This window comes from Actinia tenebrosa, unplaced genomic scaffold (assembly GCF_029948245.1).
Source record: "Actinia tenebrosa isolate PJP-AT-01 unplaced genomic scaffold, QUT_ActTen_1.0 PGA_scaffold13__45_contigs__length_12533684, whole genome shotgun sequence".
In the NCBI taxonomy this organism is placed as follows: Eukaryota; Metazoa; Cnidaria; class Anthozoa; order Actiniaria; family Actiniidae; genus Actinia; species Actinia tenebrosa.
In genome coordinates, this window is record NW_028292573.1 from 1,633,899 (window position 1) to 1,777,714 (window position 143,816).

The 143,816-nt window shown below is 37.8% G+C and overlaps 13 protein-coding genes, 1 long non-coding RNA gene and 1 pseudogene across 14 annotated transcripts in view; 6 read left to right on the top strand and 9 right to left on the bottom strand.

The window, feature by feature from the left end:
• Window positions 1-4,007: 4,007 nt before the first annotated feature.
• Window positions 4,008-9,714, bottom strand: LOC148911585 (uncharacterized). The gene is made up of 2 exons (XM_089029297.1): window positions 9,345-9,714; window positions 4,008-5,478 (listed from the first exon to the last, which is right to left on the bottom strand). Exon 2 carries the CDS (start codon window positions 5,160-5,162, stop codon window positions 4,308-4,310), a length of 855 nt encoding a protein of 284 aa, XP_088885423.1. The 5' UTR covers window positions 5,163-5,478; window positions 9,345-9,714; the 3' UTR covers window positions 4,008-4,307.
• Window positions 9,711-18,117, bottom strand: LOC116297383 (adenosine receptor A2a-like). The gene is made up of 2 exons (XM_089029295.1): window positions 17,971-18,117; window positions 9,711-11,299 (listed from the first exon to the last, which is right to left on the bottom strand). The coding sequence occupies exon 2, from the start codon at window positions 11,199-11,201 to the stop codon at window positions 10,269-10,271; it is 933 nt and encodes a 310-aa protein (XP_088885421.1). The 5' UTR covers window positions 11,202-11,299; window positions 17,971-18,117; the 3' UTR covers window positions 9,711-10,268.
• Window positions 18,118-18,363: 246 nt separating this feature from the next.
• On the top strand, window positions 18,364-22,594 carry LOC116297152 (histamine H2 receptor-like). The gene is made up of 2 exons (XM_031705322.2): window positions 18,364-18,460; window positions 19,889-22,594. Exon 2 carries the CDS (start codon window positions 20,265-20,267, stop codon window positions 21,252-21,254), a length of 990 nt encoding a protein of 329 aa, XP_031561182.1. The 5' UTR covers window positions 18,364-18,460; window positions 19,889-20,264; the 3' UTR covers window positions 21,255-22,594.
• A 1,104-nt stretch (window positions 22,595-23,698) lies between these two features.
• Window positions 23,699-25,911, top strand: LOC116297363 (uncharacterized; annotated as a pseudogene).
• An 8,563-nt stretch (window positions 25,912-34,474) lies between these two features.
• LOC116297332 (5-hydroxytryptamine receptor 2A-like) lies at window positions 34,475-36,695 on the top strand. The gene is made up of 3 exons (XM_089029162.1): window positions 34,475-34,507; window positions 35,096-35,192; window positions 35,863-36,695. The coding sequence occupies exons 1-3, from the start codon at window positions 34,475-34,477 to the stop codon at window positions 36,642-36,644; spliced, it is 912 nt and encodes a 303-aa protein (XP_088885288.1). The 3' UTR covers window positions 36,645-36,695.
• A 3,086-nt stretch (window positions 36,696-39,781) lies between these two features.
• On the bottom strand, window positions 39,782-40,909 carry LOC116297353 (C-X-C chemokine receptor type 2-like). Its single transcript, XM_031705572.1, has one exon. It carries the CDS (start codon window positions 40,907-40,909, stop codon window positions 39,782-39,784), a length of 1,128 nt encoding a protein of 375 aa, XP_031561432.1.
• Window positions 40,910-45,735: 4,826 nt separating this feature from the next.
• On the top strand, window positions 45,736-48,014 carry LOC148911586 (uncharacterized). The gene is made up of 3 exons (XM_089028965.1): window positions 45,736-45,829; window positions 46,136-46,293; window positions 46,440-48,014. The coding sequence occupies exons 1-3, from the start codon at window positions 45,795-45,797 to the stop codon at window positions 47,774-47,776; spliced, it is 1,530 nt and encodes a 509-aa protein (XP_088885091.1). The 5' UTR covers window positions 45,736-45,794; the 3' UTR covers window positions 47,777-48,014.
• LOC148911587 (uncharacterized) lies at window positions 47,895-50,575 on the bottom strand. The gene is made up of 4 exons (XM_089028966.1): window positions 50,152-50,575; window positions 49,686-49,836; window positions 49,346-49,521; window positions 47,895-49,124 (listed from the first exon to the last, which is right to left on the bottom strand). Exons 1-4 carry the CDS (start codon window positions 50,184-50,186, stop codon window positions 48,092-48,094), a joined length of 1,395 nt encoding a protein of 464 aa, XP_088885092.1. The 5' UTR covers window positions 50,187-50,575; the 3' UTR covers window positions 47,895-48,091.
• A 1,126-nt stretch (window positions 50,576-51,701) lies between these two features.
• LOC116308578 (AAC-rich mRNA AAC4 protein) lies at window positions 51,702-52,882 on the top strand. Its single transcript, XM_031719042.2, has one exon. The coding sequence runs from the start codon at window positions 51,859-51,861 to the stop codon at window positions 52,594-52,596; it is 738 nt and encodes a 245-aa protein (XP_031574902.1). The 5' UTR covers window positions 51,702-51,858; the 3' UTR covers window positions 52,597-52,882.
• Window positions 52,363-58,829, bottom strand: LOC116308577 (bifunctional peptidase and (3S)-lysyl hydroxylase JMJD7). Its single transcript, XM_031719041.2, has 5 exons — window positions 58,129-58,829; window positions 55,903-56,369; window positions 55,171-55,355; window positions 53,334-53,474; window positions 52,363-53,068 (listed from the first exon to the last, which is right to left on the bottom strand). Exons 1-5 carry the CDS (start codon window positions 58,805-58,807, stop codon window positions 52,984-52,986), a joined length of 1,557 nt encoding a protein of 518 aa, XP_031574901.1. The 5' UTR covers window positions 58,808-58,829; the 3' UTR covers window positions 52,363-52,983.
• An 8,598-nt stretch (window positions 58,830-67,427) lies between these two features.
• Window positions 67,428-82,905, bottom strand: LOC116308576 (uncharacterized). Its single transcript, XM_031719039.2, has 8 exons — window positions 82,762-82,905; window positions 76,344-78,133; window positions 75,558-75,788; window positions 73,078-74,768; window positions 72,516-72,701; window positions 70,283-71,786; window positions 69,065-69,397; window positions 67,428-68,676 (listed from the first exon to the last, which is right to left on the bottom strand). The coding sequence occupies exons 2-8, from the start codon at window positions 78,115-78,117 to the stop codon at window positions 68,414-68,416; spliced, it is 5,982 nt and encodes a 1,993-aa protein (XP_031574899.1). The 5' UTR covers window positions 78,118-78,133; window positions 82,762-82,905; the 3' UTR covers window positions 67,428-68,413.
• An 856-nt stretch (window positions 82,906-83,761) lies between these two features.
• Window positions 83,762-95,665, bottom strand: LOC116308579 (uncharacterized). Its single transcript, XM_031719043.2, has 9 exons — window positions 95,477-95,665; window positions 95,233-95,365; window positions 94,976-95,045; window positions 93,910-93,964; window positions 92,609-92,687; window positions 87,845-88,009; window positions 86,558-86,632; window positions 85,561-85,619; window positions 83,762-84,833 (listed from the first exon to the last, which is right to left on the bottom strand). Exons 1-9 carry the CDS (start codon window positions 95,603-95,605, stop codon window positions 84,711-84,713), a joined length of 888 nt encoding a protein of 295 aa, XP_031574903.1. The 5' UTR covers window positions 95,606-95,665; the 3' UTR covers window positions 83,762-84,710.
• LOC116308580 (uncharacterized) lies at window positions 89,340-90,986 on the top strand. Its single transcript, XR_004198516.2, has 2 exons — window positions 89,340-89,411; window positions 89,488-90,986. It is a non-coding gene; the product is annotated as an uncharacterized LOC116308580 (long non-coding RNA).
• An 18,617-nt stretch (window positions 95,666-114,282) lies between the features above and the next one.
• LOC116308581 (solute carrier family 2, facilitated glucose transporter member 8) lies at window positions 114,283-124,410 on the bottom strand. Its single transcript, XM_031719044.2, has 4 exons — window positions 123,849-124,410; window positions 120,421-120,627; window positions 117,450-117,753; window positions 114,283-116,963 (listed from the first exon to the last, which is right to left on the bottom strand). The coding sequence occupies exons 1-4, from the start codon at window positions 124,137-124,139 to the stop codon at window positions 116,224-116,226; spliced, it is 1,542 nt and encodes a 513-aa protein (XP_031574904.1). The 5' UTR covers window positions 124,140-124,410; the 3' UTR covers window positions 114,283-116,223.
• Window positions 124,411-143,655: 19,245 nt separating this feature from the next.
• Window positions 143,656-143,816, bottom strand: part of LOC148911588 (uncharacterized) — a 1,845-nt gene continuing 1,684 nt past the window's right edge. The window contains exon 1 of the mRNA XM_089029163.1: window positions 143,656-143,816. This exon is cut by the window's right edge and continues 1,684 nt beyond it. Within this exon, the coding sequence (XP_088885289.1) occupies window positions 143,656-143,816 (161 nt within the window).

Here is a 143,816-nt window from a genome sequence, read left to right on the forward strand (position 1 = left end):
GCAACTTTGTCGAGCTTTGTCGTTGTTCTTTCTTTCGTTTTTTCTTTATTTTCACCTCAAAATATATTAGCGAGATGGCTGAGGCCCCATCCACACTATGCCAGATAAATTTGAATCCGCAACTTTCACATCGAAACCGAAAAAAAGTTTCCCGTCCACACATGAAAACGGATAAAATGTTTCGCGTCCACACTAGTCCGATCAGAGGCGGCAAAAACGCTTCATTGCACATCAGAGCATGTGCATCGAAGCTGAAATTGAGCCTGCGGCGAATTTTTAGCCTTCCCGCTATGTTATTTTCGATGACAATCATGATGTCATCATATTCGAAAAATTTCGGGTACGAAATGTTCTCCGTCCACACTAATACGCTTAGCCGGCGTTTTTGAATTGTTCCACTCTGGAGACCGTATTCGAAAAAAATCGTTTCCGGTGAAGAATTGTTCCGGATTCGCCCGGACTAGTGTGGACGGTTCATTGAGGAACAAAAAAACAAGAATATTCTCTCCAAAACACGAAGAGATGTTGGTTTATTGACTGAGTTCCTAAAAGAGAAGAACGAAGCAAGAGAAATCCAAGAAATTCCACCAGAAGAATTAAATAACCATATCAGCGAATTCATTATTGCTGTTGGGAGAAGGGACGGCGAAGAATTATAATTCAATTCTTCCTGCAACAGGTCCTTTTATTGGAGCAGTCTTTCATGGAGGACAATTTAATCTAACGATAAATACTGTAAACAAGTCGCCAAACACTGCAGATGGTTTCGTTTCTACAGCACATAGCTACACGAACGCATTAAGCGAGTTTTCGAGTCGTCCGACGATGATGACAGCCCACCGGTACAGTGACGTGTTTGTTGAATTTTACTTGCTAATATAAGCAAAACTTTACTTGTAATTGAAATTTTTGATTGGTGGTTTACTGGACTTTTCCATTTTGGTCCTTTAGGGACCGGTCATTATTTAAAGGCGGGCACACACAAGGGAGCTTCCTCCCGCAACACGCTCCCGCAGGTTGTTGCGCGGCAATAAAAGTTTAACACAAGGGAGCTTGCTCCCGAAACACGATTCTGCAACAGATTTGCTCCTCAAGCTTGCTCCATCATATTTATCATTTAATATGATATGAGGGAGCAAAACCCGGAAGCAAAAGTTTTGTTGCGAGACATTTTTTCCCGCGTGAAATCTTTGGTACAGACGAGGGAGCTTAGTTCCGGGAGCGTGTTGCGGGAGCAAGCTCCCTTGTGTGTGCCGGCCTTAAAGTCGGGGGGGGGGGAGTGTTTTTGATGCAAAAAAAATTTCAGGCCCCAACCTAATAGCATTCATGTTTTTCGGGTACCCCCCTTCAATCGTTTAAAAAATTCTCCCCACCCCCCTCCCCCCCCTCCGACTTAAATAATGACTGGCCCTTAGCACGACTTTAAAATTTTAAGTATGATTAATAGTTGCTTAATTATTGACTTACAGCGCAACGCGCAAAAGTATGACCACATTTAATGTATTCGCACCAAATAAAGCCCGAGCATAGAAGTGTGCAAATACGTTAAATGTAGTCATACTTTTGCGCGTTGCGCTGTAGCCATTTTTCTCAAGTTTGTTGTGAGCGAGTTCTAGGCTAGGAGATCCTGGACAGCGATCGAGAGAAAGAAGAAAATACATCAGTTAACAAACAAAGAAAGAAGATTAAATCAGCCAAAAACACACAACTTTGAGACAAGCATTCATTTATTTATCCTTTATTTCACACGTACAGAAAACATTCTGTAGTAAACGGTCGTGCAAAAAGGTGCTAATATAGTAACTCAAGTGAGAGTAATAATGTGAAGTATGAGACCTATTTAGCTTTGTTGTTTGTTGCTTTCGAGCGGTACTGGATTACTCACTCATGTGATCTAAAATGGACAATTTGCATACGAAGCTAAAAAGGTCAATGGTCCCTCTTATAGTTCCCTGCGGCATCTTGAAAGGTATCCGTGCCTTTGCATCGACGCGAGACGAACGGTGAGCTTGCTTGCCTTTTTAAGGCCGATTTAGACGGTACGATGTTCGCCTACAACTATCGTATACAACACGCTCGCGTCTGTCGTAGGCGACGTAGGCTTGATTTACACGCTACGACTCGAGTTGTAGGATGGCGCGAGCGTGTTGTATACGATAGTTGAAGGCGAAAATCGTACCGTCTAAACCGGCCTTTAAAACACCTTGGACAATAATTCACATGTCTTTATCATTGCAAGCTCACCGTTCGTCTCGCATCGATGCAAAGGCACGGCTACCTTTCAAGATGGCGCGGGGAACTGTGAAGGGGACTTTTGAAACAATGTTCAGAAACTCAGATAAACAAAAAAGGTATACACACCAATGAAACTCGTTATCATTCCAGCCATTATTAGAGGTTATTTTAACAATCTCAATGCTTCACAAGGTGCATTGTGTGTTTGTGAGGTAAAGATACATATCCACTTTCATTCTTCTTTACTTCCTTTGTTTGCCACTGGTTTTTCATTGACCTGAGATGGAAAAATAATAATCAAAATGTAGCAGAGGTTCAACTACAATTTTGCATTCTTCCACTAGTTTAGACTTTTTGCAGACTGGTTATCGTGACGTAGGATAAAAGTATGATATGCCGTTTCATTGTAATGATTTTGCATAAGAATGGTCATTGTATGCACGAGAATCAAGTTACGACAATATTTAAATTAAAGCGTATATTGTTTAGCCAAGCTATGAAAATATATAACGTCCAGGGCCCGGTTGTACGAAGCCTGGATAGCACTATCCGGCGGATAAATCCTTATCCAATGGATAGGTCGATGCTATTATCCAATAAATTTATCCACTGGATAAGATGTATCCGTCGGATAGCGCTATCCAGGCTTCGTACAATCGAGCCCTACTGTATAAAAAGTGTACGTATTGAAAACTTACGGCACTAATACAAAGAACGTACGTAAAAGGATGCCGTATTGAAAGTAAAGAATTTCAATTCACGACAATAGATATTTTACACTGCAAACTACATAGCTATCTAATGGAATTGGAATATGATGGACAAAGAGTTGTATTAACCCTTTTGATGAAGCTTATTAACATTACAATAAACAGAATTGAAAATAATTTGTTTAGTATTTCCTCATGAGAATTACGGAGCAATAATTGGATCAATGACGTCCTGTAGGAATATGTTTTGTGTGAAAACCTTCTGAACGTCGACAATAGATCTTAGGTACCATTTTCATGGAGATCGAAATTTTATGTTCGGTTCTCCAAATTGAATGGCTGTGATGTCACATGCAAGGGGTCTATTAGGCTCGAGCCTGCGGCGCTCGGGCTAGTTATATGGCTTATTGCTTCCGTTCTCTGTATTTAACTGTAACTTTAACATGGTGGAATTATTATTTTCAAAATACTATGGAGCGAAAGTTGGCATGAATAGACCTTTTTGGCATAGATGTAATAGATAAAAGAGAAAGAAAATAAGAATAATAAAAAATAAATCAGAACTTAGTGGCATTTCTAAGGAGTAGTTCTTCCTCCAGTGAATTCCAATTGAGATTTAGAAGTTCATTTTCACGGAGGAAGGAAAACCGGAAAAAAAGCTCTCGAAATACAGGAGAGAACCGAAGAACAGCTCTACTCACGTAAGAAATTGAAGAACCCGGGTCGTCTTGGTTAGAAGCGAACGCTCTCACAGCTACGCCACCCATCATGCTTCACGTAAATATGTTTCCTTTTCGTAGGAATGACCTCCATTCATTCCTTATGCATGTATAGGAACATAACAATATTTAATTCGATTGAGATCAATAATGCTCTTCTCAAAGACTTGATTTTTTCATCTTAGATGGCCAAACCAAACCTTCAAAAGATTTTGCCCGATCATCTGAAATTTTGAAGGCGTAGTTGTACTCCTTTCCATAACATATACATAGCGAGTGAGAGGCAAATTTTCAAACGGTTCAAAACCCCTGAATAACACGATTTCATGCCAGTAACAAAATGTTTCTCTAGTATCAAACACGTTCTTAGAGGCTTTATTGAAAAAATATATAGCAATTTAAGACCTCCTGAAAGCATATTATCAAATCACATGAAATTTCAATGGTTCGCTCAAAATAGCTGTTAACGTCACATCCCTCTTACTCTTATCATAGAATATGACTTAAGACAATCTAGATACATGTATGTGTCTATGTCTGTGTTGGCACTTGCATTTTTTTGCAGCAAGTTTTTTCTTAGCGTCTTTTCCATACTTCTCCCAACGTTCCGCTACTCGTAGAACATTTTCGGTCCAGAACTGAGTCAATAATCATCACAGAGATCTGCCATTGTCATTGCATCATATTTATGTTTGCTTTGCACGGTACAAAGATTATCTTTCATCAACTGGCTACACTCGATGGTACACTTGCCTCCTGTACATTTTGTGGTTGACAAAAATCCATTGCGTTCTCCTGAATCAGATCCTCCACCTGCCCTTCCCTTTACTCCAAAATACATGTTTTCTTCGTATTGTCGGATGTAGATCCATTCAAAGGCCCATTTGACGAAACGAACGTAATAATCTGAGTTTTGAGCGATCAGGGCTAAGGTATGCTTGTAGATTTCACAAGATTCATCTCCAACTTTATCTTTGTAACTGTTGGCAAGTGCCTCTAAGGCTACAAGATGCAGAGTAGCATAGTCACGGAATGGGATGAGTCCAATTTCAAGCTTCTTCACCTCATCGTAAGTGGGAGCCCAGAAATAACCTTTACCTTCGTACTCTTTCATCCACTGCCAGGTAGCAATATATCTGAAATAAAAATGTGGGTCGTACTTTTGCTTGCCACTTGACTGTTTCTCTTCTAAGAGTTCTTGTAAGGGCTGAAAATGGAAACGAGCACTTACGATGTCTTCCTCTGCATCTTCTTGACATTGATTTGGGTCTCGTCCTGGTCGATGATTTGCGCATCTAGACCATTTATCAAATAGTTCTTTGTAATTTCTGGTCATGATCAGTCTCTCAAGTTGCAAAGTTTGTACATCGATGTAGTCTTGCAACTGACTCATTCTTTCATTCACCTCTTCAGTCAGAAGTTCTACTGATTTGAAAGCCTTGTCCAGGACGTCAGTAGGGCTAGGACTACTAGAAACATACCCAGAACCAACAGCCATAATACCCAAAGCTGCAGAAACCTGGGGCGATCCCTTAAGTGTTACAGCTACAGCATCGATGACGCCCAGTGTAGCAGCCGTCACACCTCCAATAGTCAAGCGCAGTATCAAGGACACTCGTTTCAAATTTGGCAGGTGGTACTGCGTATATCTTCATTATTTTAGGAAGATTTCCACCAGGCTTGTAACCACCGAAATAGCATTGTGAGCTTTGTGTCTTGGCTTCAGCAGCTGGAAGCAGGATAACGAAAATGGATATCACGGTAGTAACGTATGGAAAGCTCGATTTAGCAGTGGGTGGCGACATTTTTCTAGGCTATGAAACGAAAGAACATCAATTAGTATAGGTAATAGGGCTACATGCTGTCCAATTTGGAAATAATTGGTTGAAAAAAATTCCGAGGACTGAAAAAATTGAAAGAGGCCAATAGGCCGAGTCCAATTTGGCAGTCATAGGAATTTTTTGCATTCAATTATTTCCAAATTAGACAGACATGTAGTCCTATTGCAGATTAATTATATCAAAGTTCCATCTCTACTATATTATCGTTTTTTACGCTAAAAAGGTCTTCAAAAAAAGCCCAATTTACTACTTCCTCCGCCATTTTGAAAAAAATTACAAGAAGAAAAAAAGTAAACAAGGCCGGCCGGCAAGCGAAAGTCGCGCGCTGATTGGTTCAAAGTCAATTTTTATTGTTTCTCCTGACTTTTGATTGGCTGATAAAATTACTGAGTAACTGGATAGTTTTAGCTCTTCCAAGAAAAATGTGAATGGAAACGATCCAAATTAATCTTTAATTTGGACAGAAAAGAGAATTTGAAAATAATACAATAGTTGCTTATATGGGATTATAAGAGGGATGATACAATTATCATATATACACCCACAAGCATACTTGTATAAAGGACGATGGGAGCTAGTTTCTTTCATCCATCCATCCATCCATCCATCCATCCATCCATCCATCCATCCATCCATCCATTCATCCATCCATCCATCCATCCATCCATCCATCCATCCATCCATCCATTTAAAAAAAATGTATCAGCATAATTCCTCTAATAACATACACGAAAAAATTACTATATTCTGATTAGCTTAGAGCAGTGTTGTTAAAACGTAATACAGTGCAAAAAGTGTAATTCAGTGTAAAAAAGTGTAATTCAGTGCAGAAAAGTGCAACGGAATTCTCGCTTTTGATTGGATAATCAACAATAGAAAATGATTTTAGCCAATAAGATGACAGATTTTTATTACGAAAAATTTGAGAAAAGTTTGAAGCAAATCGAGGGGGAAAATGGCAGCCATTTTATCTTAGGTAAAAGTAAGCAAAGATTTTACGGATTTTACTATCAAACAACTAAAAAACAGTTCAAAAAAGAAAACACAAGTAAAAGTACATCGTTATTGTTGAATATATGGAAAGAAATAGTGGGAAAAGAATGTATGACATGAATTGAGGGAAATGAGCCAGTCGATCTAAAGAAAATACTCGAGCGATTCTCGGCCGAAGTACAGCAAAAACTAAAACAGAAACGAAAAAAACTATGAGCAAGAGCATTAAACACGATGTGGTAAGTGCTTACACAATATTTTGGTCTACAAGGTCCCAAGCTGAGCCTCAAAGTTTTCTGAACTAACACGTTCAACAACTGTCAGGTAAATTTTGTTTTCGATATACATGCAACTCCAGTTAGATTTTTTCGTGCAAGTTATTAACAAGTAATAACACGATTTCTCGTTCAATTTGGGATATTTTGCACGAGTGTGTTTTTAAAAGAGCTGTAATTGCAGTCGACCTACGGTCTCGTGCAATTTCAGCTCTTCGAAAAACACACTCGTGCAAATTAATCGCAAATTGAACGCGAAGCAAGAGGGAAATTCCCTACATTTAATATATGCGACAGGGAAATTTAGTAAAAGACAAAGGATTTCTTTTTCTTCTAAATTTCCCTCATGATCTATGCATGCGGGAAATTCGGGTTTGTAAAGCCCTCGGAAGACAAAAGAATCCGAGGTGATCATAGTATTACTATACTTAAACACCCAAGGAGCCTCAGGAATACACCCTTATCACGTTAGCGTGGCATATTATGAAATATTATTCAAATTTGTCACATCGGTAATAGTAAAATTGCGAAGTTTCCTAAGATTGCCCTGAAACTGATGAGGATATGAATTTTTGAACCTATACATCTTTGCAAAGAAATGTATCGCAATAGCGCATCGCTTGCGTTAAAAGCCTCGTTTTCAGGTAGGGCACAAATTTATTTGCAAAAGTTCCAATTTTGTTTTAAAAAACCCTCTTTCTCTGCCAAATTAATTGAAAATAGCTTTACAAATCGCAATCCTGAAAATGTTACTAATAGCATTATTGTCCTCCCAAGTTGTAGTAGAGAGACTCTGATTTATATCTGTGATAGTTTAGCGCCAATAAAAAATAAATAAATAAAATAAAAAAATAAAATAAAAAAAGCGAAAATTCCGTGAATCTTTATCTCAAATAAACTGGGATAACTTATAATTGCTTCATAAGCAAATATAGGCGCTTTAAGGACCAAAATCAGTTTGTTGAATTTAAAGAGCACCAATCTGCTTAACGAAAGATAACACGCAGAGTTCCCCAGAGATCAATCCTTGGTCTTCGCTCTATTCTTTATACTTTACACAAAAATACTCAGATACTACACTATTTGCTGATGATACAAGTATATTTCTTCATAATAATAACCCAAATGAATTAATTTTCAAATTTTAAATGAGAACTTAAGTAAAATGTACGGATACCTGGATGAGCACAAATAAATTCTCTGTAAATATCAAGAAGACAAAAACAAAAACAAAAAAAAACAAAACAAAACAAAACAAACAAAAAAAAATCATTTAGAGCAAAAACGGAGTTTCTTGGTGCGTATATTGAAAAACACCTGACTTGGAAAACTCACATTGTTCTCAGTCTGAAGAAAGGTTTCCAAGTTTCTTCAAAGCCTAGCATATACAAGAGCCAAGCATATATATAGCTGAAATGCAAGAGGAACTTTTTGTTCAAGGAATATGTAATATTAATGTATTACCTTTTGTTCCCGCTATAAACAATAGCCTACGAGCCAAGTTAATCGAATTTTTCAAACTATTATTATCTTTTTAATATTGAAGATTCGTTTTCAGTAATGAATGTTCGAATCGAATAATGAAATCAAGAATCCAAAAATAAAGTCATTAATACCTAAGAACGGCTGCGAAGGAGGCTACGCTTGAGGTGGTTTGACTGTAAAAGGTCGAAAACTATTTAACAAGTAGACTACGAGGTGGAGTTTTCTATGAGTCAATAGATAGTAGCGCCGAATCGACTATTAGACTCATAGAAAACGAGAACGAGTAGTCTAATTGTTTTAGCATAAACCTACTAGCTAATATTATAGTACTGAAAACAAAAAATTTCACTGAAAACTTTACTGCACAAAGCGACGGTCAACCGGCGGCACTGTTTTCATTCATATTTGCGAACTCGACTCAAAGTATTAATGTTAAGCTTAAACTCGCTCTATTTCTATAGCTTTTTGTCTCTATTATTACTGTCAAAACTCTCTTTCCAACATAGAGATTAACTTAATTCACCCTCGGTTTTACATGAAGCTTGTTAGGCCTCTAGCATATACTGCTAATTATCCGAGAAAATTAAATGATGAGTGTAAACTAAAAGAAAAAATATCCTAAATCTTAATAATGAATATACGAATGTGAAAGCTATGACTAAGTTATGGCGTTAATTATACATATTGAATTTTATTTAACTTTTTCTATTATTTTCTCAATATTTCAAACCTAATATTTGCTTTGCGAATAAAGAGAAGATGCTTTTGTCAGGAGTACTGAAAAAAACTTTAAAATGTCTTGAACTTTTTTTTTTTCCATGACAAAGACCGATTAGTCAGCCTAATGAGCTTGTGGAATTGAGAGAATTCCCTCAGGAGCTACAGTACACTCGACTACGTCTCGGGTTTGCATAACTGTCTCGAATTCTCCCAACCTCCCCTCGTGTTGCTATCAGGCTATGTAAACACGAAAAAAGTTTTCTATTGCTTAAGTAGAACATAACTTATTGTTTTAGTGTCATAAAACCACTAATATGTCAAATAAATAAATACAAGCAATGTTGAAATTGAGGTAAAATAATTTACTTTTGCGTTGCTTTGGTTTTCAAAACCAGTACTCTTCGCTACTACTTTGTTGTTACTGTTGTTGTTATGGCTTGTTTGTGGCGTCGTACTGGTAATTTGCGAAGCTCAAGTATTCCAAACAGATCGAGCCATCGCCATTCCCCGACCAACTGCAAGGACTTCCTGTGTCGAAATGCACGCATGCGTAGTCTAGGTCTGTACCCCGCTTTGAAAAATCCTGGATCCGCCACTGCTTTTAGACCACTAGTAGCTCAGCAAATCAGAGTGCAGGATTTGTGATAGACCATTAGTAGGTTTATATCAAAATTTGATATTTAGATCTTATTAACCGAACTTGGTCGGTCTGTACGGGATAATCGTGACCGAGGTCGGAATGTACAGACCGAGCGCAGCGAGGTCTGTACCCGACCGAGGTCAAGATTATCCCGTACAGACCGACCAAGTTCGGTTGATAAGAGTTTTATTATATGACCACTTTTCATTGAAAAGGACAAAATGTTTTTGCCGTAAGATTAATATGCGATCGGTTAATACCGGAGAATCTAGACGATCTATCCAATCAGATTGCTCGATTTGCTAGTGTCCAGGCTCTAAGATTCACGGTCATATAATAAACTTGAATATTGGATTGACCAATGTTTGCCATGAGCTGTAATTTGGGAATTGTTTTAGTATGATAAATAAAACAGTCGTAAATTCAAAACCAGTCGATGAATGTTATTATAAGATTCATAATATCCTTTATATACATGGCAACGAGGTATACCGGCATCAGAATCGACACGAGGCACACGGGTATCAACAGGGTACATTAGAATCGACACGAGGCACACTGGTGTCAATAGGATACATCAGAATCGACACGACGATACGGGCATCAACAGGGTACATTAGAATCGACACGAGGCATACCGGTATCAACGATCAACGTGATACATTAGAATCGCTACAGGGTAATACGAAGTTATTGTGTCTACCCCATAGAATACGGCGAAAGGCTAATTTAAAGTCGTTCATTCGTAGCGCGTATATCCACGGATTACAAGCTGAATTACCAAATGCTAAAAGAATGGCCCACAACCAATCTCTGTAAATCAGCATTTTCTTGCAATGTCCTTTTGTTGCGAATTCGACCCACGAAAATACGAAATTTGGGAAATACATCATGACAAAGACGCCTATAACAATGGCCATGGTTGTTGCAGCCTTTCTGTTTTTAATTGCTTCTACGTTTTGTTGCGTTCGGATTGTACTGGCTATGTGTTTGATTTGTATCCTTGCAGCTTTGAATATGTGGCAATAGCAGAACACGATTATCAATAGAGGAATGACCATGGTGAAGACTTGACATGTAACCCATAACACCGAAGCTTCCTTTGAACTGGAAACCAATAATGTTGGCAAAGCAAGACTGAAAGATGCCGTCCACAACAGGATAATAATGCATTTGGTTTTTTGTTTAGTCATGATGAAATGATATCTAAATACTGATGTAATAGCAAGATATCTGTCAATACTGACAGCAACGAGACTAAACGTCGTGGCTACCAGAGTTTGAATCCAAAAGAAATTTTCAAGCTTGTACAGAGGGTTATTGGAATCTGGCCAAGCTCTGAGAAAAGTAAGACCTATGTATATAGGACTCATAAGCAAACCAACCAAAAGATCTGCTATTGCTAATGATACGATGTAGAAATTCGACACAGTCTGTAAGCTTTTTGTTCTTGTGATAGAAAATAGAACGATTGCATTTCCAAATATTGAAAAAAATCCTGAAAGACCTTGAAGGAGATTGAATATGACAAATTGGATGGCTGGTAGGTTTGGGTCACAGTTCTCTGGATTCGTATGGTTCATTATTAATGTTTAAACTCCTTGTCAGTCGTGATTTGGTGTTTTCTTGTGACGCACCTCCGGCATCGCTACCCCAACTAAATGTAGCACGGGTTAATTCTCTGAAAAAGAGGGAAATAAAGTATTTATCAGTAAAATACCATTTATAGCACATAAAAACACAGGTGATGCACGCTGCTAAAGCGCAGCCTATCACGTTCCTTTCGATGTTCTGGCTTTGATCCATCGGATATCCTCACCCGTAATTTTCGAAGAAATTTTCTTCTGGATATTTTTCAACCTCCAAGTTCAAGTTCTAAATTCTAATCCGATTACTAGAGAACCTGTCAATTGTGTTTCTGAAACCTGTTAGTATCTGTTCATTGCGAGTTGGAAATGAAATCAAATTATATTTAGGGCCGAGAAAAGTGACCATCTGATGATTATATTACGATATGCTCTGCGCTTGAGAACAAATGAGTTTCTACTTTATCCACTAGGCAAAATTAAAGACTTGAATACGACTCACCAAGAGGTAACACGAAGAAATGTCTAATAAAAGTTTATTGGTTGTAAGCTACTTTCTGATTAACCCGTGTCAAAAACTACCGCTGGTTTTCATTAACATAATAGAGATTTGTTTTCTCTTTTTTCTTTCTTTCTTTTTCTAAAGTTTTAAAAAACTCGTTATAAATAAATCTACGGCTTCTTTTCTATAGAGGAATATAATTTCGCCGCGATACAAGTAGCAAATTTGCGAAAGACATAAAGAATACTTAGAAGCATAAACGAAAGGAGGGTCAACCTCGGTTTTACAGAGTTTGCGCCCGGAATTTGGGTACACTACTTTTGAAAGATCATTTTTGTGTCAGTCTAAAGGCCGGTTTAGACGGTACGATTTTCGCCTACAACTATCGTATACAACACGCTCGCGCCATCCTACAACTCGAGTCGGAGCGTGTAAATCAAGCCTACAACTCGCCTACGACAGACGCGAGCGTGTTGTATACGATAGTTGTAGGCGAAAATCGTACCGTCTAAACCAGCCTTAAGTCCCTGTTCTTCGTGTTGGTCCCCTCGCCTACACAACTTATAAATGTCAAGGTCGCGCTCTGTCATTCTGGTTTTTTTTTTTTTTTTTTCCCCCACAAATTGTCGGTTTGCGTATTATTTTCACTTTTGATGGTGGCATGTCATTGAAACGAAAAAAGATCCAATTTTTTGTCCTGTCCATAGATTACCTTAATCCAAGAGGCTTGTTAAAGCAGGGCCCTATCTACCACTTTGGAAAGGATCCAGTTAGCAAATAGGTAACCGTGGTTCAGTCGATAAATGTCCAAATCGAGTCTTCAAAAGTTGGCTTCAGATCTTACTACACCGCGTCAAATCCTTTGTTCCTCATTCTTATTTTACCACCGACCTTCCATATGGATCTACTTGAAAATTCAACTCAGCTGTTTGCTTTTCATTCGCTTTTTATTTATTCAATGTAATAATTTACGTTGGTGGTAGGAAAAAAACACCTAGTACAGCTAGTATTAGTTTAGCGAGATGAAAAATTTAAATGAAATAAAGAAAAAACACATAACAGGTGTTGGTCATAGTACACTTTAATTTATCCATCCCTAATGGATGGCAAAAAAACCTGCATTATAACCAAAATCACACTGAGAAAAATGGGATTCAAATCTGCTTAACTTGTTTGTTAAAAAAGAGATAATCCGCAGAATCTGGAAATTTTAGGATACCTTAAAAAGTTACTTGGATTAGGGTTTTGCTTAATATAATTTATTTTTATTTATTTATCTATTTATTTGTTTTGAGGAATTGGACATTTGCAGAATTCATGGTTCTTTCAAATGACTAAAATAAAGCCGGGCTCACTCAAATATACAGAATAAAATTAAGAAAAAGCCATTCATTTAATTTAAATAAATATTATGTATATTATACTAAATAGAATTGTTCCTTTCATCCAGCATGGATACCATACTTCATTCATGTCATCTCTTTGACTTTTGTATTCAATCAGTGGTTCTTTGAATAAAATATCACCATGTAGTGTCTCATTGAACATTGGTGTCGCATTGATGCCGAATGCCGAATTTCAGATAACGTTCGCTGGCAAATGAAATGACTTTAAGTTTCCTTAATGTTTATTCTCAGCATACCTCATATATTTTTGTTCAAAATAGAAATAGAAAATGGGGTCACCGTATTAGTTTCTTTGCTAAATCCCGCGAAAATGATTCCCCCAGGATAATAAAAGTGGCTTAATGTAGTACCAGACAGAAAGAAGAATTCATGTGTGAATTTTAAAAAAATCCTTTCAAGTAGTTAAAGATCTTCAGTTGCCTTAAATGTAAAGGTTTTCACCAATCTAAAAGTCTAGATATAATAAATGACCAATTTTAAATTTATCTAACATTTCCAATTATAAAATTTATTTGACGAGTTGTAGGTTATAAGCTTCAAACTGAAACCTACAAGCAAAACCATGTGCAATAAGGCATCTCAAATAATCTTCCCGGTTACAAAAAGCCGAAAATGTAGTGTAATCCACAGCGTGGACATGGTATTATTATTATTACTTTTTTAAATTATTTTTCAATCGAAAGCAAGAGAAAATGAACTATTTCAATTTTCTCTCGTCGAAAGAGTATATGTTTTTTTGTTTTCTTGTCCGCGCGGGACTAGGTTCTAGTTGCTTTATAGCTGACTGGAATGATTTTGTTGGTCCTTTAGCTTCTTTCTGTCTATACGATCAAATAATACTCAATTCAGAGACTTCATACTAGGACTAACTAATCTCGTACTTATTTGTTTTGTGTGTAAAAAAAGTTGTTTCAAAAAGACTTTCAATAAATGTGATCATTAAATGGGACGTTTTAAAAGGAAAAAAGTGTCAAAAATATATATCGCAAAGCCTTATGGGATCAAAATGCGGACAAACTTTGCAAATTGAGGCTTCGATTACATGAAAAAAAAAGTATAATATCAGTCGAAAACCATAGTTCTTCTATGAGTTGGAAATAACAAGAATATAAAACATTGTTGCAGCATATAGCATGCAATACGCATGTGCGCTTGGCTTGGATGGTCCACATTTGTAATCATGATGCAAAATTATGACGTCATCCGTGGAAAAAATCTAATTATGCAAAATAGTTTGTTATCAGTATTCACAATAGTTCTAATTTGTTTACTATACATATTCTTTCTGAAAATTGCAATCCAGTTCCACTTTACACTGACGATGGCAGAGGTGTGGTGTTTTTTCCTTTCAAATATATTTTCACACAACGAGTGTTCGAAACTGTCCTTTATAAAAAGGCTACTTTCGGAAACGGATACGTGTGGAAGGGCGAAAACGATTAAAAAAACGCTATGTTTTGACGATAGTTTTTTTGAATGCGGAATAAAAATATCCCATTTCAAAATATCCGTGGACAAATTAATATTCGATGGCATAAAGTTAGACTTTGGTTAGTGGCGAAATGAATTTGGCATAACATGAGCTATCATATTCCATTTCCTGTCCACCTGTACGACTATAAGCCTATAATGCATGGGATATATTTAGATCCTTTTGGTAGACAGACCTAGGCCTTTTACAACCATTAAAGCCGTCAATAAACTCTTTCCGATTTGTTTAATATCTTTCCGTCGTTAGTCGTCAGGCTTGATGGCACGATGGTCTCGTGTGATTGATAAAGAATATGCAGCTCTTGGGCTAGTTTGGGGTAGTGACCTCAAACAGAAATTTGAAATTGAGACGGTAGTAGATATTGTCATAGAAAAAGTAGAAAGAAAGAAAGAATGAAAGAAAGAATGAAAGAAAGAATGAAAGAAAGAATGAAAGAAAGAATGAAAGAAAGAATGAAAGAAAGGATGAAAGAATGGAAGAATGGAAGAAAGAAAAAAAGAAAGAAAGAAAGAAAGAAAGAAAGAAAGACGGGAGGGAAGAAAGGAAGGAAAGACACGGAATAAAAGGAAGCAAGCAGAAAATAAAACAATAAACATAGGGAACACAACAGCAAGAATAAAAAGGAAAGAATCAATGATAACGATGATGATGATGATGATGAAGATGATGATGGTGGTTATAATGAATTTAAACTGAATGTAAAGAAAAAGGCAGTACTTTAAAGTAATTCATAAAAAGTTGAAAAGGAAAAATAAAGATGGAATGATGGATCAACCACACTGGCAGCCCAAGCAGTGTTCTTGAGATCTAAATCCCGGGGGGGGGGGGGGGGGGGGGGGGGGTACTACCACCCCAACTTGGGTAGGGGTGCCGCCAGGACCTCAAAACCCTGACCCTATCCCAGACCTAAAATTTTGATTTTACATACCCTACCCCAGACTAAAACTAAGAATTGTACACCCTATCCCAGACTAAAAGACGCAAAAGACGGTTTTTCATCAACAGATTGCAATCAATATTTACTAACGTTTTTATTGTTTTTGTGAAGGCAGAAAGCGTAGCCTATTCGCCAGACAAAAATGACCAATTCATAACCCTATCCCACTCTAAAATGATTCCCTATCCCAGACAAAATGTCAAAAAATGATACCCTACCCCAGACCCAAAAGCCGAAAAACCATACCCTATAGGGCGGCACATACCCGTATAGCAAATATAGGGGAGTACCCCCCGGGATCTAAATAACCTTCAACAAAAATGTCATCTCGGTACTGTCCTAGAGTAACGTGGTATCTGGGTAGGAGATCGAACATTGCTTTACTAGGGCTGCCTGTGAATTAACGGATAAATGAATGAGTTAATAGACATATAGTAAAATGGATCAATCAATTTTAAAACCAGAAAAAATCTTTTAACGTTTGGTCAGCTACGATTTCAAGCTCACGCCCCCTCATGTGAGCCCATACAAATTATGTCTCAAAAACACGGTTCTTGGATCTCTTCTCAAAATAATGACTATCTAGGTGATGAGATCTGTTCTAATTAACAGAAGTGGATTCAGTTAATTCAACTATTCACGAACTGTATTGTATGGTTTAGGTTGAATTCTATTGAAAAAAACCACCGTACTTTTTGAGTTGAATGTACGCTATTGGATGTATTTTACAGGAGAAAATGTATGACATAACCGGGGTCAAGCTAAAAAATCGTCTCTCCTTGATATAAAACAGAACCTGTCAAAAAAGCAAGGAGTGGATTTGAAAACCACGGGCTTTCCTGAACATTTTGGTATATAATTCATAGGAATTTGTTAAAATTTAGAACCGTATTTTTGCTGATTTTATAAGCTCATACTATCTGTTGGCCTATACATTCGCCTCTTATGGTTTCTTAGGTTTCGTAGCCTCGAAAACACTCTAACTACTAGTTAGCGAAAGAACAGAAGATTTACGGATCATTTAGGATGTTTTGTCTCGCAGTTTACTTGTACTATATAACTTTACTTTTAAGAACGACCTTTTGCTTTGGAAAGAGAGGAAAAAGACCGAAAAGAGCAAATATTCCAAATGTATGGGCAATTTTTTCCAATGGAACTTAAGCCAAAATAATTAGAGAAATATTAATCATGTAATAAGTGGTATTCCTAATTAAAAAGAACTCAGATAAATGAAAGTTCAAGGTAGATGAATAAATGCGATAGACATTATATTTAGAGAGCTAGGGGAAAAGCAAATGAGTTATTCAGTTCAGTATTAATTATTTTCGTAACTAGGAGACACAGACGTCGATACACGATGCACACTGTGGCAGTAGAATAAGAAATCCATAAATTAACAGCTGGTAGAAGATAACAAAAACTACATGACCTAACTTTGGCGGAATAAAAATATCTTGCATGAAAATGAATTATTATTAGTGATGGATAATTCAAAGAAAATATACGAAAAGATGAACGTTTTCTAGCTTTTTTACGTCGATTTTGAAGGCGTTTAGCATTAACATTATTATTCGGCCTGAAAAGTTACCACAGTACAAGAATTAAATATAAAGCCGTAGCACTAAGAAGCTATATATCAGTATGCTTATATTTATATCTTTTGGAAGGTTTATTTTCCTAGTTTCTTTCTTTAGGCTGTAAAATACCGTAAAAAAAATAGCACAAACATAGAAGAGTTCAGTTTTAAGCTTAGGATTTATTCAGGGATAAGCAACTAATCTTACGGAATATGATATTGTGGTTGTTTTAAACCTGACAAGAAGATGAACACTGACATTTATTGAGGGCAAGGATTTCCAAATGTCTCGGCTCTTGGGTTCAAAAACAGGTGTGAGAAGGTTTGCGCTGCTGGAAGTGATGGCACAAGCGCTAGAAATAAACATCTAGAATCGCAATGAAAAGTTAAGGCAAAGTTATAATAAATAAATCGCGAAAATGTATGTTTGGTCAGAATATTGGTTGTTTTTCTTGATTAAGATGAATATCAAAGAATAGTTGAAAATATATTGCCTATGAAGGAGTAATTTAAAGGCCCTCCAACAGATTATTCTAGAAAATATGTTTTTAGCGCACGCGGTTCTATATATTATCCATTTCATTTTTTCATTTCCAGCGCAAAGGCCAATAGTTTAGTTGAGATTTTCCTTCCGTCCATAAACGTTTTGTTGCAAGGGATTAACGGACTTTTCACCCTTAAATACATTGACAAATAAAAGTTCAACAGATCGAGGGCAGAATTAATTATTTTAATAACACACAGGAACAATACGGCATATTTTAAAAGTTATTTGACAATGAGCTAGAGTTGGGAGCATATCATTGGGGACAGAAAATTGAGTACAAGGGCTTAAATGGTTACGTTCACTAACCTTAACTGGAGAAGCCACTAAGAGCACAGGTCCCAGACTGTTAGTCTCTCTTTATTTGAAAAAAATCTTTGTCACAACTTGAAAAGTTCAGTGCATTAATGCCTGCAAAGCATTGCCACTGAATAAAATCATGACCACGTAAATTGTTCTTCCTCTGTTGGTAAAATGATGGAGAAATGTAAGTAAAGTCACATTCACTCTTATTTAATATATTTGCTTTAGAATACTTATCCTGTCAGCCATTTGCGTCTGGTAACGGAAGTCATTTTTTTATTTACAGCTGTCATTTATTTCGTCGTCAAGGAAGGATAAGAATGATTGACACTCAACACAGGTCTAAATTTGTCAGCCACTAAAAAGGTTTACCTTGCATCTATGATAATATTATAAAAAGTCTATATGATGTTCTGATTAAGACCGTTTTCAAAAAGATTATTATTATATTTTAACAACAGTACGACAGGTCATTAAGTCTTCTATACGAGACCAGGTATGAAAGTACTTCGCGAATTATTTTCATTATCGTGTTTGTCTAATTGTGTTTCAGACGTATGAAACTGTATTTTGGTTCGAGAAGTGCCAAATTTAGATGAATATCTCGTAATTTGATGAAGCCTACGACACTTTGTTAGTAAAATTGGATTTTAGATTGAAAGACAAAATGCTTTCCAGGCGGGAAAATGTCTTCTTTTAGACGCCAACGCTTCCTCGAAGTTTTATAACATGCACCGCTAGATAAGAGATTGACTGATATCAACTCAGTGAAGCAATCAAATTTTAAGTTCATGCTTTTAAAAACACAATATTAGGCCGGAATTCGAGATTGTTCTCCTACCGGTTAATGCCGTGAAAATAATTGTGAAAAACAACTGCTTCATTTAAGGCTGGCAGGAATAATTGATAACGTTGAAATTTTTAGATATTCATATAGATGACGGCAGGAACGCTTTTGGAGGCAAAATGGATGATAATTTTCTGGTGTTTAATTTAACTTGTTCCATAAAAATTGTGAATAATACAAAATGAATGGCCATAAGTCTTTCAAAAAGTCGATTATAGAAGCTTAGTTCGTGAATAGGTAACAATAAACTAAACTCGTGTACAATCTACTTTTGACCAAAAAATTAACAAAGTGAGGGCTACGCCTCGTGGATCCACACTGACTACTTTGACTATGTGATGACGTAATCGTCAATAAGAGGACACACACATAAAAATCTGATGTCAATTTTTTTTTTACAATAACAAAAACGATAAAAACTTCTCATTTTTACTGATCAAAACAACTAACAGAAAGAGCTCGCGCTCGTTGTGTCATCTTTATCTGTCTAACCTCTTATTGATGATAAAAAATAGCCAATCAGCGCGCGAGAAATTTGTAAGTTATTGTAAAAAACGATTTTAAAATTTTTTGCTTATTAGATGACACTGAGCATATGCACTTTAAGTGGCGCGAAAAATAGTTATTTCAACGCGGCTGTTACATTGTTTGGCTTGTTTAATGTCATCCCTGTACAGTTTGGTTACTTTCAGTCTTACAACACCATTTGCCAAGAGTGTCGATTTAGTCGTTGCTGAATAAATACATTTTGTACGAATGTCATGAAGTTTGCATAATTCCTAAGAGCGACTATTTTAGAATTTACGTGGCACAATTCAGAAAATGAATTTTATTTATACTTTGTTTATCGAGTGATAGCCCGTGGTGTGAAACCCCCCCTCACCCTAAATATTTAGTGATCAGTTTAGCTGTAGGATATGCGCTTATCTTTGCACTAGAACTGAATGCATCTGAAAACATCATGTCGATTTATTTCACACTTAGGGCTGTTGATAAATAAAATACCAGCGATGTTTGTTTCACTTAAACCTCGGAAAGTCGCTCTTACACCTTATTTCTGTTTTCTTTATTTTCTAGGTGACGTTTTTAACGCAATGGATCATTGATGATTCTAAAAGTAAAGCAGCTGGTTTTGAGTGTATTTTTCATCACAGGATCAAGTCAATGAGGAAGAGTTTACAACACAAAGCTTCAGTGAAGGATGATTACCTGGCTACATATCATCATTATCTTGGTTTTTCATCTTAAAAATTGTATTACGTCGTCTGGCCATTGATTAGTTAGTACATTTTGATTATTTCGCCGGTCAATCTAATTAAATATTTAGTATTTTAAAATTGATTTTGAAATATTTGTGGTCGGAAAAGTCACAAAAACATATCGTGAATATCTAATATTTTTATCAAGGCGAATTATCATTCGAGAACGGCTTGACCGACGACAAACAAAAAACATGGAGTCGAATATTTCCATCCAAAGTCAATGTTCTGCAAATTTGGTTGGAGTTTCAAGCTTCGTTTTTATCATTCTGAATGGGATTTCCGGTTTTGCTTCAATTATCGGCAACTCTTTAGTTGTTTTGGTAATTTTTAAAACGAAGGTGCTTAGAACGACTTCAAATTTTTTCATCTCTTCTCTGGCTTTGGCAGACTTAATTGTTGGTTTGATTATCAATCCATTGTACATAGTCATAATATCGCACAATGTTTGGCTTGAGCAACATCCACTCATGAAAATGGAAAACTTTCTTTGGATTCACTCTTTGACGGCTACGACTTTCAGCCTTTGTTTGGTAAGTGTTGAAAGGTATGTTGCTATTTCTCGTCCTTTCCGGTACCCCAAAAATATGAACAAGAAAAGATGTTTTTTCGTTGTCTTAACTATGTGGTTTTTCTCGCTGTGTATGGGATCATTAAGTCTTGGCGTCCAGGAAAAAGATTTAGCTTTGCTGTGGGTTGTTTGTTCCTCGCTAGTGGTGTTCCCGCCATTAACAGTAATAGCTGTGTGTTATTATAAAATCTTTAAAATCGCTCGTCGACACGAAAAACGAATCGAAAAAGACACCATCCAAGAAACAGCTTTTCGTGTGAAGAATCAGAAAGCTACATGGACGATAGTGATTATCGTAGGCTTATTCGTAATCCTCTTCACCCCAAGCCTTGTGTTTTCATATATTACGCTTGCTCAACGAGATAAATGCCAAGAAATGAAAGTATATCGCCAGTGGATTTGGGCAATATTTGTAAACTTTAGTGGTTCAGCAATAAACCCTTGGATTTATGCTATACGCAATAAAGACTTCAAAAGGGTTCTAACTAGGATCTATGGCTTCAGAATTAATCATGAACCTCTGACATTAATTAGAATAAATTGGAAAGTTATATTTCATCTACGCAGTGGAAGTTATGCTGTCAATATCTCAAAAAGCACCTTAAGCGAGTGACGGGACGTTTTAGTCGTTCGATTCTATAAAGTCCCCAAAAAAAGAGTCACCAGATTGCTTGAATCATAACAAGTGTTACATAAAATAATTCATCGCTTTTACTTCATGATACTATTAAGCTTATCACTTTTGAAGTAGATCAAAAGCAAACTTGGATTGAAAAAATACGACTTACAAACGGCTTTGCAGTTCGAGCATTATCATTGGATAGTACACACACATATATAAATTACAATTGAACGATGCTAAGACAGAGTTTTTAATTATTGGTACGTCCGCGCAGTTGAATAAAGTCAGCTTAACAGAAATACGGATAGACTCCACAAAAGTATCCGCTGTAGACTCAGCTAGTAATCTGGGGGCCTGGTTTGATTCAAATATTAGAATGACCACCCACATAAATAAAATTTGTCAGTCAGTATACACTCAATAGAACAATCGTTGTCGGGTTCAGAAACATAGAACATAGAAGCAGAGACCGAAATGACACGTGAAATGACATAATTATATTAGAATTTATTCATTTGCGCCATCCATGCAGTCAGTTTAGAATGCCAAACGCGTATCAATAAGAGTGGATGATCTAATTAACGTACTTCCCATGTGCCATTTCGGTCTCAGCTTCTATGTTCTATGTTTCTGAACCCGACAACGATTCTTCAATTGAGTGTATACTAGCATCTACATAACCGATTAGGATAATTAGAAAGTACTTATCATATGAATATAGGAAGGCGATTCTACTAACGACCATAATATCGTGCGCAGACTACTGTAATTGCCTACTGCATGGCGTCCCTGCTGTCAATTTAACTAAGCTACAGCGCCTGCAGAATGCAGCCACTCGCTTTGTTTGCAATGTATCGAAATATAACCACATTAATCCAGCACTTATAAGGCTTCATTGGCTCCAAGCAAGATTTCGCATTGAATTTAAGATTGCTATGATTGTGTATAAATGTTTATATATTACTGCTCCACAGTATCTAAAAGATTTAATAAGTATCAGGAAACCCGCAAGATATAAATTACGATCAAATAAGGGCATGTTACTAATACATAATAATAGAAAAGCAAAGAATACTTTAGGTGACAGGGCTTTTGTCAATGTAGCCCCAAATCTTTTTGTGGCAATTTTTGGAAATATGAAATCTTGTGTCTCATCCTTCAAAAGAGACATTCGCCTAGGAAAATCTTGGTATCCTGAAAAAACTTTACAAGTAAATTCTTTACCATTATCTATTATGGACAAAATCGCAAAAAAATCGCAGCAAAAATTGCTAGTGTAAACGGGGCTTTATAGTAATTTTAAAAGTATGCTTAAAACTTATTTTTTTGAACTAGCGTTTTATGATTAGAACTAAGTATCGTTTATATTTTATTTAATTTCATACCTATTTAATTACTTTTATTTTTCCCACTTAATAATAACATATTTTTAATTCGTATTTTAATAGTTAGGAAATTATTATATTGCAAATAGATAGTGATATTGTATTTTGTAATGCGCACTCGATTATACATTGGCATGTTAGACTGCGCAATATTAAGTAAATAAATTACTATTAAATAAATTACTACACATGTCCTCGTTTCGTCGTGATTGCTCCAGTTCTAGCATGGAAGTCATTTGAGTGTCTTTTTAAATGAAAATTCCTTCTACGACGCTTTACAGAGATTAGATGTGTTGAGCTCTTTAAGTCAGTGTTTAGTAAACGATAAGGATTGTTTTATCAAGTTTATCAAAGATGTGCGATATTATGATAAGCCTCGTGTTTACAAAGAACGGGACGAGACGACCAGAAAATTGTGACGAATAGAGAAGAAAGAACAAACTTGTTGAATTCCAACCTCCATTCCGTTTTAGTTTAAGCCCTAAACCGACGAGAGCCCGGAGTCTTCATCTAGCTACGGTCAGCGGTTAGCCAACATTCAGCTGTAAGCATCAGAAGTAGCCGAGGCCTTGGAAAACCTCGTTCCCAGTAAAGCTTTTAGACCCGACAACACCCCTCGGGAAACTTTTCAAGGCCACAGCTAGGAAAATCGCTCCAAGTTATGTTGGCTACTCAACTTGTATCTATTCAACTTGTATCGTTCCGTCCCTGCTTACTGCTGGAAGCGAGCCAAAGTGAAGCCGGTCTAAATTTAAAAGGACTACTACATCAGAACTTTGGCTCTGTGTAGACTATATAGTCCCTGCTGATCAACTTATAGTTGGAAATAGCGGAATGACCCTGATACTGATACTGATACTAAATAAGACGATCCTTCACTCCCTTCCATAGCCTCCTAACGGCCCAAAGGGAAGGGCGTTACGCGCTTGGTGAGATCAAAATCACATGTTGAGAATAATGCATCACTGTACGAGAATAAAAAATTGCTATGCGAGAACTGAAATCATCATACGAGAATAAAAAATTATAACATAGGCAAGATATAACGCGTGCTCTGATTGGCTAATTTGCTATGTGAAAAAAATGGATATCCCATAGAGATATCCCATAGAAAATGTTTTTACGGTGAAGCGGCGAAAAATTCACCGTTGGTTCGCTAGCTGTAGCAAATAGCAAAGTGTTTCGTGACTTAAAACTAGAAATATGGCTTCTTTTCCATCTAACAAAGATTATGAGCTTCCTAATTTTGATTTTGAGTTTGAGCAAAACATTGAACCCCCAGTTAATAAACAACAAAAACCAGAAAAAAATTCACAAAGATTTGCTAACTTCAACGAAAACGAGTTGCAAGATATCCTCGCTGATAAGCAGTCAGTGCCAAGACCAAAAAAACCACAAACTGGTGTGTTTCCACGTTTAAAGGTAAGAAAAATTAATTAATAGCTTTTATGAGATAAAATGGCATGACCTTTTGACTTAGTTAAAAATATAGAAACTAGTTTTCATGAAAAATATTTTTCGCGAAAATGTCAACACAGACAATAAACACTAACGTGGCTTCCGTAAGCTGTGTTGTAGACAGCTATCACTCTCAACGAGGAAAATTATAAAATATTAAACAACAATCTTTTCGTATTTCTGCTTCATCTTTATTGCTAGCAAACTGTTTACATATTTTTAAAGCAGTGAATCGATCTATCGGCAAAAATCTCCTACTAATTCACTAAGTAATGAAATAAAACATCGTGTTTTCAATCGGTTTTGCACAACAGCTTGTTGAGTGCGGTTCGCACTGCAACTAAGAGAAACAAAAAATAATTGCTCGATAATAGGTAAGAAATACAAATTAATTGTTCTTAACCTTTTTCAAACCTTTATTCTTTTAGCATGGTGCAAAGAGAAGCACATTCAGACACCTCTTGAGAAGATGACGCTTGGTCAACTGGATGCAAATCTCCGCAGGTTTTATCCCGAAGCACGAAAGACAACCGGCGAGATGTACAGCAAGAAAACACTCCTGGGCTTTCGACATGCTATTGAGAGATATATGAATCAGCCTCCTTTAAACCGTGGTTTGAAGCTCTCAACTGACCCAAGGTTTAACCGTTCAAATGAGATGCTTGATGCCCAGCTAGTTCAAATGAAGCGAAAAAACAAGGAGGATACACAACATAAACTAGTCATAGAAAACCAAGATCTATTGAAGTTGAAAACTTCCAAGGCTCTCTCCCTTAATGATCCATGGAGTCTGTTAAGGAATGTCTGGTTCCATTTGATCTTGTTTTTCTGCCGGAGAGGAAGAGAAGGCCAGCGAGAGCTAAAGACATCAAGCTTGAAGTTTGAAGTTGTGCAAGCGGGCGATCCTACGCTACAATGGCGCACGACGAAGCGACCAAGAACCACCGGGCGGCATTAAATGATGTAAACTCCTCAGAGAAAAAAGCTCGAATGTATGAAACTGACTATCCAAACGAGGGCTACAAAGCTCTGCGCTTGTATCTGTCAAAGACCAATCCAAACTGCGAATCCCTCTTCCAGTATCCGAAGAGAAATTGGTCCCCAACAGACGACGTGTGGTACGAAAACAGGCCTGTGGCGTCAATAAGCTGGACGGAATGATGAAAGAGATTAGTAAAGAGGCCAAATTATCCCGCCCATACACTAACCATTCAGTTCGAACCACATCAATCACAGTGATGTCAAATGCAGGCATTCCTAATCGCCATATAATGGCCATATCTGGGCATCGAAAAGAGCAGAGTTTGGCACACTACAATACGAGGCCTTCGACCGAACAACTGCACCACTGTTCTGAAGTGCTGTCCCAAAGTCTCACTTCCTCAAGCCAAGCGATTGTCCCGGCTACTGTTCATCTGAACACAGCTGTTAAAAACAACAATGTGGTTGTAGAAGTTGCAAGACAAGATCCGGCGAGCCAGTTTGGCTCCATCTTTAGCAACTGCACAGTTCAAAACGTTCAACTGGTCATTCACGAGAAGTGATCGCTGATCTATCACAACGGGTGTAGACCATGAACATAACCTCTGTGATTCATCTTCTTTTAGACTCTCATTTCTCCGCGAAGGCTTTTATTGACTTTTTGATTATCGCGGTATTTTTCTTTTAGAAGAGGCGCTGTAAAACATACTTCGAGCATTTCTTGATAGTCAACGGTAAATGTAAATTTCCTTAGTGTGCGCGCGCACATTTAAGAGAGTTTTGACATGTGATCGTACGAATAAAACATTTTTCAGTGAATTAAAGTCGTTACCTATGTTATAAAAGCAATGGTCCATAATGAGCGTGCATATATCCAGTTCTGGAAGCACTCTAGCAGCTAGAGATCTCTTACGCTGCTCTCGTGCTTCCAGAACTGGATATATGCACGCTCATTATGGACCATTCCTTAATTACTATGCGAGAATTGAAATCACCATACGAGTTTGCGAAATCAACGTACAAGAATCAATAATTATCATACCAGAATCAGAAACAAAATCACTATGTGAGTTCAGGAAATCACTATACGAGAATATCGATTAGCAATCACAAAATATCGATTGCAAAGTCATCATTTAAAGCATGAAGCAAGATGGCGACTGCATTGACTTCTGAAGATTTGACAGAGTTTTTTTTCATCTTTAAGCGACATCGCTGATGGGATTCGTGTTTCATCTATTAATTTAAGATAGAGATGATGTTCAATTGGTGATCTGCGGAATTGAAAATTGTTCCTTTGTCAAAAAGTGCCGGAGGAAGACCAGCGTATGATATATATAAGATCAAAATGAAGAGCTGTGAGAGACAGGATTGAACTGGAGAAGTATCGCAATTCTTTCGTTACTCCCAAGACTTTTTACGCTTAAAATGTGTGAAATACGGTTCAACAAGACAGCTAAACAATCAGTCAATATCTCCAGTAAACCTTTCAAAGATGAATCAAATCCACTATCCTGGGAATTACATATTGGCTACAAGTACCCTTAAATGTTCCTCAGGTCGTCTTCCGCCGATCTCCAATTGAACATCATCTCTATCGTAAATTAATAGATGAAACACGAATCCCATCAGCGATGTCGCTTTAAAGATGAAAAAAAACTCTGTCAAATCTTACCGAGAAGTCAACGCAGTCGCCATCTTGCTTCATGCTCTAAATGATGACTTTTCAATCGATATTTTGTGATTGCTAATCGATATTCTCGTATAGTGATTTCCTGAACTCGCACAGTGATTTTGTTTCTGATTCTGGTATGATAATTATTGATTCTTGTACGTTGATTTCGCAAACTCGTATGGTGATTTCAATTCTCGCATAGTAATTATTTTATGAAATCATGAAATAACATGCAGTTAACAGTTAATTACTTATTGCTGGGATACCTGTGGTATACCAGCTATAAAATACCTTTGTTTTTTTTTTTTTTGCTTTTTTTGTTTTTTGTATTTTTCTCCTCGACAAAATGGCAAAGTTGCGCAATAGTTAACCAGGGGTCTTCAGGAACCTACCCAAGAGACTTTGCGGGTATCTGCTATAGAGTTCCCGTCTATAGTCCAATCATTTGTCGTGTACCAGATGTCAATCAGTGTCACTAGCTATGTTGTCAAGTGATTAAGAGAGGGCGGAGCTAGCAGATCACGTGGCACAGGTTTATGTCTACGCATGCTCTATTTCGTTGACCGCCGTAATTCAAGATAGCCGAACCAGAAATATTGATAAATGAATTTCGTAAAAAAGGATTTCAAGCCGAGAATTGATAGCGAGAATTTCGAAGCAATTTATTTGTAAGAATTTACAATGAACTTCATGGGCGAAAGCTTGTTTTGGTAAACTATTCATGGTTCATCTACTCGAACAGTATTTTCTGCACGAAGAAGCGAAGATCGATGAGGAGAACAGGGTTTCAAGAGTCGGAATTACGATAAGCGATAGTAAACAAATATTTCATTCAGTATGACTCGTTATTCTCTTGAACTTTACAATATAGTCTTATAACCTATATTTATGTGTTTATATTTTAATATATTTTAAGTTAAAACTGTTTTGGCTTCAACGTCTACTCACAAAAGAACATGAGGTACATAGCAATATTTATTTTTAGATTCTATTTGATTTAAGAAGCAAAATAAATAATTTTCTACGCACATTCCAGGGTTTGATCTTTGCCGTTCGAAGCGTATATGATCTCCTTTAATCTTTCTTCAAACAAAATGGCGATTCATTAAAAAATATCGATGAATCATAAAATCATGAAATGTAAAGCAATTATGAGAGAGGTTTTGAGCAAATATTTGCCCGTGTTTACGTTTTAAATGAGGCATTTTGATTTTAAAAGATAATAACAACTTTATTTCAAGAGGGTAAAACACATAACAGATACGCAAGGTACTGATAAACTAGTGGCCCTCAAAAAAAACAAAAAAAAAAAAAAAAAAAAAAAATTAATAGATGTAAATAAATAAATAGATAAAGTATAAATAAATAATAAAAGATAAGTAAATATATAAGAAATATAAGAATATAAAAATATCATTATTCAATAATGTAATAAAACTTAATTAATTGAATTAAAACGTAAATTCGTAATCTGATTATCAAGCTCGATCTTAAATAGAGTTCTTTTTAAGACTTTTCTTGACGAAGATTCCTTGATACTTTTATTTAATTTGTTCCACTCTTTCGCGCAGCGGACACTTATGGTGCGCCCTCCCTCTGTTTCTTTCTTGTATGTTGGACATCGGGCATTTATTTTATAGTAGCGTGTTGATCTCTTATGGACTTCAGAGTTCATTTCAAAGAGATCACTAATGTAAGGAGTACAGGTCCCGTTAATCTTATCGTACACAATGGCGCATCTGTTGATGTAAGATTCTTGGTAAAAAGGCAGCCATCTTAGCTCGTTGAACAAGTCAATAGAACGGGAAGATTTATCTACATTTCAAGATAATTCTTACCGCCCTTTTTTGGAGTTTCATAACCCTATTTATAGAGCTACTGTTACATGATGACCAAATGGTAGAGCAATACATGATAGCAGGTTTGATGACCGTGTTGTAATATGTTTCCTTCTGTGGTTTATTTAAGTAGGGACTGATGTGTCGAAAAAGTCCAATTTTCTTTGAAAGATTCTTCCATAGATTATCGACATGGTCTTCGAAAGTCAATTTAGAGTCAAGTGCAACACCAAGAACTTTATGGTTGTTTACTTGTTTGACATCACATTAATTATTGATGGCAATATTGAGGTCATTGTTATTGTTGGTGAGGCGTTTCGGTAGACGTTTTCCTGTTACCAGCATTGATTTGGTTTTAGTTTCGTTTATTATCATTTTATTTTGACTGCACCAAAAAAGAATATTGTCGACATCGTCTTGAGCGTTGCAGAGAGAGATGTAAGATTGTTCCATTTTTTACTTAACGACAACGTAACATCATCCGCGTATATATCAGCAATGGAGCCTTGGGCATGAAGTGGCAGGTCATTAATAAATTCAAGGAACAAAATCGGGTCCAAAATTGAGCCCTGTGGAACGCCATGTTGTATTGGTAATAGAGAGGATGTGCAATCGTTAACCTTTAAACGTTGATTTCTTCCTACGAGGTAAGACTTAAACCAAACTTATTATTACTTTTTCTTTAGATTCTTAGAGACTCTGATACATGTAAACCGTCCCAACCAGAGTCTGGTTTATCATTACTCCGAGACGTCACGAAATACTTTATCAGTATTTTTGGAAGCTCAACCAACTAAATCCTCCTTGCGTATTGAAACCAGGTCCTCCAGGTCCTTCAGGTATCCCAGCTTACCCTGCCAGCAGGGTCTTGTTTTAGGTCTTAGTTAACTACTAACCTCATTGGCACCCTCTTACAGACTTTTTATGGAAATTATTCGATTGGTGCTTATATTTGAAGTACTCGATATATTCTCCATATCCCAGGCATTCACACTATTAGATCTGCGTTGAGTTCAAAATTATCTCGACTTCACTGTGTTCACCCCTACCCTATCCCTTGGTAGGCGCGAAGGTAAATAGATGTTGATAAAAATGGAAAAACCAAGACCCCGTCCACACGTATACGTTTTCATTCGTAAACACATGACTTTGTAAACGAATGCTGTCCAGTCCACAAGTAAATGGTCCATCGTTCATGAATCGTTTCAGCTGTCCACACGATTATATAACTAGTGTAATATTCTACCCCGGGCATTGTTATTCATGAGATGGTAATGAGGAATGGGGAATGACGATGGCCTGGGACACGGCTAGGCCAGGGCAAATGCTTGTGGGATCCAATTCAAACCCGGTCTCCCTATGGGAGGGCGGGTGGGGCGCAGTCAATGTTATAGCAAGCGGCTGCCTCGAGTAGAGTGACACTAGGACCATGTGAGTCCCTTTTGTTATCTCATTTGCATAAGGGAATGGGAATCAGGGAATCATTTTACATATGCAAATTAAGTTTGCATAGTGTAGTATTCTTCCCCAGGCATTGCTATTCATGAGATGGTGATGACGAATGGGGAATTGCTCCGGCCTTTCCTACGCCTTAACCATTCCATGTACAAATAACCACCATTAGAATGACAACTCGAATCCTTTACTACGCCTTTATTACAAAGCAAGTACGATTTAGTACTCTTCTAAAGTATTAAGCCTTCTTTCCCAATCCTTACTTAAATAATAACTTAGTATATATCATCTAACAAATTTCAATATAGTTTATCATCACTCACAGAATTTGTCTGCTTGATATAGTTTCACATAGGCTTATGCTCCACCCTGCCCTTAAACCTATGCATGAATAGAGAAGTTCCTCCCAGATCTGAACATTCTAATGAATGCCTCCGACTAAGAAGGCCTGAGTATCTCTAAGCTTAAGATATGTAGATCAGGGATCCTCGCCCATTGAAGTAACTTCCCTCCAGCAAGATGAGGATTTTTTGTCCCCCCTGAACGGGAACTCCATCGATATCCACCCATGACCGCTGAGATTGAGTTTTTCTTGGCCTGATTGCCAAAGCCTTTCTTCGGAACTTCTCCCACCTTGTCAAATTCCAATGCTGGGAGTTCAAACTTCCTTTCGCATCCTTATTGCATGAAGAAGCAATACCAGTGCAGAGAAAGAATCAGACTCAGGCTGGACAGGAGTTCAGATAGAAAATATCAGGCAAGAAAAAACAGAACCAAAAGATGTGAGGAGATACCGATAGGTTCCCGATCAGGAGAGAGCAACTTCGATACGCCTACCAATAGGTTGATCTATCTCACAATTGATATCTTAAAACAACTTCTTCTTGACTTCTTCTTCTTCAACGCCCAATCGACAAGTCGTCTGTAGCACGTGGTGTTTCGCAATATGAGAGTTCTTCGTTTGCTGCAAGTACAATCTCATGTAGCCGCAGCCAATGAGTGTTGTAGGCTCAGCCGGAGTAATATATCGTATTTACTCGAATAGACGCCGCTGGCGTTTATTTAATTTCTCGTGTTCCAGCTGCGGCGTTTCTTCGAGGCGGCTTTTATTCAAAAATCACTTTATTCAACAAGATTTCGTTCTAAAAGCAAAGTTAAGGACATACGATAACCTTTTTAACAGGTAACAGTAACAAATCCAATACAGTAAAAATGTCATTCATAGTCTTACTTTGTTTTTTGTACAGTAACTTCGAGCTTAAAAATGTTGTTCTAAATGAAAATAAATTTCCATTGCTGGTTTAAATTCGAAATATACTTTTTCTTTATTATTTATCATAAATTATTATTTCCTCAAATCAATTGCCAAACCGTAGATGCGGCATCTATTCGGGGGCGGCGTCTATTCGAGTAAATACGGTAATGTAAAAACGATCCATGAAATGTTTGCAGACTGTTTATGCATGATTCAATCATAGACCAACAGACTTCTGAGCTTATATAGTATATATCTTTTTGGAGTACTGTTTATTACAATAAAGGTTGTTTTATATGATTGCAAGGTAGGTGCTCTATTTCATGATGTAACGGCTTTTTTTCGATTATGGGGGATCGCTAAAAAAGCTATAAAACAGAGTAGTCCAAAAGGATTAAAGTATAAAGATGTAGCATTAATAAAATATTCAGTGCATTTGATAGATTTGATACCTAATGGACTTCTCTTTTTGGATTGATTCAAAAAAAACTATGTTTGTTTTGATGTTTTTATTGGACCCTCGACTTTTTACCCTCGACCCTCCACTTTTTACCCTCGACCATCGACTCTCGACTTCTACCTACACTCCACAATGTTGTGTTATGAGCAATACACGTGAATGTTGAAGCTAATTCCCCAGCAGACTAAAAACACAGTAATTGGTAAATCAAAACCATTAATCATGGTTTTAATGCGAACCAGTCAATCCCATCAATAGTTAATAATTTCCCATTAATGGTAAAACATGTGAAGAAATCACAGCATTGGGAAATTGAAAACACAATGTTGTGTTATGAGCAATACACGTGAATGTTTCTGAAGCTAATTCGCAAGCAGACTATATATATTTTTTCTTTTGGACGTCTGCGGGCAATATTCCAACGTTTAGCCTTTTTTTCATGCTTTCATTGATGAAAGATATTGGCTAACTTGTATGAAAGAGCGAAAAAAATGGAAGGGTCACAGTGCCTGTTCTGGAGATAATTCGCATGATAATTAGCACTAATTTCTATATAAACTATTGGAGACTGCACAAATTGGACTACGTAAATAGAGAAGTAGATGAATATATATGTAAAAAGAAAATTGGGGGTCACCGTTCGTTTTGAAGAGATATGAGAGTTTGAAGAAATGAAAATGGTTTCAGCTTACTAGCCATTTTCTTTTTATCCCAAAAACCATCAGTGGTGTACTTGTTCTTTTCCATCAATGGTTATCATAGTAATAATTATACAAAGTACCACTCCTAAAACCATTTATGTACTTTTATGAAAAAACAATTATGAGGAGTTGGAGAAACATGCATTTATTATAAGTTAAACACATCATGTTTTCAGCTTTCTAACCATTAATGTTTTTTATCATAATTCCATAAATGGGAAGTGTTCCTTGGAATTACTATAATTACCATTCTAAAAGCCATTATGTTTTTTAGAATTTTTTTTCCTGTGATGGAGTGCGTGCCGTTTACCAGTGATCAAAGTGGGCATCAACTTGTGACTTGCAGTGGGATAAACATATTGAGGCGCTCGACTTGATAAAGAGCATTTGCCGGGACATTACTGATACCACAACTAGAAACTTTTATACATTTTGTACACTAGTAAGAACTTGTCTTGAATATTGTTTTTGTTTATGGTCTCCTTACACCGCAAAGCAGCTGGCATTAAAATGTCTAACGACGACCCACTAAATTCTTCTTATTTTTTCCGCCAAGTGAAGTTTCGTATCTAGACTACAGACCCTTGTTATACAGCTATAGATTTTGCGGATATAACGAACACTTTCATTGTTTGATAGATGACAACGTGGCACTTGCTAAATCTAAATGTATCCCGACCGGGAAATAAGTAACTTATGTCCGGGTCGGGAAACAAGTTGCAAGTGACAATAATGGTGAAAATAAACAAGTGCACATGATCAAAACGTGAAAAAAGGTGGTAGCGTGATATTTTGCATGATCTTTTAAATAATTATTTAGCAATAAAATATAAAACATCGATGGAAACTATCTTAGTAAAAGGATAAAAACCCTCATTTCTTTATACTCACACCTACCTTTTCGGGAAACTATCGTAGTAAAAGCATAAAAACCCTCATTTCTATATACTCACACCTACCTTTTCGGCCATATTGCTTGATTTCAATACAAAGTGAATACGAAATGACACGTGGTTTGAGTGACCATAAGTCTGAGGCCCCGTCCACACTATGCCGGATAAATTTGAATCCGCAATTTTCACACCGAAACCGAAAAAAAGTTTCCCGTCCACACATGAAAACGGATAAAATGTTTCGCCTCCACACTAGTCCGATTAATTTTTTCAATGATATTTCTCACTTTTATCTTTAGTTTTTTATTTCTTATTTATTTTCAATCCCCCCCGAAAGTTGGCTCGGTTGAAACCGGACCAACTGTACCGGTGGCTACGGCCCTCTACCAAAATTCTCAAGTGGGAGAGTGTCGGCCGAGTCCCGCGACCATAACCGGATTTTAGCAAACGTCATAAAACTAACAGGCGAACGCAAACGTTTCCGCACGAAATTTTCGGGCAAAGAAATCTACGAAAAATAGCCAAAGGAGTTTTAAAGACATGAATTCTATATCTTAGGTATCGGTTTTCTTTATTGTGTTAGCAAGATGACGACCTTATATTACATACAAGGAATACCACTAGGAAAATCATAAAGTAAACAAAATCTTTTCTATTGCCTTTTTTATGGTTTTTGTTTTCACTCTTTCGTATCATGGAGGACAGCAATATTGAACTCGAATAAAAGAAATTAAAGTCGATCCCCTCCCTCCGATTTTATTTTCACTTTCTCGTTTTATCTAAATTGAACTCCCTGTGGGCCTAAGCAGAAAGATTGACTTATCAAGAGAAAGATTATTCAGTTTAAAAGTGCTGGGATTGGTTAATAGTCTTATTGGTCGTTAAGTTTTTTTGTTTTTGTTTTGTTTTTTGTTTTTGTTTTTGTTTTTGCGAGAATTGATCTTCATCTTTTCATCTTGCTCATAATCCGTTATGGTTTATATTTGAAAACTAAAGTTATCACGAACTAAAATCGTACTCTGAGCATCGGTCAAAATGAACTCAGGATAGAGGGAGGCAGAAGGCAAAGCAAAGAATAAATATAAGGCAGATTTTTTTCAATCGGCCAGGATGGCATTCGTAACACTACAGTTTCTGATCAACGTAATCTGAATTAGCTTTGCTTTTTCATTATTCATTCGCCGACTGTACAGTTGAGCAATAAAACCTAATCTTAGATTTGAAGACTCTCTTCATCTTGTCAAATTTATACTTTGAGCAGTTTGTTGAACTCTTCACAAAAAAAATGCTATGTACACCAACTCATCCTCGCTTTCAAATCATAATTTCTATCTTGTCGAAAGTAGTCAATGATTAAAATATTCGCTGTGGAAATTAAATCTTGAAAGATCAGTTGTTCAATTGTTGTTCGTAACGAAGATGCTGTACATCTTATTGTACAAACTCAAAATGTTTCTAAAACGTTTCTTCACACACATGCAGGGTTTATACGCCCTAAACATCGCATGTGATATTCAACTGAGTAGAATATACGTCAAATCTTGATTGGCAGCACCTGTGCACGCTACAAACCCGAAAAACTGAATTAAAAAACATACTCACGCTGTTTACTTTTATTAGCCAACTCGATGAAACTTCCTGCTTTTTTATTTGTTTTTTGATAATTGAGTCATCCTCTAAAATAAACTGTTGTTCTGAAGCTTAAATCATATTGTTTGATGTCACATTTAGAACAGCAGATCCAAGAGAACACTAATAGTCGATGTTTTTACAATATTTACAAAAGCATGGTCAAAAAAGCGCGAGAACATCTTGGTTAGGCAAATCGGTAAGCCATTTTGAGTAGCCTAAAAAATAGCGCGCAATTGCTGACATTCAGTGGTTGTATATAGTAATTGTGATTAATTATAATATTGATATGGGCAACTCTGAAGTAGACTGCTGATTTAGACAGCAGCTCTTGAAATCACAGTTGATTTTAAGTACAAAGTGCATTATATAAACGGCCAGCGAAATTTGAAATTCAGATTTCAATTCTGTCTCAAGCTGCAGGACGACCCCAAAAAGGCCGTTTTAAACCTGTTTTTTTATTGTATAGTTATTTTTCTTATTTTAGTTATTTGAAGTTTGGTGTAATCAGTTCATTTATTGGGGGGGTTTCTTTCAGTTTTATTACATGACAATATTACGTTGTTTGGTTTTAATAATATGTTGCACAACAACTATTCTTCTTATTGTAGATCAGCTGCTAAACCCATGATTTATTCTATATATGCTATTTAAACAAGCTCACTGAACGCCAAGAGGCGAGTGTAGCAATAATATAGACTGGCAAGGAACTGGTTGGAAAATGGAACTGACTGAAACGAAAAACACCACTGATCATCCTCATGAATGCAGTTGGGTTCCACCTCATGATGAAATCATTCTTTACGTCTTTCTCAACATTTTATTCTCCTGTCTGGCAGTGTGCAGTAACTTTGTTTTTATGTTTGCAGTTTTCAAGACACCAAATCTCCAGACTGTTTCCAACTTTTTTCTATGTTCGTTAGCTTTAGCTGATTTTTCAGCAGGCCTTTTTGTCAATTCACTCTACAGTTGTATCGTCCTTTTTGGAGTTTCTCCCAGTGGCCTCTGGCTTTCGAAAGTCGAGAAGTTCGTCTGGATTCAGACGCTTGTTTGTAATACTTTCAGCTTGGCTTTGGTGAGCATAGACAGGTACATTGCCGTGCTCTACCCTTTGAAATACTACACTATCATCAACGAACGAAGATGTTTTTTTAGTATCATGTCTGTCTGGGTATTATCGATTGTATTGGCTCTTCCGGCACCATTTATCAGCGAAAAAGGTGTAGCCGTCCTATGGTCAATTGGTGGAGTCATCTCCGTTGTCTTTCCATTCATTATCATTAGTTATTGTTACTTTCACATATTCGGAGCTGTCAGACGACAGGCAACGAGAGTTGAGCCACCTCCAGATTCTGTAGTTTCCCAGAGTGGACAAATTCGCTCAGTTACAAGTGCCCAACGCCAGCAGAAAGCTGCTGTCACAACTTCAATAATCGTAGTTTTCTTCATCGTGCTTTTCTCTCCCAACATTGTGTTTGCATTTCTTTATGCATTGGCAGAGGAAGGATGCGACCAAGCAGCAGTGCTTCGATCATGGCTCTGGGGGGTGTTGGTTGCCTACAGTGGATCCTTCATCAATCCTTGGATTTATGGACTTCGATCAAAGGAATTCAGAAACGCTTTTAACCAAATGTTTAGGTGCAGGAACTGATGACATAAACTAAAATACGCGAAGATACTTTATTTATTCCAGTTCAGAATATTTGTCTGTCAATATGATATTGAACTTAAATAAAAGTTTTGAAGACTCTGTCAAAATATCATTTTAAATGTGTCTTATCTTAGGTATTTGAGCTGGTTTGTAAATATTTCAGTGCCCTACTACAACATTTGAGAAGCCTAAGAGAAATCTAATCGAGAAATAATCATCGCACTTTACTGCGGTTTTCGAATTCTGCGAACCCGGTAGTTTCGAGCTGCACGCTAAAGTTTGGTTTTTCGCTGCCGTCAATCAAAATTAATCAGTCGGTACCTTTTAGGTTCTTGACTGAAATGTCTGAGTTGGCAGAATATCGAAAACCGCAATAATTTCCAATCAAAGAATCAACTTTCTGAGGAGGCTATAAAGACTCTACTTGAGAACAAAACACCAAGGACCACACACATATCAAACAATGAGTGTCAAAGCTCTCTTTCCCGGTCTTAAAAAAAGGGACTGGGGAGAAGTTGACCAGGTCGAACCAGCGCGTGGTGGAACACACACCGCGGGCGCTGTTCGACCGGGCATGCGCATATTGATGCATTGCGTCACAACGAGCCACGTATGCGTTTTCGAGCGTTTTAATTAGTAGTGTGGACAGTCGAAAACGATACGAAAACACTAGAGTGGCGCAAATCATGCGTTTTCGACAAGACAAAAACGGAGCCTTTCGAAAACGTATGCATTAGTGTGGAAGGGGTCTAATGCTCTGTTACACGTTAAAACATTTAAGGTGGCTGGACCCCCTCACGCTTGACCGCTACCTTCCACTTTTGGAACGCTGGTGCATAAACGTGTTTTATCCGATTGCAAATCGCTTTTGCACATAAGTCACATAAAGATTGAATTAATGTTTGATGCAGTTTTTAATGAGATCGGACGTCATAACACGTGATTATGATGAAATATTTGTTTTCGTTTAGAAAATAATTTTAGCCTTGCAGAGCGTTCAACACTAAAATGCTTCGTACCACATAATTATATACTAGATGCCTCCATTTGTAGGGTCGAATTTTGTGTAATATTAGTTTAAGTTCTAATTCGTATCCTGACGTAGTTTTGAGAGAAATGATCAGCGAATTTTAGAATAATGGAAGATCTAGTAAGATTGACTAGAAAACTGCGATGAAAAGTGCGCATCAAATGTTTCCCCCGTCTTCTGCATTATACGTTTTCACAAAATCGCATAAGTCGATTACCTTCAAGATGTAAAACTAAATGAGCAATGACTTTTGTGAATATTATAGCTCTGAAATATTAATTTCGGCAGTATGAAATCCATTGTTTAGTTTTGAAGTAGATTATGCACTATATTTAAATAATCTCAAATATCCCATAATAAGCAAGATAGATTTGTTCAAAAATCCCTACAAATGGAGGCATCTAGTATATAATTATGTGGTACGAAGCATTTTAGTGTTGAACGCTCTGCAAGGCTAAAATTAAAATCTAAATCTTTAATGTCTAAAATCTTTATGTGACTTATGTGCAAAAGCGATTTGCAATCGGATAAAACACGTTTATGCACCTGCGTTCCAAAAGTGGAAGGTAGAGGTCAAGCGTGAGGGGGTCCAGCCACCTTAACGGCTTGAATTGCAATACAAGTTTAACGGTGGTGTTACACGGCACAATTTCGCCCTGAAACGTGTTCGCGACACCAGGTTCGGTTGCACGAGTAGAAAACAGTTCTACTTTTCATAAAACTTCATCGCAACGAAAGTTGAAAGTTTCACAGTGTAAATTGAGCAATATCACACCCAATGAAACTTGTCTAGTATGACAATCCATGAAACTTGTCTACCATGTCAAGACATTGAGATGCAAATCAGGCGAAGATGAACAAAAAATAAAAGTGACACACGCGACAACTGCATTTGAAGGTCTTCCTGTAGGTGCTACGAGTCATGTAACCTGACAGAAGCTAGCTATTATATATTCTAGATTTTTTCACAAGATTTACCCTCTTCTTATCTTTAATCTTTATTTCAAATCTGTGTTAGTTTTAGTTGCCTTTGATTTAGAATTGATTTGTCATTGAGCTAAGATGTCATTCAGTCAATTTTTGCCGATCTCAATTTTTATATTTGTTATCAGATATTCCAGATGATATACACGGTCCTGCAAATATTTGAGTAAAATATGGGATCCAATGAAAGTCAGGATCATGAAGATGTTCATGTAGATTTTAAACGATATTACATGCGAGGAAATATCAGGAAATTTCAATTTTGTAAAACTGAAGAGACTACCAAAGGTCTTATCTGAGGTTATCTCAGCTAGCTTGCTCGAAGAGCAGCTCAGTTCCGGCCGATGTCACTTTGATATCAAGCGGGGAGTATATAACACCATCGCCAACGCACATATTATTTTAGAAGTAATGCAGATAGATCTGTTCTTATTAAAGGACTTATAAAATGTGAAGTGCCTACAATATAGTCAATGATATTCAATTATATAGTTATATTATTCCGTAATTATTTTCGAATTTGGCTATGATTGCGACTCCGGTTTTTCTTATATTTCTTTTGTTGGTTTGTTTATTTTTCCGTTCCATTCTTTATTGTACGTTTTTATAATTATTTTTATTGCTCATATTTTTTCTTTTTGTTCTTTGAGTCAATTATTCTTCCAGAGACAATTAGCTATACACCGATCAAAGGAGCAGGAGTTGTAACTTAAAAGGGGCACACAACTCAAAACTGAGGTCTTTGCTTATATTCGCTTTAAGATGAAATAAAAATGACATTGTTTTCCTTGATTTTGCGGAAGGCCAAAGATGCTATCGACGACTACAAATACATGGTGAAAGGTGACTGGTCAAACACAGGTGAAGCCCGTCGGCTGACCGTTGTGTAAAGTTGTCATTTTAAACATTGACTTTGAATATGTTCAAACGGTATCATTTTGAAAGCCAAGCATTACTGACTCTTTTAGACCGTGTTTGTGAGATGCAATTCGACAATTCGAGTTCATTTTGGGTAAATAGTGTGCTTCTTCATTGACATCCAGCTTGAAACTCACGTTACTTAAACCAATAGAACTTTGAGATTGTTCTTTTGGGAGCACAACACATCTTCTTAGTTACATTCTTAGCATTCTTCACTTAAATTAGGAATTTTCAAACTTAATCGAGGTTCTGCCATCCTAAAAATCTTATTTTGTTTTTCATTGAAATCCCTGATGTTGAATGTAACAGAGTTTTCCTTGGCCGGTAAAACAGACCTCTTGAATCGACAAATCTTAACGAAGCCATTTCGATAGTTGGAGCTTTGAAAGGCGTACAAAACCGGGTTTAAGAACGATGAAAATGTTACTAAAAACTCGACTGTTTTAAGCAAAATTGTGTACGAGTTTTGATTTTCTATCAGTGTTTTTCGTTTTGATAGAGTAAGGAATGACATAAATATTCCATATGGAAGATAGCAGGTGTAAAATGCCATCGTTACGGAGAGAAGTAACTTGGCTAGCTTTCTTTTTGACTTGTCGTCCTCTTGTCCCTGTGCTTGCCCCATAATTGTCTTCTCGAAGAAAATACCTTTAATAATCTGGAAATAGCAAAACCCTAAGATCAGGAGTGGAAAGCCTCCAAGGAAAAATACAGTACAAAGAACATGTGCTCGAAAGTCCGTGATGGATTCTAAACTGTACGGGCAGATGCACCGACCATACTTAGCGTCAAAGCGATTCGCTACAAAATCTGGAAGGTTAATAAGAAGAGCGATCGACCAAATCCCAGCAATGACATATCTTACGTTTTCAAACTGTATTTTTAGTTTTCCTGCTGTTAAAGGCTTGACAAGAGCGTGGTATCTTTCTACAGCGATGGTAGACAAAGTCAGTACGGAAGCACCAATGGCTACACCAATTATTCCATTGCCAGTGAAAAGCTTACATAGGTAGTCACCCAATGTTCCTCTTGGATGAGAAGAGTAAAACGCGAAACTGTACGTCCTGGGATTCCATAAAAGAGTTATAATATCCGCAACTGCCAGGTTAACGAGGAGATAGTTGGTAGTGCTGTGCATCGACGAGGTCCTTTTTACTACAGCGAGTACCAAACAGTTCCCAACAACACCAACACAGACAATGAAAGCGTACAGCGAACCAAATAGAATATCTAAAGTTTGTATATCAAAACGTCTAAAATCAACGAGCTTCTCTTGCGATGAAGACGCGTTGAAACTTGAGTTTTGAACGCTTTGCTCCGCTAAATCCATTGGAAATAAACGGCTATATAATCGTTTTCAGTTTTTCGAACCTTGATTTATGAGATGTAATGGTTTTGTCCTTGATCTGTGTCATAAAACAAGTCACTGACTTAGACTACTAAAGGCGCAGTATTTTGTCTGTTCCAAGTTCATAATGAACTACGCGAGGGCGGCATATCGCTTACCCAGTGAATATCCTTCAAATCAGAAAACGCTAGTTATGATTAGCAAAACATGAGTTTGTTTGCCTTATGTGGACACCTCTTGCGTGTACAATAAACCATTTGCATTTTTAATCAATTGATAAAAATTTCAAACTTTGACTCTGGAAGACATCCTATCTAAATCTTCGCTTGAACTTTATTATCTTTTTATTTTTTCTTTCCATATTTTTGTATGCCATTTTCTTTCATTTAGTATTTTATTTTATTTCATTAGCAATTCTTTTGCATTTGATTTACTATAGTGTTTTCTGTAGCGGATTGTTATAGCGGAAGAAAGGCTATAATCCTACCGAAATAAGGGTATGTGAACGAACTGACACTTAACATAAATAGTTACAAAACGCAGCGCTAATTAGGAAAACTGGTTTCAAACATCACTCAAAGCCACACCGCTAAGGGTTTTATTCGGTTCAATCGGTCATACAAATCAAGCAAATGAACTTACGACTGAGAATTCTTTAAAAGATTGAGCCTCCGGATCCACTGATATATGTTTATCGAGTTTATTAAAAAACTGACGTTCACTAGAAAATGAATGTAAAAACGGATTAAAAATATTATTGCTGTGGTTATTGAATTATTTCTCGATAATTGTATTTACGCATGAACAAGTGTGTTTGTACTCGTATAGAAGTCGCCGTGACAACAAAGTAAGAAGCCAATCACTAAGCACAGATGATTGATGCTTACGTAAATATATGACAATATGACAAACAAATGATGTTATCATCGTGGTTAATATTGGTTTAAAAAACGTTATGAATTTTTAAGTCATTTTGCAGTAATCATTTGTTTAATGAAAAAAAAAAACAAAAAACAAAAAAACATTGGAACATAAAAAATGTGTTTCGTACCTTTTTACGGTAGCAGTAGACTGATATAACACCGCCATGGTTCAGGCACGCATTGATAATCATTCGATATGGATAGAACAGGCTGAGTGCTTGACAAACATGTAGGCAGGTATTCAAATGCAGAAAATAAATATACTGAACGGCTATGACGGCACTTTCTGAAGGACTAAGTAAAGTGAAATCACTGAAAGGGAAAAGGAGAAAAATGAAATAAACAAAAAAAAAGGGGGGGCTGAAAATAAAAGAGATATGTAAGACCATGTAAAGGAAAATGAATAACAGCGCAACAATAAATGAAAGGAAGTGTAAAAAAAACGCGCATTTGATCATATTACACATGCTAATTTGCGCGTTATAAATAATTTAACTATGGTTTAACAATTATTCGCCGAAGGCGAAGTGATTATCGTAGGAATGTTTACCGAGCCGCGAGTCTTCGAGCGGCAAAGTAAATATCTCCATGATGACTGAGCCTGAGGGGAATAATTGTTTTAGCATAGTTTTAGACTTAAATATTAGAGAAAAGTCGAAATAAGGATGAAAAAATGTTTTAGTATTACTTCCGATCTGGAAAACTTTGTAAAACCTTAGAATCACCGGTTGCTCGACCAATCACAGCTCGAGAAACTCTATATCCAAGTCTAAAATTATGCTAATAAAAATTTTTATCAAAAGAAAAAAAAAAAAAAAATTCATCAATTTGACAAATGATATGACTAGCGATGTTGTTTAGGGGGGTAAAGTATAATGAGCAAATCCATTCCAGTTAGTCAGCTTTCAGGATTATCATTTTCATGATTCAGCAAGAGCTGTTTGGTTTTATTTCAAAGTGAACAAATAGTCCAGCTGTTATCGACCAAAAAAATGCTGAATTGTTCACTTTAATGATAAAAGCATGAAACTTGGCCAGATTACTAATATCCCTAAGAGAAACAATTTTGGATATGGAGCCAACCCAAATTTGCGGTTATTGTTGAGTTCTGCGCATGCCTTAAATGTACAACATGAAAGCGAGGCTGCAATCTAATTTCATGAAACAAATCAAAAGGAATTGACCGTTTTCAAACACCGCTGTTTTCCTTTATTACAGACTTTTATATTCAGGTTTTCGCAAAAAAAAAAAAAAAAAAAACAACAACAACAAACAAACAAACAAACAAAAAAAAAACCAAACAAACAAAAACAAAAAAAACACAGTAGAGTAAGCAATGCACAATTTCACTAAACAATAAAACACTTTGAAATTCCACGTACCTTCACTAGAACGCATAAAAATTGCAAGTGCAATTTCTATTGATTTTTTACTCTTTCGTATTGGTATTGCGGAGGACATTATCTTGACCTCAAAATATAATAAAAAAATATTTCATTTCTCCGATTTTATTTTCACCTATCACTTTTATCTAAATTGGGCTCCCTGTGGTATTAAAAACTAGTCATACCTATCAGTAACAGGATCGAGACCTAGTGTTTTTTCTTTTCTATGCTTATCGTGCATCCTGATCGTCAAAGCCGGGAATTATGAAATATTTTATCAGCGTGACTGTCAATTGTAAAGTCCTAGAAAGGAAAGTTTATAAGTCATTTAATGGTTTCCCGAACCTTCATTAGTGCTGCCCGACTGCCGAACCCTCCGCGACTGCCGTTGTCAATCATTCCAGTTCCAACAAAACTCACCTAACCATTTTTCAGTATGCGAGCTGAATGGACTTGTATTGACCATCAACTCGTCCAAGACTCTGGTAGAAAGACAAGGATTTGTATTTTGTGAGTTCAATTTTGTACCAAAAAACTGATTTAAAAGCCTCCTAAAATCCACACATGTCGCTTATTTATGTTAATCCTTATTAGTAGAAATACACAGGTGATCATTGAAAATCTCACGCGCTGATCATAATTGGTCGAGAAACTCACACACACTATCACACGATAGTCACTTCCAGCGATAATCCAAAATGGCGGCCTGCCGCTTTGTTTCTGTTACCGGAAAAAAATTCTTTTATCTTCTTGTTTTTCTGTTTTCTTTTGAAAGAATCACCTGTATATTTATACTAAAACAATTACATTTATTTAATAACTGTTCACAATTTTATAATTCATTGTCTTTTACTAAAAGATATCAGTCTTAAGGTAATTCCGCCTTGTTTTGCACTGCGCATTTTTTTGCACATGCAACTAAAAGCATGGAAATAACAAAGTTTAGGCATTTTTCTTTCGAATACTAAAAAAGAAACATGTTCAAAAACAATTTTACCTGATTTTCTTCTTTTTGAGTAGATAAATTGCGATTTTTATCTGACTCGCCCCAGTCTCCACTTGGAAATTTTTTTTTTGACAAGGTAAATCAAAAACGAGAATGGTGACCCCCATTTTTTATTTCAGAATTTTGATAAATGCGATGCTCGTTATATCAAAATATGAAGGAAAATTTATTGGACAGATTTTGAAATATTTTAATGGGAATAGTTGACATGTGCAAAAATTGTGCAAATCTGAGTAAAGTTGTAACAATAACATCACTTAAGAATATCATTACGAATTGACACCTTATTAGGGAAGGTAAATCTTTCAACTCCAAGCCCCCTCCCCCACCCCCCCCACTCCCCCCCCCCCCACTCCTCCGAACAAAAAATGTTTTTTCCATTAGCTGCTATATAATTTCATGCAGGCTTCAATCTCTAGCTAAATTTCAATGGTTCACATTTTTAGAACTCGAGTTTACTGCGACATGGCGGCTTACTGGAAAGAAGCTTGGACACTGTCTTGTGCAGTCCTAACATTATCTAACCAACACCTTATTCACAATCCGTTCTACGTAAACAACATATCTATGCACTCAGATCTGGACGGCTGGACTATGTACAGATTGTCCAACTTGTGGATGAGGTCTATTAAATCTCGTTCTACTAAATGACGTGCAACCTGCAACTATATCCCTCAAGAAGTAGACAAGATTGACTACGTAGTCGCAGAGTGACAATTTAAACTACGCACACACGGTGCAACATTGCTTGCAATGTGGAAGGCAGTCGATGTTGCGAACCATGTCACATGAAGCAACTCCTAAGCTTGGAAGAATTTGGCCGTCATGTTTTCCCATTTCAGACCAAATGTTTTAATGTGCAACCGTTAAACAAAGAAATAATTATCTAGGAAATGGCAAGCAGTTCTATTTCGACGGGCCAAGACAGTCATCCGGTAGTGTTCTGTGCGTTCTATATATTTATGACTTGGCTTCATAATCCCTAAAAATCTCTTTCTCTCATGTTTGTTTCATTTCCTAAGGTTTTCGAGTATCGATTTGCTCTCCAAAGACACTGCAACTCCTTGTTGCTATCCAGTGGAATATACTAATATCCAAAACTGGCGGTGTTCAAATTCAAGATGTACCACGTGGTTTTCCCAACAAGCCAATGAGAATCCTCACTTTGCTCCCAAATGCGGAGAGTTGAACAAGTGTACGTATAAAGGTCCACCCTGTGCTCCTTCCAATTCAACAGTGTTTAGTGCTAAATATGAACAAGTTATCAAGGACTTCCGATGAAACTAGCAATGCTTCTGCTATCTCTACATTCTGGTTTGGAGGAGAATTAGAGTTTGACTTCAGCCGTGTCGCGGGTTGCGAGTACCAAGTCGCGTGTCGTGGGTACGAAATTTTTAAAATAGGACGTTTGCACGATAGCGTCATTGACCTCTACTACCAGACTCCCTTGCACGCTTTCTTTTGTTCAGTTAATTAGCACCAATAGGCACTTGCACTAAGAAATCACGTGACTTCTTGGATGGCAAACGCGCGCTATGTAAACAAACATCAAGATGGCCGCCGTCGCACCGGAAGGCGACAAAAACAGGTTAGTACAACCACTTAGACGTAACTTTTTAGCTTTTTTCTACCAAATATTGGTACCCATGGAGTCTTCAAGCATATTTTGCTTTTCGATTGGTCCGAAAGAAAAATTCTTACGCTAATTTTTTCACCAAATCCAAAGCCGCTTCCTGTTTGTTATCGCAACTTTTTTTCGTGGTCTTTGACCTGGGACTTGCTTTTAAAGGGTTTTCCCCTAGAAAACTTTAAAAACAATACACAGACCCATGAAATGTTAGTAAACATTTCCATTCCAAGGACGTATTTCATCGTTATTGATCTAATTCTTTAGCGAGCCGGCGAAAAAAGGGTCGCTTGACCTTACCAGGATGCCTGAACTGTCGTTTGGCGACGTAGAGTTATTTGCCAAAAAGACTGGCGGAGGTTCAACGAGTCTGAAAAAAGCCTACAAATTTTTTGCCGAAACAGGATATCTCCATGATTATAAAGGTGAGTTTTTTGGGGAATTAAAATGTACGAAAAAGCTTTAAAAACGGTCAATGCTTGTGCTGTTGTACTAGTTGTTAACTCTGGCTGTACTTTGTCGTGCTTGTATATTCAATGGACTCTGTTAAAAGTTTGACTTTTTCTCTTAGTTCGCTATAGTCAAGAAGAGGCAACGATAGAGAGTAAATGTTTTCGCTCGATGAAAAAATCAGAGAAGCCACATTCAGTATTTATTGTGTGCCTACTGGAAAACAAGAATTTATATGGGAAATGTTCGTGCGTGGCTGGTGCAGGAGGAGCCTGTCAACATACCCTGGCACTTTTACTATTGATTGCACACTGCAAGCAGCTGGGTCTAACAGCATTGCCCGATGAACTTACCTGCACTATGTCAGCACAAAGGTGGAATATTCCTAGGGGGAAAAAGATCACGCCAGAATGTGTTGATCAAGTGGTTGTCAAGAAAACTAGAGAAGGAGCGGACTATACTAAATCTATAAAGAGCTCTTTGTACTCCCCTGCCTCCCAATACCTGCTGCTAGACTCTACTTACAAAGAAAACCTGAAAGCTCTAGAGCCAGTACCTCTCATATGTACCCTTTTACCTGACATGTCTGATACAAACCTCCCTGCAATTTCTACAAGATTTGGCAAAGTTCCTATAGGTTGCATTTTATCTTATCAACAGAAGCTTACTTCCTCCTATATCATTAATGATTATGCTAATACTGATTTTCCTTCCTTACCATTGACCAGCAACACCTCTTTTACCAATAATTTCAGTTCCTGTTTAAATGCTGAGCAATCAGCTACACTAACCTCCTTAAGAGTTGATGAGGAAATGTCCTTTCATTTAGAAGAAAGAACTAGAGACCAAAGTGAGTGTCAACTTTGGCACACTTTAAGGAAGAAAAGAATAACAGCCAGTAAATTTGGCATAGTAGCTAAAAGACAAGCTAACTTCAAGTCTTTATGCAAGCAACTAGACCCAACCCGTCATGTCCAAACAGCAGCAATGAAGAAGGGAATTGAGATGGAACCATATGCAGCCTATAACTATGCAACCAAAGTAAAAAACAGTTCTGTTAACTTATATCCATGTGGTCTTGTTATTCATTCTGTTTGCCCATGGTTAGGGTGTTCTCCTGATCGCAAGGTCTTTGACATGGAACTAGCCACTGAAAATGCTATGAGTCCTTTTGGTTTGCTTGAAATTAAAGTTGTATGTAAAGATGTTGAAAGCTTACATGATGTGAATTATTTAACTTTTGACAAGGACACCAATCACTTTGCTCTTAAACGAAAACATGAGTTTTTTTACCAAATACAATGTCAGCTAGCTATTACTTGTTTACAATGGTGTGACTTTTTTTGCTTTGTAAGTAGTGATCTTTATTTTCATGAGAGAATTCTATTTGACAGAAATTTTTTTCAAGAGAGCAAAGACAGAGTTGATACCTTTTATTTTACTTACTATATAACATAATGCAATCATCTGTGTTATTTCTTAGGTAAATACAAATAACACTGAAAAAAGGATAATTTATGCAATACGTAAAAAATATTATTAATAAGTATTGCCATAAAACAACTATTACAATATATTTTATTCAATTAATTTATTTCAAATTAATTCATATCAATTGAAATCTTTTTCATGAAAAGATAAAAAGTTGAATTAATTCAAGAACACCAATTTTAATTAAATTATTTTGCCAATTATATGACTCTTGTTTTCATTATATATATATTACCATAAAACTGAGTAAATTGGCATGAATATTTATTATACATTTAGACCCTAGGCCCTTGAAGAATCCCTTCTTATTAAGGGGCCTTGGAAGTTAGTCAACAAACATGACACAGTCCACAACTGGTTAACACTTCCTAGTAAAGATAGGGGAACAATGCCATCAAAAATGTGAAATTCTTTTATCCTTCGGATAGCCCTTTCAACATGAATTCTTAACATGGCTATTTTCTTTGTGTCTATGACTTCTTGTGGCTTAAGTTGACTATTTTCTAATAAGTAAGGGGGTATGTTAAGATCTACTGTCTTGTTCACTAAAAGATCATCAATGTCAAAGCCTTTATCAGCCATAATGCTAGTATGGGGCTCTAAAAGATCTAAAATACCGGACTGTGCAGTTATTTCTTTGTCTGAAATTGAGCCTGTATACAGAGAGCTGACAAAGCACACTGCACCATTTGGTGTGATTCCAATCAAGCCTTTAAGAGTGGTTGAGCTCTTGTAGTTGCTGTACATCTGGGATTGCAGTTTCAGGGATGTTGGGACTTGCACTTTTATTTCTGTACAATCAATAATGCAATGGGTAGTTGGGTATAACATTTTAAATAGGGGGGACATATTCTGTTTAACAGTGTGAAAAGAAGGCCAAATAGGCTGCATCCCAAGGAAGAAGTACAAGTAATTGGCCCAGGTAATAATCTTACGGCTTACAGTTGACTCACTGACATTAAACCTATGTGACAGGTCAAATAGTTTCAACCCCAGTCTTATTCTAACCAAAAATAGGAATAGTTCATCAATAAGTAACATTTTTTTGCTGCCTGGGCGCCCAACTGATATGTTACTTCCATAGTAGTATGTCATGGTTTCTGCAGAGGGCTGCACAAATTCATAAAACAAAATAAAATGCTGATATGAAGGAAATCCAGTATAAAATTTGATGGAATTGCTATCATTTGTGAATCTTTCACATCCAAATTTGTAGATCTTCATGGCAGATAATCTGGCCTTCAGGTCTTCTATTTCCTTCTTTAGTTTTGTTATTTCATTTTCAAGAACATCAGTTCCAGTTGTATATCTGTTTCTACAAACAAATGCATAATGATGCTATTAAAAGGAAAGTATTTTGGGTTTTTCATTCAATATAGTGTTATAGGTCTATAAATTTTTCTTTAATTTTTAAAGCAACATATATATAAAACAACTAATAAGCAAATTGTACTGAAAATGATAAAACAAGAACATTTGTTAAGTTTTGATTTCTCTTTCTCTTTGCATGATTAACATGAATTGTTTATTACTTACATAGCAGCATTTGGCAACTTCCTCACAAGTACGCGTCTGGGAGGCTTGTTGATGGTCCATGCAAACTGAGTTGGTATAGCATGCTTTTTTAATCTTCGGCGCCCACATATATCCTTTTCTTCTTCATATTGATCAGTGTCAAAATGTCTTGAACATACTCTGGTGTTCGATGTTATCTAATCGAGGCATAAATATTCATAAAAACTCGTAAATTATTTCTGCTCACATATGCTTTGTATACAAATAAATTTTTTAGCGAGTTTGACGCTGTAAAATAAGACTGACCAATAAAATCTAGTAAAAAATTTAGTAACGAACAGTAACCAACGTAAAATCTTACCTTAAAGTTTTCTCCGATGTCTCTTCGTATTTTAACAATCCACTGTTTTCTTATTTCCTCTCGACAAGGGAAGCGGTGAAATGACAAACCATCATCACGTCGACCATCGCTTGTGCATTTAGGAACACAACAAACATAGTTGTTTGTTGGTCTACACGAATTGTGAAAATTCGGAATAAGACGATTTTAATTCGCGAAAAGTAAAGCAAAGGATAAAGTCCTGTGTTTAGAGTGTATTGTTTTTAAAGTTTTCTAGGGGAAAACCCTTTAAAAGCAAGTCCCAGGTCAAAGACCACGAAAAAAAGTTGCGATAACAAACAGGAAGCGGCTTTGGATTTGGTGAAAAAATTAGCGTAAGAATTTTTCTTTCGGACCAATCGAAAAGCAAAATATGCTTGAAGACTCCATGGGTACCAATATTTGGTAGAAAAAAGCTAAAAAGTTACGTCTAAGTGGTTGTACTAACCTGTTTTTGTCGCCTTCCGGTGCGACGGCGGCCATCTTGATGTTTGTTTACATAGCGCGCGTTTGCCATCCAAGAAGTCACGTGATTTCTTAGTGCAAGTCGCCTATTGTCTTACTATTCTCATGAGGGAATACAAATTTAAATAAGAAAGAAAATTCGCAAAGCATCTTGGTAGTGGGAGTCAAATGACGCCATCATGCAAACGTCCTATTGGCTCATAACAATAATAATTCGTGTATCATAATACATGTTAATAAATCATCAGCAAAAAAGGCATAAGAGCATACTGTTTTCCAAGTTTGATTTCTAGTAGTATCAAAACAAGCTGTGTGAAATTTGTCAATGAAAAATGCAAACAGACGTTCTTTGAAATTGTAGAGAACTTTGATTTTACGTATGTCTAGTATGTTGTTCCATGGTGGAACAACGCAATTAAGATATGAATTCCTAAATAGCCATGTACGAAAACGATTTGCGCGTAAATTAAGAATATTGGCATTCCTAGTACGACCAGTGATTATATATAAACGGATCTAAATCAGGTTAAGAGATACTCCTTAATCAGGTAAGGGATACTCCTAAATCAGTATCAGGTTACTCTTAAATACGGTCATTTGAAAAAAGGATACTCTTAAATACGGTCATTTGAAAAAAGGATACTCTTAAATACGGTCATTTGAAAAAAGGATACTCTTAAATACGGTAATTCGAAAAAAGAATACTCTTAAATACAGTCATTTGGAAAAAGAATACTCTTAGATACAGTCATTTGAAAAAAAAAAAGGATACTATTTAATAGGGTCATCTGAAAAAACAAAAAAAGACTCTTAAATACGGTCATTTGAAAAAAGGATACCCTTAAATACGGTCATTTGAAAAAAGGATACTCAAACCATATGTTAAGAAAGGGTAAACTAATGAATAATATAGCATAGTTAGAGTTTTTAAAGAAACATTATGCCTGATTTTTGATAGAATACCAATGTTTTTTGAAATCTTATTTGAGATCAATTTAATATGATACTTCCAATTGACCAAAAATTTTAAAAAGGGGAAGGGTAACTTATGATCTTTATTTAAAAAATTTGTTTTTGAGCCTCGAAGTTTTTAGAAAAATCTATTTGTCATCACATCTTTTTATAATTCAATTTTATCTTATATTCAAAGTCAAATTATTTAACGAATTAATCGACATATCATTTGATTTTCTTTGGATAATAAAAAAAACAAAAACAAAAAAACATGGACAGTGCCCTTACCCCTGTCAGGCCGGCAGTGGGGCGCTATTCTTTTCTCCTCGGGGTAACGCTTAGTCTCCCTCGCAGCGTTGCATAACGAGGTAACGCTAGCAAGTTGTGCATGTTTACTTCGCTTATAACAAATTTTTAACCAAAATTTAAGAAATAGAATGCATCAAAAAGTTTTTTGAAGCTGGACTGAAGCAAATATGCAATGTTTGGCAGGATAGAAATGTAGAAGTCAGTTGTAGTGCTGAAGAAACCTAGCGATTATTATATGTAAACATTACGTCCAGTCTATTTATAGCAAATTGCGTAAATAGCTGATGCAATGTCAACGCAATTTTAGCAAAGTTTGCAACGCTGATATAAAATAAATAGTTTCTCTGTATTACGCCACTTTATACAATTACTGCAGCAATGACAACCACTACTACAAGAAATACAAGACGGAATCAAAATTCCTATAATGGGAATCGCTGTCAAACAGACCAAAACTTTTACACGAACTGAAAATCAAACGTTTACACAAAAGAATGATACATCAGAAATTAGGTTGAGGCGACAAAAACGAAGGAAGACTTCTCCCTTCATTTTTAAGCCTCAGTTTTATGTGGGAGAGAATTTTGCGGTAAAATTAGGTGATGTAGTGAGATTTCGGAGAAATATTAGTTCGATTTATACTGGAGGGATTGTCGTAACAGAGATGGACCAGTTGAGGACGATCAAATCAATGAAGCTTTCTGAGGGGTCGATTAGAATGGCTAGGACTCCAAATGCTGGTGGTAGCTCGCAGAAAAGCGAAGTCCTAAGCTACGAAATGCTACAGAAGTGTTATAACGCTAAACTTGACAAAACTGAAATGGAGATTCAATATTTTCCTTATGGAGGATCGATAACCGATTATACATGCCGTATGTTTGGGTTCAAGATTGGTGTTTCTGTCACGCGAGCCATGAAATACAGGGGCAACTTTACTTTGGAAGATGCTGAATATTTATTGAACAAGAAGCTTAATGGAGTAGAGAATTCTACACGGAACACGCTGGAGAAATGGCATAAACAAATACTGCATATCTGGGCTAGCTCTTCAATAGCAGCAAAGGCTATAGTCAGTTCTTATTTCTTGTTACCAAAGAACATCAAGTCAAACACTGTGGTGTTACTCACGATCGCCAAAAATAACAAAGACATTTTTGACCGATAATATTGTACATAATTGTTTGGATTTTTTTAAAATTTCAGATTCAGTTCCGTGATATCAAAAACTATTTTTAGTAATTATATATGTTTGTACAGCGAAGAAACATTTTAATTCATAATTTATTTTGATATTTTTTTAAGTATACATGTTTTTTCATAATTTTTTTAAAATATAGTGATCTTTCACTTGTAGGTATTGAATAATAATTTTTAGTAAAATATTACGCTAGAAAACGAATGCTTAGTGTCAAAAAAGCCATTATTATAATAAACAATACATTTAATAATAAGATTTCTGAAGATTTTTTCAAGTGATGAGCTAACATTAGTTTTGGTGACCAGCTATGGGGCTTGAACCCAAAACAGGGCATCCACTGTAGACCTCATGGGTTTAATGAAGTAGATGGTGGTAGAATGGATTGATGTCAATCTTACAGGAATCACAAGGATATTCCTTTGTTAGAAATGGTTCATACCTGAAAACCAAGAACATCGTGATGAACAAGAATTAATATTTACGAAATCAAGACTATATTAAACTGCCAAAAAAGCCCTCCCCCCCTTCAAGTCTACTAAATTTGAAATGTTAAACTTAGTCTTCCTATTATAAGCCAACTCAAATGTACGCTATATAGGGCTATTTCAAAGATGCATGTAATACTATAGTATTTCAATTTTGAGTTACTTTATGGATTGATAATCTTTATTAATATAGTATATATAATATATTCACTAACTTACCAATAATTAATAGCTACATTTCTAGGCTTTTCTTGATTTGGGTATGACTGTACCTCATGCCACCAAAATGATGGCATGAATAGTACTTCGCCTTCATCTATTGTACAATTCATGGCCTGAACACCTTTGAACTTTGGAAACCTGAATTTCAAATGCAAAATATCATAGCTTTACATGTAAAAACTTTAAATATTAGTAACTACAAGAACCAATAATTAAATTTATGACTTTTGGTTCAGTTACAGTAGGAATATTGAGAAAGTTTGCTGTATAGTCAAACCCCACTTACCCTGCTAGCAGAGGTCTTTTTCTGCCCTCCCTTCAGCCCACTGTTCAGCCCTATGGAGGGGAAGGAAAAAACTTCTGCTCACAGGGTAAACCCCAATTCTATGGTTCTATGGCTGACACCAACAGCATGGACACCTCACTAATGGACATTTCATTTACAGTAAGACCTCGTAGCAAACATGGACTGACCGCCCTTTTAATAGGAATGTTATTGTACTGTACTTTAATCAATCCTGAAAGACTAGTCATACACTAGTACACTTGTTTTGACTTCTCTCTTATTGGCCTTTAGTAAAGCTTGACTGTACTTACTGTACAAATGGTGAAATTGGTATATTTGGAAAACTGGTATATTTCAACTTTTTATGGTAATCTTCCATTTGATAAAAAAACTTAAGATTGAATTTTTAAAAAAAGTTTTATCTTCTTTCATTTCTTTTTTCTTTGCTTTTCTTTTCTTTCTTTTTTTTTTGGTTTTTGGTTTTTGTTTTTTAGTTTTCAAATACTTAAACTCATCGTTAATGATGAGCTTGGCGTTAGGTGCATATTCGGTGGGATGGGCGGAGCCAGGCACAAATTAGCGGTAACCATGGTCACCCTGTCACCACCCACCGAACACCTGTCACATTGACCGCGATCAGTCAATGGAATACTTACCTCTACTTACCTGTACCAGTGGTAGGGATGGCGGGCGGGAAATTAAACTCGTGTTGTAGCGTAATAGCGTAATAGCGTCGTATAGCAAGTGCTAGCGATAGATAGCGATGGCGAATAAAGGTTCGCGTGGTTGGCATTAAGCTAGCGTGATCACGTGTGTAGCGTCTTATCGAATTTCGTAATGATAGCTATGATCCATATCTCATACAGGCCACAGAGATCGACTAGAATAGATTGCGACATGCTATAAACAACTTGCTAGCTGAGTCGATCAACGATCGCGTGAGGTAATAAATGCGTTGACAGCGGAGATAGCAGTATGCGTCCGGACAACGCTACTGCGAGATGTCATTGACCTCGAGTCTAACTTAGCCTAAATTACATTTAACCACATATAAATCAAGCCATATGCGAAATTTGAATTGAAAAATTCAGTTTGCTATGAAAATTTTGGTGAGTTCATCCTTCCTAGTAACTATAGAGCATTTTCACTCACATGACACAGGCAGCCATATTGGTGTACCAAAAAAAGTAGAAACTTTCTGCACAATAATAAAGTTCAATTCCTGGAGGATAGAAAATGTATAGTTTTGGTACACCGACATGGCCGATGTGACTTCACATAATAGCCCATGCTCAAATTCAAGATCTAACTGGAATTCTCCCTTTTGGGACACATATCATTGAATATTTTGTTTCTTCAAAACAATTACAAGCTAAACAGATTCATCAATTATTTCCCTTAAATTGAATGATAATTTAAAAAAACTGTTGATGAAATGAGTGCAATAAAGTAACACTTCCAAAAAATAATGTCATTTATTGGAATAATGACTTGTATGTAAGGTTTACATGTAAGTGAGCTATAATTTTACCATGACAACAAAAATACCTTTTATAATCAGGCTTCAGAATATTAATTGGTGACATAACCATAGATGTGCTGTCCATTAATTTTTTCCTGCGGAATTGCATGCTGTTTGGATTGTAACCCAGTTCTGCTTCTTGTATGTGTGCCTCATAAAGCCGAGTGTTATCATAGGGTTCATATAGCAAAACCTGTTTCCTTCCACTTATCTGTAAAATGAGTAACAAAAATTTTAAAAGGATGTCTTTTTCTGGTTTCACTGCATTGCCAAATGGGTAGTTTTAACATACATGTACATGTTTTGATAAGAGTTTATAAACGTAGTTATTACTAGTTGACTAGTAGTCAGGGGCTACCACTTGTTACTCTGCTTGTTTTCTTTATAAAGGCTTTGCACCATCATGTGTGCGAAACAATACACTAGTGAGTATTTTTCTTCTGGCAAACCAAATTCTTTCTCATCTGCAAATCAGATTAGACAAAATTTATATGATGTTGCAAAGCCTCTATATTAGGTATTTTGAGTAGCTTTTACCAAATTCTGACTCTGTTGAATTTAAATAGGGACTTGTCGTTGTTGTTGCTGTTATTGTTGATGTTATGCTTCCCAAATTATTTCTATATACATCATGGTGTACTATGTGCATTCCCTTTAGACTTTGTCAAGCCCAGTGTTTTCTGTCTGATGAACATCATGTTACCACCACTGGAAAATGGGAAGACAGACAGACTGTCAGACAATAGGAGAGCAATTACCTGACAAAGGAAATTGTCAAATGGATCAAAATGGAGCTTCCCTAAAGTGTTGCCATTACTCAACCAAATATTCAAGTGCCTTCTCTTCAATACTCCAGCCACAAATGGCATCTCAATTACATCTTTTTCCAGTTCTGGCAGATGACTTGGAATAGAAGAATACTCCAAGTAAGCTGATACATTCTCTCCTTGACCTGTCTGATGTGTTTTCTCAAGTAGACTCATAAATTCTGCAAACTTCAAGTTCATAAATGCAGGCCTTACTACAACTAAGTCAGGAAAGGGAAGTTGTTCTTTAACACCATCAGGAAATTTAAAATCTTGAAAGTCCTCAAAGTCTGATGCTTTCTCACAACCTTCATACTCTGCATTAGGTGCAAATGCTACACGTACTTTGTTTTTGCCAAATGTTGATGTCAGATATTCATTGGTCCACTTATGCATTGCTGGCCATTTGTCCATCGCACCTACGAATGTCAGTATTTACTCAATACTTTATCAACATACATCATACTTTATCAACATTCTGTACCATTAGAGCTCAGCATATTATGGGGGAAGCAAGGTTTAAGTGATTAAGGAAAATTATTTGTAGTCAAGTTGTGACCTCTTCAAGTTGCTTCCAGAATGTTTGAAATAATTTCAAAAGGTTTTATGATGCTGTTCAACTGCAAGCATGCATGTAGTGTTTAAAAAACGAGTAGGAGTGTTTTATCAGGTATAAAAGCATGAGGCGTAGCCGATCTACGAGTTTTTTGAACTGCTTAAGACTCTCATGAACAATTTATAAGATTTGGGTTCAACTGGAGACACCATACACGTCACGAACATGGATTTTTATACTTCGATAGAGATTTGACGTCACGGGCACGCGCAACCAGATTCAATAGAGGCTTCCACATGTTGAATATTGTGTGCCAAGGCAAAGACAGGCACGTTAGTCAAAGATCATTAGGGTTGACTATGACCTTGATGAAGCTCTATGTCTTCATCTAAACTTGGATGCATGCTTCATCCCTGATGAAGTCATCCTCATAGTATTCGAGTGGTCTTTATATAAAGATCACATGTGTCTTTATATAAAATCGCTTGAATACTAATGAAGAGGACTTTATCGGGTATAAAGGTTCATGCACATGACGTGTATGGTGGCTCCAATTGGACCATAAGCTTATGAATTATCAATGAGTGCTTTAAGTGTTCCATAGAGGATTTTAACACATATTTCATATCAACTGTGTGTATCTCAAATGAATAAATCATGATAGTATAATAGCAGATATCAGAGTTACACTCTATTACCTTCAAGCAGCTGTTGCTTTTGGGTCATTTTCTATACATCTATTGTATTGACCCAAATGCCTCAATTTGAAACAATTGTTTGAAGCTAACTTTAGCATACTGCTATTATACTGTCTTCCAGAATACCTTTTGGTCTTAGTTTCTGTCTTCTGTGTTTTGAACCCAACAATGATTTTTTGATGGTATAAATTAATATATGTAATCATGATAATGTGGTAAACTGGGCCTGAGCTCAGATCACATGACCCTATGGTGTGCTGTCTGCCATGTTATTATGTAGCAAAGATAAGTAGAAATTATGTAGACCATTTACTATACTGGCAACAAAGATGGGATTTAGAGTGTATTTCTTAGTCATGGTAGAATACAATATCTTTGAGTGCATACTCTGGCAGGGGCGGCGGAAGCTAAAGTTCTTTGAGGGGGCACCGCAGAAATCTTTTGGGGGGGTGGGAGGGGGCACTGAAGATTATATTTAACGCTACATGTATGTGATAATGACAATGTTTATTTGATTGCAGACGCATGCGCCGTACAACAATGACTAAGAACCAATATCTTTTGGGGGAGCCAGGCCCCCCCAAAAAATTTGCCTCCCTGGTCCCCTGGTTCCGCCACCCCTGCCTGGAATTTCTCATAATTCCTAGCAATAATACACAAGCAAGAAAATAAAAGCACAAAGGTCACACTCTTGAACCAGTACAAAAGTACCCAATAATGTCTGCAAAACAAATATCAGATTGTCAAACACTAACTTAATTCTTTTCAAAGTTGCATAGCCTTTAATAAAAGCTTGTTCTTAATCTCTCGTTATGTTAACCAGCATGCATGCATGTCTTTACTTATTTCCATGGAAAAAGGAATAATGAAATATCCTTTGCTAAATTAAAGTAAAAATTAAGATGAACACAACATTTTTCTTACCTTTTATAATTACAGGTTTTGATCTAAACAAATACTGGTGTATAAATTCCTCCTGGGTTGGCATGGTAATCTTCTCACATATTGATCCGACGTTTACAGGTCCAGCTTCTCCATTCCCAGTATTCCTCTTATCTTTGTTCAAAGATTTTTCTCCAATTGAATAAACATTTTGCAGAATAAAATCCCTCATTCTTCTTTCAGGAGGTAATCCACCTTGAAGAGTCCTAAACTTCCCGCATTTTGAGTTCAAAAATTCAAGAATTGCTGAGGTAGTTTTGTCTCCGTTATACTCCTCAGATTTGAGCTTCTTCTTTGGAGGTTTCAGTAAACACTTGCGGTCTAAAATTTCTTTCGGGTAAAACATCAGTAAACCCCTATTTTTACCGTAGTAAGCCGTTATTTTTCCTAACATTTGTTCTTTTTCGTTCGCAGGGAAGCTGTTCTCTCTCAGTAGTCCAATTTTCACGTTTGGTTCTTTGGAAAATATTTCTGTGAGGTTTTGAAGAATTGAGATCAGAGTAAAGTTCGTGGGTTGAGAAGCCACTAAAACACATGAGTCCTTCACCAAAACAGTGATTTCCTCTATAGAATATTCTTGTAGCTTTATAGTCTCTAGTACAAGACATTTTTCTGTAATAAGTATTAATGATATCGCAATAAAATAAATAACTATCCGCATGATTCTACGTGTCCTTAAAAAATACTTCTTAAGAGTGGCTGTCCGTAACGGTCGAGAATGGCGGGACAGCGAAGGAATTTTCAAATTTCTCATATTTTGTCAGAAGACAACCTTTGGTAAGCTCTTTTAAAAAATCCAGTTTAAAACTTCGAGCGCTTTTTTATTTTGGCGAATTTTACGAAAATCTAAAACTCGACTTCCGGTTCGCTCTGGACCGGTGTGAACAGCCCAAAATATTACCCATATTTAAGAAGGCCTCACTCGTTCAAAAATACTCCTATCGATCTGATACTTTTTCAACATTTTAACTAACTATCAGACTCCAAAAGGGATAAATAATATTTTTGGGAAAATGTTTTTTTCTCGCTTTTTGGGATTTTTTTTCGATGGCATTTCAAGCAGCTACGACGCGAAGCAAATTTTAGCCTAAGTTGAATGCCCTAAATCATCACCTGGTATATATTTTATTTTCACTAATACTATATGATCTGAAAGCTTGTTTATTGTACTTCTTTTCCTGAAAGTATCAGCTTTGGAACGCAAATACGTCCTCGCGATTAATCGACTCTTCTATGTAGCATACGGCGGTCTAATTTCGGATTCAGAATCAAAGCGCCTGCTTTATAAATATTCAAAAACTTTCTTGGATCACCCAGAATGAACATTTTAATCGTAAACAACATTAGTTTGATGACTGTAAACTATACTCCAGCTATATATTATTGACTTATACTTTTGTACTGGAATATTTTAGAGAGTAAGGACTTAAGCGTACGAATTCTAAGTTAGAAAAAAAACCTTTAGACCCCATCAAACGCAGGGTTTTTTTATTTTTCTCTTTTCTTTGTTTTTGTTGAATATACTTGCTCAAAATCCTCCCAAATTTCAATTAGTTCCACGTTATTCGTAGAAAAAACAAACTCATTTTCGTACTTTCTCAAAATTAATGGAATAAGTTAGAGGACATTATGATTGAATAAACAAACTGAATTAGTTGAGAAGCGTGGCACGTGAACGTCGATCACTTGTACCTTTCTTGAATTATATGAACTAAACAAACAACCTTTATGTTTTGTATTTTTTGTCTTTATCTCTTGTCAAAATTAATAATAACTAGTGACTAAAGTGCGTGCAGTTGCTTTCGTACTATTTCATTTAAGCCCCTTTCCCGATAACGTCACACATTTGATCCGCATCAACACTGCCTACTCTGCTTTTTTTCCCTTCTCTTTTGTTGCTGTTTTTGCTTGTTTTTATATGGGGTTTCAGAATTGATTGATTTAACTTGATTCTAAATGAAAAAGCCAAAAATCGTCCTTGTTTCATTAAGAGAAGTCAGTGGCTAACAAACCTGTTTCCTTTCCTATTCATTCGCCTAAAATAAACTGTTTGACAGGAACAACAAGTATCTTTTTACCAATAATAATAACATATTATATATATATATATATATATATATACAGCCATTTGCAAAAACTATGGCCGCTTCCAATACATATACGAGTATATCGAAAGCATATCAAGTATTATGGGATATCTTCCACTATATATTTTTCAAGTTGTCTATCATTAGGGCTTTCTGGAAAAAAATATCAAGAATGATATCCCGCCCTGTCTGATATACTTTCGATATAGTTGTATTTATATTTGAAACGGCCATAGTTTTTGCAAATGGCTGTATATATATATATATATATAACAAAGTATGTAATGTGGTCTATACTGGTGAAACAGTGCTCGATGCGTAGGGATGCAGAGCAACAGATATATAGTAAAGATTGGATTAAAGACGAGACATGTTCACTGTAACTCCGAGTTTCGTGCTTACGCACTCATCAGACAGACGTTTTTTTCAGAATGAGTGGCCGTGTTGTATTCGATATACAATCACTCGGCTACGCCTCGTGTTTGTATATCGGATACAACACGGCCACTCATACTGTAGATTGCTTATCAAACGTCTAGGTTAGTTCCTTTGTGTTTCACTAAAATTTTCAAAATTGAAGTGAATCTGGCCAAGAAAATCCAAGTTTAAGTTTATGCAAATGAAGACGAATCTATATCAGATATAAAACCTCCTTCATGGTCGTGATTTCTATTGTGTTTTCCTCATGAATTATTTATGAGTTTGATAAAAAAAATATATATATATATATCAAATTATGCTTTACAACATTAATGTTTATAGCCAAGATTCAGGTAATAGCTGCTCAGTAGGCAAGCTAATCGTCGAGCTGAGCAGCCGGTTTTTTTTTTTCTTTTTCTTATTCTTTTTTTTAACATTTTGACAGGAACAATTGTATGGTTTCTATCAATTACAGCCGCAATAGTAAACTACATTCTTAATTAAATGAAGGTATGGTGCTCTGGCGGCGGCTGCGTGCGAGTGCGAAGATTCTCTGTTCTTGAAAAGCATTTTTCTCTTGAGAGATGGTCGAAATCTCTTGAGAAACAATCGCTATTTGATCTTGCTAAGGCCGTCAAATACAAAGCTTGGAAGAGGGGGTTGGGGTTTCTACCGACCCTAAAATTCTCGTCTAGTAATATGAGGACCTCGGATTTATCTGCTGAAGAGGCTGGGCTCTCAAAGAAAATAAAAAGTCTGACCGCTTTATCAAAAAACAGAGAACCTACTTGGTCAACAAGCTCAACATTGAGTAAACCTTAGGAAGAAAGTTAAACCCAGAATTTGTAGAAAAGGTCATGAGACGTGCTCGAGGTCCCGACGGCTTGCGTCTTTTCAAGTACTCGGCCAGACCGTCCCTGAAGACCTTGCTATCTCCCCAAACGCAATAGAGGAAGATGATAATTTTCCCAGTACAATACTGTAGAAGCAGCTATCTCGACTTTCCAACCAGGGCCGTAACCAGAACTTTTACAGGGAGGGTGCACATCGAATAAAAAAATCGGCGGACCTTAAGCTTTTATGTGGGGGTGCACGTGCACCCTGTGCCCCCCCTGGTTACGGCCCTGCCAACTACAGCACCCTGTCACTTACGACCAATACGATATATGTTCCAATGGTGAAAAATGACAGACTTAAAAACTCTCTAGGTAACAATGCTGCAGATTTTCTGTGAGGCTCTAGAGTTACATGTTCCTGTTCCCCTAAAAGAGCAAAGCACCAAATACCTTGAATGTAGTTTACGATTGCGGCCGTAATTGATAGAAACCATACAATTGTTCCTGTCAAACAGTTCATTCTAGACGAATGAATAAGAAAGGAAACAGGTTTGTTAGCCACTGACTTCTCTTAAAACAAGGACGATTTATAAAAAACAGAGTAGGCAGTGTTGATGCGAATCAAATGTGTGACGTTATCGGGAAAGGGGCTTAAATGAAATAGTACGAAAGCAACTGCACGCACTTTAGTCACTAGTTATTATTAATTTTGACAAGAGATAAAGACAAAAAATACAAAACATAAAGGTTGTTTGTTTAGTTCATATAATTCAAGAAAGGTACAAGTGATCGACGTTCACGTGCCACGCTTCTCAACTAATTCAGTTTGTTTATTCAATCATAGTGTCCTCTAACTTATTCCATTAATTTTGAGAAAGTACGAAAATGAGTTTGTTTTTTCTACGAATAACGTGGAACTAATTGAAATTTGGGAGGATTTTGAGCAAGTATATTCAACAAAAACAAAGAAAAGAGAAAAATAAAAAAACCCTGCGTTTGATGGGGTCTAAAGGTTTTTTTTCTAACTTAGAATTCGTACGCTTAAGTCCTTACTCTCTAAAATATTCCAGTACAAAAGTATAAGTCAATAATATATAGCTGGAGTATAGTTTACAGTCATCAAACTAATGTTGTTTACGATTAAAATGTTCATTCTGGGTGATCCAAGAAAGTTTTTGAATATTTATAAAGCAGGCGCTTTGATTCTGAATCCGAAATTAGACCGCCGTATGCTACATAGAAGAGTCGATTAATCGCGAGGAAGTATTTGCGTTCCAAGGCTAATACTTTCAGGAAAAGAAGTACAATAAACAAGCTTTCAGATCATATAGTATTAGTGAAAATAAAATATATACCAGGTGATAATTTAGGGCATTCAACTTAGGCTAAAATTTGCTTCGCGTCGTAGCTGCTTGAAATGCCATCGAAAAAAAATCCCAAAAAGCGAGAACAAAATATTTTCCCAAAAATATTATTTATCCCTTTTGGAGTCTGATAGTTAGTTAAAATGTTGAAAAAGTATCAGATCGATAGGAGTATTTTTGAACGAGTGAGGCCTTCTTAAATATGGGTAATATTTTGGGCTGTTCACACCGGTCCAGAGCAAACCGGAAGTCGAGTTTTAGATTTTCGTAAAATTCGCCAAAATAAAAAAGCGCTTGAAGTTTTAAACTGGATTTTTTAAAAGAGCTTACCAAAGGGTGTCTTCTGACAAAATATGAGAAATTTGAAAATTCCTTCGCTGTCCCGCCATTCTCGACCGTTACGGACAGCCACTCTTAAAGTGGGGTGAAGCCGCTGACATTTTTCTCCACAGGAAGCCCACTTTAGATAAGAGTGATAAAGACGGAAATGAAATATGGAAAATATATTCGTTTAGGAACTGGCCAGAATAAGCAGGGGGAGGGGAGGGGGGTTGGAAAAGGGTGGAGAGTCAACTTTTTGCTAGCCTGCGTCACATCCGGAATTTTAGAAAATTCCGGATGTGACGCAGGCTAACTTTTTGCGTCCCTGAAAAAGGGTTGGTCATAAACACGAAATCGCATTTCCGGTGCTCACAATTTCAAAATTTTATCGGCGGAGAATGCAAAGAGCAAGAACACATAATGCTCAGCATCACAGTAACACTGTTATTGACAGTATCAACACCGCCACCATTCCCATTCATGTCTTGAAGGAAGATGCTGCTTGATATCAAAGAAAACGCATTTTTTCGTGCCGTTCTCAACGTAGTTGGCGTCCTGGACCACAGTCACCCCAATTTAGATTAAAGTGAATGGCAAAAATAACATCGGAAAAATTAAATAATTAATATTTTTTTAAAATTCGAGATCAAGATAATGTCCTCCGTAATGCGAAAAGGTAAAAAAATCGATTAAAAATTTACTAGAACATTTTTTTTCGCGCGCGCTTTTGTTTCCCTATATAATTCCCCTATGGTAAAGTCGATCTTATGTATACAACGTTGTCGTTTGATCGGCTTCATCCCTACTCGCCTAGACCGAACAGGATCATGGGGATAATTAATTCACAGTTACTAGCTGCCTCATGCATGTTATCTAACACGTCTTGAGCTCGCCGATTTCGATTCCATTTTATTTGCTAAAACCATGCCTCCAGCATACGGCGAAGATTTAAACTGGCGAGCAGTTTGGATGACGCAAGTTCTGGGTAATTTACCCGTTATCCTTTGCGGTCTAGGCGCGTAGGGATGATCCGATCAACGACAACGTTTAGTCAAAAGACTGTATTTAGTAAAAATAACCAGGTGATTATTGAAAATCTCGCGCGCTGATTGGTCGAGAAACTCACATTATCACCCCTCCCACCCATCCCACCCATGTCTCAGAAGTAAGTATAGTACATGGTAAGTATCTCCAAGTGGAAGGTGTGACGGGTGCCAGGTGGGCGATGGACTGTTGCCTGGTTGATATGGTCACCTCTGCGAACGGGTTGGTTAAGCGCGCCCATCCCCTCGCACCCTGGCACTCAACCCAAACTTATCACTACGATGAGTTTTAACGTCATGCTCGTAGCAGATTGCTATGCAAACAGGCGGTTGCTATGCACATTGATTACACAATCAAAATTCTAAGGTGCTCCCTTGTCGAAACTTAAAGTAAGCTGAATTTATAAATTTACATAACATGAGCGTATGAGTTTATGTTCTGTTGAGTCATCCGTTTGAATGGTTTTGAAATCATCATTACAGTCATGAATTCTATTTTTATAACAATTCCAACACTTTCTAGTTTGAATGACATGTTTCGGCAGTAAGGCAGAATTCAATTTGAGTTTCGAATTTTTCTACAGAATAATCACTAGTTTATTTTCCGTATCTAATGGGGAAGCTATCAAAACTACGGAGGCATATTTAGTTTACAAGACACAAATGAATATCACTAACAAGAGATATTTTACTTGACAAAAAACCGCTCGGTATAAATAAAGCTCAAAGCAGTATTTGCTCCCTTTCTCAACTCCTTTAAAATATATCTAATTAAAAATGATTTTCCGCTTCCAGCTTTTCCACTAATAAACACACTAAAACCTTTTTCTACAAGATTAAAAACTTTTTTATTTTGTTTGTTTTGATCTTACGTGCATGTCTGTTGAGTAATTCCTTTGACGTTACACGTCATTTTTTGGATTTGTCACGTAATCCGTTTCTATAGATACTGCTACCAGCGTAGTGCGAAAAGTATTTTCATTTTGTATTGTTTGATTGGCTGAAAAGGGTCACGTGGTTTACAGTTTCACTCCCCTCCTTTTTACACGAGACTCCGCTCCTCGCCAGATATTTGTCGGTTTTCGGAGTAAATTCGCTAGCCCGACTAAACCAAGGAACGCCTACCATTAAGTGTAGCGCGCACGTAAACAAGCACTACAAGCAACGCCTGTCATATCTTAGATTACCTGCAATAAAATCGAAGATAAACCAACACAATCAAAATTTTAACGTGCTCCCTTGGGCGAATAATTGTTAAATATTCTTACAAGGGATCGAGGAAACTACAGTCGCCATATTTGAACAAACAATTCACTTTAAACCACGATTTGATTTCCAGGGGCGGATCCAGGATTTTTTCAAAGGGGGAGTTGTAGCATTGATTGAGGTACTTGTTTAGCGGGAAAGTAGCACAGGGTTCCCAAACTGAAGTAGGTCTTATGATAATGATTATTTGCTGCAGGCGAGCATGGTTGTTTCAGGTCCCACACACGGCGTATAGAAAAAAAAAGCAAGCGAAATGTGTTCGGCACCCCTGTTTTAATAAAATTCGCGATGCTGTTGGTGTTGTCATGAAAAAAAACCCAATAATAATAATAATAAATCACGATGGCTCTCATATGAGGGGTTGCAACCCCCAAAACCTACCCCTAGATCCACCACTGATTTCATCGTCTTTTAAACCTCGAACTCCACAAAAAACTTGATCAAAATGATCCCTAATATGGGGGACTCATTTATTTAAAACCCATTTGGCTCTTCCTCCAATGTTTCTATGACCGAATTTTTCGTGCAGAAAATATTTTGCTTGCAGAAACGTTTCTGCCATGTTATGTCAAGGTTCGTACCTGCGTAGGATTCGGCTTACTACTCTCCCGCACAGGATTTTTGTAACGCGTACACGACCCATCAACAGCCACCCCACAGGACTAGTTTTGTTCTTGTCGACCATAGAGAACTTTGTGGAAGGATTTTTCAAGAACGAAACTAGCCCTGTGGCGTGGCTGGTGGTGGGTCGTGTACACGTTACAAAAATCGTGTGTGGGAGAGTAGTAAGGTCGAAAAAAATGCGCTCGCGTCGTCGTCTTTTGACGTTCGCATCTTGATGCTAAAACACAATATGAAAGAATTAGCCTTAAGTTTCAAGCACGGGCACTAAGTTTTGGCATATTTTGTGAAGTCCAATTGATCAGGCATGTTTGAAAGTCAAATTTACTTATGTTTTGACGAATTTGCATACGGATTCATAGCATGCGCAGACGTTTTTCACTCGCGTCGTCGGTCTAACGTAACGTCAAAAAAAACCACGAAAAAGTGAAATTTCCAGACCTCGCACTCGTTGAGGTCAGGCGTACTTTTCTCGATCTCGTTCGGTCCAACGTTAGTGTTTTCTCGATCTCGTTTGGTCGAACGTCGTAACCCACAAAAAAATTAAACATCCATTAGACTTCCCACTCTTTAAAGATCAGGTGTATTTTTTACTAGTGGACAAAGCGTAGAAACAAGTTGTGAGGGGTCTGAATATGCAAATGTGTCACTCACTCACTCACTAAGACGTTAGCAGATCGATAATTAAACGTTTTTCAATCCTCTTACGTCATCTGATTACGAAAGTTACACGAAACCTACTTCCGCATTTCTTACAAACACGAAGTTCGAATCCACTAATAAATGCTTGAGTTTGGCGATTTTCATCAGGATCTAAAATTTCATTTTCCGATGTGGGATGATGTCTAGCACTGAGCATGCTAACACTCGCAAATATAGTCTTACTTTCGGAATATAAATATAATTATATATCAAAAGAATCAAAGAAAGAGTAAAATGAAAAATAGAATCCTAAATCAGCATAAAAAGGTAAGTTTAAATTTCTTTTTAATCAGAACAAACTAAAAATAATTCTCTTTTATATAGAAAATGCAAGATAATTCTTCCGATCAACAACGAACTGTGAGTCTTATCATATAGACTTGAATGAATACAAGTTGAATAACATTTCTAAACATTTCCCGGCCAGAGTACGAATAATAGCCGTCAACTGAACCGGTTAGTTGGTCGGTCTGTTGTGCGGAAGGTCGTGGTTCAAGCCTCGGCCGGACCAAAATTCAGGGTCTTAAAATAACCGAGAAGGTGCTGCCTTTGTAATTACAATTACGATTACACCTGCATATGGTTAGACCCTCAAGTCTTAATGATACACAATTCAATATATTGGATGAATGTTATCTTTATTTATTGTGCCAGCTACTACGTGATCAGCATAGCAAACACTTACAATAGCGTAACCCATGCCGTTACACCCACCGGGGGGGGGGGGGGGGGGGGGTACTCCCCTATATTTGCTATACGGGTATGGTTTTTCGGCTTTTGGGTCTGGGGTAGGGTATCATTATTTGACATTTTGTCTGGGATAGGGTATCATTTTTGTCTGGGATAGGGTTATGATTTGGTCGTTTTTGCTTGGCGAATAGGCTACGCTTTCTGCCGGCATAAAAACAATATACAAACGTTAGTAAATATCGCTTGCAATCTATTGAATAACCGTCTTTTGCATGTCAACAAAAGATAATATGACCGAGATGTAGTTAACACTACTATTTGTTTGAAATGGTTTCAATAATGGCCATATCCGTTCTTAAGTCTGGGATAGGGTGTACAATTCTTAGTTTTAGTCTGGGGTAGGGATGTAAAATCAAAATTTTAGGTCTGGGATAGGGTCAGGGTTTGGAGGTCCTCGCGGCACACCCCTACCCAAGTTGGGGTGCTATTACCCCCCCCCCCCCCCTTCCGGGCGTTACACATCATTTATACGATGCTAGAAAGATAAAGAAGGATAATTATATACATTTTGTGTCCTAATGATCTCACTTTAGTTTAGGAGAACACAATTTTGCGTAGTTCTACTTTTCTTATGCTATGGGAAAAAGTGTCTCATGAGCCAGTTGCCAGTGAAGCATTTCTATTAAAGTGCCCACTACATCATTAAATAAAAGCCCCTATTAAACGCTCGCATCAAAACCAGTTCTTCTACTACTACTAATATTAGTATGGATCTTCCGTCTTGTAGGTTATTATCTGCACTACTGAAATGTAATCAAGTACTCAGGATAGAACTGAGAGTCACGATGCATTACCACAAAGATCAGGATCAGTACAATGGAGTACTGTAGGATCTTCAGTCTTGTAGGTTATCTGCGCTATTGAAATGTAATCAAGTACTCAGGATAGCACTGAGCGTCATAAAACACTACGAAGATGCTTGCATTATGACCAGTACTGTTCGCTACAGATTCAAAACCTCTAGGTGGCACAATCATTCCGCTTTGACCTGGAGCATGTCGCCCTGTCAATACACGAGCAAGGTACATGTGTCTGTTGTTATTATATCCACCACCTTTAGCATATCCCATTGAATACGATGCATCTCTTGCAAAATACACTCCGTTTCCATATGCAGTCCCTGTAAATGCAAGACATAATAAAATATACATAAATAATCGTTTCTATATGTGGTATCAGGTATAATTAATTCTTGGAGTCTCCGGCTCTGGCTCATTATACATATCGAGATTAAATAAAATTATCTATCTCTCTAGGCTAGTATTTCTTTTCTCTCATTCGTTAAATACCGCTGTGTTTTATAACTAAAGACTCATCTCCACAGGCTATGCCCCGCTCAACAGCAATGAATGTGTAGTTTGATCATTAACGATAACAATGCTTTGAAATCCCACAACATTTCAATTTATGGTATCCGTGAATTGCTGACCAGGCTAAGTCTTTGCAAATGACTGTTCAAAAACATATGAATGCGAAACAGTTGTATTAATGGTCAATTCCCGACTTACCATGAGCGGTTCCACCAAAGCTTCTATTAAATCCTGTTGTATTAATATCGTTCACATTTTTCTCTGCTGTTCCGTGGAATAATTGCTGTTCATTGTTCATTCCTGTATTATCCTTGTCCATTTTCTGTTTATGGACCATATACTGCAGGTACAAGTGAGGGTTTTGTATTCGTTCTATTTTTAGTATATTTCCACGTCCTCCTGTACTTTGGAAGAGGTTGTGCACCTTTTGGTACTCAGCCGAACCATTTGCTAGGTTAAAACGATGCACGGTTACTTCTTTACCACTGCTATCTCGGGGCATTGGGCACCAATCCTTGGGTAATGTAACACCTGAAAGAAAGTCACAACATTCATTATTTCATCTCTTTCTTTAATATAACCTTTATATTAAAAATTATACAAACATTAACAAGCAAAAGAATCCTTGAATGGTGTCCATAGTGATGGAAAGTGAGAGTACATCTGTCTCCTCAGTTGACATCAAAGATAGACACTATTTTACTATTATTTTATTTATTGACACACTTTTATATATTCCATATATTCTTAATTGTATATATATAGTATATTTAGCTTGGACTCCCCGATTAGCAAGGCACGTGTGCCAAGCTAGAAGCTTGAGACTTTAATAAAGTTTATCATTATCATTATTATTATTACTATCCATAAACGATACGTCATAACCGCTAAGAACGTATTGTTGGTAATCATCAAGAAAATATGCATACACCAAAAAAGGGAATGCCATTTTTGTGGACATAAGCCGGTGAAGACAGTGTAGTCCTAATTTACATTTTTGCAACAAGTTTTTTTTTTTGATGCAAGTGTCGCAAACGGTCTCTCATTTCATCTATAGAGCGTAAGACCGAAAATAATGTATTGGTGGTAAGGACCGATCAAGATATTTCATGTATGTTTAAGGTAGATAATAGGTTGTTCATTCATATTTACAAAGTCGTATATTTGTCAATTTCGAAACAAAACCGACCAGGTCAGGCAATAAAAATCTTAGCATGTTTCGAAAACCTCCCAATTTTATCTCAAAATTGCATGAAATTACGAAATCTTTTTTTTTTTTTTGAGAAATTTTGAAAACAACGCTAATAAACGGCAAAAAACGAGATACGCGAAATGAATGCGCAGTAGGAAAGGTCCGGAACTACCTTAAGAAGGATATGTAACGTATGCTATGAAAAAAAACTAAGACAAAGTTACCTTTGCCATGGCTTCCATTCGACTCTACAGTCGTGCGCGTGACAGACATGGTTTGCCCCGTAGACAGTCCTGTTCCAGTAGATGTAGCTAACACGATAACATATTTCTCCCCTTGTACATCTACCGTGACTCGGTTGTCATCATTGGCATGTGCTTTCTCGATTGTAGCGTTTGCGCTTTTGTTGAAATACTTTCTTGTTCCATGCAACTCGTACTGCCATTTGACTGTTTTATAAATCACTTCAGCTTGTTCACTTTCCTTTTCTTTTTTGCCTCTTTCTTGGATCTCTTCCCAGATATCGTTAACGATGGTGCTAACATCCTCTGGATCACCTCGCACCACAATACGCCCTATTCTGTCCTCAAACTTTATACTCACATCAAGTTTCCTGGCTTTTGTTCTTAGCTTGTTTCGCTGTCTTTCACTAAGTTTGGATACAACATCGTTTTCCACTGCCTGTGTCTTACAGGCTTCGGTAAAACGCTTGGTTAAGTCTTTCTGGGCTCTGTCAACACAGTCTTTACTTTTACCAAACACATGGAATTGAATAGCCATTACAGCGTCGTCTAAATGATCAGGTGTCTTGCTAGGAGCGTGAGATTTTTCTCTTTTTTTAGCTGGTGGTATTTTATGAGGCTTACTTTGCTTGAAGGACCCAGTCAAGTATTGCTGGAGTGTTTGCTGGAAGGTTGCAACCATAGGTGCTTGGAAAATCACGATTCTTACTTCCCCAAGGCTATGAAGATTTGGACACACATTGGCTAGGGCCTGAAAAGTAGCCTGAGCCGAATCGGCACTTGACATACCAGACTTTCCAGTTCCAATCGCCGGTAAAGAAACAGACCCAAACCCATGATTATCTGCAGTCCGGAGGCAGTTCTCGATGCACGTTTGGAGGGGTTTTCCTGGAATCACATGGATGATGTTTTGGAACTGTGTTAAGTTTCCTGGTCCAGTTACCACGGCAGATCCCGCTGGTTGTTGACCTTGGTTACTGCATTCCAGCTGCACAGCTGGTCCTGCTGCTTGCTCAATTACTGTGCTTAGCACACCTGCATTGGCCATTATCATGTCAGTACCGATAATGTTGACAATGGCATCAGTTTGTTGCTGGAGTAGGTCACCCTGAAGAACCTGTACTGAAACATTCCCAAAATGGTTCGTCCTGCTCCCAGAAGCGACACCCTGGAACAGGTGACGCATTAGAGAATAAAAACCTCCACCTCTTTGCACAGGACCACTGATCTGACCACTAGCCAGGGTAAACTCTTGTTGGAATGCATTTACCAACTGTGTATCTTGAGCAAAAACAACAAAGCGGACGTCGTTCAAAGAAGAACGTCCCATTCGACTAGTGACATTAATCACTTCACTAATCATTATTTGACAGGCTGTGTTATTAGGAAAACCAAGTCCTCCTGTGCCAATGATAGGGAAGGCTATTGATGTGGCATTGAGCTGCAGTGCCTGCTGAAGACATTGTTGAACTATTGAGCGTAGTTGCTGAAAAATGAAAATGAAACATTTTATCTAAACAAATCTCGACACTATCCGATCTGTTTTAACATTAACGGCGAGGGTTTATAGAGCTGTTAAGTTAAGATGTATTTCCGGGTGCGACTGCTCACAAAAACCGTTGAAATAAAGTGGAAGATGCCCTCAATAATTTGACCTCTACCGTCATACAAATAAAACTTACGAAGAAAGAGTAAGAAAATTTTTTATAGAACTGCTTTTCGCTTTGGACCCGGAAGTCCTTTTTCCATAGGATTGACTATACTTTTTTCAAATTTGATTTGTTCGAAAGGCTCACTTTTATCACTAAAACGACAAGTTTTTCTCGATGACCACACCGTAGGCAAGTTCATTATTATTCAAAAAGCAAGATGGCCATCGGGTTTTAAAAGTGCTTTACATGATTAATATTCATAATCACTTACGAATCACGTGCGTAGACAGTGCAATTCGCATTATTAAGTACTGACTGTTGCATAATGCGCACGTGCCATGTACTTCACAAGCATGAGGGGTGGTTAGTGATGACGTATTCACTCTCGAAAGGCTAATGCCCGAAGCTTGTTCTTCAATGCAAAGTGGTCGTAAGGGTTTACATTTCAATTTCGGTTATCAAGCGGTGCAACCACGGGTTTCTTAGTCATATACTATCATATAGCGTTAGCCTCACAAGACAGTGATTTTTTATTTCAAAAAAACATGGCAAGAAGCACTCACCGTCTCGGCGCCGCCGTTTCCACCATCCCAATTACAACACTTTGTTAGAATTACGTGGTTACAACTAAGACTGCCACACTGTGAAACTACGGACACGCCACCCGCGTGCTGTTGTATCATAGCCACACCTGCTCTTTGGAAGACTTTAGAAAGTTGACCAATAGTGGATCCAACTAGTACATCAGCCTGCAAATTTATTATTTCAATAAATAAACCAAATACTGAAAGAATGAAAGACTCGGTCAATAAAAGATAAAAAGGGGATACAATAATATTCAGAATATTGATTAATTAATACGTAGGGTATACACCTATTCCAATAAACCTTGTCATCGCCAAAGGCAATAGGCGATAGTTCATTCCGACCATGGAAATGGTTTCGTTGAATACAAAGAACATTAAATCAGTCTCAACACTAAGGTCCATGTTCTTGATGACAATGAATAAGAAGCAGAAACGGTAAAGTCATCCCATGCACCTATTCTTGGATCTTGAAATAGGTGTATATTTATTACTCATGGCGGGAACAAAAGATTATTATAAGCCTTTTATATTTACTCACATCATCAGCATCAATGTTGCCCTGTTTCCATGATATCCTTACATTTCCACACGTCATGGTCATGGGACCACTGAGGACACTTGGACTGGAATACGCCTGCCCACTAACATCATCACCCTCATCACTTTCATTTGACGAACTAGTATCCGTACTCTCTTCACTGCCTTGGCCTGGAACATCCTTCTTTGCCCTTTGCGAAACATCGCCCATTTTTTCTATTGCACACTTGTGTTCATGTTCTACAGATTTGATCAACCTGTTTCCCTTTTCAGTAGTAAAAAATTTGCTCAAACCTGACTGTTGAACTTTCAATTCCGTAACGGCAACAGAGCTCGTCAAGACATGCATAGCTGCCTGTACACGAGCAATCCCTATCTTGGTACCAGATATCAAAAACGCGTCCGCAGTCTCGTCAGCTTTGATTTTCACCGTATATTGTTTCAACGAACTTTCCATGTTAGTAAGTTCATCTTTTCTGTGTTCCATGATGTAGCGTCTAACACCCTTATCTAAACAGCAAAACGTTCCAGTTCCAATTGAATTGTCATCTAGGAATTTCTGAATTCTGTCATTAGCACTTGAAACATCTCCCTTAAAACCTGCGATCCACGTATCAAAGTACTCGTTTCTACGAACGTATACTTTGAATTGTTGTTTAACTTCATCACAAAGATCGCGCCATTTCTGTGTTCTGAGAACTTCCATTATGTCCTTATCCACTTTGATTTTGATTTCAGTGGTGATGCTTTTGATAAGATCCGCTGCTTCATCGGCGTCTTTCTTGTTAATTCCAACAACAGATGCAGTGGTTGTCTCCATATCTTCATCAATACAAAACACAGCTTCAAGTTGTTTACTCCTCAGCTCCACTCCAATTCTTTCAAGCCCTTCTTCAGTATTCAGCATCTCAAAAACAGTCTGAGAGAGTGAGATTTTCCTTTCGCTCATCTTTGATAAATATTGGTATATTTTTATCTTTGCTTCGTTAACTTGTTTCTTTGGTCCAGTTATTGTAATAGTACCATTATCTTGATCAATGTCTACTTCTAACTCATCATATTCACACAAATGATTGTCTTTAAAGCCAGTTTTGTTCAGAAGAGCTAACTTTTCTTCTTCAACATCGATTGTTTGTTTTTCATATCCTTTTCTCGCTTCAAGGCTCAGAGTTTCTGCGATTTTTTCCAAAAACATTCTCTTCAGGTCTTTTGAATCATCCTCTCGGCAGATGATGGTGGCTTTGTCCTTTGAGGATGCACATTCTTTGACCAACAACTTTTCCTTTCCGATCTCATTGTGCAGATTAGAAATGCCGCTGATGACAGCCTCCCAATGATTCTTGTCAACATCCAGCTCGATAGTATTGAACTGCTTAGTAAAATCAGTCACAGTTTTTATTCCTCTTTCTTTATTGACTGAACCTTCTTTGGCACGTTTTGGCGTGACATAGACAATCGTATCCCCAGAGGTGTACTTCATGGTGAATCCATGGACCTTCAACGATTCTTTGAGCTCCCTGAGAGAATCTCTTGATGATATGAACTCCATCACGTCTTTGTCAACAGCTACTGCAATGTCGTGTTGAGTAGGCTGCCCCTGGGTAGTGTCTTGGATGGATGGGTTGAACCTTTCCGCTGTTAGTTCTGAATCGTTCAGTTTCAGTGACGTTAAACTCAGAACTTTCTTCATTACTGAGGATTTAATTATAGAAGAAGAAAGTTTAATTCGAAAACCCATATTCTATGAAGCGCAACAATAAAGTTATAGACACAGTCACTGTCCTGTAAAATTACCATTGAATTTCAAAGCGATAGTTCCATATAGCTCTATATGGAACTTAAGGTGGATTTAATTAACCATATTAACTCTGGACGGTTGAATATTACTGACGTAAGGAGCATCGCGCGGTCGCGTTGTTGTTGGTACAAACAGAGTCAAGTACGGAACGGCCGTTAAAGAAGTAACGCTCATAGGCTATTCAAACCGTTTGACCTTTGGAATGAAAACGTCTGAATTACAGCGAACGAAGGAGCACGGACACAAGATAAGTAAACAAGTATAACGTTAATTTAATTCAAATAATCGAAAGGAAAAATAATAATAACCTATAGAAATCCAACCACATTCGGTGTCCTAGTGCCCTTGCGCCGACCATGCGAGGAGCTTTTGTGAGACACTAGATTAGCAGTGTAATGCGTGACTTTGTATGTAATGACTTCTTATCTGAAGCGTGACAGCATCACAGGGTTAGAATTACATATAGAGCGGAATTCGTACAAAAAGGTTAAATGATCTAAAAGTCAAGTAAAACATATAAGTTCCAGCAAGGGCTTTGATCAGTTCGCTCCTTTTTCAATACATATTTTGATAATTATTTACGAAGTAATTACCCCGCCATATCCTTGACCTCGTAGTACAGTACCCTCTTAAACCTGGATTTCCCATTTCATTCAGAAAGGAAAACTGACAAACAAACTCACCATCAGGATCTTTAAACGTGACAACAGCCTCTTCATTCCCTTCCTCATACTGGATACTGGTGACCTCTCCACCGATTCGTGGATTAGAGAAGTAATATTCCAGAGCATCACGGGTAGTGTTAGATGCCAAATTGCGAACCAGAATACTGGAACTGACAGGTACTCTATGTACGGTAACCCTTGCCCCCTCAAGATTGCGGCTCTCCATCTCTCGCTTTGCATTTTGAAAATCTAAAAGAAAATAACCCTATTGTTTAATATTTTTCAACACGAGAAGTAGTATCAATATTGTATTTCAGATATCAAACAATACCATTCAAGGTTCGATCAAGTTTTCTGGTTGTCAAGGGGTGTCTAGATGGTAAAACCATACTTTTCAAGAAATATGACGTTCATTTAAAACAGTCTATTTTATAACACTTCTGTTACCTCCCCGTACTTGTGGGCGAAGTAACTGAATATTTTCTTACTCGATTCGTTTACAGCCATCCTCAATCACACGCGCCCTCTAGCGATTGTTTCATTCGCGACGAAGAAGGTTTTGGTGAAAATTGTCGGAAGCATAAAGCTATAAGGGCGCGTGCCTATAGAATGTCATTTGTAACGACTTGATTGACGTCCACCAAAAGCTTCTTCATCGCGGCAGAAACAATCGCTTGAGCGGCGTGTGTGATTGAGAATGGCTGTGCGTAATCAAGAGTTTTTGACCATTTTGACCGTTAGGGTTAGTTGTTCCTTAATAAATAGATCAAATGAAGAAGCAAAACATTGAGATTAAATACTCACTACTGATCTTTTCAAGTGTCACCAAAGCATTCAGACCTTCGTTAGTTTTAGCAATATCATGGACTACATCACCACTTCTGGCTTCAACGAAGTTACGTATTGTATCAAAAGTTGTTGATGACTTTAACCCTTGTATCAGAATTAAATTTGGTTCAAGGTTTTCACTTTCATTGTTGACATCATCGTGACATGGGACATTTTGAGGTTGAGCTGCTCGTCGTTTTCCTACCCCTCTCCCAGCTCCACGACCAACCCAGTTATGGCCTCCACCATCTCGTCTATTTTGAGCATTTTGGTTCACATTTCGTCTCTGGTTATTGCGTGGACGAGGTTGACCACGGTTCACTCGTTGCTGGGGGCCATCAGTTCGAACGTCCGCCTCACTATAGGATCGAGGAAATACATGGCTGGGTGGAGGATACGCTTTTTCATTATAAGGGTGACCAATCCAATGCGGATGTGGTCCAAAATTAGCATCATTATAGTAATTATCTGCATAAGGATTTCTGCCACCCCCTCTTGGAAAGCCTCTTTGATTTCCACCTCTATTATTGTATCTTCCCCATCCTTGAGGAGGACCACCAGAGTTCCACCCACCGCGTCCCCATGGCTGCTGTGGGTATTCTCCATGAACCCATTGTGGTTGCTGAGGATATTCCCAGTTCTCCCACTGATGACGGTCATGGTAACCTCCCAGCCGACCTCCAGGATGGAAATTGTCACCTGGTTCAGTTCTTTCTTCATTCTCTAGGATTCTTTCGTTTCCTTGTTGCTGTTGCGATTGTAAATTCTTTTTTCGATTTCTTCTTTTGTTATTTCTTTTATTCCTTGGTGTATTATTTCCAGCATTGACTTCAGCACCTCTCTCCTTATCTTGACTTGGTTCTTCATCGGGATTCGGCGGGGGAGAACCGTATCCCTGGTTGCCATTTTGCTTTCCTTCCCACGCTTTGCGTCCTCCTTGGTTTTTCGATTCTTTACAAGCATCTTCTCCGTCGCGATCTTTAAAAGTTCCTTTCAAGGGAGACATTTTTTCCAGACATTCGCTTGCCATTTGAAGATCTTCCTTCACGTCTTGTCGTCCCAAAACCTTTCGGATGACAAAAGGAGGAAAACCTTTGAATTTCTCTTGTAGAATCTTCACTTTTTCGTTAAGGCTTAAGTACTCTTGGTCATCAATCTCCAAGTCTTCAACTGAGTGGTGGTCCTCTCCAAATTCATCTTCATCTTCATGTCCTTCTAATTGACTCCTGTTAACATGCACAGCTGCGTCTTCCTTACCAGTACTTTCATTTATATTCACATATTTCCCTGCAGAATCCTTTTTTTTATTCTTGGGTAATACCGGTGGCTTTTGTTTCTTCGCCTTATTTGTTGTCGATGCTTTGCCTTGCAGTCCTATATTGGATGCCCCTCCAGTGGATGACATAGCTTTCAAGCAGCTACTTGCAGCACGAAGATCTCCCATTATGTCATCTCGTTGTAAAACCTTTCTGATCATCAATGGTGGAATTGACTTAAAACTTTCTTGCAAATGTTTAACTTTAGCGTCGACACTTAAATGCCTTGTATCGTCATCTCCATCACTTTGTTCTATTTCCTCGGAATCAATGTTTTCAAGTTTGATGGCATCTTCAAGGTCACCCTGCAGAACCTCAGAGCCACTGCAATCCTCATTGCTACTTGAGTTTTCCGAGCCGGATTCATCATTTGGTTCATTGACAAATAAGAACTCTTCATCATCAGAACCTTCTTGCCATTTTGATTCTGACATTTCCTTGTCTTGTTTCCTATTTAAAAAATTAAGAAAAGATTGACATTGTAACATTTATGGTGGTCGTTTCGATTCAGACAAAAATGAGTTTTTCAAGAGGTCCTGGTTAGTGTGTCCATTTGCACACAGTAAGTTCATTTACAACACACTAATGAAAAAATGTTTACTTCTATACCTGCACACTACATGATTATGCACAGAATTATTGAAAAGTATTATGTATATTTAATATTATTTAATAAGAAAACTAGTTCTAAAAGACGTTTCGCTGTCATCTCGACATCATCAGGTCTAATGAAAACTGTAAACTCTACGATATATAAATATAGCTAAAGGAAGTAGCAAAGTTCAATGAATAACAATGAAATAGACTAAATTAAGCGGAAAAATGACAATAAAAACACAAAACAAGCAAAAAAATTAAATGATAATTTTCGCTCTAATAGAGTCTGATTGTTTGTTAAGTTCAGGTTTAAGGTCCTTAAACCTGAACCTTACATATAGTAGAGTTTACAGTTTTCATTAGACCTGATGATGTTGTCGAGGTGACAGCGAAACGTTGACTTTTACGACTAGTTATTCCTAAAAGTACCTTTATCAAATACTTAATATTAACAAAGTAAGTTAGAACCAATTATGGTAAATTCAGTATTCGTTTTTGTAGAGCTTTTAATTTCTATGGAATAATTTAGATGAAAATTTAAAACTGCTATCAGTGCAATCAAGCAGTTAAGGACCCAGCTCAAGTCTAGTCTCATCTGGGGGTGGGGGGGGGGGGGGGGGGGGACTCTCTTGAAAAGTGGGTAGGGGGGCTGGACAGACCTTTTAGGGTCAAAAATGAGACATCGCATACCTTTTAGGGTCTCTGACTGACTCCCAGCTGACTCTGTACCTTTTAGGTTCAGATTTGTTCGTTTTGAAAAATATCAAACGTCATACAAGAATAACATGGTTGGAAACGTTGTCATTCTAAGTGTGGTCGTACGTTTTAGGGTCTGAAATCAGCATCTCAGTTAATTTATGCATACCTTTTAGGGTCATTTTTCAAGAGAGTCCCCCCCCCCTCTCATACAGTCTCACAATTACTAGTTTACTTATTTGCACTATTCTCTTTATTTCAAAAATATTAATTAAAATTGTTTATGCAAATCCTACTAATTGCACTCATTTGTACTTTGTTGCAATTATTCAAATATGAACAAAGTTTAGAAAAGGATTAGCTACATCTTCGTATTATTGTATCATTATTGTTTTTTAATAAATAATACCATGGCTCTGAGGGATATTAGGGATTAAATGTCCCCGAAGCCGAGGGAAGTTTAGTAGAAGTCCCGAGGCCGTAGGCCGATCAAGGTACTAAACTTCCCTCGGCTGTCTGTGACATTTAATCCCTAATATCCCGAAGATGCCACTGTGGTATTATTTTGTAATATCATGATCTCCGAGAGAATAAACGAAGTTTGTAGACAGAGCTGTAAACCTTGAATGCTATTAGCAAAAAGGTGAAAGTCAATGGTGCATTAGTTATAATCATCCCTCATCAATGAAACATGAGGGACAATTACTTCTATAAATCATCGCTCATGTTTCATTAATGAGGGACGATAAAAACATTAAAACTGCTCATCCCTCATGACTCACCTATTTATGAGGAATAGCCCCTCATTTACAATCTCCAGGGACTACAGTAGGTCCTGAGGACCCAATGAAAACAATAGTTTTCGATTTCTTCAAGACTCACCTCAACACATCTACACATGACGTGGGATGCAAATGAATCATTTACAACGCATGCGCTATGCAGCGTCTCATTTATTTCATTAATACCATAACTTCGGAGGAAGTAAAAGAGCATAGAATGACTTTAAAACTGATTTAAGTGTTTTTCATAAACCCATGAACAAACTGTAACTAATAAGTGTGATAGTCAAATGACAACAAAAGAGCACAATGGTATTAGTGAGTGTACTGAAGCTTATCAGACTAAATTGCATTTCAAGGGTTTATGAAAACCACTCTAAGTTGAATTACTATGAATACTAATAAGTTGTTTTCAAATGTGTCTAATCTATATAGTCTCAAGGGAGAACTGAAGAACTTTGAAGTGAAAAATATTTTCTTTGTTTGATTTGACTTGTTTAATTTGCTTTGAAGGTGTACAATGCCCTAAATAACACAACGATGGTAAAGGAAGCGGAAAAAAGTACGTATACGAGCCCAAGCCAAAATGAAGATGATGTACTGCTTGTCTCAGCATGTGAAGAGTATGAAGATAAGACAGAGAAATTGAGCACCAGAGTTAATTTGTGAGGAGTTTTTCAAGGAGCAAATTTAAAAACTCAATTAAAAATGTCAAAATCACTATCAAGGTTAATATATGCATGCATAATAAAAAAAATGTCTGTTTAAACTAAATAAGAAAAAAGTATTATATTACAATCATTTCTTCTGTGTAGATCATTAGTAAATAAAGAATACTCCCTCATTAATTATGGATGAGGGAGTATTAGTTCTAATACTCCCTCATTCATAATTATTAGTTCTAATACTCCCTCATCCATAATTAATGAGGGACTATTAGAACTAATTTTCTCTCATGTTATTCATAAAGGAGGGATGTTAGTCATTGAACCTCCCTCCAAAAACAATAGATCCTGAGGTGATTATGGTATTATCTATAATAAATCTATATTTAATTTTATCAAATCAGGCAATTCTCAAAACTTTGAAAACACCCATGAAATGAATCTTTAATTTTACCCTGACCCATATGATTACCTATACAAATTGTACTCATGCTGTAAAGTCCTTATTAAGTTGCTCAAGTTTGTTGAGTGTATCATAAACAAATAATCACACAATCTTCTCCTACAATTCGGAATTTATAGATACTCATGGTATTTTGAAAGTTCTCAAATTGGACTCCCCCAATTAAAAGGCTCGTCCAATTTTGAAAACTTTTAAAACATCACTCGTACCTATATAAATTCTGAATTGTACTTGAAATCATGCAATTTGCTATATCATCATATTCATGTGTCTCCTCATGGTATGTTGTGCATGCATACTACATGTAGCTACTAGAACCTCTCATTGTTTTCATTGCATCAGCAATGCTATAACTGGCCATAGAAAATTAATGGAGTGCAATCCAAATGACTAAAAATCCCTCAATATATAAATAACTGGCCAACAGCCACCATGTTGGTTAATTTAAAAAGAGAAGCTATAATGAAGGATGCTACATGACATTGTCAACCTGAAGATAAGCAGCTATAAGAAAACATACACCCCAAGAATTAATACCTGGGTAGACTAGTACTGTCAGTGACTCTGTGCATATAGAGTTGATTCATTAGCTATGACCATAACAATAACGACAGTGCGGTTGTATGAATACCAATCTAGCTAATTGTCTCTCTTTGTCTATCTCATCCCCTACAGGGCTGTCAACTCTCCCGGATAAACCAGGAGTCTCTAGATTTTGGACCGTATCTCCCAGTCTCCAGATTAGAGTCTCAAATCTCCCGGATAATCGCCGAAGCTGACCATTTCTTGTGAGACTCGACTTTCACAACCATAAAATTCCAATTAATTTGTGTTGTTTGTGTTATTTTACATTGTCAACAAAATCGAAACATTCCTCATAAACTGTTATTGCAAGCAGGCCGTTGTAACTTATAAGTGATAATCTGATTGGTCAGAAATAAACCAATCAGATCAAATGTTACAAAGTGAATGATGTCTTTTCGCGTGGTTTTTTCCGCTGTGATGTCATGTCCCTTCCCTTCCCTATCAATTCTCCAGATTTGAATATCTTGGGGGTTGACAGACCTGTCCCCATGCATATGCCTGACCCACTGGGCAATGCAAGTATAGCTTTATTGTGAGTACAATATATCCTTATTTCAATAAAGTTAGTCACCAGAAACCTAGAAAGCTGTGATCGCTGAGAATATCACTGGGAAATGTTTTATATCCTACAAGTAAAGCTTTTGACACAAACTGCAGCAGTTGAGGATGCTCAGAGGAGGTGAACTTTTAACTGGTTTCAGGTGATCTGCTTAAACTTTATTGAAATAAGTTTATATTATTTGCCATGCAATCAGGCGAGAAACACCTTAAATTATTGCTTGACTTTCAATCCAAAGAACATCAATTTCCTAATTATACTAGGCAAAATAATAAAAGAAAGAAAAATCTGAAAATTATTTCAATTTAATATTGTCATAGAAATTAGAGAGTAAATTTTAAATGCTTTTTTTATTTCCAATTTTTTGTGTAAAACCCGTACAATATTTAGCCTATACTTTTACAGATACCAGCAGTATCTCAGTGCATCAAAGGCCATTATATTCTGAAAGTAAGTCATTTCTCTAACAAAATGGTTGAATATTCGAAGTACGTTTACTTAAGTTAATGATGGCCAGTGCCTTCAATAACTGCTCTCTCCTCGTAATACTTCCTTTGTTTCCTTAAAATTTACTTTAGTAGTAGTTAAAGTTTAGTATTAAACGAGCAAAACCAACCATTTTCTGGTGAATACTAAAAGAAAGACTTGAAGAGGTTCGCACATCTTGTCTAAAATATGTTTAGCATGTTATGAAAATTTCAGATTATATTTAAAGTTATAAGAATACTTACGAATAGAGTCGCTTTTCTACGGCAGACAATTTTCAAAAGATACTCCTCAGAAGAGCACCACATAAAGACTGTTAAATAAAACCGAAACCAAAGGTTTCTTCATGAAACAATTGGGACTTCCCCGATGCAATCGAGACATTTCTTGGAAAGGTGACCAAATAGCTAAAACGTTTTACTTCCGGTTTGTTTCCGAGAAATTTGCACTGAAGAGAGGCTATAGTCGATAACGAAAAAAAAAACTTTAACGTTTTTGAAAAACACACTTCTAGAAAAAGATGAGGAACAATAAAAAGAATATGGAAATATCTAAGTATTTTTGTATCTTTTTGTATTTCGTTATTTAAGGCATGAAGTGGGAAAAGTCCCAGGGTGAGATCCCGGATTGGTTCTCAAGTCGAGGCTAATCGGAAGTAGGCCGTAATGTAAACAAGGAAACGAAACAAATAGTCTAAACACAGGTATCCCAAGCTTGGTTTCTGTGGTGTCATGTTATAAGGAAATATATGGGGATTCATCTAAAATTACAATAAAATCATTGAAACATGAAATTAAAGCCTCGAAATTTTCCCGATCATTGGGAAATAGCACTTCTTTCGCTCTGTGAGGTTATTTTTTGAATTTTCAGCCCGTTTTAAGATTTTTTTCCCCACCAGTAAGAAATAATAAGTTAATACTGGTGGGTAAAAAAATCTTAATACTGGCTAGATTCAAAAAATGACCACACAGAGAAATTGAGGGGGATCGCGAAAAGTTTGGTAGGGAAAGGGGGGAATGGGCAAATGTTTATCAGAAAAATGGGGGAATGCACAATTTTTGGAAGGAGCTACAAGCCTTGCTTAGGGGAATCATATTTTTTTAAAGAATTGGCTGGACATTTCAAATTCTCACCTGCCCCTCCCCCCCCCCCCCCCCCCTGCCATACATTATGAACACAGCCTAATCCCAATCCCCATGCCAACAATTCTAAATTATGTTATTGATGCACGTTTCATATCACAGGTGTATGATGAGAATAAATCTCCCTTTTATTTCAACATACTAATAAATAGAGAAATATAAAACTCATAAGGATTTTTTTCTAGTTTTCCAGTTATATATTAACATCTACTTAAATGGTTAGGGACTGGTCAGAAAGTAGGGGGGCGTCCATGAAAAAGCAAAAAAACGCTTGACCCATCCATTGTTTTAAGTGCACTATATAATTTTTCAAAAAAATGACAAGCCAACTTTAATGAAGACCTTTCATCTCATCACCCACCCCTTATTTGGGGCTCAAACAAAGTGACCCAGCTCCAGCATTTTCTAGTTTACTCTCCCCTTTGCTTTTTGACAAGTTCCCTAGGAAAAGTTACTTTGTTGCCTACTTTTTCAAGAACCATATCACATATCTAAGCTGCATTCATGGCTGACTGCTAATGGCCAATCAATTTACTACCACTACCAAAATGCTTGGCAAACTTTCCCTTCTAATATTCAAATTTGTATTCCCTCATGAAAATAGTAAGACAGACAATTGATGTTAATTAACTGAACAAAAGAAAGTGTTCAAGGGATTCTGGAAGTAAATGCAAGCGTCCTATTGACCAGTCAATCTATCACTGCTCAGCTGTTAGAGAGTGTGCAAAGGATTCTGGTAGTTGTAGTTAATGATGCCATAATAGTCCTATTGGTCCTTACTTTGACAGCTAGTCCTGCACTTGTTCATTTACTCTTGAAATAATGGAAGTGAGAATCACTTAATAAAGGATGTAATATGACATCTTTTCAATAATTTTTTATACAAAACCTTTTATAAAGTTATCATAATTATGTACATGCAACTTAAGCACTGCTGCAGCAAGTGAACACTTACATATCTTTTAAATGCCAAGGCCTAGTGAAAGTGCAAAATTAATATATCTTACTTATTTATAAATTCAATTTGACTTTAAAGTCTTTGTTCATTTTATTCATTCACTTTCATCAGTGCCCTTTTTCTTAATTTTCTTTTTCTTTTTATTGGCTGCAATATCTTTTTCACTCTTCAGTCTTTTGACCTTGTGGTGTGATGCAGACTTGTCATCTGAAAGACCCTGGGAATTAAGATATTCAAACAATACAAATTGTCAGTTAGATAACAAATCTTCAGGTGTGGACAAACTACAGGCATATATAATATTGTACACAACATTTATTTCCAGAAAAATACACAGATCTAAATTAAAGCTGTTTTCTAAAAGATAATTTACCGGTAGACTAATAAACATACGCTGAAAAAACTATCAGTAATTATATCACTGCAGTTCCCAGTCACAGACTAGACCTTCATCAAAAACAAAAAAATTGAGCTTTGGTGGATGTCAATCAAAAGGGTTCCTATGACAGCAGGATGTGAATGCTCACATGAATGACAAATGAATACACATACACATGCAAACACCATTTGTTGCCCTTATCTCATGCTTCTTGTTGCTGTAGAATTTCTCGCTAGGGATATATTTTCTTTAAAATCAAGATGTCATAGGATTCTGGCTCTGAATTTCAAACGCTTACCAACAAAAGCTATCGCTATTAAGAATTTTTATTTGAACGAGTGTCTTCAATATCAGGTACTGTAAGTCAGTACCAATGGCTCTGCAGTCAAGTGTTTGAAATTGTGAGTCTGAATCACGGGACATTTTTAAGAAACCCTTTGATGTCCACCAAAACTCAATTTTTCATCTGTGATGAAGGAGAAGTTTGTCGTGTGTGACTGGAAATCTTAGTAAAATCAGAATATGATTTTACTGTGCAATAAACTTATTGTTATAATTTGCCTACCATAGCTGAATATTTTGATTTGTTTGTTACTGCAGCTGTGCCACATATATTACTGCATTCTACAGGGAAAAAGGAAAAAATCTGTGAGTGCTATTCAATACCCCCAATCATTTTTATAGAAAGTGTAGTTCCAGAAATTATTCATCATGTCCCACGTCAAGCACAAATGACCTCAAAATTGGCAAGGTTGGGGTAGTTTCAAAATTACAAGTCAGACATTCATCAGCAAGAATATCAGGGTTGACCAGACGGATTGGGATAAATAGTTTTTAGCGTTACTGCTACGGGTATGACGTCATAATGATGTCATAACATGGTTTTCCATTGGTTTTCATATACGTTGAACCTGATTCATGCTTCGTGAAATATGACTGTGTTTTGAGACGCTTCTTGAGATAACCAACATGGTTTTGAAAACCGTATCCCGATTGGTCAAGGCAGTTAAAAGTTATAGAAATTTCAAATTTCAAAAAAAAAAAAGGGCAGGAAAAAAGATTTGAAAAGCATTTATAAAAACTATCACTTCATTCATCAATTTGAATTCATAATGTCACACTAAAATTTCTACAAAAACTACACTAGTAATGATCCAAAATTGTATCTTTTGAGATTTTTGAATTTTCAAGCCCAAGCGCTATAATTAAGGCAAGAAATATTGCTTATGTCATTATGACGTCATGTGAATTTTAAAACGCTTAATATAAGTCAATTCTCTTGAAAATACGATTCTTTGTTTTAACAGTGTTGTATTCATATTCATAGGTCTTCTCATATCCAAGTGTTAAAAAAAGAAATGATACTCTAGGGAATAACATGTGGTCTGAAATGGGAAAACATCATGCCCTAGCCTAAAAGGTCTATAATAATCGTAAACTATCAATTAGTAGGCAAGTGGGAAAGGGATGCACTAGATATATATTAGATAAATAAATAAATAAATAGAACATCAACTCAGACATAAAAACATTAATAAATATTACGATATGATTCTCAATACCCTCATTGACTTCTTCACTGGGATTTGTATCAATAAAGAAATCATCAACCAAAGATGTTTTGAAGGCATCTTCACCTAGTAATGAAAAGTACAAACAAATACAGAGAAGAATTAAAATTTTCACAAAAGAATCAATAAATATTTTAAGACTGTACTTTGACAGTACGATGGCCATTTTGAATCGCAAGACATATTAGGGTGTCCAGGGGGCAAATATAGAGCTATACTAATGTGAGCCTTGATGATAATTATACTGTATTTTCTTTACATTGCCTGCCATTATTACAGCCAAAGCTGGCATATTGATCACCTCTACCCATAAAAAAAGACACAAACAATCATACTTTACATCTACCATCTTCATTTTGTTTTACCCCCTAGATACCCTACGATGCCTTGCAATCCAAGATGAAGGCTATATTATTGAAGTAGTAGTCTATCATTTTGGGTATAAAGTAATTTCCCATTGCACCAAAGTACATTGCTATTCTGTTGAGTATTATTGCTGTATTGTACCAGTAATGCTTGAATGTATACATAAAAATATGGAAAGTATATATTTAATTTTTAACTATAACAATATGGAATGAATGCAACTCATTCAAAAAAACAAAAATTAAAAATTTAATTAGTAAAAAAATACGCCAGGTGATTATAGAAAATATCTGATTAGTCAAGAAACTCACACCATCACACCATAATCACCTCGAGCAAAAATCCAAAATGGCGGCCAGCCGCTTTGTTGCTGTTACCGTTGCTCGAAGACTTGCGGTTCGGTAAATATTCCCAGATAATCATTTCGCCTTTGCCGAATAATTGTTTAATATTGCTGTACAAATCATTTTGGCAGAGTTTCAAACAAATCAATCCATACTCGATCCTTTCCATCAAATGACAAAAAAATGTGAATCTGTAGAAGATTTTTGGACAAAAATACTTAAATATATGCTTTATGTTTTCCCATTCCAAACATGCAATGTCATGCCATCTTTGGAATGCTGTCATTGAAGGTATTTCATATAATAATCCCATGAAATGGAAAGAACTGATCTACTAATTTAAAGTCAGCATCACTGTATTGTTGATATTAGTCTTTGGACAATGCCAGCAGGTAAGCTCAGTTGCTAATAGCAACGGTCTGTTATTCGGGAGATGGTGGTTCAAGCCTCGGCCGGACCAACACTCAGGGACTTAAAATAACTAAGAAGGGGAAAAACTCTATATCCAAGTCTAAAATTAAAGTAATAAAAATTATTTTATTCATTAGAAGAATCATATAAGTCAAACCTTGCTCTGTATTGTCTTGTTGGCTTGATGATTTAATTGCTTGTTTTATAACTGATAATTTGCTTTGCTTGCTTTTCTTTTCCTTTGGAGACTGAAGAATCATGTCACTCGTATCTGTTAGTTCTCCATTATCAACCTTCTCTTTGATCATTTTAAAAATATCATCTGCAAAAATGAATCATAATTAATAGACTGTTTTAGACTGTCAAATGCCACAATTGCGTTTCTTTAATACAGACTCATTAATTAATATACAGGGTTAGCCTTATTTCAGTGTACAAATATTCACAAATACCAAAGTTAAAGTAAAAAAATCACACCTTCAAAAATACCTCAGTACAGTACCCTGTGAAATTCCACAGACAGGGCTTCTGACAGGATGCGGGAAAAAAATTGAAATTATGCGGGATTTTTTCCCGGATTATGCGGAGAAAATGGCAAATTATGCGGAATAGGATGCGGGATGACGTCACGATCGAAAAAATTTCTGAATTTTTTTTACAGGATTATACACGTTTTTTAAAAATTTTGCTTCTTTATTTAACTCCAAACTTTGTTTATCTAAAGTTTTACGCAATTATATACAGTTTTACCTTGATTTTGCTTCTTTATTTGACACTGGTCTTGTTTATCTCAGGTTTTTAATCCACACGTGTAATCGTCGTGTTCTTCGCACTACATGCAATTCTTCTCGATATGCTTCTCTCCAAAACATTGCTTTGAATGTTTTTTTTTCCGAAACCTTAAATTTATGATCTGTTTTTGAAGCTCAACAAAAAACCTCAACGTTATTTACCACCTCACCTCACCTTGCACAACAATCGTTTGCATATTCGTAGTTAATAGATTATCTATTATGTACGCCTTATTATAGGAAATTAACTCGCTCCACAAAATCAAAATCCTTAAATAGCATAATTTAAGTCGTTTTAATTTCTTCAATTTTATCTATGATGTATTTGCTTTTGAAATATTATATTTTTAAAACTGAACATCACAGTGCCAGTTAAGCTAACCCTAGGCTTAAATATACTTGTTTACGATGGTAATGATTAACGATCGTAATCAGTTTCTAGACATCAAAAGACTCCGCATTTGCCTACATGTAATTGTCTCGGGGTGCTATTAAAATGCGGCTCTGGTGAAATAAAATAGAAGGGTTTAGACTTTTCTGTTTCTCCTCAACCACTGATACACTTGGTCTACTTCATGCAGCTGTGGAAATGTAAATGGCCCAGAGCCAACAATTGTAACGTAATTTAATTTAATTTAATTTATCCATTTTGAGCTATTTTAGAAGTCGCTAGATGTCAAATGTTTACGAGAGAAATATTATTTTACGCGCGAAAATCTTGTCTGCGAATACATGTATTTAACCAGAACTCTCATTTGCTATCTATGTCTGCTATTGTTTGACTTCTAGCCAATCAGAGAATACGTTTTATTCAAGGCTAGTTACCAGGCTCTTTTTCACGTTTTTTAACTAAGAACGCCTTGTTCCTTTTCATTACACGATGGCGTATGATTCAATATAAAGTTTTAAACGCTGTTTATTGCTTGAAATTTGGTAAGTAAACAATAAAAAATTCATAATTTCATCAAAATAAGAAAACATTATAATACATTTTTTCTTGATTATTTAGTTTTCTTTAGATTTTTGACGAATTATGCGGGATTTTGCCGGATTATGCGGAAATCGTTCGATTGTGTGGAAAAAGGCAAATTATGCGGGTCCGCACCCGCGCATCCTGTCAGAAGCCCTGCACAGAGCTTCACTTGAACACATGAATATTCCAAATCGTTCCATAATATGAAATCAAGGCTTACCCCGTGTAACAGAGAATTAGAAACTGGAGTAATATTGGATATACTGTATGTAACTAATTAGGCCAGAAGCAATGATATCAAGCAAGTGAAGACCAAAGTGAATGGCACAAGCATTAAGCATGAATACAGATAAAACAAGATTTTAATAATGTAAAGCAGCTTATCTTAATTGTATATTCTTGGTGTTCACCTACATCATCATGCATTTCAAAAGTGTAAGTTATTCACATTATGACATTAAAGTTTCATATAATCTTGTAAAGTAGTTGAAACTACATATTTTGGCAAAATTTTAAGGCTGTAAGCATTTTGTTGCGGAACTATAGATGAAAAAAATATGATGTAATTTTTGGTTAAACTGTACGGAGTGGCCATCTTGGTGTTCCAAGTTGGTACACCATCATGGCGGACGAATATTTAAAGGGACTCTGAGGTGCCAGACACATCATAGCTTAAAATGTACATCAAAGCTTGTTGATTTTGAAAATCGAAATGAAAATTCCATGAAATGCGTTTTTTGGGGTGATATCGTCCGTCAAAGTTGCGAAATGACTTAAGCTGGGCTCCCTGTGGAATATCGCGGATTTGATGGCTTGGGATGAATGAGGTGTGATGACGTCAGATAGTGGAACATGTTGGATAGCTGGAGCTGAATCAACCAAATTTCGCTATGGAAGTATGGCTGTTCTTTGTCAATTTGAGCCGGAAATTGCTTGAGGAGATCAGAATATAATACACCCGATGAAAGTGTGAGCGAGGACAGTGAGCAAGAAGAAGTGGCGAACGAGGAAAGGCTTCTAGGAATCGATGTGGTGTACGTGTCAGCAACTTCATCTTCACTTCCATCTTCTTTAAAGCCAGCATCTTCCTCATACATTCAGGGAAGGTAGATCTTTAATATCTTAGATACCACACATGCTGATCTTTTTGCTAAGATAACCGTGCATTCACCATGTAATTATAAATTGGCGATATCAGAACTAGCACAACGCAGAGGGCTGAAAAAGCATTTCAGCGAAATGAATATGCATTGAACGTATACGTATATGAAAAAGAAAATACCGAAAAAAGCTCACTTATTTGGAATATAAGAACGTAATAGAAAATATTTAAAAAAACTCACTTATTTGTAATATTTGTTCAATTTGGAATGAGCCTTCTCTGTCATGAAGAGAAACTATTAAATGCAGTCCTAAGCACATCTCGGTTCAGACACGATAGTCGTGATGCATGTCATGTCTAATAATTACGTTGAGTTTAACATCAGAAAATATTGAAATCTTAAGTGAAATAAAATGTTTCATTTACCTCATAATCTTTTACCTAATAAGCTCATTTAACAACATAAACACATATCAGCTAGCTGTTTTCATCACGACACATTGTTGACTTTAAGATCGATTCCTAGAAGCCTTTCCTCGTTCGCCACTTCTTCTAGCTCACTGTCCTCGCTCACACTTTCATCGGGTGTATTATATTCTTCTCCTCAAGCAATTTCCGGCTCAAATTGATAAAGAACAGCCATACTTCCATAGCGAAATTTGGTTGATTCAACTCCAGCTATCCAACATGTTCCACTATCTGACGTCATCACACCTCATTCATCCCAAGCCATCAAATCCGCGATATTCCACAGGGAGCCCAGCTTAAGTCATTTCGCAACTTTGACGGACGATATCACCCCAAAAAACGCATTTCATGGAATTTTCATTTCGATTTTCAAAATCAACAAGCTTTGATGTACATTTTAAGCTATGATGTGTCTGGCACCTCAGAGTCCCTTTAATATTTTTGACCATATTCACTTATATAGAAACCTTTATTTACACAGGGTTATCCAGTCAGATATACAAAATGCAATCTGATATCAAATGGAGCCCTTATTTTGAACTTGTCTAAGAGAAAATATTTCAGCTAGAGTAAAAATTATTTTTTTAAATAGCTATTTAGATACACGTACAGTATTACAGGTGACACAAACTTGACATAATTCGAGAACCAAATTGACCGGAATGACTCAAAATTGTTCTTGTGATTTGTAACACTATAATTTAGATTTTGAAGTTTTGATGACATCATGTAAAAACTGACAATTGGATACATGGCAGGGTATAAAATTAACTTTTAAACCCACAAGCAAAACCTTGCTAGTAAGTTTTGTTCTCATTAGCAAAAAATTCAAAGTCACTAGCCATCAGACGCGGTGAATTACAAGCTTTACTTGATGAGGATTCTAAACTTTTCAGTCCTTCAATTTTTGGACTGTGCCAGTCATACTCCCAAAACATAGCTGGCTGTGGGTGTCGCTTAAGGTGTTGGTAAGTGGTTGGTAAGTGGTTGGTAAGTGGTTGGTAAGTGGTTGGTAAGTGGTCAGTAAGTGGTCAGTAAGTGGTTGGTAAGTAGTCAGTGAGTGGTTGGTGAGTGGTCAGTAAGTGGTTGTTAAATTGTGTTGGTTAGTGGCTGGCAATGTAACAGTATGGTGTCGGTAACGTAACAGTAAAGTATCAGTAACGTAACAGTAAGGTTTATGATTGCTTTATAATGAAACCAATGTTTAACAAGAAATTTTTCATTTATTAGCAAATGTTTGAAAAGCATAAAAATTAATTTTTTGTCATTCGCTAAATATAAAATTTCGCCTGCATTTTGCAAGTTTGTGAGCATTAATTTGTGTCCCAGTTAATTTCTCAGTGTTGCAGGACAGCTGAGCCATGAAGACAATAAAACAAAATCCGAGAACAACTGAACTGGGAGCCAAACAATACCCTGCAATACAGATAACGACAACCCAGAATACAATACATCTTGCAACACCAAGAAAGTCATTTTAATAACTGACAGATGAATTAGTATGGCTAGACTACATTTTTATATTTTATTTTATTTCTGAAAGTCAGAGCAGTAGCTTGTGTTATGCCGTGTATTATAATAACATACCTTTGTGTTGTCGAGTCTCTGCATTGTTGCATGGGGTTGGTGGAAATAGTGATATGTATTTCTCATCCTTTGGAAAGTGCTGTTATTAAAACAAATATATAAGTTATAAAAGAATAAAAATTAAACAGAAATTAAATTAAAAGGGGGTTCAAATTTAACCATTAAAAGAGATTGTCAACCATGTTTTAAGCTGGATAATGCTACTGTAGACATCCAGCAAACATCTTGGTCACCAGTATTTCCACAATTAAAATTGTGACCCAGATACAGATTTATTTCATAATATTATATATAATTCTTCCCATCCCCCCTCCCCCTTGCACAGTTAATCTTTTGGTGCTGAAAACACTGAAAACAGTCACGGGACAAAAAATTTGTTAATGAGTGACCTGGACTTGTAACCAATTTTTTTAAAATCATGCAGTGGTCAATTTAAAATTTTACAGTAGTTTTGTGTATGTGATTGTCTCACGCTTCAGTTTTGCAACTAAAACAAAATTATAGAACATGAACATAATTTTTCTTTACAAAATGGCCTACAACTGTCTTTTGTCTACCAATGTATCTTACTTGGCAACAACAACAGTAACTACTATCCTTATTTCTTGTCAAATATAATGTTGGTTTTTGGAGTATTGAAAAGAACTTGGTAGCTTACTCCAAGAGGAATCACTTGATGTTGGATTAATACAGCGAATTTGTAGCTTTTTGCCAAACAAACATGGCAATTAAGTGATCTTTCTATAGTCTGGAATTCTCGAAATTAACTGAACGAATCTTGACAAGGCACAGCTTGACATATATTGAAGACTTCATCACTTACTTTTTAAACATACTTTGCACAAAAAGAAATACCTACATGTATTTGTAACTGGAAACATATGGTCAACATACAATGTATGAAGATCGAAACGTAAGAAAATCAAAAACTTTTGAGAAAATGATGAAATCATCATCATCGATCACTGTACAATTGGATAACTTTGGTTATATCTGAGTCTCTACTGAATTGCATTTGACGTTGATAATTGGAACCATAAATAATAATTAATCACCTGATAAATTACAGGCAACTTTTACATCCCCTCTCTCCACACTCATCATTACTAACCAACATCGGAGGGATGTAAATATAATTATATAAAAGCGTGTGCACATTAAAAAATATATATATATAAAAAATATAATATATAATATAATGTACATGTATAATGTTCAATTTTTGAGTTTTATGATGGCTCTAGGTATGAAAGAGTTTTATGTCTATGTCTATTCGTAGGTTTACTAAAAATTATTCTTACTGTAATATAGTTCCACTGGTGCTTGAGAAGTTGTAAGTTACTATTTAATTCCTCCCTGAAAATAAAAAAATACATGTTAGGCATCAGTCACTGACAAGAAGTTGATTCATTAAAATGAAGCTGGCTGGTAAATAATTCTAATGCTGCTTTTTTTTCAATGGAGAGGCAAGACATTGTAAAACATTTTCGTCATACAGTACCTAAAAATTAATGGAATATGAATATTTTAAAATTAAGATGTCAAAGTTTTAAGGCTAATCTCAATGTCAAACTTCATGACCCATAAGAACTGATTAAATAATACAATAATAAAGTGGTCTCATTGTTTTTGAAATTGAATACAGCTGTAGTACTCTTTGGCAATTTTTATCAAAATAAGCAGCGAGTTCATGTTAAAATACCTGCAGAGATTTGTTGGTTGCTAACTTCTATTAATTAACCCTGGATCTTTTTTTATAACATTTAAGAAGTTTTAAAAATAATCAGGACTTAAAATAATGGCCGGTAAGTCTGGGGTTAAGGTGACCGGCCAAATTAGTTTTAGCTCGGTCATATCTCATTTCTGGCTCAACCTTTAAGGTCAAAATGACTGATAAGGCAAAGATTTGACTGCAAAAGTCCCAATTCTATTGTCCGCGATGCTGGCTGCATTATCTTAATTTGGAAATGGTTAAATTCTTGAGCATGTGCACATGCACAGCTAATTATGACAAGTAATTGCAAATGAAATTGAAAAAGCTATTGGCAAAAATTTGAAACAAGGCTATAATACCTGAAAAGCAGAATTTTAAAAGTGGTTGAGCCCCTAACCCCCAAACACCCTATAAGTGTGTGTATTAAAGTACTTCCAGTCTTCCATCTCTGCCTGCCTGTGCCAACAGATTCAAATAAGGAAAAGAATTCTGCAGAGGTGGATCCAGGGGTGGTAATATAGGTGACTAGTCACCCGGCCCCTTTTGCTTAAATTTCTCAGTACAACAGTCACCCCCCTTTTCCTCGAATTACTGGTAAAGCAATAATAATGGGACATAGACTGCAGAAGCTTCAGTCTGTAGGTGTGTATTACCTTTGTTCATCTGTGCATACTGTAAGCTCATTCAGACATGACTTGTACATTCTTGATAGTTTCCTTTTCTCTACGAGAGAAAAAAATACTCATCTTCTTTAACAATTATTACATCAATTGCATGATTACTGAATTACATGTAGTGTGCAAGAATAACAAGAATTGCTATTGTGCTTTCACCTCCTGCGAAATAGTCTTTACTGGTTTAATTTCTCGTGCAATTAAACAAATAAAATTAATCAAACAAATGAACTTACCAAAGAACTTCACCATTTTGTACTTTTTTGCCATTTTCATTTCTTGTTGTTTCTTCGCACTTTCTTTGAAGTTTTCCTGTAACATGGTGAGCATTCGTTCCTGTGCAACACGCACTGTGGCTGGTAGGTTTTTCTAATTTGTAAACATTTTAAAATGAAATTTTATCATAAAAAGAAAAAAAATCTTACTTGATTTTACTTGACAAAGTACTCTTCAGTACCCACGTGTGCCGAGCTAGTTTACCTGGCGAAGGAGTCTTTGAACGCCTCGTATTTTTTCTTTTAGAGATTTCTTACGCTTGTTTGCTTTTCTTTGGCTTTCTGCTTCTGGAGTAGCTCGACTTTTTTGTCTAAAATGCTGTGTTGGCGCCATAACTTGCGATTTTTTTTTACTTTCCTGACCGATTTTTCTGACCTCTTAGTAACTTTGATTGCAAGATGTGACAACTTGAAGACGAGCCCGCGGACACAACACTCACCACAGGGACCCCATCCTCATTCCCAGGCTCTTTTCCACATGCGTAGAAACACAAAAGAAAGTTTCATATATAATAGATTGTACTAACTTAGTGCTTTACTCAATTACTACTTTTTTTCCATATCCTCGTTGGAGAAGGTTCAATGAGGTTCTTGTTTTTTTAAAAATAACATAGCATGCCATGTATACTGAATTGTAAAAGAAAAATCAGAAACAACGACCTCGTGTCCTTGATTTTTCTTTTAAAACGTTTTTCTAAACCACTACTTATTAAAATTATGAATCAGCTTTCTTACAGTAAATGAAGGCTGGTATTAACTCATGTGCAGAATTTATATTAAGTAAATTAGTCCTCGAGCTCGAATGGGCTATGAGTCAATAGCCGATATGGCCGAAGGCCGAAGGCCAATTTCAGTGAAAATACGGTAGCTTAATTATTCCGTTGCTGTTTTTACTTCATCACTGGAAAAAGCAAGCGGCGGTTAGACATTTGCAGTTAGAAGTTTGACGCACTTTAAGCTGTGAAACCTTTTAGATTAGTGTTCGCACTTTCACCACGAAGTAGCCGCTGCTCTTTGAGTTTCAGTTTGTTTCGATTTCGTCACAGCCAACTCAATATTTCGAAATATTGCCTCGAATGCTAAAAATTACGAATGGTATATGTAAAGAAAGCTTTTTGATAAAAATTAAGATACAATTATCAAAATAGTATTAATATCTATAATATATTTCTTATTAAGATAGAATTCTTTTCGTATTCAAGCGGTGAGCGGCAAAAACTATTGTCTTGTAAAAAGGCTATTGTAAGGCTAAAATCCTGTTATTCAGAAAGTTTAATTTGTTTGGAAGTGGAGATGACCGATGAAAGTGGAATCAAAGTGTTAAACCCAAAGCAAAATTTTGAATCGAAAATGAGGTTTAGGCCTTCATTTGCTTATTTCCCATACATTTTCTATTAAAAAGCCTGACAAAGCTACATTCTAACACAACATGCAACAAAACATCTCTGTACAATTGAAAATACCGCTTCAAACAAGCATTAGTAGTACATCATAGTACATCAGTTTCTAACTGTTAACAAAAGGTTTTGAGTGTTAACCCAAAACGAAAATTGGGATCAAAACTCATACGAAGGACTAGTTTTTGGCGCTTTTTGCCAACATTACTTGTTATTGAAAAAAAATTCCTTAAGTTTTAGGCCTGGGTCTTTCTCTATATCACACACTGAATAAACTCAAAAAAGAAAAGAAAGAAACACATCACAGCATTTATTAATAAAAAACCATAGTCAACTAACAATGTCCAATCTATAAATCTCTATTAAACGAAGTTGATTGTTAACTTTTGCAATTGAAAAAAAGTGACATTTATAATCACACAAAATTACGAAACTCAAAAAATGTGTAAACATTGAATGAAAAGTCGACACTTACTCAAAAAATCTTGAAAAAGAATATACACAGGGTACCAACTATAGAATAATACCTAATAATAAGTAATGGGTTATTTATATTTAATAATTGAATGAATTCACAAATAAACTGTATAAGCCATAGAAGATCGAGGCTGGTTATATTGAAATATGTGTTACTTTCTTCTTGCAAACTCAGAATAAATTCAAAACCGAAAAACACACAGGCACAATTAATTCATTTAAAAAAATCACAAACATTTCAAGTACCTCTCTAACGAATTTAATAATTAACTTTTACTAGTACTTTTACTAGTACTTTTAAAAGGTGAATAAGCTTAAGGGACTCAAAGAAAAAGTAAACACTGCACGCTGGAAAATTAAAGTCACTGAATGAAACACATCTTGAAAAATTCATAAGCCACCTATAAATATTTACCAATTATTAACTATAGGCCATTTAATAATTTTAAATTCAAGATAGAGACCGCACAATATATAAATAATTTATGGCGTTCGCAAGATATATTGAAAACGTTTTCGTCTTCTTTTTCCACAAACAAAGCACACATTTGCCAACATCAACAGCTGCTGTATTACCCTTAAATGTAATAACACCCATAAATGTAATAACACCCATAAATGTAATACCCACCATAAATGTAATAAAAATCAACCATAAATGTAATAACAACCATGAGTGTAATAACAGTCAACCATAAATGTAATAATCGACCCCACCATAAATCAATGTAATAAAATTAAACCATAAATGTAATAATCAAAACCCACCATAAACGTAATAAATAACCCCTCCAACCATAAATGTAACAAGTATTCCGGAGAGTCAAACAAAGTGTTCAATCAAAAATGAATAAATAAATAAATAAAATAAAAGATATACAAATTTGTTAGAATTACTATCGCTTCAATTTTATATTGCTACAATTTTATATTGCTACTATATTATTACTGTTATTAATATTCCGTTTTAATTATTATCATTATTATTATAATTATATATATTTTTTGTTGTTTGTACATAATTGCGTAACTCAGCTCATGGGCTGCGATAAAATTTTCAATAAAAATCTATCTAAAAACATCTAAATCTAAATGAATAAAGTAATACAAAAAATTCTTTATTCCTGAACAAGAGTTAGGGTTAGGGTTAGGGGAATGTTTTGTGTAAAATAGTGCTATCGGTGTGCAACATCCCAATTCCGATCAGTTGCTTTCATTTTCAGCACGGTTATAGTATTACCCCTTCTTAACACTAACCCTGAATGACAGACATGAGTGTACATGTATGTTGGGAATTGACGTACTGAGAAAAAGGTAAAGAAGTTATCCTCCAAGACAACAAGACATCCGGGCCTGGTTTACGACGCCTAGACGACGAAGGTAGGCCAAGAAATGGCAACTGTTCTCAAGGAGGAGTATGTTCTGTTGGTGAAAAAAATCCAAATAACAAGGCTACTCTACAATTAACTTTGCTCTGCAAAGGATTTAGCTTCCAGAAATTTTAAACTTTGATATCGTTTAGTCCTTGGCGGGCATTGTTTGCCTTAAATCTTCTCGAGGTAGATCGTTGCGTTCTAGCACGGAATTTGACTTAGATGCCTTCAGTCAATTTCAAGTGCAAATGCTAAATGTCTGAATCTGCGGTTCTACCCGGTAGGGTGAAACTAACCTACCTCACGACGGTCTAAACCCAGCTCACATTTCCTATTAGTGGGTGAACCATCCACCACTTGGCGAATTCTGCTTCGCAATGATAGGAAGAGTCGACTTTGTAGGATCAAAAAGCAACGTCGCTATGAGCGTTAATCGCTGCCACAAACTCATAAACACTAAAGGATTGACATCCCATGCTTTCACAGTTTGTATTTATACCGAAAATCAAAGTCAAGTGAGCATTTACCCTTTTGTTCTACATAAGACTTCCTGTTCTCATTGAGTTCACCCTAGCACACCTTGCTTTATCAATTGACAGATGTCCTACCCCCGCCAAACACCCAACCTGACAGTGTCTTCGGCTCTGATTGGTCTGCAAAATAGAAGCCTTAAATCCTGAACGCAAAACTTTCTTCTCCACTTCATCCAATAAGTAAAATTGATCGCCTCCTTAAAGGGTTTTATTTGTGCTCGTTCCAATTACAAGACTTCTTGTCAGGCTCCCTCTCTACACAATACCTTACCATCAGCAGTTGAGATCACACGCAGTCTTTGGCCGTGTGAACCCTAAATCCAGGCTTGCCTTCCAATGGGATCCTCCTTAAAGGTTTTCAGTTGTGCACATTCCAAGACTTAGTAAAGCCATGTCTTGTTATTTCTTGTCAGGCTCCATCTCAATACATTACTATCAACAGAACTTTAAGATCACACGCAGTCTTTCACAAGCAGTCTTTGGCCGAAACCAAAATCCAGACTTTGCCTTCTTTGCCCAACTTTCACAACGTCTCCCCGAACGCAGCACTAACATGCACGCGATGCAAGAGGCTTATACTATTCCCAAAGCCCGGCTCAGTACCAGGCACGGCGTTCATCCATGGGCCATAAGCTGTAAAGCTGTGCCTATCCATACCAGAACTTCACACTTACTTACCAATGTCGATGTCAGTGCAACTGCACTTCTCCAATACTTTTCCTTACGGATCTCCACAATGTAGCTCCTAAATATCCCAAGAAACCAACTCTTGTACTCGGCTTCAATGCGAGCTATGAAGCGTCTCTGCTATTTTTCTCGACGCCTTTCTCAAGCACCGTTTCCCCCCACATTAATACTCTTCGACATTCCAATCCCCTTATGTTACAAGGCAATATTTTTTTGTAATTACTATACCTTTATTCATTGTTTTGTGGGAAAATTATGCAAAACTTTTTTCCCACAGCGGGAATCGAACTCGGTCCACGGCGCCAAATCCTATCCAGTAGACCATGTGGGAATATGATAAATGTACGTTTACGATTGTGGTTTCTTGCCTTAATTTCAGCCTATGAAATAAGCCTTTTGCCTTCTAATATGCCAAATAAAAAGGCAAAAATGATAACAACACTAAAAAAAAAAAATTATTTTGAGGCAGAGTAAAACCTATGAGGAAAAAAAAAAAAAGCTGATGATTCGAAATAAAGGTAAGATACCACAATCGTAAAGGTACATTTATCGTATTTCCACATGGTCTAGTGGTTAGGACTTGGCGGTCTCACCGCTGTGGGCCGAGTTCGATTCCCGCTGTGGGAAAAAAGTTGTGCATAATTTCCCCACCAAACAATGAATAAAGGTATAGTAGTTACAAAAAAAATATTGCCTTGTAACATAAGGGGATTGGAATGTCGAAGAGTATTAATGTAGGGGGAAAAGGTGCTTGAAAAGCCTTTCGTAACAAAAAAAGGCAATAGCGACGCATAGGTCATCTCGAAGCGAGCACAAGAGTTTGTCTCGAGGGATGTACAGCGGTTGTGAAGCCGGAGTTACGAAAGGAATGCAATGTTTTTTAGAATCGGTTGGGCCAATATCGTCGTTGGCCAAACTTAGCCTTTCTTTGGTGGAGAGAGGCGTTGAAAAAGAAGTGGAAAAGAAGGCGGAGGTCGCCCGGGTGTTCTCGCTTGTGGGTGAGGAGGTCGGGGTAGGCGTCTGTGGCGTTGACCGAAAATGTACGAATTATCGCTCGGGGCCTCAGCGTGGGCCCCATTCAAGTAGTGATGTAGTTATGTCAGTAGTCATATGCTTGTTTCAAAGGTTAAGCCATGCATGTCTAAGTATAAGCACTTATACTGTGAAACTGCGAATGGATCATTAAATCAGTTATCGTTTATAATTTTATTGTACGTTTACCACTTCGATAACCGTGGTAATTCTAGAGCTAATACATGAGAAAAGTCCCGACTTCCGGAAAGAATGTATTTAGTAGATTCAAAACCAATGGGGGTTCTGCCCGGTCCATTGGTGATTTATAGTAACTTTTCTGCCTTATCAACTGTCGATAGTAAGGTATTGGCTTACCATGGTTACAACGGGTGACGGAGAATTAGGGTTCGATTCCTGAGGGGAAGCCTGAAAAACGCGTACCACATTCAAGGAAGAAAGCAGACGCGCGAATTAGCGACTTCTGACTCAGGGAGGTAGTGACAAGAAATAACAATACAGGGCTTTTCTAAGTCTTGTAATTGGAATGAGTACAACTTAAATCCTTTAACGAGGATCCATTGGAGGGCAAGTCTGGTACCAGGAGTCGCGGTAATTCCAGCTCGAATAGCGTATATAAAAGCTGTTTCAGTTAAAAAGCTCGTAGTTGGATTTTGGGGTGGCAAGGCCGGTCCGCTGCAAGGTGTGTAACCTCAGCATCATTAAGGCATGGCTCTCAGATGAAAAACTGATTAGCTATATCATAGCCAGTTTTCTACGAATCTTCCCCAAACTTGGCAAGTTAATGTCTTTTGTGAAAAGAAGGAACCTTAGAGCCTTGGTTACCATGGAAACTAAGTCACGTGACTACAATGCCGCCATCTTGGATTTTTAAACAAGCCGTTTGTAAACGTACCCGAACATCTTTAAAAGTCATGAAAATGCAGATTACTATTCATATTTACAATGCCTATATGGATCTAATTGGATATCTTGGAAATTATTTTAAGTTTAATTTATAGAATATTTTCTATTTTTCAAAAAAATTACAATGAATCGGAGGCCTCGTCCCTTGAAATGGAGCACGGCCGATGTGTGCGGCCAGCGTCCCTACTGCGGGAAAGCCAAAAGCTTTCTTTGCCCTCTACCGAGGAGTCGCCTGACCGACGGTCCGGCAGGAGTTCGGCAGGTAGCCCTCGTCGGTTGCCCATACATTCTTGACCTCAGATCGTTTTTTTAATTATTCGATGAAGCGGAAGCGAAACGAAAGTTTCGCGTTCTGGATTTAAGGTCTTTCTTCTGCAGACCAATTCGAGTTAAAGACACTTTCAGGTTGAGAGTTTGGATGGGGTGGCACATCTGTCAAACGAATAACGCAGGTGTACTAAGGTGAGCTCAATGAGAACAGAATTCTCATGTAGAACAAAAGGGTAAAATCTCACTTGATTTTGATTTTCGGTATGAATACAAATTGTGAAAGCATGGCCTATCGATCCTTTAGTATTTAGGAGTTTTAAGCTAGAGGTGTCAAAAAAGTTGGCTTGTGGCAGCCAAGCGTTCATAGCGACGTTGCTTTTTGATCCTTCGATGTCGGCTCTTCCTATCAATGTGAAGCAGAATTGTGTTGGATTGTTCAAACAACGATAGGGGCAATGCTTGCGCGCCTCCCTGCGTCCCAACGTGCAGGAATAAAGACTTTTTTGTATTACTTTATTCATTTAGATTTAGATGTATTTATTTAGATTTTTATTGAAAATTTTATCGCTGCCCATGAGCTGAGTTACGTAATTATGTACAAACAACAAAAAATATATATAATTATAATAATAATGATAATAATTAAAACGGAATATTAATAACAGTAATAATATAGTAGCAACATAAAATTGTAGCAATAGTAATTCTAACAAATATTTATATAATTTTTTTATATATGTTTGTTGATTGAACACCTACCTTGTTTGACTCTCCGGAATACTTGGTTATTACATTTATGGTTGGAGGGGTTATTACGTTTATGGGGGGTTTTGATTATTGCATTTATGGTTTAATTTTCAGTATTACATTGATTTATGGTGGGGTCGATTATCACATTTATGGTTGACTGTTAGTACATTTATGGTTGTTATTACATTTATGGTTGATTTTTATTACATTTATGGTTGATTTTTATTACATTTATGGTGGGTATTACATTTATGGGTGTTATTACATTTAAGGGTAATACAGCAGCTGTTGATGTTGGCAAATTTTTGTTTGTTTTTGTTTGTGGAAAAAGAAGACGAAAACGTTTTCAATATATCTTGCGAACGCCATAAATTATTTATATATTGTGCGGTCTCTATCTTGAATTTAAAATTATTAAATGGCCTATAGTTGATAATTGGTAAATATTTATAGGTGGCTTATGAACTTTTCAAGATGTGTTTCATTCAGTGACTTTAATTTTCCAGCGTGCAGTGTTTACTTTTTCTTTGAGTCCCTTAGCTTATTCACTTTTAAAAGTACTAGTGAAAGTACTAGTGAAAGTTAATTATTAAATTCGTTAGAGAGGCAGTGGAGTATCCAGGTGTGTGTGTGGAGGGGGGGTTTGATCTTTTAGCTAATACAAATATGTCTTATATAAATTTTAATAAATAAATATTAGTAGTTTTGGTCGTTGGGTCGTGTTATTATAGCTTGGTCAGTTACTAGATAGTAAATTAGGTGATTAGAGCCAATTTCTATGTCAAACATCGACTAAACAAATGAGAATTATACACAGTTTAAGAAACGAAATCCCCCTTTGAAAAATCCTGGATCCGCCACTGAGAGGTACTTGAAATGTGTGTGATTTTTTAAAATGAATTAATTGTGCTTGCGTGTTTTTCGGTTTTGAATTAATTCTGAGTTTGCAAGAAGAAAGTAATACATATTTAAATATATAACCAGCCTCGATCTTCTATCTTATACAGTTTATTTGTGAATTCATAATTATTAATTATAAATAACCCATTACTTATTATTAGATATTATTCTATAGTGGGTGCCCTCTGTATATTCTTTTTCAAGACTTTTTGATGTGTGTTTATAAATGTCACTTTTTTCAATTGCAAAAGTTAACAATCAACTTCGTTTAATATTTATAGATTGGACATTATTAGTTGACTATGGTTTTTCATTAATAAATGCTGTGATGTGTTTCTTTCTTTTCTTTTTTGAAGTTTATTCAGTGTGTGATATAGAGAAAGACCCAGGCCTAAAACTTAAGGGATTTTTTTTCAATAACGAGCAATAATGGCAAAAAGCGCCAAAAACTAGACCTTCGTATGAGTTTTGATCCCAATTTTCGTTTTGGGTTAACACTCAAAACCTTTTGTTAACAGTTAGAAACTGATGTACTATGATGTACTACTAATGCTTGTTTGAATACGAAAAGAATTCTCTCTTAATAAGTAATACATTAAAGATATTAATACTATTTTGATAATTGCATCTTAATTTTTGTCAAAAGCTTTTCTTTGAATATACCATTCGTAATTTCTAGCATTCGAGGCAATATTTTGAAATCTGCTGAGTTGGCTGCTAATTTCAGCGCTGTGATTTCTTCGCTTAAAAATACACAAAATTGATAAATGCTCTGTTGTTGATTTCTAAAACATCGTTATTTGAGAATAACACACATATAAGAGCATTGATTTAAACCTTAAAGATGGCCGCTCCATACATTTTAACCAAAAATTGCGTCGTTTACTCGCCTCTAGTTCCGCAACGAAATGCTTTACAGCTTCGAAATTTGGCCAGAATATGTAGTTTTGACCGCTTTACACGCTTATAAAATTTTTATTTCATTATAATTCTTAGTGAAAACCAAAAATTACCTTAAATTAAACTTATAACTTGTAGCGGTCACCGCCGTGAACTGGAAAGTCGCTCGCGGACTCGCTAGTTCGCAATATCATATGGAAACTCGTTAGTAAAGACGATATCAAGCTCTTAACATGAGTGATAATCTCAGTTTATTTTTGAAGTATGAATTAATCAAATACTGAGAAAAGTAGTATATGGGTCCAGTTCTGGGTTTTTCCCAAATTGGATTGTATTTGGAAGTTATATTCTTATTCTTTGATTGCACGTTACGTCATCGCGGCCTCTGGGGGGGGGGGGGGGGGGGGGGGGAGGGAGGGGGGGTGGGGGAGTGCCATAAAAGGTTACTCATTAGCATCCATGGCACCACAATGGCCACCATGCTTTTATCCTTTTAACTTTCCTGGTAATACTTGCAATCCATCAATACAGCACCGTGTGTACGTTGTCTCGTGACAGAAAAAAAACATATCTTTAAACAATATTAGTTGTATATGAAATCAAGTAAAAATTTATGATATCTTACAGTGAGGAAACATAGCATCGTTTTCACAGGTATATGAGAGGCTAGTCAGTCGCTAGTCACTGAGACTGAACAATAGTTATCATTGGTCGCCATATTTCAATTCGGACCTAAATGCGCAACTTCCAATATGATCAGCTGTCTAATGAATGTCCGTTGGCATAGATGAACATACTTCGTCATGCAAAAATCCAAATGAACGTAGGTCCTTTTAAAAAAAAAATCATTTGCATAATTTTTAAAAATCAAATGTTTATTTAATTGAAAAAATTGTTTTGTCGCCAACTGAAAGATCATTAGCGAATTAGTAAATGTGCATAGTATAAAGTAATAACGCAAAGTATCTGTAGAGTTACAAGCAATGATAACATGATAATCTCTCATACGAATCCATGTAATTTCCAAACGCTATGAGGTTTCAGGTAATTTTGAGCTGGCTATGATAACTTCAGAGATACACAATGGAGAGGCGTGCTACTAACATCTAGTTTCAGTATGGCTTTTTGCAAGGGGTCTATAGGGTCTAACTAAAATGGATATCGAATGTATCTCCGCGTTAATGAAAATCTTGATGCATGCGTCAATGCAAGAGAAAATTTTCTTTTGGTTAATAATATTCTCTCTCTTTTCTAATTGGTGCAATAGCCTTGGAATAAACGAACGACTTCCAAGGTGATGCGTATACCACCTTCCACTAAAAAACGTATGACTCACAATCATTTCCGGGTTTTAGTTATTTTCACAATTCCCATTTCTGGAAATTACAACGAATGTATTTTGTTAACAGTTTTTCACGTTGTTTTCGTACATACAAAATGGGCATTTCCACCGAGAGGCATGCATGCAACACATCCCTTTTTACTAAACAAGATATCTCTTTTTCTTCCCCTATTTTTAATTTTACACCACTCACTTAAACTGCTCGCTTATAACAAACGAGTTCAAACTTTTATATCTTAATTGATGTTTCCCTAATGTAAACCAAAAATTTACTTAATGCGATTTGTTGAACAATATATGGGAATATATGTAATATATGGCAATATATGTAGCGGTGAGAGCGCTCGCCTCTCACCAATGTTCGGGTTCGAGTCCCTACGAGCTCGGTGTTGTATGTGAGTTGAGTTGTTTGTTGGTTCTCTCCTGTGCTTCGAGGGTTTTCCGGGTTCTCCGGCTTTCCTCCCTCCGCAAAAATTTACTTCTAAATTCCAATTGGAATTTCAGTGGATGAAGAGCCACTCTGTTGAAATGCCACTGCTAAATCCTTTTTTTTTTTTTTTTCCTATTTTATTTTTTTTATATATATGCAACTTAACTATTCTGAACTGAACACAACTCAAAAACGTAGTTGGTTTTGACTTGCTGTGATTTCTATTCTCGTTGTTTCGTTATTCTCTTGTGTCTCAGCTTCTTCTTTGACCATTCCTCAGTCCTCCTCGTGATCTGTGAGCTCCAGCACGGTTCAAACATTCGGCGCCTATGTGCTACTGTTAAGCTTGCAAGCTTTGTCCAAGATCGGATCGATTTAGCGCCACTGTCTTGACATTTTGTAGGTTAGAAACAAAATAATGTTCAAAGGTCCAAAGACGGATGCAGCTAGCATCAGCGAGGGAGCAGTTTTCAACACTTTCAAAAATGTGACAAAGAGACTTGAAAACATCAAGTAGCCATGGACAAGCTGTCGGTGCGCGGTGGATGGAATCTTGGAAGCTGGTAAAATTGCCTTAAGTGTCTGGTTGTTGTCGGGACGGAAGAAAATAGCAGCCAGAACAGAGGAGACCACGGAGAGCAATATCGCCAGACATCGCATATTGATATTGTCAAAGGAGCAGAAGCGAAGACCTGCAGACATCATAATCACATAGATCGGTCCAAACACAATTCTTATTTCCCTGAGATATTCCTTTAACTCATTTGGTTTCCTCAAGAACTGTGTCGTTGCGAAGGCGAGTGTTAAGTTATCAAAAGTGGCTTCAGTCAGATCGCCATGAACTGCGACGTACCAGCTTGTGCTGAGAGCCAAGGTTTTGAGCATTTCGTCGTGAATGTGCCTTGAATTCGAATAAACCAAAGCTAAGATTTCTATAGACACTCCCAGATAAGCATATAAAGAAAGCCAGGAAGCAATAAGCGATGCAACGAAGACTGCAATGGAATCAAAGATCACTTGTTTGTAATGTGCTGTGAAGGAGAAGTTTTTCTTAAAAAATATCGTGAGGATTCGTCCTGCCAGGTATGACATGGAGACCTGATGTACAGTATCTTGAATTGCGTCCATTTTTGTATCATAAACTGAAAACTAACGAAGATTATTCTTTTTTTGCTTTAATTCTGTTTCACTGGCTTTAAAAGTGAATAACAATTTTCGAGGCTAAACGCAGCCTTTTTATAGATTCCCAAGAAATTGACGACATTCCTTGCGTTGTACATTGGGGGAATCCCCCTATTCTAAAGTATCATTGTGACGCAATCTCAATATTTTTGGCCATAGCTCATTAAACATTATTCCGGCCTATTTAGCCTATAAAGATTTTTCGTAGGTCCTTTTACTTTATATTTGTTTTAACGCATTGAATATTCTGTCTTAAGCTTTCTATATTTTAACAACTAGCATTACAAAATTTTGTGTCAGTCTGATAAAGTAGTGCAAATGGGAAAATTAAAGTCCCTACTTATGTACACCAACAGCTTGGTTCTGAAGAAAGACTGACTATATTAACTATTCTATGATTGCTTCACACATGTAAAGCCATATATCATTGCTTAGCCGAAATGAATGAATAAAAAATTGTTATGAAGAGTAATACATTATTCAATGTTTTTTGGTAAAGAGAATTAGTTCTTTTAAGTCTTTTCTCCCCCGCCCCTTCATTTCATATGAAGGAAAGTTAATAATTTTATAAGATAAACGAAAGCGTTGTTTTGCACGAAAAGTCCACTGCTTCTTGGAAATGGATTTTTACCTGTCAAATCCCCTTGATTCTTGGAATCGTGCTCCAAAATTAATGACGTAATGTAAACAACTCAATTGAAAACCAGTAAAACCTGTTTTGACTCGGTCGGTCTATAAGATTAACAATACTTTAATCAAATTCAAATAAATGAAAATGCATGACTGAAATTAGAAATATATCTGGTTTATAGTCTTTGCAGACTTGAGACTCGCTCTAATATGGCCTGGTTTAGGTATACGTAGCCAGGCTTCTCTCTTTTGAAACGCTAAATATAAAAACATGTACAATGTCAAACATGTTTTCAGAACAGACCAAGCAAAAAAGAATAATAAAAACGCAAGAGCGTGTTGCGTTTGCCTGCGCACTATCCAGTGTATGTGGAAAACACATAAACAGGGGTTCTTCATCATAGTCTTATGGTTGGGAATATCCCTGACGAGGCGTCCTGGACCTTAAGGAGGCTCGAAACAGTATTTTTTGAGCGCGCGCGCTCTATAAATTTGTAATATTCAAACTGAAAAAAATCAAAAACTCTGTGGTAAAAAATTCTGTAAGAGGGAACTATTCCAAACAAATTGTATTATTTTTTACAAAATTCCTATTACAGATTTTTTTCTTTTTTTGCCAAAAAGAAGATTACGATACAAACTTTAAATATTCCGGTTTTAAAAAAATTTCACCATTCGGTTCCTGAGTTATGATTTTTTAAATGAACATTTTTGATGGCATACCAAGCGTTCTGATGTTGTCATAGCAACGTCTGACGTCATTTCTTCATGCTAATTGTGATCTTTGGTTTATAGTTTTGCATTCCGGGTTTCACGCTGTCATATTATAGCCATATTAACTTTTTTTAGTTCATAATTCTAAGTGTATGTGAAGGCACAAAACACTTTCCAACCTCCTTAAGCCTAATGACAGAAGAATTAAATTAAACAGCATGCACGTTCTTTGCTATAATTGAAAATATTTCAAGCTATTTCAGTTAATTAAAGAACGGGGCCTGGTACAAAGGGTAGATACGCTATTTGGTGGATAAATCTTATCCAATGGATAAGTTATTGGATATGCACCTTATCCACTGATGAGGTACAACCAGACACAGTCATTTAGCATGCCGTTACATAAGGCAGCCAAGATATCTCTGCACCGAGAGGGTCCTAATAGTCTGTTCATTCTCTGATGGTGTCGCCTTATTTTGCTCACTGATTCAACGAAAAGAGAGTTTCCTAAATTTAAAAAGCTTTATTTATGTATTCAAACATTAAAACAGTTATGAAGTACGAGTTAACTAAGCGTGAGGCAGAGTGCCATACTGCACATCTGAAAAAAGCCGAAAATCCGTTTTACGGGCGACTTGCATTCTGCATAAGATAATCAATATCAGCCATCCGCTAAGCTTTGTTGCTCTAGCTTCGTTGGTACACTGAATTCACTCGATATTCTATCTTTTACTATGACATTTCTTGAATCTAAAGGTTTCCATGATTATGGAGTTTGTCATCTAATCAATATATTAGGGAGTTCAATGCAAGTACTACCAACGGCTATTACCATTCAAAGGCCGCACAGATCAAGAAAATCTTCGAATTTGGAATATAACCTAATAATAATCAGCGAATAGTTTTCGTGTCAATTGTTTGAGCTAGTGGAGCTTTCGTATTTGAGTGTTCATGCATGCTGGGCCTTCGAATTCGATTCTTATGGGTACCGTAAACCAGAACAAGAAGCGAGGACCTTCGGTCGTAGTCCTTACTAACAGTTGTTCTATATACTTCTGATCATTTTCCACCGAAATTTTGTATTTTTCCCCAGCATCCATAACATCAGAATACAAGGGTGTTACAACTGTAAAATATAAAATATGAAATGTGAAATTGTAGCCCAAGTCAGCTATACGTGAGTACCATAATACAAGTTAAGTATCTGCCTCAAAAACCTATACGAATGCTTCTGGCGGAAAGCTTGAACGATATGAATAGAAAAATATTCACAAGCCCTGTTGCAAGAGCCATCGTTTCTGGCTCAGTCATTAAAACAGCTACTTTGAAAAATGTGATGATGTGGGCAGCAAATAAAAGATAGCCATGGAAAAGTTGACGAGTAGAAGTAGAGGGGATCCTTGATTCTGAAAGTACCAGCTGGAGGAACTGACTGTTGTCGGGACGCAAGAAGACTGTTGCAACAATAGTACAAAAAACTGCCAGTATGGTAGTAATGACTACTGGTTGATCAAGATGTTGGATTGAACAAAAGCGAAGACCAGCAGACATCATAATCACATAAATTGGACCAAATAGAATTCTTGGCTCTCGAAGTAAATCTTTCAGGTTCTCTGGTTTTCTTAAGAACTGCGTTGTGGCTAAGATCAGGGGTATACTACTGAACGTTTTCTCTGTAAAATCAGCATAAAATGCAATATACAAAGTAATGCTGGAAGCTAAAGTTTTCAGTAGTTCATCTTTGAACTGTGTCGCTATCGTATATCCCAGAGCAAGAGCAACAGCAAGGGATCCTAATGATCTTGGCAGCAAGGTGTAGGAAACACCAATGGCGAAACTTATGGGTGAAGAATCTATTACAACTTGCTTCAAATGAACTTGAAATGTAAAAGATCTCTTGTAAAATACAGCAATGATTCGTCCCACTAGGTAGCATAAGGAGAAATGATCAATAAATTCTAGAATATCGTCCATTTTGGGTGGGCAACCTCACGGCCTAATCCAAATGACTTGTCTCAGCAGTCGTAGATGGGTTCCTGAAAGTAGGATTATTTATGTCAAGACTATGAATTCCACTCTTCAGCAAGACTTCTGATTCAGGTCACTGCATCATAGTGCTAATTCATTCAACGAAACTATTGTTCAGCGCTCTAGGAAATTTTAATTTTTAAAACGCTGATAATTTCGGTTCATGGAAGCATTGCTAATATATGCCTTATTCTTGGAAATTCAAACCAGCACAAAGGGATCCCATAATGAGATTTTCTCTTTCCATTTCTTTTGCTGGTGCATGAGCAGACGTGTAACAAACCAATTTACGTACCTTTTTGGCTTTGCAAATTTTTGCCCATTTTATAAAACTTAGGTGAGACTTAAGTTTTCAAATGCTTTTATACTTCATGATCAATTATATATTATAAATTATAATTAATTATATAAGTATAACGATACTCATTATAATCGTATAATGTGAACAAGGATATTAGAGATTTCTCTTAGTCCTGATAGAGTTGTTTCGATAAAACCGTGAAATACACTTGAGTACATTAGCTTATAGCACTACCTCACTCTATTCCATTTGTTTTCTATTGCGTTTATATCTGACTTTTATACTTGAAACTTGAATTAGTACGCTTTGTTTCACGGGTTAATGAAAACAGCTCTAGCATTTTCGCGGGTGGATTCAGGATTTTTTTAAAGGGGGCTTGTAACATTGATTGAAGTACTTGTTTGGCGGGAAAGTAGCACAGGGTTCCCAAACGGAAATAGGTCTTATGATAATGATTATTTGCTGCAGGCGAGCATGGTTGTTTCAGGTCCCACACACGACGTGTAGAAAAAAAAGCAAGCGAAATGTGTTCGGCATCCCTGTTTCAATAAAACTCGCGATGCTGTTGGTGTTATCATGAAAAGAAAAGAAAAAAAAAAAAAAAAGAAAAGAAAAAAAGAAGAAAAAAAAGAAAAAAAAAAAAAAAAGAAAAAAAAGAAGAAAAAAAAATCACGATGGCTCTCATAGGGGGTTTGCAACATAAAAAACGAATACAAATACCTAATTTATTCAGTATATTTAATGATATGCAAAACCGAAAACTCGCTTTATTTATTATTTGTCTCATTCAATGAACGTCAAAATATTTTTTTCTTGTGTTTTACATCCTACAGATTATAAATCAATTGGATCTGATGGTTAAAAAAGTAAAATTGCAATATGCATCTCATTAGGTATTTGTATAAATATATAAATGTATACTACGTTTCTGCGATCGAGTGTATATACATATATATATATATTATATAATACAATATATATACTGTGTAATGCATGCATAGGTTCTACATTAACATGGTCGTTGACTAAGAAAAGTTCATTGGTTTCAGTTCTTGTGGTAGTATCCATTGTCGAGGCCTACAGTGTCGACATGGTCCAGCCTTATGGAAGTACCACAAAGGGACTTCATCTTCTCTCCACCCCCTCTCCCTAGCTGCACAAGCTAGACACATCCTTTTTCCAGTTCCATATTTCCCTAGAAGATGGAGACATATTCTGTTGCACTGTCGGCAACGATGGTGGAGTATGGCTCTCCCACCAGTAATATGGCGTCTGATTTGAGGATCAAGGTATTGGTAGCACCACTCCACATCTTGGATATCACCATCGGAATCCTCTTTGCCTTCATAGACAAGATGATGGTGCTCAATACGGAGAAGGTCTCGGATTTCCTTTTTCAAGGCAGGGTAGCCTCGGCTGTTTCTTGGCGAAGAGTTGTAAACCTCTGTTTCGTACGGTTCGTTGTACACTCTATCTCTTTCATAACGGTTTTCGCGAGGACTTCGGGATTTATCTCTATAGGCAAATGGGCTGTATCTCCTTAAAATATGATTTTCTCGGGGGCTTCTTTCACCAGAGAAGTCGCAACGGCCGTTCGATGTAAACTTGTTAGTTGAGTCTCTCTCTCGTGAATGGCTTCGCCTGTACTTCCTACTCCTTTCACGTGACAAACGTCTTCTCTTATTCGTTCTTGAACGGCTGTAGCTTTCAGTTTTCTCTCTTTTGTGCCGATGCTGCTTGCGACTTCTTTCTTCGTCGCCTTCACGCCGACTTCTGTGTCTCCGTGAATGAGATCTCGAGCGGGAGCTTTCTTTGTTTGGACTGCCGTATCTTCGTCTTTTATTAATAACTTCTCCTTCAAAATCGTCGTTATTGCTCAACCGTCGTTTACTAGTTGACATAATATCAGTCATGGTCGTCTCAGCTTACTCTGGAATTACTTACACGACCGAACTAATGACAATTTTTTTTGGAAACCGATTTTAAACACGTTTTATCAAGGGGTTTTTATCTGGTTTATTCGGGGATATTTTGAACTGTTCGACGGTGATTCCCCGATAACATTGTTCATTCCAAGAATTCCAAGTAATTTTAACTTTCTAACATCCGGTACTTAGTCTCTTACTCGGCCAAGGATACTAAGGAATCCCGGTTCCAAAGACGTCAAACTAGCCTGTGAACATGTCTATCCCTGGATAATCATGTTAACAGCCTAATGTCAAACTTAAATTTTTTCCATCGAGGATTAAAAGTTCATTTAGAGGGGGTGGCTGTAAAGCAACTATATAATACAGCTTTTTTGGCAAAATGAGCACGATTTCTTTGATTCGGTATGAGACAGCGATAGCATCGTAGCCAGTGTGCAATGCAATATTTTTCGCTTTATGGCATGTTGTCAACACTATTCTTTATTTGCAATCAATCCCAAGAGAGCATAATAACAAAAGGGATGTCCGCCATATTGGAAGATATAACAAAAGAATTCATTGAAAAATCTTTTGTCAAATCCTTCCAACGCGGCGGCTATGACGTCTATTGCAAAAGAAGAATAATCGATGCGCTTTTGTCGGAGTAGAAACGGAGAAAGTTTAAAAATTTGTGTATGGCAAGCTGGGTTGAAAGACACGTCATATGAAAGAGGAAAAAGCAAAAATTTGTACAGATTCTACTTTTTAAATACTCAATCATGATTAATTTGTATGAAAATTTGTCTAGGTGACATTTGTTGGTAAAGTCGCACAATAAACAAAATACTTATGAAAACATACTCAAAGCTAAAAGGGACTCCAAAATGTAAACACGTTGCTCGACTGAGCTTCTAGAGGACTGAATCAAACACACAGCACCACGGCCTGTTAAACTTTGGCCGGACACTACACAGAACCTGACTAGGTCCTTAGAAGGACATGAAACAACCAGAATAATTACCTCGACAACTGCAAATGCCATGGCGTGTGTCTGTAGGCTTCGATAACATTACGGTAAAACCAAAGAAAAAATCCGTGTAGCACTGACACGTAATTTAGCATAAGGCCGAAAATTGCGATTTTTTCGCTTCAATAGGCAACTACCCACCTGGTGTACGCAAAGTGCTTCTCGCCTTGGTATCATGACTAAACATCATATTAAAACTCCACCCTTACTCGTTTTATGGCTGTTTTTTTATTGGTAAAAAATACTTAAAATTTTGATGTTTTTAATATATATTACCCAACATCTTAATATATTTATGGTTAGAATAAATTGTCAAACTTTCAATACATTTAGATATTTCCATGCTGACACTTTCGTACACACGTTGAATACTGCATGCATACTCTAAATGGTGCATTGTAAGAACGAAATGCATTTTGGGTCATGTAATATTGACTTAAGTGAAATAAATAATAATAGTTATATATTTTGTTTTTAGTGTATTCCATCCAAAAACAATATATTACCTACATATACCTGAGCAACTCGACGTATGTCTCATTACCTTTCGTGGCTGCATTATATATTTTGTCAGGAAATCTCTCCCGAAATGTTTATATTTTTCAATACATAAATTTAATTATTCTCTACTTTCACATCCCCATAATATTTTGCGTCTTTGGGGGGTAACCAGATGGTAAATACCCATTTATTTTGCTAAAGGCTGATCAGACAATGTTGACAATACCTTGTTTGGTATCCAAAGATAAAATGAAGAAGTAAAAAACAGAAATAGATAGAAGCTTGAAGACGTTTAAAGTAAATTTTAAATATTTTTTCGTAAGTCAATACATTTTCTGTAAGACCAAAACTCTTGATAATATCTGTACACGCAAAAATAACTTGGAATAAACTGATAATCCGTATTGTACAGATAAAAGCAGGTATAGTATAAATTCAATTAAGAAACCTTTCAATTTGGGACAGTTATTTGATTGGTTACCCCCCAAAGTCGCAAGGCATTATGGGGGTGTGAAAGTAGAGAATATAAAATTGATAGCATCATGTCATAGCGTACAAACACTAATAGTGTGCAACACTTTGTTCTATTTAGTAGTAAATAGTGCTAACTAAACAATAGAAAACAATAGGATTAGCATAATTTTGCAGTATTTAGTGGTATTTATGTAACATTATGTTATGTTATTTATGTTAGTGTTTGTGCTCTATCAATGCATTCTCTGAATCTCTTCCTTTTGATAGTTAGAGATATTATTTATTAATCGATCTTAACCTTCGCTTTTATAAATAGGAGAGCAATTTTTTATGTTTCATTCTTTTCATACTCAAGCGGTGAGCGACAAAAACTATTTTCTTGAAGAAAGGCTGTCGTACAAGGCTAAAATCTTATTATTCAGAAAGTTTAGGCTTGTTTGGAAGTGAAAGTGATGAAAGTGACCGATGAAAGTTGAATCAAAGTGTTAACCCAAAACAAACATTTTATTCGAAAATGAGGTTTAGGCCTTCATTTGGTTATTTCCCATTTATTTTCTATAAAAAAGCCTGGCAAAGCAACATTCTAACACCAATGCAACAATACATTTTTGTACAATTTAAAATACCGAAAAAGGTTTTGAATGTTAACCCAAAACGTAAATTGGGATCAAAACTCATACAAAAGTCTAGTTTTTGGCGCTTTTTGTCATTATATTGCTCACTATTGAAAAAAATTCCTCTTAATTGGAATGAGTACCTATCGGAAGCTAGAGATCCTAATGAACATAAATCAGCAGGAGCATCACCATTGTTTTTTTTCATTTTTTCAAAACCAACTCAAAAAGGCCTGGTCCGAAAATGCCAGAAAACCTTATTCATATGTAAAAACTTTCAACATGGTGATTAAAAGAATTCAATGTTAGAAAATCCCAAAACTAGTATATAAATATTTCGGAAAGCGTTGTCAGTCCGAGATCTGAAATGGGCGAAAAATACAAACACTTTTAATAAGATAACAGATCAGTCCCAACTCATTCAAAAGACGCTGATCGGCTGTGAATATACTATGATTTACAGCTAGTTGCTCGGCCTTAGATTTCAGATTTCAGATCTCCGGCCAACGTTTTTTGTAATAGGTGTATACATTTAACTGTCTGTTCAAATCCTTGATGTCATGCGATTTTTGAAAATTCATTCTATTTCATCGTATGTTGTTTTCCTATTTTCAAAGAAAGTCTCTATTGTTTCCAGTGATTCTCCTTTTGTTTCTGGGAGAAATATCAACACAAAAATGAATGACAGGAAACAACAACCAGCATAAAACCAATAAACTCCAGGAACAGTGAAGGCATCCTTCATGTGCACAAACAACCATGTTAAAAGAAATGCACTACTAAATGCTGCCATAGTTGCAATGCTACCTGCAATACCACGTGCACGGAGAGGAAAGATCTCTGACATGATTATCCAAGGCACTGGTCCCCAAGAAAGACTAAAAGTTATGTAGAAGATTAACAGACATGTTATTGCCAGCCATGATACTTGATGGGCAGGAACAGAGTGACTGAATCCAGAGTAATGAATTGTGGAATTTGTGGACAAAATTTCATTTGTTGATATTTGGAAGAAAATCCCAAGACCAATATGACAAGCACACATTCCTAAGGCCATTGATAATAACAAAGTTCTTCTTCCAATTCTGTCCATTATTCCACAGGCTACGATATTTGCAACAAACTGTGTGACTGCCACACTTATGGAAACCATCTTGCTATCTTTAAATCCAGCAGTAGCAAAGATCTCAGCACAGTTCATAACTACAACTATTGCACCACAGGTTTGTTGGAATACCATTAAGCACACACCAATAAATAATGGCTTTGTAATGGATGGTCTGCAGAATTCACTGCATGATATTTCATTATGCATATCTAGATATTAAAAAAAACAAAAGAAAAGTTTGATCAAAAGGATAGAAGGGTACTGTGTATAGTTCTCATATCAAATATAGTGTACAGTTAAGTAAATACTTAGGGAAATCAGTGCCAAGTGATTCATGATATTTAATCAAAGTATATATTAAAATTATTTTATTAGTTATTTGTCTTGGTGCAAAGTTTACTGATCTCAGACCATCTATCATTCCCTATAGAATAAGATTCCTTGTTTCAGTTGTATCCATATTCATGCACATTTTTTAAGCAAAGAAATGATACTTTTGGGAATGACAAGCAGTCATGGTAATGGACATATAGAATGTTGTATTAGTATGTCTGAGCATTTCTTTCCACAATGAAAAACGCAATGAACTCATTCTGAAATGACTGATCATACCGGTAAGAAACTTAATTGGCACTTGGAATAAACTTGTACCAGAATTAAACTCATTCCAGCATCATGTCAACAGCTTTACTAACCTATAGTTCTTTCTATTTCAAAGCACTCCTCTTCAATGTCAGCTTCAGGTCCTCGTAGCCACAGCAGAGTTTTTAAAGCAGCTGCTCTTTTGTTATGAGCCAGGTACCACCTCGGAGTTTCAACCATGAAAATCATCAATAGCACTAGTATGGCAGGCATTATAGCTCCACCAAGGGCTATATGACGCCAACCCATAAATACTCCAACTACATAGGACAGGAGGATTCCTATTGTGACTGCTAGTTGGTGGATTGTACCTAATGTCCCTCTTAAATGAGATGAGGATATTTCTGCAACATATACCTGGAAAAGATATAGAGACAACAAATAAAGCAATCATTGAGTTGTATTATTTATCCATTTCATGACCTAGATAAGCCCAAAGGTTGTTTAAGGGTATGAAAACATTGTCATTGTGTGTTACAGTAACACATACAGTGTAATTGCGTCTGACAATATGATTTATGCTGCTAAATGATTATGAAATGTGTCACCATGGTATAGAAGTGTGTGCCTACATGAAATTAAGCTCTGATTAAAAAAATTCAAGTAAAAGTTTAATTTGAATCACAATTTTTTGAACCCCAACATTAATCTAAGAAAAAAGAAACAATAAAAAACTTCCCAGAAAAATTAAAATCGGCACTGGTAATTAATATTTTGACTTTATTTTTAACAGGAATTCTAAATTACACATCTTTTTACGAATATATTAAGTGAAAAGAATCAAAAAATGTTGATGAATATTGGACTGCACCATAGTTAAAGGAGCGAATGGTTGGGAAACCTAATGTTCTATGTTTTTCGTTCGACTTTATTCATCGTTATATGACGTTGACCCTGCACAGAGAAGGAAACCTTGCTCCGTTTGTTGATAGTATTTGGGAATATAGACGTTTTTAACCCTAAAAAGCATTCTAAAATACTGATTACTTGTTAGTTACTTTATGGACTTCCTAAATATGTCGTGGAGAGGCTGCAACGCATTCAGAACTCTGCTGCTCGTGTTGTCACCTTCACCAGGAAATTTGACCACATCACTCCTGTGTTGGTTGACCTGCACTGGTTGCCAGTATACTACAGAGTAATTTTCAAGATGCTGTTGCTGACCTACAAGGCCTTACATGGCCTTGCCCCAACATATCTGTCTGATCTTCTGTGCTATCGTTCTTCTTCTTATGCTCTCCGATCTATCTCCAACAAACTTCTGGTTGAACCTAAAGCTAGGCGTACTACGTATGGTTTCAGGTCATTTTCCTTTGCTGCTCCCAGATTATGGAATAGGCTCCCTTTTGAGATTCGCTCTTGTACTACTGTTGCTTCCTTTAAAAGTAAGCTTAAAACTTATTTATTTACTTTATTCCTTAATAATAGGAAATATATTTAGATCTCTTTTGTTTGATTCATTTCCTGTTTTTATGCATATTGCCTTTAGGCTTTTAAGATAAGTTTTTCCTTTTATAATTAGATTTACTTATTAATATTTTAAATACGTAGCATTGTAAATATTGTAAATACATATATATAATTTATGCATATATTCCTGTTGTAAAGCGCCTTGGACTTGCTCATGGATATGAGCGCTATATAAATAAACTTTATTATTATTATTATTATTATATGATTAATATAAATTGTTTATTGAAAGGAAATTGCCTTTTTTCATGCTTTCTTATTCAGGGTTCCCAGCCATTTTAAAAATAAAAATTCCCTGACTTTTCTGTGACTTTTCCCTGACTAAATAACAGTTTTCACTGACCTTGTTGGGCCACAGGTAGCCCAAGCTTGGTTTCTGTGGTGTCCTTTTGGTGATTTTACCCGATCATTGAGAAATAGCCCTTCTTTCGCTCTGCGTGGTTATTTTTTGAATTTAGCCCGTTTTAAGATTTTTTTCCTCCATGCAGTTCAAAAGAAGTGCTATTTCTCAATGATCGGGTAAAATTTCGAGGCTTTATTTCACGTTTTAATGATTTTATTGAAATTTTTGATGAATCTCCATACATTTCCTTATAGCAGGACACCACAGAAACCAAGCTTGGGCTACCTGTGGTTGGGCCGCATGGACAAGCATGTGCCACCTACCTAACTTTTACCTAGGCCCCGCTCTTATCATATTACACAGGATACCCAACGTAATTAAATTGTCCGGCATAATGTGATATGATTTCGTTATTTGAAAAGATTTCAAATATCAGTCTATTCGAAAATTGCAAACAGTATGAGTATCACACGGATACTCATGGTTAACTTTAAACAAAATTCCCTGACTTTAGGTGAAAATTGCAATTTCCCTGAATAAATAAAAAATTCCCTGACTTTTCCCAGACTTTTCCCTGACTGTGTTTTTCCCTGACCTTTCCCTGACCCCTGGGAACCCTGTTATTTATCATCCAGTAACTTAACTGTATCTGTCCGGAAATATTTATTTGCATGGTTTATGGTCATAGAATGAAAGTTTTCACTTTCAAAATGTTCGTACATGAAAATAATAAGGAAATGAATATTTTCAGCCATACTTGCTTTGTTGCATTAATTGTGCAGGGTCAGTATCACATGATGGTACGGTTCAACATCAAACCCAAAACAATAGCTTTGTTCTATGGAGTTTCCAAACCATTCTGCTCCATTAACTATGTCTGCACTAAATCTGATTATAATAAACATTCTCCATAGAGAAAGTATAAGCAGAGCAATTTTCCAATACTGCCTTCACTGAGTTGATTCCATTAAAATCAAAAGTTTTGAAACTCTTAAAGTTCAAAAAATCAAGAATGTATTACAGAATAAAACCTCAACAAAATAACAAAGTACTAAATGAAGTAGTATATCTCAGAAACGGGTCTACATGATTGTATTAATCATATAAATCATATATTAAAATCAATATTGAATCATAAATAAATCAAATAAATGATAATAATAAATCATTAATAACATGCAATTAGTATATTACCAGCATATTATACTTACAGGGAAAGCAACACCTATCAAGCCACATCCAACTCCAGTAAAAAGCCTTCCTGTGTAAAGCATGGCTTGATTTTTGGCATATACAATCAGCAACCATCCTAGCTCATGTGGAATTGTGCTAAGCATTATGGTTGTTTTTCTCCCAAAGTAGTCTACAACAAATCCACCAAATAGGCAACCTAGCATGGCACCAAGGGTGACCAGTGACTGTACAGCAAATAAAATATTTCAAAATATCACTATGATAAATGAGCAAACATTGCTAAATTAGCTTTATTGCACAATACACTGTACAAGTATTTTAAAAACACTAAAAAGTGTACAACCATAATTTTTAATTGATGTTGATACTGACAAAAAGTATTAATTATAGTAACTAATATTCACTATCACTCAACAAGAACATTCATTACACAAAGACAAACACACAAGAGACCTTTAATTTGTGTATTCTTTACTCTTTCATTGGCATATAGACAGGGACCAACAATCAAATTGTAAAATGAATTAAGGTGGCTGACTACTTTGGTAAATAAGAAACAGAAAAAAAAGGAAACTTTTTTTGAAAAATGCAAAGAAAAATGTTTGTTTTTGAGATAATCAAAATAGAATGACAATATGCGTTTGTACAATTTTTTAAGAAAATAGCAAAAATCAAGCTCTGTACAGACAAGACTCTCCTGGATCGTGCACTGTGTTGCCCAATGTGCTAGTAAGCTGGAGCTTATTTAACACCTTATCTTTGTTATTTACCGCTTTTTGGGAGGAGGGGCTACTTTGGAACATTTTAGGTGTCTTTTTCTTTCAGAACTTCTGAACACTAATACTTTTTCTGGCATTGTATTTCTTCACAAGTGTATGCCTTTTACATGTGAATGTGTGTTTTTTTCATAAAAATGTACAACTTTTGTATATCTTTTAACCAGAGTGGAATGACACTCGATTAGTAAAACTGTATACATATGCAGTTTTGTAAAAGGAGAAAACAGTGTTTTTATTTCATTAATAGGGTCCATCTAAAATTACACTGACAACAACTACTGAACTTGACCCAAAACTCGTGGCATCTGCAAAAATAATGATAAGTCTTTCATTTATGTCCAATGTTTATCAGCTTCATTACTGTGTAGTATTTCACAACAAATTCATGCCTTTTTAAATAAAAAGACTGAAAAATTTTGATCGAAATTAAAATTGTTTTAATAATAAAAACTTTTGTAGATGATGGAAAAACGTTTTTTTGTTCAGGTTCTTCAGTATGCAACTTATGGTAAAAATTTAGCACAAAACAAACAGAACGATTTTTTACATGGTTCACAGGTAGCCCAAGCTTGGTTTCTGTGGTGTCCTGCTATAAGGAAATGTATGGAGATTCATCAAAAATTTCAATAAAATCATTGAAACGTGAAATAAAGCCTCGAAATTTTACCCGATCATTGAGAAATAGCACTTCTTTTGAACTGCGGGGTTATTTTTTGAATTTAGCCTGTTTTAAGATTTTTTCCCCCACCAGTAAGATATAAGAGAAGGTTGGAAACTCGAGTCCCAAAAGCGAACCATCACTGGTCTTTGAAACCTCGTACGTCTTCTAATTTTCTTTCCACCTCCAAATTTTAGTCATGACCCTTCTCTCACATCCCTATAGAACCGAGAAAGTCGCATTAGAGATTAATCTTTGCTTCTTTAAGCCATGAAATTTGCCTGTATTCACATACTACCTCGCTTGTTCTGACCCGTACTTGGAGCTCACTGTACACCAGTTCAACGGATTTCTTTCGGCAATCGACCCGAGGTCATGCCGGAAGTCTTCGTATCATAAATGCGAACTCGATTTGGATATCGTCTTTCTTCGAAATTATGGTGAGTGTATTTTTTAACGGCCTAAGATACAAAAGTATTTAGCTTATAATTTATAACTTTATAATCTTTCTTCGAAATTATGGTGAGTGTATTTTTTAACGGCCTAAGATACAAAAGTATTTCTTCTGGCGTGACCTTTGGACGGTTGCCGAAAGAAATCTGTTGACCTGGTGTACAATGAGCTCCAAGTATGTACGGGTCAGAACAAGCGAGATAGTATGTGAATACAGGCAAATTTCATGGCTTAAAGACGCAAAGATTAATCTCTAATGCGACTTTCTCGGTTCTATAGGGATGTGAGAGAAGGGTCATGACTAAAATTTGGCGCTGGAAAGAAAATTCAAAGATGTACGAGGTTTCAAAGACCCGTGATGGTTCACTTTTGGGACTCGAGTTTCCAACCTTCTCTTATTTCTTACTGGTGGGGGAAAAAATCTTAAAACAGGCTAAATTTAAAAAATAACCACGCAGAGCGAAAGAAGTGCTATTTCTCAATGATCGGGTAAAATTTTGAGGCTTGACATTTTTGATGAATCTCCATACATTTCCTTATAACAGGACACCACAGAAACCAATTGGGCTACCTGTGCATGCTTCTAATAAACAGAATCGTAAATTAAACTTTGAAAAATAATGGGATATTACATGTACCTGTTATTCCTGAAAACAACAAAAAAAGTATAGAGTTCCATACAAAATTTGAGGGTTTTGCCCTCTTGAAGTTCAAAACGTGTATGGTTCTTCAAGAAAATTGTGAAGATTATTCAGTGGTTTTTGAGTGCATGCACATTGTGGAATCAAATCGAACGTTCCAAAGTAGTCAGTCACTTTAATAATAAAAAAAAATGACAAGCCTATGTGGAGCCAATCAGAAATCGAACCTAGATAGAACAAGAAAGGTAATTTGACTCTGTTACTGTTTGTGTTAACAACTAGTAAATAGCCATTGTCATTTTCTTATTGGCATAAAAAGGTATGTTGAAAGGCTATTGATTTTTTGCAGATTTCTGATTGGTTCTACTACCCAAAGTTGGGATGTACATGCAGCGTATTGTATGTTTTCATTCTACATTTTGATTAGTTCTCGCTGTCTTGGTGGTCCCAGTTACAGTAGTTGAACTGTTAACCTTATTGGAAAAACAGTTTTTGAAATATTCTGAATTTGCAGTTAGGATCCATGAAATTTACAATTTTTAAACAAACATTTCCATGTAAACAAAAACCTTTATCAGTGTAACTGATAATGTTTTAAAAATATTTTGCTTTGAAAAATATGAAAATCTAATCAAGGTGAAATAAAGAAGAAAATCAGCAATCTCAAACTTGGGGGGGGGGGGGGGGGTGGGGGGTAGGGGGAGCGGTGACTTTAAAATATTAAATGTAAAATAATAAAGAAAATAGAAATGTTAAAAAAGGCTTAATGAGCTGTACAATAGCTGCTGGGATTAAGGAGGAAAAGTATATATAAATATTGAAGTATTTAAGCTTAACTTTTAATGGGCCTTTTCGTTTTGGTTGAAAGCATTGACCATTTTATAAATTCTCTAACTTAACTAGAATAAACTTACCGCAAACAAAGATCCCTGGCTTTCAGTGAGACGTACTTTATCGTTTGATTCCGTGGTAAGATCTGGTAGTGCAGGGGATGAGTAGCCCAAGCAGTAACCAAAGCACAAAGAGCCCACAGCAGCACATAAAGACGCCAACACGACATGGAATTCATGATTATTATTGTTTGACGATGAATTAGACACCTCCTCGGCGTTAACATTTAGAAACTTGGAACTACTTTGTAGAATAGGAATTTTTTCCCCGCCAGGAGTACATTTCACAAAGCATGATTGCTCCAGTTTGGCCATTCACGGATTCATTCAACAGTCTCCGTGAAAATAAAAATGATATTTTGCTATCAACGAACGTCAATTTGGAATTTTAAAGCCCTGTTCACTTTCTCTTTCTCCAAATTCAATCCAAAATATACGGTTTTTCGATGAATTACAAACCAATCCAGTCACTGCAAAGAAGCTTACTCACTTTTACACTTTGATCAGCTATCGTGAAGCTTTGCATTCAAACATAACAAAGTAAATGTCAAAGAGCACGAAAATCATTCAGGTACGTAAACATGGCGTCAAGTGATTCGACTCTCGTGACAAACATATGACGTCATACCTCATGACGTGATCATCCATTACATTAAAATAAAAATAAATTCAATAAGGACATGATTTAAGGACAAGACATTTTAATCTAACAGTTATGCGGTCAAAATGTCCTTCTCCTATACCTTTAACCTTTTAGAGTTGATAAATGTTTTTCAGTAAAAAATTATCAATGTTCCGTCGTTTTCTGCAAGGAACGCCTGTCATATTTATGTAAGATGCTCTCCACTTTAGTGCACGGAACCAACCCGTTGTACGCCCACAACAAACCCTCCTTTGATGACCTTGGGAAGAAGGTCAGTTTGTCGATCCCGGTACGGAAAAGAGGACACCGTAATTGAAAAATAATCATTACATAATAAAAACTGCCTGCCTGGGCCCAGTTAAATAGTGTTATATTCTTCCCCGGGCATTGTTATCCATGAGATGGTAATAAGGAATGGGGAGCAGCAGTAAGGGGGACTCGCGGTCACCATTCGGAATCGCCCGGGAATTACCCGTGTTTACGCACTAGCGTCCCCCGCGGGAATTACCCGTGTTCTGTTATATGTTGCGCGAAGATTTCCTTACTGCTGCTATGTTTGCGAAGGTTAAAATATTTGTGTCGCAAACGGAGGATAAAATATTCCTTAGATATAGATGGACACCATCAAAAGCATTAGTAACAAGACTGTGCGCCGACTGCGAACTCAGGTGCTGGACCGCTTAGACGCCGACTTTGCCTTCACGACATTTATGGAGGGAGATACAGACGAGACGATGGACGAGGAAAGAGCAGAAAGAATAATTGGCTTGATGCCCGAAGGTAATTACCGCCTGGAGTTGACGTTTATAAAGTATTTAGACGGCGAGTGGATAATAGAAAAGGGCAGGAATCCAATACGGGCGTCTGGCAAGAAGGACCTGTTCGTTTTAAACAAGGACTCGCGTCCTGGGGCGCTGGTGGGCATCGACATGTTGTTCTACGAAGTTGCTTACCCGGTCACCGTGGTTATTTACGGTGCGTATGAAATTAAGAACCCGGACGTTAAGAAGCTCAAACCAATGCGGCATCCGGGTAACTGCGTGGGTAAGTTAGTTAGAGAGTTCTTCGAGGATTCCTCTAGGGGAGGTAAGCTTACGTTGAAGAGAAGAGAAGCCATCAGGAAATGGGAGCATGCTACTCGTAGGGCAGGAGCCACCATTGAAAACATCAAGAAGTTAGAGGTTGCTTTAGAAAGGCGCATACACGTGAAAGACATCACCGACGGCTTCATCTACTCCGGGACGCACAAGTATGGGGGCCGGGGTGCGCCTATCGTAATTTACCAGCATAACGCACATGCGTGGAGGGAGTTAAGGTTCCCAAAGAAGAAGGAGACGCGCGTTTACAAGGAGTCGCCGCTTGCAGAACTAATGCACGAGAATTCTATTTGGTTAATGGATGCGGAGGGAAGTCAATTTATGACCCAAGACGGCACCTTGTATCGTCCTGAAGTGGAACAGCTGCGCATTCGAAGCACCTGCGAGACTTTAGGAGAAGACGTCTCTGACGAAGTGCTTAGCAGTCGCAGTTTGGACTTCTTAGCCGCAAAGAAAAGAAACGGGTGGAAATCCACACCGGAGGAGTTCAAAGATATAGCTAAAGCTTGTGTAGAACATGGTCACGGTGGTCTGTGGAACATGGAGTACGATGAAGACGAATACGTGTCGCTGGATATGAAACATTGTTACCCCGCAAGCTTCAAAGGCCTAGGAGATTGTAAGGAATATTACGACCGTTACGGACATCCAGATTCACAGTTCTTTCGTGTTGCGTTGGATGGTCACTACGACGCCCCAGCAACGGGGTTTGTACGGTTGACCACCTGGAAATTAGCAGCGGGCCTGCACCCCATAATCTATGCGTGGTACGGAAAGCACCTGCAGGAGAAAGAATGGATACCCATACCCCTATTGAAGTTCTTTGAAGAGCGCAAACTTTTAAAATACACAGCGCATGAAGCCATACTTTGTCACAGCGCCTTCACGCAATGGTTACCGGAGCATAACCCCACAGCGCGTGTGGTCATAGGTAAATTCACGCAGGGCGCTAAGGAGGGTGAAAAACATATGCAGCGACGCCTAATAACGGACGCCGGCGAGTTAAGCTTCCTCATAAAACGTGCGCATGACAAAGGAACGATGGTGTCTGTAGAGAAATGGGACTACCTTGTCGACGATAAACTACACGAACGGAATGCGCTGTGTTATTACCAGGACCATCGACCGCAGTATTACCATCTGCGTGCCAGCATGCTCGCATATGCGCACATTAACCTATTAGCGATGCTGTTAAGATTTGACAAAGAAGATATCCCCCGCGTAGCCACGGATTCCTTATACGTGAAACCGCACGTGTTGGAAAAGATGAAGGAATTCTACACTGCCGATGAACTTGCAGAAAGTGGCCAATGGCGCGTCAAAGATGAGGAGATAAGGTCTTGGAGGGCACGTGTAGAATATCACGGAGAACACACCCGCGGTTCCATTACGCCTACCAAAGAGCCTCTACCTTCAGTTGCGGACCCTATTTCCTACCAACGCTTCTCTTACCTCTATGGTACCGGCGGCAGCGGTAAAACTACGCGCGTGTTAGAACTCTTTCCTAAGATAAAGGTGCTAACGCCAACACATCGTTTGGAAAGAGAACTCTGCGAAATAGGTCACGACGCTCAAACGTACCACAGCTTCTTTCGTTGGAATGGCCAAAAGTGGGTACCAGAGGCCATCCATGACATACCTCCGGTGATACTTTGGGATGAGATTTGCACCGTGCCTTTGGAAATCCTGCAGGAGTTCGTAGAGTTCCTTCGCGGGAAATGTCTAGTAATATTCGCAGGAGATCCCTGCCAGCCTCCTCCAATAGCCGGAGAAATGCCCCACGAATGGCTAAAGGGGTTCGTAGACCATGCGGAGGAAATTAACACCGACTACCGCAGTAAGGATCAAATAAGAAACCTGAAAGCGGAATTGAGGGGCCTCAGTGACGCCGAGCAATGCAAAACACTGCGCAAACGCGTACGAGCGAAGAAATACGAGGACTTTCTATACGCCTGGCACCCTAAGGATCTGGTGCTAAGTAGTAAGCGCGCGGCACAGTCTCGCATACAAAAGGATTTGCTAAATATACACCGAGAGCGCTTCCCTACGCATCCCGTACCTATTTGCTACAAACCCCACGACACCGGCATGCAAAAAAGAGACGTCTGGGTACCTGGTACCGACATCCAACTGCAGAACGCAGTAACGCATGATAAAGCCTGGGTACCCATAGAAAAGGTGGAAAAAATAACCTCCCACCCAGACTGGCGCTTGGGCTATTGCATGACAGTCCACAGCGCGCAAGGGCTTACCATAAAAGAAACCTTATGGATCATAGACCAGCGGCTGTGTTGGAGCAACCTTATCTACACCGCCGTAAGCCGTGTGGAGTATGCCAAACAGTTAAAAAGAGCCTGGGGGCCGCAATTGCGTTACGACCGCACCCCAGAAGACGTAGCTAAGGAGAATATCGCCAAGAAACTCCTTCGCTACAAAAGACACGACGAAGAAAAGAGTACGGATCCCCGCTATGCGGGGGTCAAATTCGACCTATGCGTGGACGACGTCTATAAGAAAGGGGCAAGGTGTGCCAAGTGTAACATACCGCTACTATGGAGGTTTGATCCGAATGACGATCAGCAGTTCTCCGTGGATCGCATAAATAACAAACGCGGCCATTGCAGAGGCAACGTAAGGCTGACATGCCTAGAGTGCAATCGGGCGCGTGGTGCTGCGCTACTCTGAGTCTTTGGGAACTATGAGCAGCTCTTCCTTGACGAATCCGCGACTTGGGCCATTTAGGTAATACAACACGGGTTGCCCTTCCTTGGTGACGGACTTTGAAATCTCATACGTTTCCAAAGACCAGTTAGGATCCGTGGCTCTCTTGCTGCCTACCTTCGAGTTCCCCCGGCTGATAGAGGTATCTGACCACTATGTTGCGGGGGAGCTTTTTTTCCTTCAGTCCGACCGCCCTTGAACTTCTGACGTAGGACTTGTGTTCCACGTGTTTCTTTTTTATGGCATCCCTGGGTTTTATTCCCGTAGCCCTGGCCGCCTCGTTGTTCAAGGCCGCGACGACCTGGGGGAGCCTCTGGGTCCATTCCCTGTTGCGTTTGGAGGGATCTTCCAGCTCTTTCCAATACTGGTATCCAAAGAGACGCTCGGCCAGGGTCTTATTGAATCTTTCAACGATGCTCTGACCCCTGTGGTACTCAGCTTCGGCTCTCCTAATCTTAGTGCTGTGGTCTTTCAGGGTCTTGGTAACCACGCCCATGAACTCTGTCCCCGCATCCACTTGCAGCAGCTTAGGCCATTTCAAAACGCGCTTATAAATCCTACCTAGGGCTTCTGCGACTTCCCCAGAATCCTTGCTGGTTATGGGTTCGGCGTCCTTGTATCTGCTTGCGATATCGACTACGGTCAAAGCGTACCTATAGGTCTTTCTTCTCACCTTGTCGTGCGGTAAGAAAAGCAAATCCGCCTGATGAACTTCATTGGGGGTATTTACGGTGAAGCTGGGCCTGGGAATGTACTTGGGCACGGGAAGATAAACCTGCCAGAGGGTTTGTTTTCTTAACCAATTCTTAGCCGTTTCTTCTGATACCCTGGCCGCGGTCGCAAGTTTCTTGATGGCCGACGCTCCTTTCCAATAGCCTTCAGGCCCATAGTAAATCCTTTTGAGTTTGTCCTCTACGCGGCCCATTATATGAATAGAATCGCGCTTCGCTTGATTCAAGCGAAGGATAAAACAAGATTGATCTTGCGTCCGTTGAAATCCACCGTCTTTCCGTCCACTTTGATGGTGATGTTTATGCTTTCTACCAAATTGGACAAATCATAGCTCAAAGAAATGGGAGTGTATTCTTCTGAGTCAAATGGATTACCTTTGGGTAGAAACTTGGACATAAGAGAAGACTTTTCTCCATTGTTGTAACTATGAACCAAGTCGCAATAGACTTCATAAGAGGATGCGACTTTCCATTTCACAGGTATGGCTGTGTCGGTAATTGTCTTGCCCGAGGCACATAATAAAGATCCCAATGGGTCAAGCTTTCCAAAAGTTACTGAATAGTTTGGCATATTATGCTTTGAGGGTCATTTCGTGCGGCAATCCTGTGGTGAGCGTATAACCGTGTTTTGCTAATTCCTTAGCAAGGGTGATTGGTGTGTAATGTCCATCGGGCAGCAATACGCCTTGATAATTGCCGCCGCCTTTATGCTCAGTGATCAAGGCATTGACTAAATTATACCAAGAATTGTACAAAGAGCAACTACCCAGCCTAACCTTATGGGCTTTAATGGGGGGATTCAAATAAGTGGTAAAGTTATTTTTATCGCTTTCCAAAAAGACGATCATATATTACAGGGGACAAGTCCCCTTCTAGTGATCTGAGCGCAGCTCAGAGCAGATACGCCAAAGCTACGCCTCCTGCCAGCCCTGCGACTCCTACGAAGACCAGCTCGCTATCTTTTTGTTTCTTAGAAGGCTGGTAGTAATTCTTAAACTGAGGCTTTCTTAACCCCGTTGATGCCGCGGGGTGTGCTTGCGCATAAAGTTTGAAGGCGTAGTCTGTGTTTTCAAAGTTCTTATCCGCCTGCATTTTGTCTTGGTAGTTCTTGTCCAACCAATCCCTGTAAGCTTGTCTTTTTTCATTCCAAGCTGCCACGTCCCTTTGATATTTCTCCAGCGCTAAGTCGTGTCTCTTCCTTTCGGCGGCCAAATCTCCGCTGCGATCACCTCTAACTAACCTATCCAAATATTGACCGCCATAATTAGCTCCAGTGAATGCTAAGGCTGCAATAACTCCACCTGCGACCACGCTAGCCATTATATATTAGAAAATCACACCGTTGGCAGGTACTTTTCCTTCCGTAGGTAATCCTTTACCATGATAGCCCCGCCTACGGCAGCGGTCATCTTAGCAAAATTAGCGAAGCTCTTGCTTGGGTCTTCAGTAAAGTCTTCTTTGAGCACTTTCTTACCTACCCAACCAATACCCGCAACGATGGAAGTAATGATAGCTGCTTCTTCAACAGTTTTCAACAACGCGGTCGACATTATATTACAAAGCGAGAAGGAATTCTAGGTCGCCACGGGTGATAATTCTACTCCATTTCAGGGATCTTACTTCTCTTAGGGGGCTCCGTAGGCGTGTAATGCTCTGGCTCCAACTTTACTTTTGGCTTTGCTGCCCGCCATTGTAAGTAAAGGCTACCTGCTGCTATGATGACTCCTAACGCGCCGATGACGTACCCAGGATTAATAAAGGATTCCTCTTCTTTTTCCTCCACCTTTTCTTCTTTCTTTGCTTTGTTCTTCCTGTTCATCTCCGCGAGCTTCTTACCGGCAGCGACTCTGCCTGGAGATTTAACCTTGGTAATCTTTTGCTCCTCTTGGGGCTGCTCTACCTTCGACTCTGGTTCACTCATTTATATCTAAGGACTTGAAGGACTTGATAAGTACTTGACTAAGTACTTAAGGACGACTTGGAAATAACCTGGGCGCAACCTGACCAAGTACTTAAGGACGACTTGACTAAGTACTTGAGGATGACTTAAGTAAGTACTTAAGAAGTACTTGAGGCGACTTGATCAGGTACCTCAGCAAGTGCTGCCTGGAAGACCTTTTCGACTTCTCTGTCCTTCTTGAAGTCCTTCCAAGAGGCACCAAAGGTGCCCGCAAGTTCCTTCAAGTCGACGTGCTGAGCTACGTGAAGTGCCGCAGAGGCGACTGCCATTAACTTACCGCACTTCAAAGACAACCACCCGCAGGTTATCTTAAGTTCTTGGGCGATGACATAGTCCTCGCTTATATCCTTCCGCAGTTGCTCCACGTCGTCTATGGGCAGCGCAAGTCCGAGAAGCTTGGTGGCCAGCTTAATGGCTGAGTCTGCTACGGCGTCCGTGGTCTTACTTGCAAGGGCAGCCTCGTACCTCTTATGGAATTTCTTGACTTCCTCTTCCGACAACTTATTAACCTGCTCATGGGTAAGTTCCTTGCCTATCATTTCTTTGCACTTCCCAGATGACACAAGGATGTTGAGTTGTTCCTTAAGGTTACTTTCGTCTAACTGCGCGGGGACTTCATCTAAGAGCTGCTCAATGTCCATATACATTAGGAATCAAAGACTTTAAAGATCGCAGATCTTTATGGAATACGGAAACCTCAAAGAGAAGATCATTTTGGAATGTTGGTGCGTCTTTAAATGCCGCATGTATTCGTGTAACTGTTCCTTGCTTATCTCACCGCCGTAGTCAGAGAGAATGGTTTCCAGATCACTACGGCTCGGAGTATAAAATACGACCAGTGAGCCTATGTTTTCCCTAAAAGGCTTAGAGACGCTGGTAAGCTGCTGCGAGAGCAACCAAACGCTAATATTGTCGTGTCTGCCGCTAAAGGCAAGCTTCACCAACTCCGAAGTGCGTCTTTTTACGTCGTCCCCGCAGGCGATGTCATCCAATATAAGGAGTGTCTGTGTATTCTTGGGGAATTGTTTGTGCCAAAACTTCAAATGGCTGGATAACTCATTAGGGTCCAAAATATCCACAAAGAAGTCGTCATCTTTCACTCCTATGCCTTCCCAGGTGCGGTTATTCACGTAGGTGGGGCATAATAACACTATGTAGTCGAAGCGGTATCTAAAGGGTCCTAATAGCTGCTCCACTACAAATTGGGTCTTTCCGCAGCCGGTGGGTCCTACTATCAGAGCATTGCAGGGAATATGGTTCGGATCCATTATATATACGATGGACCCAGTGGACGCAGTAAGAAGGATTGCCGGCGACGCAAAAGATAAAAGAGACACCATAGAAATGCAAAGGGAAGAGATCGATCGGTTAAAAGAGCGCGTGCAGGAATTGTACGATGAAATGTGCGGTCTGAAGCGCGCAGAACGGTTTGGTGCGCTTTTGACGATGGCCGGTTGGGCAAAAGAAAGCGTGCAGGACTTTATTAAGTATCCCTTATAAGGGTTAATAAATTCTTATTATATAATGAAGTGTAAGGATTGCGACAGGGAGTTCAGTAGCAAACAGGCTTTGCAATATCACCAAAAAAAGAAGGTATGTTTTAAAGAGGTGGATAACGTCACCACCTGTGGCACTTGCAGCCGGCAGTTTAGCAGCAAACAGGCGCTGCGATATCACGTGGAAGGAAGGGTGTGTTTGAAGTCTAAGGAAAGACGCTGTGCTGATTGCAATCGGCTATTTAGCACGCCCAAAATGTTGCAATACCACCAAGAAAATAGGGTGTGTTTAAAGGATGTGTGTGCGCGCTGTGGGGAGCCCTTAACCGACGCATGGCATCAACATAGATGTCGTGGTAATTATGATTTGGACGTCGTATGCGAGGAGCATGGTGATATCGCTGCGAGATGTTGCCCAGCGGAAACCATAAGGAAGTTAACTCTTCGTAAGAAAGAAATAGACCAACGCTTTACGGAGTTCGACCGCGCCGAAGGTACGCGCTGGGAGAACGCAGAGTATTGGAGTGCGCCCTGTGACGCGTGTGGCGGCTTAAGGAAAGGAGATGATCATATCTGGCAGTGCCTGTGCCCGCAGCATTGTCCCCGCGGTTTTAAGGAGTACTTGGATCGTTTTGATGATTGGCATGCTCAAAACATGGAGGTAAGGAAAGCCCGTAAGTAAAGTAGGGTTTGCGCAAAGAGTCTCAAAACACACTCTTATATTTATTAATATTCTTTGATTGTTTATTAAGAATAAAAGAAGAAACATTAATAAATATAAGGACCCTTTTTGGAGAAGGTATGCAGAACTCAATAAGAAAAGAAGAAACATTAATAAATATAAGGACCCTTTTTAAAGGTATATGCTAGCCTACGCAGCCGCCTTTCTGGGAGGCATTCTAATTACCCTTTCCATATATGGACTGTATTACTTGCGAACTACCTGCCGACTGCATTACGCCCCCAAAACCGCGTAAAAAATACACCTGCCTTCATTGCAACAGGGTAATCTCCGAAGGATCCTTTGTGGGGCATTGGTGCTCCGCGGATCCTAAAGCGCAGCGGGCGCTTAACTACAAAGAGGAGATGGAGTGACTCTTCTTTCAATGTCAAACTTCCATCGGCCATTTACCTTACCATAGCTGCGTAAGTGGGTGAATTCCTCGCCCTGAATTACGTACCGCACGCAATCCGGCGCCCAAAGGGAATATTCCTTGCCTTCTAAGTCTTTGAGGACTAACCGTAAACGGTCGATGTCTTCGAAGACGACGTAATGTTTTATTTCGTATGCTTTACCGTGGACAAGATCACGCCAGTGAGTCAAGCTGAGCTTCATTATACCTATGGAATATCTTTAGGTGCGTTTTCAAAGTGGCGTAGGACTTAAACCGCTTTACGCAGCCCTTACAGGGAATACGAATGCCATCCGCGTAATCCATCAGGGCACGGCAGATAATGTCGTAATCGTTGCTAACCATCGTTAGGTAACCATTTACGTCAAGCTGTGAGATTTTCTTAGATTGCTTCGCGGATAAGACGCCGTTTCCTTTTGGGGTTTTCAACTCAATACACAACCCGCGGTATTTCTTATGCGCATTTAGGATTAAAAGGTCGGGTTGACCGGCTTGGTAGCCTTTTCGCCAGCAGGTTATTCGCTTGCTGTCTGAATCTTGAAGTTCGCCAAGACCCGGCGCTATGATGAAATCGGGGTAAAACCTACGTGTGTAGTCGACGACCTTCGCGTGTAGGTCGGCTTCATTTTCGATCTTGAATACTAACTTGTTTGGGCCGCCAAACCGCCTTTCTATTGCATATTTACCCGTTTTCCTTAGCGCGGGTAGGACTTCCTCAAAGACCCAATCACGAAACTCCACAGCTTTGGGTAGTTTGGAGCTAAATATCAGTTCGTACAAACCAGGTTCGGATATAAACACGGCATTTGGTTGCGTAGTAAAGGAGCGGTGATTCGCAGCCCCTTGTAGATCAACCCATTTTTTCTGGTATTTCTCAGATACGTGTGCTCTAATTGCATCTCTAGGGCGCTCATAGCCCAACGCCAAAGCCACCTCCTTTGCTTTGAAGTACAAAGTTTCGCCTTGCACTATGCATTGCAGTTTGGTGTCGTTGTTTTCAAATACGCGAAGCATTGTATATTTAAGAAATATTTTAACATTAATATGCAACGCTCTTTAGCTGATTCATTTCTACGCTCAGTTGCGCGTCAGACACGACGAAGACGTAGCAGTTTATCCTATCACCGTCGCCCGCACTGGCGTTCTTGGTGCGTTTGATCTCCAATGTTATGCCATCCTGCGTATTTACTAGACGTAAACCCTGGCCATGTAGGTCTTCGTCGTTAATGGTGCGCATGTCAATCCACAGCGCATATTTATCATTAAAGAATTCCTCGGGGCTAATTTGGTCGCCAAACTTGCGCATTGCCTCCCTGTACACGTCTGCGGGCTTTATCCCCTGGGAGTAGACCTTGTTTGGGACTCCGTTGATATTCACGCCGACGTTAGTAATGTTGGGGTTATGAAAGGCTTCGGAGTCGCGCTTACCAGCCTCGTAGGGTTTGGCAAACACCAGCATTAGCCCCGTGAGACTTCTTCGGGGGAGGTTAATGCTTTGGTTGATAACCTCATCCGTCTTATCCAAGAAGCTAAACGTCTTATACATTACTACGTGGTCGTAAAGGAATGCCTTGCCAGAGCTGTACTCCATGCCAGCGCTACGGGCCAGCTCTTCGCTGTACACCGTTTCGTACTGTAGCTCTAAGTTGGTAATAGAGTATGGGGTTGTTGTGGTAAGTGCAGTGCTTAGCCCACCAATGATGTTATTAGCATCTGCTAAAGTTACTTCAAACTGTAGCTCGGATAACTGTCTTGGGTAATACACACCGTGATTCGTGATTACTTCAAAGTCCAGTGGTATGACATACTTGCTACCATAGGCGGTCTTTATTCGCTTTGCGTCTGCCACTGCGGTTTCTCCGCTGCCGTCAGTAGGTTGCGTTTTCGTAGGTGTGCGGACCTTACGTAGAATGACACTACCAATTCCTTGTTCTATCCTTTGCGCGCGGTCAAATGCCGTTAACCATAGATCCTTATAGGTGGTATACAGATCGTACCTATTTAAGTCCAGCAAGGATTCCCCGGCGAACTTTACGCGCATCTTAGAAACGATGTTGCGACCCACGTTGTTAACGATAATCCTTTCATCTGTGGGGCTTGACTGCACCGCTAGGTCAAACCTCAAAGCCAAGGTGCCAGGAACTAAGACTAGGTTATCCGTTAGGCGGGGCACGCCTACGTACAGGGTTTCCCCTGGCTTAGCGCTGCTGTGGGTAAAGGTGACCCGGTGAAAGGTGCGTTCTGCTTTCAGTCCGCCAACCTGCTTAGGTAATACGTTGGGATTTAACTTTGAGCTTATCATATATAATGGAAGTAGAAGGAACAGACCCCGACTTCGATCCCACCACTGAGGAAGGTCAGGCTGACATTAACGACGGTGATGAAGAACCGCTGCTTCCCACCCAACAAGTCGACGATTCCCTAAGGGATAGGATTGCAAAGGCCCTAAGACATCCCAAAGCACGCGAGTACACGTTTCCGCGTGAGCACATAGAGCTTCAAAACATGGGCGAGCCGGAAGCAGCCGCGCGGGAAACCGTAGAGTGGGCAAAGCAGGAGCTAGAGCTGCGCTACGACAACTTTGATGCTGACGACGTAAAGCTCACGGAAAAGGGAAACAAAGTCCTCATAAGCGTCCAAGACTTAAGATTTCCCGACAAAGACCGCTGGACAAAACCGCAAAACCTCTTTGATGAGGAGGGCAACGTTAGGGGTGACGTCTTGAGATTAAGAGGCTTTCAGCGTGCTACTAGAAGCCTGTTAGAAAGGCTGCACAACTTAACCGAAAGGACCAACGCGGAAAAACGTGCCGCGGATCTGCAAAGGGAGTTAAGAGAAAAAGATGTAGAATATGCAAAGCAAGGTCAGCTACTTGCCGATGCTGAAAAGAAGTCCGCCCATCAAGATGAAAGAATAAAAGAAATAGGAAATCAGGTGGATCAGGCCCTGCGCGAATTAGACAAAGCACGGGAGGACTTAGGAGAAGCCCAAAGCTCTGGCGCCTCAGTGGAAGCACTGCGGGAAACGTTGGAAGAAAGGGAGGAGGAATACATGAAGCAAAACCAGCGGCTTGCCGACGCGCATAGGAGGGAAGTCGAATTTAAAAATCAAGAAATAAGGGAGCTGGTAGACCAAAGAACCCAAATTCGACGCGAAAGAAATCAAACTCAAAGGGCTCTTAACCTCGCCCTGCAAGAGTTGGATCTAATTAAAGACGATACCGATAACCTACAAACCACCATAGCCGGCTCTTTAGTGGAACGGCGACGGTTAATGGCTGAAATTAACACCAAGGAGGAACAAATCCGGCAAAGAGATCAGGCCATTGAGGACCTGGAGGGGCAAATAGAGCGGCAGCAAGAAGTAATCGAGGACCAAACTCGTACCGAGGAAGAAAGGGAGGCAGCCCAAAAGGAAGTAGAAACACTTGAAATACGCCTTGCGGAATTACGAGCTCAAAAGGAAAAGCTGGAAAAGGAGCTGGGGCTTACCACCAAGGAAAAGGTAAAAAGAGCTCTGGTGAAGTATGGTATTCCGCTGGCATTTGCGGTTGCTATTAGCACCGCAGTAGGAGTTATCCTATCCGCGCTTAAGGCTACGGGCGCGGGCGTAAGCAAGTTAGGTAAGGGACTAACGGACTTGGGAAAAAAGATGGCAGCCGGTCTTCCTGGGCTGCTGGGTTCGGTTGTTTCCTTGGCACTTAGGGCCGGCGGAGAACTGCTAAAGTTTGTGGGGAATAACATTTGGATCTTGGTCGTCGCTATTGGAGTGGTCCTTTTGAAGAAGATGCGGGGTTGATCTTATCCTTGTGTATTACTGGCGGCTTATAATCGTCGTCGGGTGCACGGGTTGTTCTCGACTGGGGATAAGTAAAGATAGTATTCGCACCGCCTTGATAATGCGGAACTAGCGGTATGGCAGTCATAGTAGAAATGGTCTTATGATTAAAAGTAGAATCGCTTGGCGCAGCTGATTGTGAAATAACAGCGTTTATCTTAACTTCGACATTAACGTTAGATGTTGCGTCAGTATTGATCTGAAGCTTTGCGTATTGACAATTAGCTACCATGTGAAAGGTTATTGGTACTATATCGTCTAGACTATTTGGCGGTTCATATGAAAAATGAGCTGACCGTCTAGTATTTTTCAGTGTTCTGTATGGTAACAATGGATCGTTATTCTCATCTACTACTCTAAATCCAATACCATATTCCTCCCTTACGCTAATACAAATTGTGCACATAATCAATCCCAACCCACCAACCTTCACCCACAATTCCGTGTCAACCCAATTAGCATTACGCAAGTATCTATCTTCCTCCAGAAAATAAAGGAATGAATCCTCCTTAGTATGTGGGTTCATATATACCAGCAAATAAATTTGCTTCTAGAGACTCATTACCGTAAGAGTGCAAATGGTTGCGTGGTTATATTTTTCATCTCTCTGATTTTCTATGCTATTTATGCAAACGCTCCCGGTGTCATCTACGCGCATTTGCAGCTTTACCTTCCCATGGCAATCGGCGACCATATGAAAAGTCCAAACCGATAAATTCTCAGCGCTGTCGGTGTTCGGCTCTACGGAGAAATGCACAGGCTCCCTGTTGTTTGTCTTCGCGCGCATAGGCTGCAGTACGCCATTCTAATCCAGGAACCTAAAGCCGACGTTGGCGTGACTACTCGCGCCCATGCAAATACTACAAAGGATTAACTTCTTTCCCGAGTAGTTCAAATTCACGGACATACCCGTGACATCAACCCAAGATGCCTGGGTGTATTTTTTCTCGCCTGTGTAAGTCGTATAGACACAATCTACTCCAGCTACGTAGGGGTTGTTCATCGCCATATATAATAGCTCAGACCAATGCTTGCGACTGTTAAGCCGGCTTTTAGTAAGTTATGGTCATATTCCTCTTCTTTTTTAGGCGCTCGGTATACTTCTTTTGTTAGCTGCACTTTCTTAGGTGGTTGCGTATGGTGCACTTTTTTAGGCTGTTCAACAAAGTGCCTTCTAATAGTGTCAGAGTTCACGTCGTTCACCCCAAACTTCATGTCCGTAGTAGCTCGCTGCAGTTTATTGTTGTATCCTACTACAGAGCCAGTATTTATAGATAAATTACTAGGCATTAACCAACAACCCGGGGCTACTGCATAGTCCAACCTCGCCTTAGAATTTTGTATGGCTAGTTGGTAACGCTGTACGCCCTTGCTAATGTCGCCCTCCAAGATCGAACTTTCGAATAAGACCAAGGCTTCGGCTCGCGTCTCTTCTGCGGCGCCGGTATTTCCAATTATATTTGATCGGGTATTTACTTGGGCTCCAAGGATAGAATACACGTAAGCTTCTATGCTGCGGTTCAAACGGGCAAGGCCGGCTTTGGTTAGTCCTTTACCTTCTGGGGGTATGAAATTAAGATATTGCTTCGTTTGCTCGTCGTTGGTAATCTTAATAATCAGTGGATTGGCCCCTGCATACTTACCACCCTCGTCTTTGAACAGAGGTCCGTCTCTAACTTCCTTAGTGGTCTTAGCATTTGGTTCAAAGAAGGTGCTACTGTCGTGAGTTTCTTTGTGATACCCAGTGTTCCATCGTAGATTCAACGCATGAACTTCTTTATCGCTTAGCACATGTCCACCAATCCCCCAATAAGCCCAAATATGCCCCAAGCCATTGTTAGCACCGGTAGTGCATCTAAAGTCTTTTCCCACAACTCCAAACTCCTTACAAAGCCTGTCATAGGCTGGAACGTCGTATTTGTTATCTCTAGGATAAAACGCAGCATCTCCCGGCAGCGCAATAACACCCATTTCATGTAGTATTCTTCTAACCGTGAAGTGGAAGTGAAACATGAATATTGAATTCTTCATCAAGTTTGCACTTACACCGCAGCCGCTAGTGGCACACCAAACCGCAAAGTTTAGTTGCTGCGGCCAATAACGCATGTTAGGACCACTTAACCATTCATGAGATTCCTTAGCGGTGGTATGATTAATGGGCACGTTTTTGAAGATATCTCGCACCTTTAACGGAAAGGAATGGTTGTTAGAGATCCGCATGTTCAATGTCAAATCCAAACTTGGATGTTCATCAAATGAAACCGCGGGTATCGGATAAGTACCGGTACCAAGCAATAATTCCTTTGACCAACCTTGCACGGGCTTATGTTCGATATAACCAGAATTCTTCAGTTGATTGTCTATCTGATCGACCAGCGTAGGTTTCAAATCCTCGTTGCTGTACATCCTAGAGCCGTTATAGTAAATCCCATCGGGTCTCCTTTCGAACTTACTAGGGTCTGCATGAGGAAACATCTTCCTAAAGGCCCTCCAGTTCCAGTAATCCCGGTTGTCGTGATGTGGCTGCTCCTCTACGTTATTCCCAAAAGCGTCGTACATTAGTATATATAATGGATGTTATACCATCGGCACCTCAGTTGTACCCAGATGTTCCCTATACTACACCTAACGAACTAAACGCCGAAAACTTTCGCCTGAATAAAGCGAACTTAATCCTGGCTTACTTGGAAGGGCAGGCAAAACACTATGAAAAAGTTAGAAAAAAGTACGTTAGAGCCCGGAGTACGCTACATAAGATTGCGATAACTTCAGGATCCATATCTGTTGTGTTAACGGGCTCTGGCGTTGCTACTTCGCTTACTGGGCCGGGAATAATCGTTGGAGTTCCTTTGGCCGGCGTTGGGGCAGCTTGTGGTATTATTTCGGCTGTTGCTACGGGTATTATGAAAAAGCTATCCACGAAAATATCCAAGCATGACACGACAATAGCTCTATCTAGGGCTAAAGTAAATACTATTACCGATCTTGTCTCAAAGGCTTTGCGTGACAGAAAGATAGACGACGTAGAATTCTCGCTTATTCTGGCCGAAGAAGACAAATACGAGAAATTAAAGTCGGACATAAGGAATAAAAAAACAGTCGTAAAAGATCTTTCCGAGGAATCTCGCAAAAAGATCTACCAGGAGGCAAAAGAAGAGCTTCAAAGAAAGCTTGCTCAGTAAACATCTGCTTCGAAAAGAGCGTGACGGGATTCTATTTACATATCGAACGCCGGCTGTCTGGTTCATATGCAAATTAAATATAATAATTTTCACATACATAAGCGTCCAGATGTGTCTGGCGTTCGCTTGTGATCGTGGACTTTGGGGCTGGGGGGGCCTAAAGTCCCGAGTTCGAGCCTCGCTGTAGATGCATTTGGACCGGTTGCTGTGAGTGAAAAAAAAAGCCTCCCCCACTCACAGCAACCGTGGGGGGAGGGGTAGAAAGTGCGATTCAACCCCGCGATGGGGGGTTTCGCGAGGAAAAGTTGGAAAAGTCAGGGGGTGTCTCGGGACGCTGTCCGGAGTTCACCCTCTGGTGGGTCGTAAGAAAGATATATGTGTATGTACTAGAGGGCCTCTGGCGCGGGATGAAATAAGCCCCGTAAGCCCAAAATGCAAAAAACCCCACTGGGGATAGCTTGGTGTTCTGCGCGATGCATTCCCCAGTGGGGTTTCTGGCAAAATAAACGCCAGTTTTGCATTTTTATTTTCTCGGAATCCATCCTAACAGGGGGTGGTTGGGGTCTATTTTGTAAAATATTTCGTAAATTACGTCAGGATAATAAGGAATATCCTTATTCAGCCGACAAAACATCCACTCGGCTTTTGTCATATCAGAAACCTCAGGAATAGACTTACCGGTAATTTCAGACAAAAGATAGGGAATAGCTTTGTAATATTTCCCTAGCTTTAATTTTTTCAACGCTTTCCGTAGGCTTTGTGGGGTTGGCTCTTCTAAATGGTCTATGATTTTCTTCTTTACTTCGTCGCTTAAATATACCGGATGTAAACCTTGGATATGACTCATCCAGTCCCTGAAGTATTTTATTCTCTTATATGGCGTTTTCTTACGACCTCCATTGGCGTAATACTGCTCTCTGGTAGCATTTGGTACGGCATTACGAATATTCTTACCACACTCGTAACACTGTGCTGACGTGTCATCTTCTATTTGCATTTTCTTACCACAACACCAGAAACCCTTGGGCTTAGGTATGTTAACTTTGGATCTTAGGCAAATTATACAGAAGTCATTGGTGAACTTTTTACATTCATGCATATATAAGACAAATATTCCTAACATTCGCGCAACATATAACAGAACACGGGTAATTCCCGCGGGGGACGCTAGTGCGTAAACACGGGTAATTCCCGGGCGATTCCGAATGGTGATCGCGAGTCCCCCTTACTGCTGCTTGGGGATAGCTCTGGCCTTCCCCATGCCAACATCCTTTCCGTACCAATGACTCAGGCAATGAACTGTACTCATTCTGTACCCGGAATATCCTCCAACAGTTTATTATTAGGCAAACTTTGTAGAATTCATAACATCACTCTTTCCCAATCCTTACTCACATATCATTTCCCAACACCTGATATATCTTTAGAGTGGTTTTGTATGAGTGGCAAAGGATTAATTAACAGTAACAGTTACTCTATATACAATTAGGGTACTGGGTACTAGGTAACCGCCAAAATTTGAAGTGTTTAATTACAGAACTTATGGTTCTGGACACGGTACGGTCATTGTCCAACCCATGCGAAAACACTCTACTCCCCCAACACTACGTTAAAGCAAAATCTTAGCCTCACTAATCACCACCGAACCAAAGCATTCATTGCCTTTTAGGACCCTCAAAAGCCTGAGAGAAGCCTTCTAATGAATTTGCGCGTCTATACGTTTCGCCGGTATCAATAGGCAAATTCGCTAGTCGTGCTGCCGCTCCCGCTGGATTGATCACCTGTTTTAATTTTATGTAATGCAAAGCGGTCTTGCTACTCTTCCACCCGACGTGGTCCATGATTTCATGAAGGCTTATACCCTCTAAGGCCAAAGAAACCGCTGCACCACTGCGAAAACTATGCAAGGTGAGCTGTTTCCCCGAGAGCCGGCCAGTCAACAGTGAGGTGTAAAACGTAAGGCGCGCTTGGGCCGCGGAAGGCTCCAAACAATATGGACTGACCATATTCTCCTTAGTTATCGACCGAAAAAGGAAACCCGGAGCTAGATTTACCCGTAAGAGGCTGGAAATGTCAAAGTAGACCTCTAAACCTCGTACCGGGCAAAGAAACTTGTTCGATCCTCTTTTAAAAGCAAACACATTTGAATCACCTGATCTCAATGATTTAGTCCAAACATGGTTTAGAAGGAAGCCTGAGTTATCCGGAAAACGGAGCACATCCGAAACCTTTAACTGAAGTAGATCCGCTGCCCTATCACCCGCAAAAAATAGCGACTTAAATAAAGCTTGATCTCTAGCATACATAAATAATTGAATTGCCGACAGAGTAGAACTATTATTAAGTACATGTTCTATGTATTCTGAAATTACTGCCAAGTCATTTACTAGGATAGGCTCTGCCTGACGTCGCGTGACCCTGGCTTTGAGTTGTTCCTCCCTCACATCGGCTAAATAGGCCTTAACCGAGCGACAAGCAGCGGGGTTTCCTACCCCAAGGAGGGAGTGCCACTCCGAACCCCTACCATTCTCAGAAAATATTGCACGGAGTTTTCCTATCAACGAATCAATCGTTCCATAGGCAAGACGCGTTGGGCAAGAACAGGTCACACCACGACAGACTAAAGCCGGACACTCTGACTTATGTACTTTTGTCCTTCCAGCACGATCTTTCCATATGAGGAACTCTATCACATCATCAGGTATAGCAGAAGCCAAAGTCTTTTGCGATGCCCGGCTACCCAAAAACTGGCTAAATTCGCACTCCAACGCTGATTTTTGCTTGGTATATCTTGACGAGTCCCGCTGGTTCTTAAGTTCCTGACGTCGTGCCACTATCAGCTCTTCATCAATCGTTAATTTTTCCCCGAGCCGTCGCACCGAGGTGTTTAGGGATGGCCTCTGATAACCACACTGTTGGCAAAACCTGAAGCTTTCATCATTAGAGTAGTTACACCGTGGACACGCCACTGCAGGAGTAAACAACTTGGGCACCCTTGGCAATTTCTAAGCACGTCAATGAAATACGACAATCAGAAGCGCGTTATCCGCAACACCCACATTGTAGCTGGACATGGTATGGGGCTGTAACCAGACTTAGACGGAGCTAGCAGGACATGACTATCTCCCTTTTCTCCTAGACACAATCTCCCTGAACAGCGCGCCATTAGCTCCGGCCACCAATACGGGTGAG

Bases quoted from the DNA above. Each gene is read 5' to 3' on its own strand.
- LOC116297353 (XM_031705572.1), bottom strand. From the start codon at position 40,909: ATGGATTTAGCGGAGCAAAGCGTTCAAAACTCAAGTTTCAACGCGTCT.
- LOC116308581 (XM_031719044.2), bottom strand. From the start codon at position 124,139: ATGGCCAAACTGGAGCAATCATGCTTTGTGAAATGTACTCCTGGCGGG. The intron at 120,628-123,848 runs GTAAGTTTATTC...TTTGCTGTACAG, and splicing joins GCCAGGGATCTTTGTTTGCG to TCACTGGTCACCCTTGGTGC. The intron at 117,754-120,420 runs GTAAGTATAATA...TATCTTTTCCAG, and splicing joins TGATAGGTGTTGCTTTCCCT to GTATATGTTGCAGAAATATC.
- LOC148911587 (XM_089028966.1), bottom strand. From the start codon at position 50,186: ATGGCCGCCGTCGCACCGGAAGGCGACAAAAACAG. The intron at 49,837-50,151 runs GTTAGTACAACC...CAATTCGTGTAG, and splicing joins CCGGAAGGCGACAAAAACAG to ACCAACAAACAACTATGTTT. The intron at 49,522-49,685 runs GTAAGATTTTAC...TGCCTCGATTAG, and splicing joins ACATCGGAGAAAACTTTAAG to ATAACATCGAACACCAGAGT.
- LOC148911585 (XM_089029297.1), bottom strand. From the start codon at position 5,162: ATGGCTGTTGGTTCTGGGTATGTTTCTAGTAGTCCTAGCCCTACTGAC.
- LOC116308576 (XM_031719039.2), bottom strand. From the start codon at position 78,117: ATGTCAGAATCAAAATGGCAAGAAGGTTCTGATGATGAAGAGTTCTTA. The intron at 75,789-76,343 runs GTGAGTATTTAA...ATTTTCTTTTAG, and splicing joins GACACTTGAAAAGATCAGTA to ATTTTCAAAATGCAAAGCGA. The intron at 72,702-73,077 runs GTGAGTAAATAT...ATAAATTTGCAG, and splicing joins GCAACATTGATGCTGATGAT to GCTGATGTACTAGTTGGATC.
- LOC116308578 (XM_031719042.2), top strand. From the start codon at position 51,859: ATGGGAATCGCTGTCAAACAGACCAAAACTTTTACACGAACTGAAAAT.
- LOC116297332 (XM_089029162.1), top strand. From the start codon at position 34,475: ATGGCATTCGTAACACTACAGTTTCTGATCAAC. The intron at 34,508-35,095 runs GTAATCTGAATT...TGTCACATTTAG, and splicing joins CACTACAGTTTCTGATCAAC to AACAGCAGATCCAAGAGAAC. The intron at 35,193-35,862 runs GTAAGCCATTTT...TTATGTTTGCAG, and splicing joins CATCTTGGTTAGGCAAATCG to TTTTCAAGACACCAAATCTC.
- LOC148911586 (XM_089028965.1), top strand. From the start codon at position 45,795: ATGGCCGCCGTCGCACCGGAAGGCGACAAAAACAG. The intron at 45,830-46,135 runs GTTAGTACAACC...CTAATTCTTTAG, and splicing joins CCGGAAGGCGACAAAAACAG to CGAGCCGGCGAAAAAAGGGT. The intron at 46,294-46,439 runs GTGAGTTTTTTG...TTTTTCTCTTAG, and splicing joins ATATCTCCATGATTATAAAG to TTCGCTATAGTCAAGAAGAG.
- LOC116297152 (XM_031705322.2), top strand. From the start codon at position 20,265: ATGGAGTCGAATATTTCCATCCAAAGTCAATGTTCTGCAAATTTGGTT.
- LOC116297383 (XM_089029295.1), bottom strand. From the start codon at position 11,201: ATGAACCATACGAATCCAGAGAACTGTGACCCAAACCTACCAGCCATC.
- LOC116308577 (XM_031719041.2), bottom strand. From the start codon at position 58,807: ATGCGGATAGTTATTTATTTTATTGCGATATCATTAATACTTATTACA. The intron at 56,370-58,128 runs GTAAGAAAAATG...TGACATTCGTAG, and splicing joins AAAACCTGTAATTATAAAAG to GTGCGATGGACAAATGGCCA. The intron at 53,475-55,170 runs GTATTTTTGTTG...TTTGAAATTCAG, and splicing joins CTGAAGCCTGATTATAAAAG to GTTTCCAAAGTTCAAAGGTG.
- LOC116308579 (XM_031719043.2), bottom strand. From the start codon at position 95,605: ATGGCGCCAACACAGCATTTTAGACAAAAAAGTCGAGCTACTCCAGAA. The intron at 86,633-87,844 runs GTTTGACTTATA...TTTCATTACTAG, and splicing joins ACAAGACAATACAGAGCAAG to GTGAAGATGCCTTCAAAACA. The intron at 85,620-86,557 runs GTATTGAGAATC...TTTTCCCTGTAG, and splicing joins CAGTGAAGAAGTCAATGAGG to AATGCAGTAATATATGTGGC.